At 38.1% G+C, this 144,179-nt stretch overlaps 4 protein-coding genes and 2 pseudogenes across 12 annotated transcripts; 5 read left to right on the top strand and 1 right to left on the bottom strand.

Moving 5' to 3' along the window:
- The first annotated feature begins 15,341 nt into the window (after positions 1-15,341).
- Positions 15,342-15,558, top strand: LOC307194869 (SNRPN upstream reading frame protein-like; annotated as a pseudogene). Its single transcript has one exon. The product of its transcript is annotated as an SNRPN upstream reading frame protein-like (transcript).
- A 210-nt stretch (positions 15,559-15,768) lies between these two features.
- On the top strand, positions 15,769-16,443 carry LOC307194820 (small nuclear ribonucleoprotein-associated protein N-like; annotated as a pseudogene). Its single transcript has one exon. The product of its transcript is annotated as a small nuclear ribonucleoprotein-associated protein N-like (transcript).
- A 43,279-nt stretch (positions 16,444-59,722) lies between these two features.
- Positions 59,723-83,098, top strand: PYROXD1 (pyridine nucleotide-disulphide oxidoreductase domain 1; the record flags this gene model as incomplete). Of its 3 annotated transcripts, XM_079936420.1 has the most annotated exons (13): positions 59,723-59,971; positions 62,634-62,714; positions 63,553-63,630; positions 68,173-68,292; positions 70,835-70,963; positions 72,912-72,985; positions 75,998-76,158; positions 76,929-77,029; positions 78,025-78,160; positions 79,065-79,177; positions 79,819-79,941; positions 81,715-81,852; positions 82,850-83,098. In XM_079936420.1, the coding sequence occupies exons 1-13, from the start codon at positions 59,888-59,890 to the stop codon at positions 83,096-83,098; spliced, it is 1,587 nt and encodes a 528-aa protein (XP_079792546.1). In that variant the 5' UTR covers positions 59,723-59,887. The 3 variants fall into 3 exon arrangements, with proteins under 3 accessions (XP_079792546.1, XP_079792544.1, XP_079792545.1); XM_079936418.1 differs by lacking the exon at positions 63,553-63,630; XM_079936419.1 differs by lacking the exons at positions 59,723-59,971; positions 62,634-62,714; positions 63,553-63,630 and adding an exon at positions 64,887-65,001.
- Positions 72,995-116,850, bottom strand: RECQL (RecQ like helicase). 3 transcript variants are annotated; one of them, XM_079936417.1, is made up of 16 exons: positions 116,777-116,850; positions 114,409-114,456; positions 106,580-106,777; positions 105,511-105,690; positions 101,886-101,992; positions 98,260-98,458; positions 91,585-91,751; positions 90,582-90,663; positions 89,377-89,525; positions 89,171-89,288; positions 88,261-88,399; positions 86,449-86,540; positions 85,154-85,373; positions 84,687-84,816; positions 83,987-84,095; positions 72,995-75,484 (listed from the first exon to the last, which is right to left on the bottom strand). In XM_079936417.1, coding segments are annotated over exons 2-16 (1,908 nt in total). In that variant the 5' UTR covers positions 114,425-114,456; positions 116,777-116,850; the 3' UTR covers positions 72,995-75,482. The 3 variants fall into 3 exon arrangements, with proteins under 3 accessions (XP_079792543.1, XP_079792542.1, XP_079792541.1); XM_079936416.1 differs by lacking the exon at positions 72,995-75,484 and adding an exon at positions 79,214-79,985; XM_079936415.1 differs by lacking the exon at positions 72,995-75,484 and having other exon boundaries at positions 83,928-84,095.
- A 186-nt stretch (positions 116,851-117,036) lies between these two features.
- Positions 117,037-129,566, top strand: GOLT1B (golgi transport 1B). 3 transcript variants are annotated; one of them, XR_013830437.1, is made up of 6 exons: positions 117,037-117,159; positions 122,274-122,365; positions 123,765-123,943; positions 124,781-124,862; positions 127,046-127,586; positions 127,790-129,566. XR_013830437.1 is itself a non-coding variant. In XM_079936421.1 (5 exons), exons 1-5 carry the CDS (start codon positions 117,135-117,137, stop codon positions 127,082-127,084), a joined length of 417 nt encoding a protein of 138 aa, XP_079792547.1. In that variant the 5' UTR covers positions 117,037-117,134; the 3' UTR covers positions 127,085-129,566. The 3 variants fall into 3 exon arrangements, 2 of the variants coding, with proteins under 2 accessions (XP_079792547.1, XP_079792548.1); XM_079936421.1 differs by having other exon boundaries at positions 127,046-129,566; XM_079936422.1 differs by lacking the exon at positions 117,037-117,159 and adding an exon at positions 117,201-119,339 and having other exon boundaries at positions 127,046-129,566.
- A 6,312-nt stretch (positions 129,567-135,878) lies between these two features.
- Positions 135,879-143,693, top strand: SPX (spexin hormone). The gene is made up of 6 exons (XM_079937697.1): positions 135,879-135,947; positions 136,362-136,442; positions 136,645-136,702; positions 137,168-137,230; positions 138,500-138,583; positions 143,614-143,693. The coding sequence occupies exons 1-6, from the start codon at positions 135,942-135,944 to the stop codon at positions 143,670-143,672; spliced, it is 351 nt and encodes a 116-aa protein (XP_079793823.1). The 5' UTR covers positions 135,879-135,941; the 3' UTR covers positions 143,673-143,693.
- The last annotated feature ends 486 nt before the right edge of the window (positions 143,694-144,179 follow it).

Raw genomic sequence — 144,179 nt, 5'->3', positions numbered from 1 at the left:
AACTTTGAAGAAAACTTGTATATATATATTCTTTTTCATATTCTTTTCCTTTATGGTTTATTATAAGATATTGAATATAGTTCCCTGTGCTATACAGTAGGACCTTGTTGTTTATCCATTCTATATAATAGTTTGCATCTGCTAACCCCAAAGTCCCAATCCATCCCTCCTCCACCACTCCCCTTCTTCTTGGCAACCACAAGTGTGTTCTCTATGTCTGTGAGTCTGTTTCTGTTTCATAGATAAGTTTATTTATGTCATATTTTAGATTCCACATATAAGTGATATCATATGGTATTTGCATATATGACTATTTTTTAACCCAGTTTCAGCAAAACCTTTGGTATAAACATCTTCCCAGCAGTGATAAATATCTAGTTATTTTAAAAAACAAAGTAAAAAACTAGTTATAGATTCCAAAGCAGTTTCCCTTTGCCTGGAATTTTGCCTGTTGTGTGACCCAAACTCCAATATCATCAGATACTGTATATTCTGAATCTGCAAAGATATAACTGTCTGCTCCACTCCACTGGAAAAGAAACACCCACGTTTTCCAATACACTTCATTTGGAAACAAGATGAGCTAGCAAGCCATACACATGCCATTGTGACATTAATAGTAGGTTCATTGTATTTTATGGTAATTGCAATGTAAATCCACCTACGTAAGGTAGAGCATTTCCTTCACTCCTTGTGGGAAGCTCTTAGTAATATGACTGATCCCAAGTTCAGACTTATTTTGAACTACAGGGGGAAAAGCCACTATTTATAGCCCATCTGTCAAGACTGTTTCATTTTGAAAGATGAAGAGTGTTTTAAGGTACAGAGGAATTGTCATTCTTCTGGTAATTTGAATTGAAAAAACGTTGATTGTTAAAAAGGAAACAACTTTGAAGAAACCTTGCTTAAAACTTCATTGTTGGTACATAAGTTAGCCCAAATTGATCTGTTTCCTCAAGAGCAATTTATTTGGTACAAAGGGTGCAAAGCAGTGGGTTGGGTATTGAAGTGAATCAGTAACCTCAGACCAGTTCATGAGCTTTTCTACCTGCATTTGCAATAATTGTCTGTACTTCACCGTTAGAATGTAAGTACCATTCTTACTGATCAGAAACGTTTCTTGCTTCATGTGGGTATGTCTCAGGTGTTGCCCAGCCTATGGTTTTACCATATTTTTATACCCACAATTCCCAGCTGGTGCCAAGTTTGGAACGTGTACTACCTACCTACTACTAGGCAGTTCAAAAATGCGCATTCAAGGGCTTCCCTGGTGGCGCAGTGGTTGAGAGTACGCCTGCCGATGCAAGGGACACGGGTTCGTGCCCCGGTCCGGGAAGATCCCACATGCCGCAGAGCGGCTGGGCCCGTGAGCCATGGCCGCTGAGCCTGCGCGTCCGGAGCCTGTGCTCCGCAACGGGAGAGGCCACGACAGTGAGAGGCCCGGGTACCAGAAAAAAATTAAAGTTTAGAGCAACAACCACAAACAAAAAAATAAAGGCTATTATTAGCAAACAAGAATCTGGGAAAAACTGAAACACATATGATATCGCACTAAAATAACAAGGTGACTAAATGTGTCCAAGGCACTCTGCTAAGAGGCATTGGGTAATGAGAAGTTAGCAATCAGTAGCCCTCACTTTGAAGCACCTTAGAAGCCAATAGATAAGACATGTAGACAATTACATGACACAGTGAACCGTGCTCCATCCATAACATGAGAGGTACAAGCCCGGAGGTCACAGAGTTCAGGGTGTGGTGACAATGAAAAGCAAGTTGTTTTGTTTCATTTGTGCAGTTTCTCAAAGTGTGGTCTCTAGTTCACCTACAACATATTCCTGGGTCTCAGACCTAAAGAAAACTCTCACCCAGCTCAGGAGAGTTCAAAGTGTCTCCACAAACAACACACATCTGGTGTCTTGCACTTCCTAAAATGCCTTACAATACTTATAAACATTACTGGAAAATGTTAAAAGTTTTGGAAGGAACCGTGAATCAAGGGACTATTTGAAGCACCAATATCAGGCTTTCTTATGTCCCCAAATAACTGAGATCAGACAAATGCCATGGAAGCCCACCAACATGCCCTTGGCCTTTGGGTCTTAGTTTGTACTGATTTGAACTTGGCCTTAGGAGCTTTTCTCCTGGGTTTCAAAGAAGTCTTGGCAGTCTGTGACTTAAAATCTTGGGACAAAATCTGTAGGACAGATTGAGAGGGATTCAAGATGCCCTCAGATCCCTCTATTGTTACGGAAAATGTCAGGTCTCCAATTGCCATCAGCCTCTTAATCGCTTGCTGGGGTTTTTGTTTGATTTGGTTTTGTCTTGGTTTTAACAGTCCACCTTTTATTTTTACTTTATTTTATTTCTGGTTTGCTTCGTTTTGTTTTTATTGTGGTAAGAACAATTGACATGAGATCTACCCTCTTAAATGTCTAAGGACACAGTACAGTATTGTTAATATAAGCACGATGTTATACAACAGATCTCTAGAACTTATTCATCTTGTGTAACTGGAACCTTATACCTGTTGAACAGCAGCGCTCCATTTCCCCCTGCTCCCAGCCCCAGGAAACCACCATTCTGCTCTGTTTCTAGGAGTTAAACTATCTTAGGTGCCTCGTATAAGTAGAATCACATCTTATTTGTCCTTCTGTGACTGGCGGATTATTCCCTGTAGCATAATGTCCTCCATTGCATGCGGAGCTACCAGACTAAAGCTCCTTAAAGACAACCCCCTTAGAATTTTGTCTAATTGGTATCATCCACCCCTCCTGGCCTTTCCTCCTTTTGCATTTCAGGATAGTCTCTAAATGAAGGTTTAATGTTTTATTTCAAAGATTGACAGCTTAGAATTGTACTTCACCAAGCACTTCAGTCCAGACCTACATCGCCAAAACGGAATTTATCTCTGGAAATGCAAAGAGAGGAAAGATTAGGAGGGGTGCATGGTAGCAACTAGATACAATTCTAAGCCCTAAGAGGCTTTAGTCTGGTGGCTCCATTTCCGTAGTGTCAGTAAAATCCCAACTAATCCTGTTCTATTTTCCCAGTAACTGGATCATTACCCTATACCTCTCCCTTCATCTGATTTTAGTTAGGTCATCTGACTGAGGGAATCTCTAAATTGAACATTTTGAGTCTTCCTATTAAGGGTGCTCTCATGGCTGAGTGTGTGTCCAAAAACATCACTCACCCTCAATGAGCCCTTCATGGCTGCCCACAGGTAAACACTCCTTTTTGTCTGTCATCTGCTGTTTACACTTAACACTTTGTTGTGGTGGGGCCTCTGAAACTCACCGTATATTTCCAGAATACATAGATGTTGGCTTTTCCACCCACAGCCAAAAGTCTAGTGCAACAAATAGCTTCAATCCATTTATGCTGAGACACATTGAAATAAAAATACTCTTTCCCTGTTCCTCTGCTGTTTGGTTGGTTCATTGGTTGTTTGACTGTTTCCGTGGGAGTGGGGATGGGAGGGGTACGAGTGGATGTAGGTAAAAATATCTCAGTGAACTTGGCAATTTTGTCAACCAATCAATTTACACTTAAAGGGAAAACACTAATCTTTAAAGGAATTTTTGGCATAGGTTATTAAACTTTTTTAACAGTGAAAATAAAATAGCTAGGTTTCAACCTTAACCATATGCCACTTCTCTGAGCAGTGTTACAACTTAATCACAGGGTATCACTCTTTAATTATTATCAGATCTGCTTAAATAATCAAATCTAAACCAGAGTTCTTTTGACTAGACACATTATCACTTAAAACTCATCTCTATAATTATATCCAACCACAGTATTCACAACAGCAACAAAAAAATGACTATTTGGAACCAGTTAATTTCTATCACATATCAACTTAGCTTGGGAGTTACTTAGCTTTAGATCAAATTAAAATAACACTCAAATACAAACAACAAAAGTAATATTATTTGTGAAGTGTTCCTGAGTATAAAACAAAACAAAAAATGTAAATAAGGTTTCAAAGAGCTAATAATCTGCTGAACCAAGATAGACGGTAATATTGTACAGAGGGGAAAAAAGTTAGTCCTAAGGCTTCTACAACATGGACGATTCCACAGCTTCTTTCTGTACTCACTGGGTGGTCTTAGGAAAAAACAAACTGACAACAAAAATAAAATCAAAGCTGGGTGGCTTTGGTAAGAAATAATACATGATTGCTCTGATGGATCTCTTATGTTCTTTTTGTTCTCCCTTTTCATTTAGCTCATATTTGAAAATCTCCTATGAACAACTTAGCTCTTTCCCAGAGCTAAGCTTCAATCCCAGCTTCCAATGCTGTCAGACCTGGAGGTGGGCAGTATGCAGGACCCAGGGGCTGCAGGACTATGTGACATCCATCCAGACATCTAAGGGACAGTGCTGATAAGTCAGTAGAGAGGAGTAGGCCAGGCTACTGGTCATTCTCAGTGGATCATTCTGTCATTTTGTAAGCAGCCCTTTGCAGGAAGCAGCTCTTTGCAGGAGGCCCTTTTTGTTGCCACTTTAGCAAATCTGTATTTTAACTTAACCTTTATACCAGGTGCCTCCACGCTTCACCAATCCCCCACCCAAGCACACCTCTCAAACCTTTCAATCACACCATGCCTTGTCTAACCTGTTGATTTGTTTCTTAGATTGAAGAAGTAGGAATGAAGAATAAATAATTAATGGAGGACTAGATCTTTTCTCCAGCTTCCCCTTCAGTAACCCTGTGAGCTGACTGCATAAACAAGATAGCATCTAAAGAAAGATCACAAGAAGTCAACAAGCCTGCGCACTATGGAAGATGGTAAAGAATCTGACCCCCTACTTCAGTGATTAACTGAGATTTTTTTCCCTCTTTTTTCTCTTTAAAAGCTTTCATGGCCAAGCAGAATCTTCGAAGCTGGTTCTGGGACACAAGTCCACCTTCTCCCCAGGTTGCTGGCCTTCTGAATAAAGCAAGCTTTCCTTTTCTCACCAACACTTGTCTCTCATTTATTGACTTTCAACCTGCAAACAGCTGAGCCTGAGTTTGGTAACAGGTTTTTTTCTTCTTTTTCTTTTTTTTTTTTTTTTTTTTGCGGTACACGGGCCTCTCACTGTTGTGGCCTCTCCCGTTGCAGAGCACAGGCTCCGGACGCGCAGGCCCAGCAGCCATGGCTCACGGGCCCAGCCGCTCTGCTGCATGTGGGATCTTCCCGGACCAGGGCACAAACCCATGTCCCCTGCATCGGCAGGCGGACTCTCAACCACTGCGCCACCAGGGAAGACCTGGTAACAGTTTGACAATGAAAATAGAGACTCCAATTTCCCAAATTTCCCTCCCCTCCAAGTCCAATCTTAGCAATAGTAATTAATTCCTTAATTTCTGTATAATTGTACCAGGTGTGGCAGTTTTGTTGTGTGACACATGGAGGTTAGACTCTTCTCCTTGCCATTTTCTAACATGAATTTGAAAAAGTTATGTAATCTCTCTAAACATTCAAGTGCTCATCTGTAAAAGCTAACATTTCCTACTTCACAGGGTTGTTTAAAGATTGAGGTATTGTACAAACATGTTCTAACACAATGCCTGACACAAAGCAGTTTCTGAAAAACACACATTTCTAATGTCTGCTTCCCTCATCCCCATAAGACTAACCTCTCTACTATATTCACGATCCCACTGCCTCCCAATTCTCTGGGGACACTATACCAACAATTATCTTTTCCCTCTCCTGTCTTACCAAACTCTCCTATCCTGCTGAAAAGTCAATAAACATTTACTGAATATGTAGTTAGTAAATGCCAGGCCTTTTTTTTACCTGTTATCTTAACCTAACGCTAACCTTTCCTGAAGCTACTGGTTTGTCTTTCTTCTTGCCGTTATGATCAAAAGTCTGCCATGAGGCTACAGTAGGGGAATCTATATAAAGGAGGTTGTCAGAGGGAATATGAATTTCTAGATATTGTGCTCAAATTTTAAATTACATGTTCAAATCCACATTTTCCAGAAAAACAGAGCTCATTTTCCCCATCAGAGTCTTAAAAGGATGCTTGATTCTCAATATGTTAAGATCCAGTGATCTATATCAGTAACATTTCAGGACTGTCACACTATGCCATTATACTGTGTCTGCCCATACCAAGCACTGAATGCACCCCAGTTATAGTCAGCAGTGAACTTTTACTGGCTGACCTCAAATTTCTATTTTTTAGTCTTCATCCTATGTTATTTATCTGCATAATGTGACATTCATACCAAGATTTTCCTTCTTGGACTTTCTCTTTCATTGATTTCTGACATCACTTTTTTCTCCCAATAAGTCATATTTGAGCACTCCCATCTCTTCCTCTGGCCCCTATTCCTCAAAATGACTCATAAATTTTGATGTTTCCTAAGATATACTTTATCTTAATTTATTCTTGTTGTACATGCTCTCCTTGGATTATATAATCCATGTCTAAGACTTTCTATATCCAGATCAGACCTATTCTGATATCCAAATCCATATATCTAGGTGATTAAAAAATAAATTGCATAAATGACCCAAAGAAACAATTAAATTTTTTTAAACTTCACTAGTAATTTTTTAAAATTAAGTTAATATAATCTGAAAAAGAATAGATATATGTATATGTATAACTAAATCACTTTGCTGTACACCTAAAACTAACACAACATTGTAAATCAACTATACTCTAATATAAAATTAAAAAAATTTTTATGTTAATATAAAGATACTACTTTCCTTTTTCCTGTGATTTATGGGTATTTTTTTTCTAAATAATATCCTGTGTTAGCAAACTTAAGAATAAAGTGTATCCTAGTGCACTGCTAATGGAGTGTAAATTATCATAAGCTTTCTAGAGGGCAATTTGACTATATAGATTGGAAATCCTTAAAATATACATACACACTTCTGCTTTTGTAGTATGAAGTTATACTGAAGGGCCCTCCCACTAAAAGACAACAAGAACCTGGACAAATTAAGACAAACATCTTTAAGGCATGGCTAAGCTCACAAGAAGGAAAGGAAATCTGAGTGTGATGGGGGAGGCAATGAAATGAAATCTGAGCAGAAAGCCGTGAGTAAACAGTAAGTGAAAGAAAGTCTCTCTGGGAACAAATAATAATAGGAGTCCTGAGATCCTGAAGTCCTAAGCTTTGGGTCTGTCTCAAGGTTGGAAGCTAATGTGAGTCTCCTGTATTACCTTGACCCTCCTTGGAGCTTAAGTTATCTCAGACGTCAGCAAATTCTGGACAGTGGCAAATAAACCATATCCTCTCTAAGGGAACATCCCCAATGTGGGCCCTCAGGATTCCCACAGATTTAGTTGAAGAACATATGATCTTGGACTTCCCTGGTGGCGCAGTGGTTAAGAATCCACCTGCCAATGCTGGGGACATAGGTTTGAGCCCTGGTCCAGGAAGATCCCACAAGCTGTGGAGCAACTAAGCCCATGCACCACAACTACTGAGCCCACGTGCCGCAACTACTGAAGCCTGTGCACCTAGAGACCATGCTCCAAAACAATGAGAAGCAATGAGAAGCCCGCGCACCGCAACAAGAGTAGCCCCCGCTCACTGCAGCTAGAGAAAGCCTGTGTGCAGCAATGAAGACCCAATGCAGCCAAAAATAAATAAATTAATTTACAAAAAAGAATTTTAAAAAAAAGAACATATGATCTTATAAACACAAATTAAGCCACTGCCACTGAGAGTCATCAGAAACAAAACACAGACCAAATTTCCAAGGAAAATACATTGAGATAATCAGATAAACAATATTGACTGACCATCTATGAAATGATTAAAAACACAACAAATGCACTGTTTTCAAATCAACCTAAAATGACTATTAAAAATGACCAAGAAGTATTTAAAACTAAAACAACTTAATCTTTGATATTAAAAACACACAGAATGGGTATCAACATATCAGATACAGATGAAAGAGATAATTTGTGAATTGAAAAATCAATCTTAAGAAATTAATTACCCAGAGTTAGCATAAAAAGTACAAAATAAAGAAGCTATATAATACAGTCAATAAAAGACAAGATTCAGGAACTAGACTAAATTTGAATCCCAGCTCTACCACTAACTCCTTCTGTAGCCTTGGGTGTGTTACTATCCTCTCTGTACCTCAGTTTCATCATATATTTAAAAATGAGGGTTTGTGTAAGGATTAAATAATATATATAAAATGCTTGGATCAAAGTCTGATAAATTAAGCACTATAGAATAAATGTCATTATTAATATGACAAAACTAAGACCAAACATATCTATTATATCAAGAAATACATGAACTTAACTTACTTATTAAAAGAAAGATTTTTTTTCAGATAACTCACAAAACAAATCCCCACTTTATGCTGTGTATAAAAGACACACTAAATACAAAGTTATTTGGAAAGACTAAAAGAATGGGCAATGATATCCAAAAAAGAAAAGATAAAAAAAAAAGAAATAGCAGAAGTCATGATCATAATATCTGACAAGGTAAAATTCAGAGCAAAAGGCATTAAAATTCAGAGCAAAAAGCATGTTAAAGGTACTAAAAAGAACAATACACAGTGAAGATGTGTTATGTATTTCTATGCACCCAGTGGGAGTACGGCAATTTCATAAAGCAGGAAATTCAGGATATGCAAAGATAGATAGGCAGAGACATTCAGGGAGAGAAATAAATAATAGCAACTTATTTGTCCCCCCAGTCCAAGGCATAGCAAAATGAAAAGCATAAGAAAGGATTCAGAAGACTTAAATAATATTTTCAATAAAGGAGGTGATATGGATATATATTGAATTTTGTACCTGAATTAGAAAATACAGCTTTTTCCAAGTGCTTATGGAAGCTTTACTAAAATTAACCATATATTAGATCACAAAAAAATTTAATAAAGTCTAAAATATAAATAACACAGAAAATACCACAAAACAATAAAAGAAACTCCTCCACTGAGAAAGACTAAACAAAGAAAGAAAGAAAACCATTGAGTTAGAGGAGAGAATTTAAAACAAACAAACAAACATTTTTGCAGAATTTCTAGAAAACAATTGTTATGGGTTGAATTGTTTCCCCTCCCTCCAAATTTATAAGTTGAAGTTCTAATACTACCTCAGAATGTAACCATATTTGGAAATGAGGTCACTGGAGTTGTAATTAGTGAAGACAATGTCATACTGGAGTAGTTTGGTTCCCTAACCCAATACAACTGGTGTCTTAATAAAAAAAAAAAAAAAAAAAAAAAAGGAAATTTGGAAACAGAGACATACACACAGAGAATTCAAATGGAAATGAAGACTGTGATAAGAGTGACGCTTCTACAAGCCAAGGAACACCAAAGATTTGCCAGCAAACTACGAGAAGGTGGGGAAAGATATAGCATAGCCCTCAGAAGGAACCAATCCTGTCAACATCTTGATCTCAGACTTCCAGCCTCCAGAACAATGAGACAATAAATTTCTGATCTTTAAGTCAGTTTGTGGTATTTTTTCCAGCAGGTTGAAAACGTCATTGCTAGTGTTTATTTAGTTGCCCAAATTCCAAACTAGACTATACTTAAGAGTTTAGTACCCAATAGATGCTCCAAATATTACTGAATGAATAATTCAAGCATTAAAGGAGAGTAAATTAAATTCTCCTGACAGTCTCTTCTAACTCAGAGATTGCTGTTCATTTGTTTGTGTGCTTATTTTGTTTTGATTTTGGGGGAACATCAGGCCTTTCAAAAGCTGCTAATCCATATGTCTGAATTAACAGGATCTTAGAAGTCCTTAAAAATGCATCATTTTTCAAACTATTAAAACAGGACGGAAAGTATGTCTTTTATACAGAGCATACAGTTGGGATTTCTTTTGTGGGTTATCTGAAATATCCTTCTTTTAGTAAGTAAGGTAAGCCCATGTATTTCTTAATATAATAGATATGTTTGGGATTAGTTCTGTTATATTAATAATAACATTTATTCTATACTGCTTAATATTACCAAAATTTGGTCCAAGCATTCATTAAGATAGTTTCTTGAGACACTTATAAAATATAAAGTTGCAAGCCATTAAACACGGAACTCACCACAAAAGCATAAAAATAAAACAAAGCTCTGAGTGAGAAAGCATTGTTCATACTCCCCTAAATTTCAGCAGGAATGGGGTTAGCTCCTGTCTCTTTTCAAAATACTACTCATGAGGGGGCAAGATCAAGATGACAGAGTAGGAAGACCCTGAGCTCCTATCCCCCCATGAACATATTAAAGCTACAACTACTTACAGAGCAACTCTTGCTGAGAACCACCTGAAGAACAGCTCTTTTACAACCAAGGCTGTAAGGAATAAACCACATGGAGTTCGGTAGGAAGGGAAGAGAAGAGATTTGGTCAAGACCTCCACCCTCTTGAAGAGTGCATAACAAACTTGATTGCTCTCAGCCCCAGCACAGAGACATCAGATTGAAAACTGCCAGGGGCTTTGACCAGCCTGCCAGAATGGCCCCGTGTGTACTCCAGCCTGCCCTGAACTCCTGCTCTGGCCTGTTCTGCTCCAGCACTTCTCCCACTAGGGCAAAGATCACCATTGCAAATGCGTGTGCACACACCAGGGAAGAAGCAGAGCCAGCTCAGGGCCAGCGCTTCCTATAGCCAGGGCAGAAGTGTGGCTCAAATTCCTTGGGCCCTGACCCTGCCTCTGAGCAAGGCAGAGACCCAGAGCCAGCTAAGATGTGCAGCCTCAGTGCCTCAAGGCCCTGGACCCACCCACAATAGGGCAGTGACCAGCACTGAATGTAGCTGAAGCCCTGGCTTGCACCTGCCTTCAGCTCTAGCCCCTCTGACTCCAACCTTACTTCCCACCAATGTGGTGGCTGTCAGCACAGCTCAGGAGAAGTCACAGCCTATGCTCACTTCAGATCCATCTCTCCCACCAAAGCCACTGGGCACAGATAGACTGCATAAGGACTCTCCCACACAAGGACACACCTTCAAGACCAGGATAGGTAACAGTTTCACCTAATTTCATAGAGACAAAGAAATATGAGAAGACAGAGGAATATGTTTCCAATGAATGAACAAGAAAAAAAAATGGGAAAAAAACCCCATATAACATGGAGATAAATAATTTACTTGATAAAGAGTTCAAAGCAATAATAATAATGCTAACTGAACTTGGGAAAAGAATAGAAGAACACAATGAGAACTTCAACAAAGAACTGGAAGATATAAAAAAAGAACCAGTTAGAGTTGAAGAATACAATAACTGAAATGAAAAATACACTAGAAGAAATTAACAGCAGACTAGGTGATACAAAAGAATGCATAAGTGATCTGGCAGAGACAATAGTGGAAATCCAATCAGAACAGTAAAAAGAAAAACAAAATTTTTAAAAAATGAGAATAGTTCAAGAGACCTCTGGAACATCAAGCATACTAACATTTGCACTAGAGGGGTCTTGGAAGTAGAAGAGAGAGAAAAGAGGGCAGAAAATGGGTTTGATGAAATTATGGCTGAAAACATCCTGAACCTGAAGAGGAAAACAGATACCCAGGTCTGGGAAGCAGAGTCCCAAACAAGATGAACCCAAAGAGACCCACACAAACATGTATTAAAATGGTAAAAGTCAAAGGTAAAGAGAATTTTAAAGGCAGTAAGAGATAAACAAAGAGTCACATACAAGGGAATCCCCAGAAGGATATCAGCTGATTTTTCAGCAGAAACTTTGAAGGCCAGAAGGGAGTGGCATGATGTATTGAAAGTGCTGAAAAGAAAAAACCTACAACCTAAGATACTCTACCCAGCAAGGTTACCATTCAGATTTGAAATTGAAAAAGAGATAGTTCTCCAGACAAGCTTTCTGCTAAAAGAGTTTATGACCACTAAATGGTTCTTACAAGAAATGTTAAAGGGTTTTCTTTAAGTGAAAAAGAAAATGTTATAACAAATAAGAAAATATAGGAAGAGAAAAATCTCACTGGTAACAGCAAAGGTATAGTAAGGGCAGTGGATCAACCACTTAAATGAGCTAGAACAGAGGTTAAAAGACAAAAATTGTAAACTCAACTATCACTACAACAAACAGTTAAGAGACAGACATAGAAGATGTAAAATACGGCATCAAAAACACAAAATGTGAGAGGAAGGGGAAGCAAAAAATATATCTTTTAGAATGTGTTTGAATTTAAATGACTATCAACTTAAAACAAGTAGATATAGTTAAATGTTGACATATATGAAATTCATTGTAACTGCAAATCAAAAACCTACAATAGAAATAAAAAGGGAGAGAGAAAGGAATCCTTAAGAAAATCTTAAGAAAATCATCAAACCACAAGGGAAGTGACTAAAAAAAGAAGAGAAGAGAGAAGAACTACAAAAACAACCAGAAAACAACTTACAAAAAGGCAATAAGTACATACCTATCAATAATCACTTTAAATGTCAATGGATTAAATGCTCCAATCAAAAGTCATAGGGTGGCTGATCAGATTAAGAAAACACAACCCATCTATATTCTGTCTACAAGAGACTCATTTCAGAACTAAAGACACACACAGAGTGAAAGTGGGGGGATGGAAAGATATATTACAGGCAGATGGAAATCAGAAGAAAGCTGGGGTAGCAATACTTGTATCAGACTACTTAGTGTTTAAAACAAAGTCTATTAAAAAAAATAAAGCAGAGAAAGACATTATATAATGATAAAAGGGGCAATCCAAAAGAGGATATAACAGTCATAAACATATACGCACCTAATATAGGAGCACCTAAATTTATAAAGTAAATATTAACAGAGAAATTGACAGTAATACAATAATAGTAAGGGACTTTAATACTCCACTTACATCAATGGATAGATCATCCAAACAGAAAATCAATAAGGAGACAGTACCCTTAAATGACACATTAGGCCAAACGGATTTAATAGATATTCATACAACTTTCCATCCAAAAACAGCAGAATTTGCATTCTTTTCAGGTGCACATGGAACATACCCTACTATAGTCTATAAAAATATCGAATCACTATGTTGTAAACCTGAAACTAACATAAAATTGTAAGTTAACTATACTTTGATAAAAATTAAATTAATTAAATTAATTAAACAAATATACTATTCATGCCTTTTGAATCTGGTAGGACATGTGAAGGGAATGTTGGAAAAGGCATTTTTCACTTTAGGGACTTAAAAATTCCTATGATGCATTTTAAAGGATGGCAGGAAAGAATGACTACGTGTGGTGTGAAAACAATGGCAATTCTAAATTACTTTCCAGCAAAGTGATTCTGTGGTGCAAAGAGGTGAGAGAGTGTGTGTCAGAAAATCACCCAGGTTACTAATTTTTAGCTTTTTTTTTTTTTTTTTTTTTTTTGCTGTATGCAGGCCTCTCACTGCTGTGGCCTCTCCCGTTGCGGAGCACAGGCTCCGGGCGCGCAGGCCCAGCGGCCATGGCTCACGGGCCCGGCCGCTCCACGGCATGTGGGATCTTCCCAGACCGGGGCACGAACCCGTGTCCCCTGCATCGGCAGGCGGACTCTCAACCACTGCGCCACCAGGGAAGCCCCTAATTTGTAGCTTTTTGCATAGAAAATAATCTTACTTATATCTTCATGGTGGAGTGGAATAATAGAAGAATTATTTGACACCATGTAACACGGATTTAAAACACATTTCTGAGAATGTTTAGAACACTGATACCACCTTCACACTATGTTTGGCAATCCATTAATGAGATAGTTTTAAAACTATGTAGCAACATAAAAAATGCTTAGAGAAAAATCAGTCATAACCTGGAACTCTAACACAAAAACTGTTACTGTGTTCTATTTTCATATGTAAATACTGTATATATTAACAATTTTGTATCTTTTGTTTTATTTGTCACTAGTTCATATCTTTCAATTTTTTATTCCTTTTTAAATTTTTATAATCAAAAATTAATTGTTAAGTTTGAAGCCTATAAACAGGGAATGAACAATATTTTTTTAATGTAAAAAAATAAAAAGTAAAGCTTGTTAGGAAAGAATTCTAAATATCTTCCCAAGCCGTGGAATACTTCTTGAAGGAATCAGCATTCAATGTTAGACTTCATTTAATCACGCCAATCTTAAAATGACATCAAAGAGATAAAAAGAATATGAATCCACAAAGACAAAGAGAATGAGAGAGAAAAGTTACAGGCAGAAGACAGCTACACATCTATGCAAGATGGAAAAACAACTGAGGAGATATAATGACTTATGTTTCAGTCTCCATAAGGCTAAGAGAGCAATGTTAACAAGAAGCAATACTCCTCAGCAATAAAAAGGAAAATTATTGATATAGAAGGCAGATAAATCTCAAATTCATTATGCCGAGTGGAAAAAAAAAAAAAGCCAGGCAAAGAGTACATTCTGTACTATTCCATTCATAGAAACTTCTAGAAAATGCAAACAAATATACAAGAACAAAAAGCACATCAGTGGTTGCCCAGCGAGGGGGTAAAGGAATAGAGGAGAATGAAGGAGTGGAACAAGGGATAAACTGCAAAAGTGCACAAGACAACTTTTTGGAAGATGGAAACATCTGTACATCTGGTTGTGGCGATGGTTTGCAGTGATGGTTTCAGGGGTGTATAAATTTGTGAAAACCAATCAAATTGTCCACTTTACATATGTGCAGTTTATTTTATTTCTATAGTACCTAAATAAAGATGTAAAACAACAATATAAAAATAAATAAAGGGATAGCTAAGGATCATCAGATACTTAAAGAAAGCTCCAATAAGAAATACAGAGACCAAAACAAACATTCAAAGGTAAACAAAAAGGAACTGAAGGAAATAGAGACCACAAAGCGACAAGAATTTTAAAAAGAGAGAGAGAGAGAGAGAGAAAGCTCTAAATAGTATCCTCGTAGATAAAAATGGATTTTACATCAATGAAACAAAACCGAGGTGCTTTTCAAAAGGCAAGAGATCTTTGTTTTTTTTTTGTTTTTTTTTTGCGGTACACGGGCCTCCCACTGCCGCGGCCTCTTCGGCCACGGAGTACAGGCTCCAGACGCGCAGGCCCAGTGGCCATGGCTCACGGGCGCAGCCGCTCCGCGGCACGTGGGATCTTCCTAGATCGAACCTGTGTCCCCTGCATTGGCAGGCGGACTCTCAACCACTGCACCACCAGGGAAGCCCCAAAGTTGATTTTTAAATAGAAAAGTTAGTCTATCAAGTTTAGGATATTTCTAAGACGTTCAAAAAACTAAAGATATGGAAAACCAGTGAGAAAAAAATACATAAGATTAAACTAATAAATCTAATCCTCAAAAGACTTTTGGAGGAGCAGAGTGGAGCGGCCAGTGTTGCCTAATGCTCTGTTTTGAAGAACAGCCAGCGGTGCAATGGAGCAGACCAGGGACTGCTCACACCTGAAACGGACCACAGAACAGGCACATACCAGAGGTGGAAGTTCAAGTCACACGTAGAAGGACAACCTCACCAAGCGATCAAGAGTGTCCACTGTGCCCGCAGAGATCTCAGCAGCAGCAAGTACCCGTGGTAGATTTTAAGGCAAAATTGACATGGACATTCTTAGCTGAGACACCAAGAGGTGGGTAAAGCTGTATTGGAATAGCCAGGTAGCTGATTGAAGCAAAAAAAAAAAAAAAAATGCTTTATCTAGTCTTTGAAGATTCTGCCCCAGCTTGCCTTGTTTGTAGGAGAACCTGCGTCATACCTCTAACTGTAGCCTTCCCTTAGGTCTCAAGGATCCTGAAACCTTCCAGGGGACATTAGATCTGGTGGAATGGAAACCATGACTGTGGAAAGAGCAGCAAGATGCTGCAGTGCATTAACTGTAGATTGAGATGTATCTTGCAAGATGACCAAATCTTCATTGGCATCTTTAAGGCTTTTGACGAACATATGAACTTGATCCTCTGTGACAGGAATGAGATCAAGGAGATCAGGTTAAAGAATCCAAAGCAGCCAGAGCATGAAGAAAAGCAGGTTTGGGGTCTGGGGTTGCCACATAGAGAACTTGGTTTCTGTGACTGTGGAGGGTACCCCCCCAAATATACTGACATTGCTTGGGTACCACTTGCTGGAACTACAAGAGGTCCTGGGGTTGGCAAGGCAGCTGACTGAAGTGTACCAGCTAGTGTTCCAATTCCCCAGGCTCCTGCTGGATTACCAGGTCCTGTCCGAGGGGTTGGGAGGCCATCCCAACAGGTAATGACTCCAGGGAAGAGGCACTGTAGCTGCTGCTGCAGTGGCTGCTGCCAGCACTGCTGGAGCCCCAGCTCAGGACTCACCAAGGCAGGGGACTCCACCCACACCTGTTGGTCCAGCAACCCCAGCTCCAGGCCTTATGGCTTCCCCACCTGGTATGAGACCACCCATGGGCCCACCAATTGGGCTTCCCCCTGCTCAAAATTCAGAGGTAGGCGGAGGACTGCTGTTTTGATTGTAATACCGTTTGGGTGTTTTAAATTGTGAAAACACACATTTGGTCAAACTAGAAATTATTTTTTTAAAGACATTTTAAAAATCTTTTACTTTTTAAAAATTTTATACATAGACCATCCATTCATATTATGTATTATATCCTCACCTGTATCCTCAATTCCCTCTCATTTATTCCCCATACCTAATCCTTTCCACATCATGTCATGACCGCAAATAGGATTTGAACCCGTTTACTTCTCTAAGTCTTCTGAAGTCCAAGGCTTCATCATCTCTCATCTGGAATACTGCTTAGTCTCCCAACAGATGTCCTGTTTTCACTCTTGCCACCTTCTGATCTATTCCACACACAGCAGTCAGGCTGATGTTTTAAAGATGCTGAATACAAGTCACACCCCTGCTCAGACCCCTTCAATAGCTCCGGATTGTCCTCTGAAGAAATCCAAAGTCAGCTCAGCCTCTGAGCTCCCGCATCTTCAGGCTCCTGCTTCTGTCTCCAGCATCATCTTTCTACCACTTTCTTGTTCCTCCACTTGCATTTGCACATGCTGCTTCTCTGGCCTCGAACATTTCCCCAGCACTCTTTCCTTGGTTTTCTCTCATGCTTTAGGATTCAAGTTAAGTGCTCCCATTTTTTTCTTTCTCTCACCACCATGTCAATTCTCTCCACAGTAGGTACCATTTGTAATTGCGTATTTACTTATTCACTTGCTTATCTTTGTTTCCTCCACAGGCTCTAAGCTGCATGAGACCAGGAACTTTGCTTTGTTCACTGTTGTATCTCTAGTACCTAGAATATCCCCTGTCACAGAGTAAGTCCTTAATCACTCCTGACTGAATCAATCAGTGAATGGAATATAAAATAGGACAGTTTTTCCTCAAAAGTGTACATATAACCACTGAGGAGATCTGTTTTTTTTTTTAATTTTATTTATTTATTTTTTTTAGGAGATCTGTTTTTAAATGCACGTTCTGATTCAGAAGATGTGGGATGGGGCCTGAGATTCGGTGTTTCTGAAGTGCTCCTGCGTGATGTCAAAGTTACCAGCACCTTATTCACGCTTTTGACTAGCAAGGCTAGAGGGAATATAAAAATGAGTGATAGTGATGTTTGCCCTGTAGGGAGGAGCTTAGGATCTGATAATGGAGTTCCCTCATAAAGATGATCTAAATCACCACCACCATGATGACTTTCATTGCTATAGGAAGCAAGTAAGACCTAAAATTGTTTGAGATTGGGGTCGATGTTGACCTTACCCAAACGTTATACAAGACCAACATAAGGCCATGTCTAGCTATAACAAAATCATTCAAAGAGTTGTAATAAAATACAGAATTTACAAGAAGCAATTGGTAATTCAGTCTATAGGAATAGAGATCCTTTATAACAAAGCAATATATGTCGTGGGACAGACAGATGAGAATCTGAATTTCACTTTGTCCTTGGGTAGCTGTGCAACCTTAAGCAAGTAATTTATATTCTCTGAATCTCAGTTTCATCATTTATCAATTGGGGCAAACGATACCCACCTTAGAGGTGTGCAGATGAAGTGAGGTCTCACATATCAGTTAAATAACTGTGCCTGGCGTTTGGTAGTCCTTAAAAATATCAGGTCCACCTGTTCCTTTCTTAGGTAGAAGATTATTTTCCTTATAACATTTATTTTCCAGGTGGTGAAAGAATTAATATTTGAATGTATGTTTGTCATCTTTAACATCTCAGAGGGAAAACAATTAGGAAAATAAATAAATATGTAGGTTAAAATCAGGCATTTTGGTCTAAATGAAAACCAGACCATGGATCAGAAAACTGAGTTCTGGTCCAGGATCCAACTCAAACTAAACATGTGACATAGGACATATTATTTAACATCTCTGGGTCTCTGTATTATTTCTATATCATTATATATACTTTGTTAAATACATTAATTCTTACGGGAAATCATTATTCTTCAAAAACATGTGATTTTATATTTCCCTTTGGAATATCAGTTATTTCCACAGAAATACTAAAATTTCAGAATCATTGTTAATTAAAACTAGGATTGGAAAACAGTTTTTTTCCTCCTAAAATCTCTACTAAACACCCTCAAACTATATTACTCAGTTTTAAAGAAATATATGAAGTCAGAGAACTTAAAATTTTACTTGGAGAACTTCCACCTTTTCTAGATTATACAGATATACACATTTTCACTGACAGTTAGAATTTGTTTTATCTGCTATATATGATCTTAAGTTGTCATAACTTAGAATATTAAATATGACTTAGAAATTCAGGAAAAAAAGAACAATTTGGAAAAATAAATTAAATCTTTTCCTTCAAAATAATTGTGATGTTTCTATGTAATAATAGAAAAAGTCAGTGAAAAAACTGCTTGGCTACAGTTGTTTCTCTATTTAAATGCTGACAAATGAATTTACGGGTTGAAAATTATTTTTATGCCTTTAATCCTCCTCTTCCCACTTCATTATAAATGGCTTTCAATTGTCTTCTGTATATTTTTTTTAATGTACTTTGCCCTTATCTCTCAATCTGCTACTGAATGTTCATGGATTTAAGCCCCTAGCAGTATTTGAATTTAGGTAGACACTTCAATGTCCCTAGCTTCATTCTTTGCATGTAAACATATTGTTGATATTCTTAATCACTTCTTTTTACCAATTCCTTACTACAAACGTCTCTTTAATCCATGAAAATCCACTCTGGTACTTTACAAAGATGGCAAATTCAAGTTTCTTCTGTGTGTGACACACCATTAATTCCAACAAGATACTCTGTATCTACTACGTTAACATTCACTGATGTGTTAATGTAATAATGACCCATCTGCTTCTGCTGTCTATGAGGTACTTTCTATCTATAGGGATGGAAATTAATGACAGAGTTTCTCTGAACTGCCTGATGTCAGAGCTGGGAAAGTTGTGAAGGGTACATAAGAGCTGGATTACCGGTTAGCAAGTCGGGGAGTAAATGCTCCAGTGGATGCAAGCCTGGTGTTTTTCATGAAGCTTCCTTGTTAACAAAGGTATTTTCTGATATTGCTGACACTGAGACATTAAAAGGTAAGGACTTTTTTGTTGCTGAGCTAGTATTATTTATTTAGCATTAGAACAAATTTGGGATTAAATATATGGTTTATTTCAAAGACGGGCTAAAGCGATAATGTTCTATAATATTAATTTCCCAGATTGTTTCAAGAAGGAAATTGGGTAAGGGAAAATTTTGAAAATATTTGAAAATTGTTAAGGGACTACATCAATAAAAGTTATACAGCAGAAACTAACACACCATTGTAAAGCGATTATACTCCAATAAAGATGTTAAATAATTAATTAATTAATTATTTTAAAAAGTAAATACAAAATAGAGAAAAAAAGAATAGTACATTAAGTTGTTTAACTGTTCCTTAAATTCTGTGTTCTTTAAAGAATAATGTCAGTCTGATAAATCTCTCTGATGAAACTTCTGACAGACAGGAACAGATAGTTCCAGTTTTGTCAGAAATATGCTGCTGGAACTTAGAGGAGCAAAGCCAAAACATGAAGCAAGAAAACCCAAAAGGTAGTAACTTCTGCTATACTAACCAGATTCTCAAACAAACTAGAGAAATTTAAAGCATATATGTTATATGAGGTGGAATTTTACTGTATGTTTATATATATATATTTTTTTTTCTCAGCTCTGGCAATATCCAAAACTTTTACATCTCTTTCTGGAAATTTAAATATATAGAAATAATAAAGAGGCAAATTAAATTTGCTAAGAAGTTAAATTTAGAAGCTCTAGTTAAAAAGCCATTTGTTCTTAGGGGGATTCTTTCTATATTGTTAACTGTTCTGTTAATGAAACAGAATTATAATTAAAATATTATTTTTCATGAGACTACTTCCAAGATGTAAATGTAAATTAATACCTCCGAAAATGTTTTCAATAGGTAGCATGTGCATCAGGATTTTTTCAAAAAGCTTATTTTGAAAGGTGTCATTTCATTTGAATGGTAATGTTAAGGAGGTCTAAAACCTATGTAGGGTGAAAACGTTTGCAGTATTTATAACTTTCAAATGAAAAGCCTTTAAAACTGTGATTCTCCATTTATTTAAAAGATCCTTAAGTTCAAATTCATGCATATGTCATAAATAATATAATGAGAATTCATTTGTGCCTAAATTGGTTTTGATTCCATATAGTTTTGTAGAACTGAATTTATACTCTCTTAAAGACCAAGGAGAATAAGGTTACTTTTGAAAAGACTTTTCCTTAAGTCGTATTAGAACTCTTCTCATAGAATTATCTGCATCTTTTCTATTTTCCTTCCAGGTGTTTTTTGTTGAGATGGAGGTGTTTGGCGATATGGAAAGATTTCTAAAGCACCTAAGTATAATAAATAATAAGAATCATCGGAAGATTTTTTCTTTTCATTTCAGGGCTTATCTAGTTTACAGGATGTTCTTCTCAGAACTGACTGTAATTTTCAATTGGTTTTCTTCTGGATAAAAATAACTTTAAAACTGCCATGAAGTTTCTGGTATACTAGCAGAACAATTGAATGATGACAGGAAAATTAGCAATATTACCTAGTATTTCTGTCTATATCTTGATCTTCTCTTTCATTAGATATACTCATTTGCTAAGTATTTTTACCCAGTATGTTTTTAAGGATATTCGTTTATTATGAGGTGAACTTTGCTCAGAAATAGAATAGTATGTAACATTATTTATTAACAAATTATATATTCATGCTAGTTGTACAATCTCTTACTTTAAATTATTATTAAAAATACTTATAAACCATTCATCAGTTTTTTTCAGGAAACTGAATTTCCTGGAATCAGTATGGTGTGGTCATTTTTTTTTAAAGGGGAGGAAGAATTTTATATCTTGAGATGTTCAACCATGTAATATTCTATAAGGCTCAAAAAAAGCTGAGAAAGCGTATGTAGGAAACATCTCAAATTTTAAACACCTTTAAAAAAATAAAGCTGATGAAGATTTATTACTCAATGTCATTTTTTTCACAAAGTCAATCATCTCACTCGAGATCTTTTTCAACTTTTATACACGTATGGTATGGGATTAAAAGGTAACAGACTTTACAAACCATATCAAAACATAGTTATGTTACTTTACACTCATGAGTGAGACGAAAGGATCCCTACCAACTTTTTAAGACTCAGTAGTAACTATCTGCCTGGAGATAATCAGAGGGCCACCAAAAGTATAATTACATGGGTTTCATTCTGGAGTTACTAGGAGCTCCCTACAGGAGCTATAACTATTAAGACCTGGGATAAGGAATCCATTTAAAACCTCTTGAGGGAGTTCCCTGGTGGCCTACTGGTTAGGATTCCAGGCTTTCACTGCCATGGCCAGGTCTCAATCCCTGGTGGGGGAACTGAGATCCTGCAAGCCACGCAGTGCGGCCAAAAAATAAAAACTCTTGACACTGAGATGTTTTTAAAGAGAGACAATTTAAGAGTTAACGTTTGGCCTATAGTCAACATCACTGTTTAAACTCTCTTAAAGCCAAGAAGTTCCATGTGTGTGTGCATGTGTGTAAGTGGTCAGTAGTTTTAAACTAGTATTTGTTACTAGCTGGTGGGTTGGCTGGCAGGCCGGGTCTGCCTTGTAGTCAATGAGGAAAAAACACATGAAAATAGGAGTATGGTGCTTTTCACTAACCATTTCAGCCAACTTTTTCCATCTTAATGATAGTTTTGGGTGGAATCTTATATATCCTGACTACCATATTTACACGAAAAGTCCTGTTGGGGAAAGCAGGTTCACAATTATGAAACCAACAAACATAAAAGCTCTTAGTTTTTCTTTACAGTAGAATGATGGCCCTCTTAGCTAACTCAAAGAAGGTAATATTTTATTTAGAATAATTTTAAATCCTATTACAGACTTTGAGACCAATTATCAGACGTATCAATTATCAGACATTTAACACATAGAGTAGTATTTCACACTTTGCTCCAGGCATTTGCCAAACATATCCTGGAACAGAAATCCCTTTTTAAAAAAAATAGATTCACTTTTTATATTTATTTATTTATTTATTTTTGGCTGTGTTGGTTCTTCATCGCTGCGCACGGGCTTTCTCTAGTTGCGGCGAGCCGGGGCTACTCTTTGTTGCAGTGGGCGGGCTTCTCATTGCAGTGGCCTCTCTTGTTGTGGAACATGGGCTCTAGGCACGTGGGTTTCAGTAGTTGCAGCGTGCAGGCTCAGTAGTTGCGGTGCATGGCCTTAGTTGCTCCGCGGCATGTGGGATCTTCCCTGACCAGGGCTTGAACCCATGTCCCCTGAATTAGAAGGCAGATTCTTAACCACTGCACCACCAGGGAAGTCTCCAGAAATCCCTTTGAACCTTCTCAGTTTGATCCATATTTCCTTTATTGCTTTAAATTTATCAGTTTGAAGTGTTTGGGTCAAATTCCAATTACCGCTGTTTTTCAGGAAAAGTTTACCATCTTTTAGAATTGAATGTTCAGTGTATGAGTTACTGGTTCAATCCTTTAAAGCATTAAATCATTCTTTGGACATGCACATTGGCCATGTGTACTATACATGCAAAAGAAATAATTGAAGAGATAATATGAATAAGACTGATATACAAACCAGGTAATTCAGCCCCAAAGTTGGTTTCCTTTGCCTGAATAATTGGTTTGTCAACATACACTCACATGCAACAGATACCAGTTCATTTAATGCTGAAAGAAAAATTTTCTGTGTGGGAGAAGATCTGAGAGTAAAAACATAAAGTTTCACTTGCATTTTTAAAATATTTACTCTTAGGCTATCTCTGCAAACTATTAATGAAGTACTCTCCATACAAAATAAACACACTGAGATCAAAACCATTGCAATTTTGCCTCAAATTATGTATATCCACTGGCTTCTGGATATTGAGTTTTTAGCCTCATACATGTATCTCTCTTCCGCTCTACACTTAACGTAAGGTTAACCAATATTTTGGTTTCTGTGGAGCTGAGAACTAAAATATTTCCCTAGTGCTCCTAACAACCAGCAAAAAGCAATGTTAAAGTTGTGTCTATTTCCAGTACTGTTATGAGAACACATTAAAACAAAAGATGGTATAAAAATACAGAGTTGGGCTTCCCTGGTGGTGCAGTGGTTGAGAGTCCGCCTGCCAATGCAGGGGACGCGGGTTCGTGCCCCAGTGCGGGAAGATCCCACATGCCGCGGAGCGGCTGGGCCCGCGAGCCATGGCCGCTGAGCCTGCGCGTCTGGAGCCTGTGCCCCGCAACGGGAGAGGCCACAACAGTGAAAGGCCCGCGTACCGCAAAAAAAAAAAAAAAAAAAAAAAAATATATATATATATATATATATATAGAGAGAGAGAGAGAGAGAGAGAGAGAGAGAGTTGATGTAAACTCTGTAACTAGAAAGAGTAGTTAAAATTCAAACAAATTATTCACAGTTATAATTTCTGACTTATCCATAATATTATTATGCAGTTGTTCCAGGTGGCTGAAAGAATATGATGAATATTAATACCATTGACATAAAAAGCCTTTCTGTTTTAACATTTAAACCAATTCTATCATTAAAATTGTTGAATGCATAGGAACCTAGTAGGTGGCAGGAACATGGTAATCTCCATTTATTTAGGCTAATAGTAATAGAATTCCCACACTATAAAGGTCAAAGTGCCTGAACAGGTGATAAGATTGATTCCCTTGAGACTTTATAATATCTGACATTTCTCTTAACACTACTAATTCAATGATCCCAGGAAACCCAACAAAAATTAACTAACACTACTTAATTCTTATTGGAAAGATGCAGGAAATGAATGTATATTTAAGTCTACATATTCCAGGTTACATATATATTTTACTTTCTAAGTCCTTTTTTAAATTGGGAAATAGATTAGTCAGTATTTAAAAGCATATAAGACAAAGACATTATTATTACTATCTTGAATATATTCTGAATTTCCAAAGAAAGGATCACACTGGGAAATTCAATACTGACTATAATGGAGGGCTTGCTATATGATTTCCAAGCTGCATCTTCAAGGTGTCCAAAAGCTCTGTCAATCATCCAGATATTTGCAAATCAAAATATTGGATTATTAATGTGAAGATGTCTCCTCTACGTTTCATCACATACATAATAGCTGTACCCAATCCTGACTCCAAGTCTCTAACTTTTCATATTTGTTCGATGTCACCAGTCATCAAATGGAAAAGCGGAAATGCTACACCGCCACTTGTGCAACTCAATGCCTGGAAAATTTTTTAGTTTGGTCCAGCAACAACCTTGGCGCCATTTTCTCACCTACGAAGGTGGGATCCAATACGTACAGCAAGAGGAAAACAGTTGAGATTTTAAAGAGAGAACCACTGAATTACTTACTCCCTTTAGAGGTCAGTGCACCTCACAGTTCTTATTGTATAAATACTCTAGTGATTTGCTGTAGACTTTAACAGTGCTTCTTCATTTCTGGAGTGAATATATGAATGTCTGTGTCCCATGTTTGTTGCCAGGACATATAAATTGCCATGTTAAGAATTGTTTTAAATTTGATACAAATTAAGATCCCATAATAAAAAGACAGCCTTTAAAAATGAAATATTTTGGCTGTAGATTTTTATTTTTAAAACATTTTAAAAAGTCATTACTTTGGCCTGTATCTTTATGACCTGAGTTTGAGAACAAAGGAGAAAATGGTTCCTGGAAACTTGATAAATTGTAAACAAGTAATAGTAAAGTTCTGATTATAAACATTAGAAAACCAGCAATTGTAAGTACACTTGTTAAGCAATTCCTTTTTGCATTAGATTTCTGAAATGAGATAAAGTGCTGCTTAAAACAATAAATTAAAACCTTCTCCTGATTCAGTCAAAATATTTTTGTTTAATTCTGTTTTTTTTTTTTTTAATTCTGTTTTTTGTTGTACTTGCTGGTACTAAGATGTAACTTAAAAATTTAAAAAGCAATGTCCCTGAGGGTTTCATTGGGAGTTATCATCAGTGAGATTTTATTAAATGTACGTGCCCTTTATTCTAAGTGGCTTTCAGCAAGTCTTAGTCATATTCTTATACAGGGTACTGAAAAAGCAATTTATGTTCCTATTAACTATGTATTCATTTAAAAGACTATAGACTTCTGGAAATTATGTACTCCATGGCAACTTATTTTCATAGTTTAATTAACTGGACATTTCTGGCAGAGGTTCTGTTTTTGATGCCCTTTGTTTGGAAGGAAGCTGAAGTACTGAACACGAAGTGAAATGTTTTGCTTTAAGTCAGATTCTTATGTGGTATCTGCTTTTCCGTGACTCTGAGTTTCATACTTTGGGAAGTAGCATTAACTCATATAAACTGCTATCATGCTGCATTATGCATTTCTAAAGGCACTCAGCTTTTATTTTAAAAAGAAAATAGAAAAAGGAAGCATCTCAATCTTAGTGAGAATCCGACTCATTGACTTGATTGCTAAATTAAAATTTCCCCTTATGAAGTATGCCTTAGATCACCAGATTATAGACTTTGTTGTTGTTTTGTTTGTTTGTTGGGGTTTTTTGGAGTATATAGAGACAGAAGATGTTATTTAGAGTGATTTTATGTCATGAATTGCGTACTGAAATAAATGAGTACATAAATTCCTATTTGTGATGTTCAATTGTTAGCCTCTTTCAAAATGGATATGAGCACATTTTAAAGTGAGTAAGGTACAATTAAATTACAATCTCTTAAACTCACTTATTTAAAAATTTTCCCACAGTCGTCTACATTAAGTAACACCTTATTGCATCTCACATCTATATCAACTCCCCAATCTATCTTTCAAGCATTAATGAGATCTTAATGAGCGCATATGATATTCAAGGACATTGTATACAGCAGTACACAATTCCCAGATATAAAACAAGAAGAATTAATGTATAGTAACCTAACGACCTCTAGTGCTAAGGAGTTGGATAGAGTTAGGGTTACTATGTCACTTATTCCAACCAGGAGACTTTTGAGAAGGAAAGAGGTTATTACATTGATACAATAGACATTAAGAGTAGATGTTATTCTGAAGTTTACTCATTACATTTATTATCAAGGTGAAACATTTGAACAAATTCAGCATTATTTCCTTAGTTGGTATTCGTAGGCCAGTAGGAGTCTAAATATATAAAGGTTGGGAATGCCTTATGTACCAAATACATCCCCTGGCTCCTCATAATTAAATAGCTTGTGAAAATAATGATTAGTTTTTCTTTATTGATGTAACTGCAAATATAAACAGTAAGTTTTGGTGACTAAGTTTATCCCAACTCTTCTCATTGTGCCTGTGGTGCATGAAATCATAAGTACTCTTGAGTAAACTTCCAAATACTTATGTCCATGCTACAAATTATATTTTATTGAAGATTTAGAAATAAAAATCCTTCTTATATCGATCATGTTGCAATACAGAGCCATAACAAAGAATTTATTTATTAATACTGCATTTAGTACTTCTAGAAATTCTCTTTAAGCATTGTGAGAGGACATTCTGCAATAAGCCTCTTACTTTTCTGAAGCCTGAATATCATTACCTGGTAATATTATGCTGAGATGAAATAACACCTTTTGGTTAACAGTAGAAAAGCCTGTGAGTCTAAAGCTCCTTTGGCTGAGTGCAGGGAAAGCTTTTTATATAATGTAGGAGAAAGTATTCTTTTTCTACCCATTATTTTCCCTTTCACATACACACTACCCAAAACTATGGAAAAATCCATCTTCCTTACACTCAGTGCATCTGTAGTAGACATTATTAGTGCTCAACGACATCCTCTCCTTCCCAAGCATACAAGGGAGTATAGTTCTCAGACCCTTGCATTCAGGCGGTGCTATGTGGCTCATTCTGGCCAATGAAATATTAGCAGAAATGATGTGTGTCACATCTAGGTTGACACAATAGGTTAAAAAACCTATGTGAAAAATTTCAATCTTTCTCTACTCTGCTGCAGCCGTTGCTGGTGAGGCGTCCCTCTGGCTGGGGCCCTGAGTGACTTCATGGAAAAGAACTCTCCTACTGACCTGTCTTGGACATGGAGTATGACCAAGAAATAAACTTTTGTGACTTTTTATCTACAGCATGCCAAAACAAAATAACCAAAGTCAAACTTTCATCCTACCTAATGAACGTACTTCTCCTCCTGACTCTATTATATCTAATAGCAGCGTAACCATTCTTCCACAGTAATTCAGCCTTGATATCTTGAAATTATCACCGATCGCTCAAATTCCTTGCTCCCCACATTCCAATTAGTTACCAGGACATGTGTACTCTACGTCCTTGCTACTAGGATATGTCTCTTCTTTCTTCTCCCATTGCCAGTAACGTAGCTCCAGCTTTCTTTGTGCAAGCCAGGATCTCTGCAACAGGCTGCTGAAATAGTTTTCCACCTCCAATATTTACTGCCATTCTATACGTTGATACCAGAATAAGTTTCCAAATGCACATTTCTTATTATATCAGTTGTTCTATGCAAAAATTTTCAAAGACTTGTTATTATCTACAAAAATACATCAATTTTTTTAGCCTATCATTCAAGTCCCTCTGTAAAGTAACCCCTACCCTCTTTTCCAGGGTTACCCCACATCATTTCATTTCTTATACATACACTCTCCCAAACTCTTTTTTTAGTTGTTTCTGTTTAACTGATATCATCACATTTTCTCTTGTTTTCCAGGCTCTGACTCTTCCCTCCATTCCCTCCAAATTGAACGAATGTCCCCCGGGGCAGCCTTTTGAAATCTTTCAATGACAAAGTCAAGAATCTTTCATCATTGCCCTACTGAATATGATTTCTCCACCCACTGAGCTCTAACCACACTTTGAAGATATCTTTTAGATTCAAAAGAAATCTGATATTAAAGTATCATATTATTACTATTTTATTCATATTAAAATACTCTATTATAATGTTATATTATTGCTGTATTATTTGGGTGACTGAACATTTCTCTTCAGCATTGCTAGATTCCTAACTAAGGGCGGAGACCGAAACTTAGTCATTCTCCATTTCACAAATTTCCTACTTCACAATCAAGAAGATTAAGCCTATCTACACATTCTGGAGAATGTTAGGCTACTTGGGCATTTTCCATCTTCTGTCCTTGATATTGTGCTGGCATAGAGCTTAACTGCTCTTATCTTCTGAAAATAACTTGATATTTATTTACCACCAGCATCTTTTGGTTGACAATGGATTCAGCCAGCCATCCCCAACCTTTTTGGCACCAGGGACCGGTTTCGTGGAAGACAATTTTTCCAGGGAGTCGGTGGGTGGAATGGTTCAGGCGGTAATGTGAGTGATGCAGAGCAATGGGGAGCGGCAGATAAAGCTTTGCTCGCTGGCCTGCCGCTCACTTTCTGCTGTGTGGCCCGGGTTGGGGGGTTTGGGGACCCCTGGATTACACAATTGTGCTTTCTAAACATATCATACAGCTTATGGAAGAAGCAAGTACTATCATTTTATCCCAGGGGTGTTTTACCATGTAACTAAAAATAATGGATAAATGGCTATGGAATGTATCTTCATCATACCAGAACATATTAATTATGGTTTTCTTGATTTGAATTACTAAACCCTTTGGGAAATGAATTCCACCTCCAAATAAACTAAACATAGTGTTACACAATTAAATATTAAATTCCATTAAATAATAATTAAAATAAAAATTCTAAATTTTCATAACAAGTAAGATTGAGTAAATTCCATTAAAATGGTTTTTCTGGTGGAGTGGGACAGGAGCAAATGTTTCTCAATTTATTGAAAGAAAAGTGCTCTTTCATTTGAAAAATTACATATGCTAGCATATGTTCCTTCCCCCTTATTATTTATTGATTTATAACATACATTTCATTCATGAACAAATTTCATAAACAAAATTCAAATCTGTGCCTATTGCTGAAACTTTGGAAATTTTAAAATTTTGATCATTTTTGTGTAAACATAGTAATATGCATTGGCCATTCATCTCCATGCTGCTCTTTAATCTACATTATTTGGACAACATTTCCACCAACTAAAAAGTCTCTGCTTTGAGACATTAATAATAGTGCACATTAAGATATCGAAGAACACAGTGAGTCAGAGTTCTGTGGAATTTCCAACAGAAGAAATAAAGACACAGAACACATTAGAAATTTATCTATGACGCTCAGACATGACAATCAAACTTGAGAGTTCTGGGCAGTCAGGAGAGAGATGGATTAAGTATTCGTGCTGAGTAGGTTTATCATTTTAGGAGCCAAACAGGAGCTTAGAGTTTACATATTAACAGCCAGTTGTTTTTCTGTGAGGCTACATGTGACTAAGTTAAAATAGCTATATCATTTGGCTTCCAATTAGTATCCTTAATGTTATAAAAATTGTCACACTTTATATTGTCTGGAATTAGGACAACTCTCAGTAATTTCTTAGAAAATTAAATTATGCTGTGACAACTAGTCATATAGCATATAGCAGCTAATGTTTTTCTTGTTATACCTAGGGAGGAATCCTTTATAATACAGTGACTTTTCTTTTTTTTTTCTTTTTTTTTGGCTGCTAAAGAAATCACTGAGTAACAAAATCTAGTGGAAAATTTCATCGTGCTCCCAAGGCCCATTCTACTTCTGTGCATCTACTAATGGCATGAAATACACCTGTGCTGGGTTGAAGTAAAAAATGGTAGCTTCTTTAACAATTGCCATCAAATTCTTCATTGCATAGGTGGTGTCAATAACATCTCTGATAATTTCAATCCTCCTATTTATTCATGATGACAGTGTAGAAATGCTTATGAAGTGAAAAAAAATGAACAACAGTATGGACCAGAGATTTGAGTTTTGATGTATTGTTATTGATCCAAAGTCTTTTTTATGTCTTAGAAAAGATAAGATATATACATTTCTCCTGGGACATGGGTAGAAAATCCTTCTCTTTCTCAGAGGAGGGAACCACCATTTTGCTGCTGTTCACCATGCAGCCAAAGATGGGAGATTTGCATTTGTTCCACAGCAAAGCCCCTCGGGGGAAGTATGGGACAGCTAATGAAGGTGTATCCTCATTAGTGCCATGTGGTAGGAGGACTGTGTAGCCCGGAGTCACATAGACTTGGGTGACTACTCTGAACCTCTGTCTCCTCATGTGTGACATGACAAGAATAATAAATAACTCAGAGATAGGCAGTGAGGATGAAATGAGATCATGTCAGGGATGAAAACAGCTAAGACTTTGGCTGCAAATCTGCCCTGCAATAAACGCTGTTTCCTTCCTTTTTCCTTGTAGAGAAAGCTTCCACTTTCTCCCTCTGATGTGGCATTGGATCACACTTTGTAAGGGGGCAGTACCTGCCCACTGTAGAGGTCAGAAAGGTGCTTGAGGGAGCAGTTAATATGCTTTTTTAATAACAGAGACTCTACCCTACCTCTGAATGTCCCTATCTGTTTATCTATCTCAGCTTGTACTTGGTATGATTTAATTGGTACCCATTAATTGCTAAGCCCCACTGCCTCCCCATTTACAGCTTCATTTATGGCAGGCTCACTATGTGTCAGATGCTATTTTAAACTCATTCACATGTATTTACTCCTCATAAAACCCTGTGAAAAGAATACTGTTATTTCCAATTATAAAGTAAGCCTTGAGGATGTAATTAAATATAGGTAATAATAATGTACTGTATATTTGAAAGTTGATAAGAGAGTAGACTTTAAAAGTTCTCATCACAAGTAAATAATTTGTAACCATGTATGGTGATGGATGTCAACTAGACTTATGGTGGTCATCTTTCTTAATATATACATGTATCGAATCGTTATGTTGTGAAACCAGTTTAATGTTATATGCCAAGTATAGCTCAATAAAAATACTATTATTATTCTCTATCTTACAGATGAAGAAACTGAGGCTGTTTGACCTTGGGCAAATCGCTTCACCTTCTTCTGCTTCGGTTTGTACCAAATACAAACCAAGTTCCATGGTGAAGCCAAGATATTAACCCAATTATTCACCATTCCATATGTTCGCTTAGCACCTGATATATGGCAGACACTCTGTAAAGTGCTGGGGATGCCTCAGTAAATCAGACAGACAAAATCCCCCAACCTCTTGGAGTTTACATGCTAATTTGGGGGTGATGGTGGTACCAGAACTTTTAGCCACTATGTTATACCACTTCCCCCAGTCCAAGGCATCTGTAAAACCTCTTATCTTCCTTTCACAACACTGTGAGGAAAACAAGAAATCAGGACAGAATTAGTGTGGGGGAAAAGTCATTATTTTCTAAGTACCATCTACATGCGCTTTATATATATTGTATTGTTCATCGTCACAAAACTCCATCAGGCAGGTATCGTTATACAATTTGCTGATAGAAACTAAGGAATAAAAAATGGGCTGATACAAAAACTTCATTCTGTAAGAATAGATAAGAATGACAGGGACTTCCCTGGTGGTCCAGTGGCTAAGACTCCATGCTCCCAATGCAGGGGGCCTGGGTTCGATCCCTGGTCAGGGAACTAGAGCCCACGTGCCAAAACGAAGACCCCGCATGCTGCAACGAAGATCCTGCGTGCCGCAGTTAGGACCCAGCACAGCCAAATAAATAAATATTATAAATAGATATTTTTAAAAAAAGAATGACAGGGATTTCTTTGCCTTCTCCTAACAAGCCATATCTGTCAAAATAAAGGATAGTATCTGTAAAAGAAAATGAGCTGACTTGTCTAAGATCACACAGTTAATAAGGGTCATTCCAAGACTGGAACCGAGGTTTATCAGACTCCAAAGCCCAGGCAATTTCTCTACTTCATGTCCAAACAAAAAAAACATTTTTCCCTACTTCCACTGTGGCTTATTTTGTATAGTACTCTGCCAAAGCAGTTTGTCTGAGAACTGGACAAACAGGTCAGGCAAAAGAATAATGGTGCAAGAAATATGTGTTCAGAATATAAAGAACTTTTTGCTTTTGCTTTTGAGGATAACAGTCTTTACCCAGTATCAGATAGCTTTGTCTTACTTTATTGTGTATTTTGTTTCAAGTGAAAGAAAGTTTGAGAAGTCTAATACCCTTATTAAAAATTTCCAATACTGAAAGATCACTTGTAGCTTACCTTTATCCCCTCTCCCAAATCCAGCTGAGGTTTTCATATTGACTTTTCCTTTTTTTTTTTAATTGAATTATAGTTGATCTGTAATGTCGTGTTAGTTTCAGGTGTACAGCACAGTGATTCTTTTTTTTTTTTTTGTGCAGGCTTTCTCTAGTTGTGACGAGCGGGGGCTGCTCTTCGTTGTGGTGCACGGGCTTCTCATTTCTGCAGCTTCTCTTGTTGCGGAGCACGGACTCTAGGCACACGGGTTTCAGTAGTTGTGGCACCCGGGCTCTAGAGCGCAGGCTCAGTAGTTGTGGCGCTCGGGCATTCAATTTTGTATATATATATATATATATACATATATATATATATATATATTCTTTTTCAGATTTTTTTCTCTTACAGGTTATTATAAAATATTGAGTAGAGTTCCCTGTGCTATACAGTAGGTCCTTGTTGGTTATCTATTTTGTATATGGTAGTGTGTATCTGTTAATTCCAACCTCTTAACATATTGACTTTTCTATTGAGACCCATTTCTTTGCTCTATATACAACTTGGAAAATTTTCTTTTATGATTAAATGAAAATTCTGCCAAGTGAATAAGCCCAAATCCTGTAACCAGTCCATGAAGGTCCTTCCCACGGAACTTCAGATTACATTTCACACCTCACACTTGCCCACCTCCACACCCTTGCTCACAGAATTTGCTCACCTTTCGATATTCTCCCCTCACCCTCTGGGAATCTACACCTAGGTTCTGTTCAAATGCCACAGTCTCCAAGGAGCTTCTCCTCTGAATTTACATAGACTTTTATCTGTATTACTCTGCTGATATCAGTTTATTGAAACATTCACTCAGTCACTCAACAAATATCCATTGAGCTCACATTGGTATTCAATACTATTTTAGTGGCTGGGGCTTAGAGCATACCTTGAAGAAGTTTACAGATTTACCTTGTATTTTGGTTATGTATGCACAGGTATTATTTCCTCATCTAGCCTGAAATCTAGGACAAGGGTATGTGAGTTACTCCTGTAATCCGCACAATATTTAAATCCAGTCCTTGCACATAACACATACTCAATAAATACTGGTTGAATGAGTGTGTTCCTTGAATAATGAACAAGCAAATGAATGAGTAAACTTTAATATAAAGTTCTGATATCACACAGTGATGAAGTTGATACAGTGTGACTTTTTACACTCCCTTTGTAAAACAAAAATGATAATTGTAGGGTTTTATTAAAGGCTAGGAATGAAATACGCAAAGTATGTGGCACAGTTTTGGGGTTCAGTCAGTGGTAACTATTATAGCCATGATAACTGCACACAAACAAAAGAATGATATGGTTTCACAGTGGGTACTTTTGTTATTAATAGCAAACCAGAAGGATTTAAAAAGCACGGGGGGGAGATAAAGGTGGGTGATAAAAGTGGGCGCAAAATGATGTAAGGAAAGGTTCAAAGAAACAAAAACAGAAATAGGATAATGAGAATAATCTACCCAAATCCTAAATAAGAATTGTATCACCGGTTACCTTTCCTGCTCCAATGACCAATGATGCAAGACACTTGTTCTGCACAATTGCATCTAGAATTATGAAAATTTGACAGAACCATACGAGATGCAGGTTCTAGAAATCCATCCTCTTTCTTCCCTGTGGGAACATTCCTTGTTATTTAGAACAACAGTTATGACCAGTAAGAAGTGGCACACAAATCCTAAAAAGGAAATAGCAGACAATATAGAAACAGCACATCTGGTAGAGTTTACCTGTGCTGCAAGTAGATTACGAGTGAGAGAAAATTCTAAAATTTCTAAAAGGATAGAATTTAAGTAGCTGGAAATGTTACCACCTATATAACAAACTCTATATTAATAAATTCAATATTTTTAAAATTGAAATCATGGACAGGCATTATAAAAAGGAAAATTAAGTTTATCGAAAAATTGTAGGGCTTCCCTGGTGGCGCAGTGGTTAAGAACCCGCCTGCCAATGCAGGGGACACGGTTTGATCCCTGGTCCGGGAAGATCCCACATGCCACGGAGCAACTAAGCCTGCAAGTCACAACTACTGAGCCTGCACGTCACAACTATTGAAGCCCGTGTGCCTAGAGCCCATGCTCTGCAACAAGAGAAGCCACCGCAGTGAGAAACCTGCGCACCATGACAAAGAGTAGCCCCTGCTCGCCGCAACTAGAGAAAGCCCGCATGCAGCAACGAAGACACAACGCAGCCAAAAATAAAAATAAATTAAATTAATTAATTTTAAAAAAATGTAGACTTAAATTTTTAAAAATCTCTTCTTAAGCACCAAGGATTTATGGTAGAGTACAGGGAAATATATTCAATATGTTGTAATCACCTATAATGGAAGATAATCTGAAAAAAATATATATATGTAACTATATAATAAATATATATATAAAACTGAATCACTTTGCCATACACCTGAAACTAACACAATATTGTAAATCAACCATACTTGCATTAACAAAGAAAAAACTATCACGACTGTTTTAACTTAATTAAAATTTGGAGATTTTTAGATGAAGAAGACTCTTCTTCATCTTCATAGGCATAATGCCCTGATTATCCTATAAACATGTGAACATGGGGTCTATGTAACTGAAATGATGAAATAATTAGTGTGAGCTTACATGAAGGCTAGGAGGCTGTGGTCCCAGCTACAACTGTAACAAAAGTGTATTCTGGTTTCACTTCCTTTATTCACTTCCTTTATTGAATACATACTTCCACTTTCAAACTATGAATTATTTGAACAAGGAACCAGTCTGGAGCAGAACTCCTATCCCAAATTAACCTCCCAAACTTTCTACAATTTGAAATTTATTCTTTTGCATTTTGAAAACTTTTTACTTCAAGAGTCCCTCATTAAAAGACAAATAAATCTCTCTTGACAGGGAAATCCTTATCACTATCACTATTACCCTAGAAGAAGTTACTTAACAGCTAGCTGAGAACAAAGGCCTAGGAGAACGGGATAGGAAGCTGCAGACATGAAAAATGATGAGGGAAGAGGCAAGGTCAGCTGTAAGGAAAAGAAAAAAGAGAAGGAAGAAGGGCGGGAAAAGGCATAAAGGAGTCTTGATTAGCTTACAATTTCTGTGTTTGGGCTTTGGGACCTACATACATTTGCAACCATTTGCCTGCAAACAGCTAGGCCTGAGTAGGATTTAAAGAACCAATTCTACTTTGGTTATAAAAATCTTAAATGTTAACCTGGGTCGACAAGGTAGAGAATGCTAGCAGGACAAAACAGAGAAAAGAACAAGACAAGTGGAAACCATTTGTTTCTCTGAAACGTCCTCAGGCTTCCTCAGACACTATTGGATCCTCAGGAACTCTCTTGTTCCAGAACCCCTGCTGCAGAAAAGGACACGGAAAATAAAAGAGGCTCTGAAACAGAACCAAATAATTTCTCCTTTGAGTTCCTAGAAATTCAAACTCAGTTTCTGGAGCTTTATTTGAATTTGAGTTTAGGATTAGTATCTGTCTGTACCAGGAGAGATTGTTTAAATGTGTTCAAATGTCATAATAGTAAAGTAAAATTAAGCTTTTAAAAAATTCCCTGTTGTGATGTTGAAGAGCAAAAAGTCAACAGGACACTGAAAACTACTATGGTAAGGCCACTGGTATAGTAGGAAGGGCAGGGTTTTTGAATCAGGCTGACCGACCTTTGCTAGGATCACAGCTCTTTTTCGAAACACTGTATACATCTCTTAACTTCTTTTAGCCTCAATTCCCTCATTCTTGGCAGAGATATGAGGATAGATATAGTTCATGAAAAGCACTTAGAATATAATTATACCTGTCTCTACCACATTTAGCAAATATTAGCTGTGATTATTATTAATTAAATTCTAGGATATGGCATGACCAAAGCATGAGGCATTAAAAAAAATTATACTACTTCACTGCTTCACATTTGGCCTCACCTTGATTCTAAGACTTCTGAGTAAAAGACAAGAAAAAAGTAAACCCAGGTCAAGACGTTTAGGAAAGTCTAATAGCTACAACTGTTAAAATCTGCAAGTGTAGGATTGGTCTTCTAGAGTGTATTCACACGTAGAAGAGGCCCTTTTGTACTTTATCATTGTAAACACCATAATACAACAATCTAACATACGCTTATATGTGGTTATCTTAAGACATGAGGTGCTGAGGCTCTTTAAAATCTTTTAAATCTCATATATCTCTAGTATATGTTGTCCTTTTGGTATTTTTGAATTTAGGAGCTAAATCACCTGAAATGGATAATGCACTGCTTTACCACGAGAAATGAGTTTGGTCTCTGTGACCAGTAATCTGAGGTAAATTGTTTTCCCATCTATAATACAGGAAGGCATTCGGAGATAATGTTTACCTGTATAAAAAATAGTTATAATCAATAGTTATATTTTACTATACATTTTCATCTGGAAATTTGCCCCAGAAAAGCTTAGGTATTGTTGCCACCTACACACATTTCCTTCTAGCCTTTTCTAGGAATATATATTTAAAACTTAATTTAACCTTAGAAAATCCACAAATGTGACCATAATTTCCAGATACAGTGAGACATTACCAGGCTAAGATCCAATCTAGCAAATGATCAGAGTCCCAACTGGAAAACAGACCCTTCAAATAGAGTTTACCCTCTGCCCTCTTCCTTACATATATAAACAACTTATTCTGCCATGTAAATATGACAAAAGATAGAATAGCAGATTCAAAGATATACTCAAGTGTATATTTCTGACATTTCTGAATTTACTTATTCTGAATAAACATCGGAATTCATATAGGTAGTCCTACCAACTGGCCTCATCTAGCATGGGTTTTTTGTTTGTTTGTTTGTTTGTTTGCGGTACGCGGGCCTCTCACTGTTGTGGCCTCTCCCGTTGCGGGGCACAGGCTCCGGACGCGCAGGCTCAGCGGCCATGGCTCACGGGCCCAGCCACTCCGCGGCATGTGGGATCTTCCCAGACCGGGGCACGAACCCGTGTCCCCTGCATCGGCAGGTGGACTCTCAACCACTGCGCCACCAGGGAAGCCCTAGCATGGGTTTTAACAACAAGATTTACAGCATAAAGAACAGGAACTTATGAACCAGAAATGACGTAAGTGTCACTAGTCAATGAAGAAACACAAAATCTCACCTACACAGAGATAAAAGGAAGAAAGTGGACTTTTTTCAAAACAAAGTGCCTCCTATGGGTTTTCATAGTCCTGTTTCATATGTTGTTTCTCCACTTTAGAATGCAAATAAAAATACACTGTCTCACTCAATCACTATATTATATTATCATAAAATAGATGAAACTACAGATTATTACTATCAAAAAATTTCTAATTTGTAAGACAAAAATGTTGGTGAACCAAGCCAATGTAGAATCCAGTCTCCATTCTCCCATACTATTCCTGCACTGTCATTGACACTGTATATTTGGATGACAATTTGAAACACCCAAGCTGCTACTGCCACATCTGAATTAATTCTAACATTGAAATCCAAGTGACCTAAATATCTCTGAAGCTTCAAAAACCGCCAAGGGACCATCTAGGTAAATCTCCTTAGGCTTCCTAGAACCAACTAAAGAGGAGATAATGTGAATCTCTCGCTGGGCCCTAAAAAGATTAGACTTCCACCTGGCATATAATAAACAATGAGATAATTGATGTCAAGTGTCAGTCTGAGAGCCTGACATAGTGTAAGTTTCAGTAATTGGGAGCTCCTGCTGCCTCTGTTGCTTACAAAGTAACTGAACAACTCAAGTCCTCAAGCTTGAGTTTCATTTTGTCCTCATCCTGCCTCTAAGTATCTGTAGTAAGTAGTTCCTAAGACAATTTCTACTCTCTTCATTTCAAATACGGGACATGTAATCCTATTTATTTCCTGATTAATAAGGGAAAAAATGGCTATTTGGAAGATTTAAAATGCTATACACATGTCTGAAATTATGATCATCCCTATTTTCGATAATAAATTCTACTAAAAAAATCTCCTGTTATAGAGTGACCCAAATTTGACTCCTGTGCTTTGACCGTCCTTACCAATTTTCATCCTATGGAATTGATGACGTGCCTCTAAAGCTAAATAGGTTAAAAGGCAAATACGAAGTATCTGTAGAAAATATTTAAGTAGAAAAGCTAGCAACAGTATCCTGGAGTCTTTCCAAAGAGAAGGCCATCGTTTTCTCAAAAGGAGGTGTTATTGAAAAAAGACTTTAAAACTGAAGTAAGCCACTGTTGTGCTCCCAAACAATATTTATATTAGAAACAGATTGCAACTGCAAGAGCCTTGAACACATGGGATTTACATGGTGATAGCAGAAAATAACCTTAGTCTTCTCCCCTCCATTGCCTATCAAATTTCATTTCACTGGGCCAGTTCTCTTCCTGACACTAAGTGGAATCTGAGACAGGTCATGCTACTTTCTGTTAACTTTCAAAAGAAAAAAAATTAAAGCCCTCTTGTCATGTTCATTCCCATAAAAAGTCTCAGTTCCGGATTACTATCTTGTTCACTTGGAACTTCACTTAAATTCAGGCTTCTTTCCTTCCACTATAACCTGTTCAAATGCTGCGGTTGGGAGAAAGGTCCAGGTTGTTTCTGTTTTCTATCCGCTTCTGCCGTCTTCTCCCCACGCCCACACACCCATCTCTTCCCCCACAGTAGAACAAGGCTGCTTCTGTCTCCTGCAGAGTTGAAACTTGTATGGGAGGAGTTAATGAGACCAGAAATGTCATCCTTGCCTCCTTTTGGCCAGGACGGATATTTAAAACTGACTCTCTCTTGGACACTATCGCAGGTCTTGGGGGATTCCACCCTCCATTCACCATCTCTCATCTGCAGTGTTCTGGCAGGGTAAATGCATGTCCCCTGACTAGTCAGGCACAACTTCTCCTTCAAATTTTGATGTGCAGCCTACAAGTTTAGCCTCTTTCTACTGAGGTCTCATCAACGTCCCATATAATCCAATCAGTCCAGATCTAAGCCAGCCGTAGACTAGCTCTGGTTGACCCACCATTGACTGGGTCCTTTTTCTCTCTTCTTTCCACCTCCTGGCAGGCGGATCCGCTCACAGCCTTTTGCCTTTTAAACTTCTTAAGCAGGAGTCCGACACCAGTCCCCTGTGTCCTCCAAACTGCAGAGGACAAATATAAAGCACTCGGAGCAAACTCTTAAAGCCATGCTCTCTAGGCTTGAGGTTGAGAGAAAGACGGCCCCCGCCCTGCCCTGAAATTGGAAAGGATGGTAGGCACCTGCTTCGGGAGATGCTAACACTAGTCTGATTAAAGCAGTGCATCATGGGCCAAAAAAACAGGCAAACAGGTCACGGGTACAAAACTGAGTCCATTACTAGAGCCAGTAAAAATGAAAATGTAATATTTGATATGTACTCTAATAATAGTTTTTCAAGAAAAATAGAGTTTATTTAACAAATGATATTGATATCATAATTTACTCTCTATTGGAAAAGAAAATAGAGTGCCAGCCCTGTCTAAATATCATGTTTAAAATTTAAAAAGCAATAGATCAAAGATTTTAATGTAAAAAACATTTTTTTTAAAAAGGAGAAAAATGTTAGGATTGAAAAAACTTCTTCAGAAATACAAAAAAAAAAAAAACCTAAGAAACTATAATGGAAAAAAACTGCAAAACTGACTTCATCAAAATACAAATTACACAAAGGTACAAAGGCAAAAAAATACCATAAATAAGGTTTAAAAGAGGGAGAGAGAGAGAGAAAGATGGAGGAAATGTTTGAAATATATATAAGAAGCAGGGGGTTATATCTTTGATGTAAAAAAAGAACTTCTACAGATTGATAAGAAAAGACAAACATGGGTATGAGCTGAGGTTCATAAAAGAAGAAATGTAAATAGACAAAAAATTTATAGAAAGCTTTTGTAAAAGATGCTAAGTCTCACTAGTAGACAAGGAAATGCAATTCAAAACAACACTATACCTTCATTTTTTTTCATATAATAAATTTGCAAAATTTTAAAGATTTTAACATTCAATGGAATGGGGTAGAGAAATGGTAGGGTTGTGAATTGCAGTACATATTGTTTCTGTGATTTCACTTTGGGAAATCTATCCTATAGAAATAGACATATTTCTAAGAAAAAATAGGCCAAGAATGATTGAGGTACATGTGCTGACCCAGAGGAATATCTAGAGTACACAGTTTAAATGAATACAGCAACAGGTCAAGTTATGTGTATAATGATGATCCTATTCATGTGAATAAGAGTAGTGGGGAGCGTATGTATATAAATACATACAATTATATACATTCTGTATAATTTTTACATGAGCATAGAAAGAACTGTAAAAGGATGTGCACCAAGTTGATTTTGTCTTTTTACACTTTTGTGTTATTTGGCTTAAAAAAAAATAAATTTCTCATTTTTGAATTTTGAAAGAAAATGCCAATGAAGTGTGTGTGTGTGTGTGTGTGTGTGTGTGTGTGTGTGTGTGTGTGTGTGTGTGTGGTATAGACCTCTAATGCTCTAGGACTTCAGGGGAGGGAGAGAGGTGTATGGAGAACATGCGGCTTGATCAAAACTTGAAGGATGGACTTGGAGGAACTGGATAAACAAAGGCGGAATTTTCAGACCTTGGAAAAAGCAGGAAGGAAACATTGTCTGGATCATTTAGACTCACTTCAAATATTCCAAACCACTGGTAACTACATATTAGAAAAAAATCAAAGTATATTTCCACATGCTTACCTGTGAACAAGCAATAGTGTTACTATTACACGGTCCTGCATTAAATAGAATTGTCACTATCAGGAAATTATAAACAAGGTACTTAGAGAACCCAAGGAGTCTTATATTTCCCAATACTAAGCCTACCTTATATGTTTTCCAAGCAGAAGTGACTGAATTGCAACCCACAACAACCCAAATAAATGAACTCCTTTTACCTTAGCATTCACCATCATCTTCATTCATTGCTGCCTCTATAGTGTAAGATCATCAGATTTTTTAAAATTACGTATTGAGTAACCAATATAAATAAAGCTCTGCACACATTTGAGCCGGAGCTTCTTGCTCTCCAGAGAATCAGAGTTGGAAATAAAAGGATCTCTGTTTTACATAAGTTTTAATCCTTCGGTAAAGTTTCTTTGGTTCTAAGGGTTGCATAAAACAGGTTAGAGAAAAGATTAGTCAGTAGGAACCAGAGGCTCCTCCTTACTCTCTTGTTTTCTTTTTTCTTAACAGTTAACCCTTATGTGGCCAGGGCTCTGACTAAAATATCATGTTCAGAGACTACGGGAGAACTCAGTTAATGAGTTCATGTTAGGGTCAGCTAGCTGACCCTCAGTTTTCTCAGTTTTTGCTTTTGTGCTTTAGCAAGTCTTTTGTAAATCAAAGAATGACTTACTGGTTTACTCATTCAGTAAAGTAAGGTGTTAATACGTTGAGCATGAGTTCAGTTTCCTGTGTGACTAGAAGACATAAGAAAAGATGATATCAAAACAAGAATAAACTTGGAAGCACAGAATTGCTGTAGACAGGAACATTCATTTCTACAGGGTGCTACCAACATTTTTCAACAGCAGACTGATGTGAGAAAACCAACATTTACCAATGATTCTATCAGTAACTTGCTAGCTGAATTGGATGAGTGAAATATTAGGGACTGTGTCAGGTGCTGAGGTGGTCATATTCAGGTAGAATTTGAGATGAAGGGCAGAACATAGTTTGGATCGATACGTTAAAACAGGGAGACATGGGCTTCCCTGGTGGCGCAGTGGTTGAGAGTCCGCCTGCCGATGCAGGGGATGCGGGTTCGTGCCCCGGTCTGGGAAGATCCCACATGCCGCGGAGCGGCTGGGCCCGTGAGCCATGGCCGCTAAGCCTGCGCGTCCGGAGCCTGTGCTCCGCAACGGGAGAGGCCACAGCAGAGAGAGGCCCGCGTACCGCAAAAAAAAAAAAAAAAAAAAAACAGGGAGACATAATACAAATGCTTTGGGATGCTTAAAAGCACCAGCTGGACCCAGCTCCAGCACTGTTGAGTTGTGATCTTGGACAAGTTCATTAGCCTCAGTCTTTTCATCTGTGCTATGGGATAATTATAGCACTGACCACAAAGAATTGCTGAGATTATAGTTCTTTCTTCCAACAAATATTTGTTGAGTGCCTATTCTAGGCTGAATACTATTCTAGGTACGAAGGATATAAAAATAAGCAAAGTAGTTTAAATTTCTACTTTGTTAGCTCTGATTAAAGGAAAGAAGAAAATAACCAAGTCAACATAATAAGATTAAGAGGAACTCTTCCCTTTACTAGGCCTATTTAATAAGTATATTTTTAAAAGTGTAAATTGTGTATAGTGTGTGTGTATGTGAATACTTAGCAACCAATTCAGTTAGAAAATGTTTTCCTACCCAAATAATATTTAGTAATTCTCAGATATTACTTGTACTGCTCTTCCGCCTCCAAAGGTGAGATTTCTGTCCTTGTTTTCAAGTGTGTAAGTATCCTGAGGAAAGGATGGACACAAAAATATTTGCCCATCCTGCAGCTCTGTGGACAAAATCTGGGAACTGCTTCAAAAGTGGGAGGCAGTGGGGCAGGAAGTGCTCTGATCCCTCCAGCCACCTCATCCACAGTGGAAATGGAAATTCCAACCTTTCATTTCTCTTAAGAAGCCCCAAGAGGCAGGGTTGTTTTCTACTGTCTGGTAATAATGATAGTTAACATTTACTTACTGTCCGTTATGTGCTACAGGCCATTCTCCGAAGTGTATTAACTCATTTAATCCTCTCAACAAGTGCCCCTGCCTGGGGCACAGGCAGGCTTTAATGTCCTCCAGATCAGACGGCTGGGAGACAGAAGAGCAGGGATTTAAACCCAGCAGCCAGGCTTCAGAACCCAGCACTCCACTGCCTCTCAAGAGGTGACATTAAGTTAGTAAACAGGTGGGAAAGAGCATTAAATAACGTTGCAGGGACTTCCCTGGTGGCGCAGTGGTTGAGAGTCCGCCTGACGATGCAGAGGACGCAGGTTCGTGCCCCAGTCCAGGAAGATCCCACATGCCGTGGAGCGGCTGGGCCCTTGAGCCATGGCCACTCAGCCTGCGCGTCTGGAGCCTGTGCTCCACAACGGGAGAGGCCACAACAGTGAGAGGCCCACGTACCGCAAAAAAAAGAAATCACCTTCACTATTGGGAGCCGAGCCAGGGTGATGGCAACAGCGCCAAGGACTCTGTTTCACCACTGCTGAAGAGGGGTAATGACCTTGGGTAGATACTCAAAAAAGAGATGTTGTGTCTTAATTTCAAAAAAGGTGGCTGATAAAGACAAGCAAAAGAAGACTACGTTTATGACCAAGGGGCAATTATTAGTGTTTTGAAAACCCTTTCTCTATTGTTATTTAAGTCCATTTGTTGTACAATCACAGTTATTTTTGAGTATGTTGGGCAAGACCATCTAAGTTAGGGGAAAGTTACTTTGCTTAAAACCTTACCAGAATAGTTAAGGTCCTGGAGAAAATAATCCTGATAAATAAAGCCCTAGCTACTGGGGGTCCTTGACAGGGAGTTGTCACAGAATTTTCTAAACATTTCCCTACAACACCTCCATCAGGGAATCCTTCAGGTTGCCTCCCAAACATTCTGAATGTTTGGAATGTGTAGACCCCTCCATGGCTGCTATCAGCGCCCTTATCCAAGACATTGAAGGTCTCGGGCAGGTCTCGGGCCTGGACTGTCACAATAGCCGTCTGGCTCCGCTCTTGCTTCCTGTGCCTAGCCCTTTCTCTAGGCTGTGGACAAATCGATCCTTTAGAGACACAGATCTGATCAAGTCATTTCTCTGCTCACATCCTCCGATGGCTTCCCACTTCCGACAGGAGACAGTCCTATGTCCTGGCTGCACAGACAGCACTGGGTGAGGCCTGTCTCTGCTCAGTGCTCCGGCCCCCTCCCCCCCACGTCTTTCCTCCGTGGTCAGAGCTCACCCCGCTCCCACTACCTCGGTCTCCTTGCCAGTCTTCCAATGCACCCTGCTTGCTGTCTTCCACCCTAGGGCTTCTGTACTTGCTGTTCTGGAGTGCCTGGGGGGCTCTGTCTTACATCTTTACACAGTTGCTCATCTTAATCTCTGAATTTAAGCTCAAGCCTTATTTCTTCAAGGGCTTTCCCAGACAATCCCTCCAAACAGAGGCCTCTGGACACTCTCAAAACCCCATCCCTCTGTTTGCTTCTCTTCATGGCTTTTATAGCCTCCAGAAATTACCTTGGGAAACTGTTCCATAAAACCTTTAGATGATCCTGCCAGAAGATGGAGGAGTAGAGATGGCAGGTGGGCCGGGGGTGAGGGTAAGGGTGTGGTTCAGGCAGGGGAAAGGGGTGTCTTGGGACATTAGCAATGGGATTATGTTTTCTTTTGAGAAAAGTGAAGATACATAAACTTTTAGTATTTTTTTCAGAAGTGTAGTTCTCCAAGGCTTTGAACACTCTGGGAGATAGTTTATACATATTGCAACAAAAGAAGGAAAAAGAACACGCAATTCTCTGTAACGTTATTTATTTATTTATTTTCGGTACACGGGCCTCTCACTGTTGTGGGAGGGGGCACGCGGTCTCCCTGGCCTCCTCAGCACTTTGCTGGGGAACCCACTAGAGAAGAACACTAGAACAATTCACTAAATTGTTCACGAAGCGAGTCACCGGTCCTTTCCCTGTGGGTGAAAGTCCAGTGTGGTCGCTATCATGTTGAAGACATTGGTCCCGTAAGTGGCCAAATAAAATCTCTAGGTGGGCAGATGAATTAGGAAAGCAGGCAATGAAGATGTTTTGGCTACCCTTTTATTGTGGGATTTGTTTTCTTTTTTGCAGATAAGACAGAGCTGCGTCACTGCAAAAAGTGAGCTTGCTATGCACTCTAAAAAGTAGGATGAAAAAATAATACGTCCAAAGAGCCTCAAAGATCCACAGAGCTGTCCTAAAACAGTGTCTGAATGGCTGGTAGAAGACAGCTTACTTTTGTTTTCAAACAGCTTCAAATGTATAAATACACTGGCAAAGAATATGTATACAGAATTTGTAGATCACCCCCAGAAAGGCACCTTGGGTTCTGATAGCATTGATAAGTCCCACTCCCCAGAGAAAACTGAGAAGCCTCCTTTCAACTCTGAAAAGTAGAGCTTGCTTTCCCTCAAATCCTCATCCCAAATTTGCAACAATGGAGATAGTGTTATTTGATAATAAGTCCACTGTAAAGATTTCTGTAGTGTGGACCACAGAGTTCTGTTTCTTCTCACGTTGGAAGATGTGGCGACTGTTGGGAGATAACTCATTAAACCCTAAGGTCTGGCCTAAATACCATCTTACCATGCTGGTAAGCATGCTGTAGGGATATCCCTCTACTATAAGATAAAGAGACTCGTCATTGGATGGATAGTATAGAACAGGGGTTCAACAAACTATGCATGCCGGCCAAATGTGGCCTGCCACCTGTTTTAGTAATTTATTTTATTGGAACATAGCCGTACTCAATCACTTAAATATTACCTATGGCTGCTTTCATAAGTACAATGGCAAGCCTGAACAGTTGTAGCCAGCAGAGCCTAAAATATTTACTATTTAGCCCTCTGCAGAAGAAAGTTTGCTGACCCCTGGTATAGGACAATGCTTCCGGTAGTAGTCGTGCCAGTTTGGGGTAGCGTCAGCAGAAGTTCTGGTGAAAATTGGGACCTGCAACTAAACAGATAGCAGTGTGAAGTACTGGAATGGATTCATGTGTGGCTAGTGACCCACCACCATCCTTGCCTCTGAAAACAACCTTTGAGATCACAGTTATGTCTCTGAGTTGTACGGTACAGAAGCTTCCCTCAGATTCTGTACATTCAGTTTATGTCTCTCTGAACATCAAACACATTGTGTGTGTTCTTTTCACACCGTTGCACAAGTTCTTTCCTGGCCATGAACACTGATAAGTCAGGCATGGTCCCTCATAATTGTTTTCTGCTCTCTATTTTTAAAATGTAGAAAACGACACTTTTAGGAAATCCTTCATTTGGAAAAAAATTTGATTTTATGGACCTCTGAAACACAGAATTAGATTAATCATACTCCCTGCTTCACAACTTGGTCTCAACATTGTTCATGCATGGTAAGTTCTTATTTGTAAAACCTAGAACCTTGAAATAAACTACATCTAACCATGTGGTTTCCCCCACCAACCCACCTCCTGTCTCATCCAGTCCAAGGTAACCGTCCACCTGAGTCTTGTGCTCGTTGTGAATCTTTTGCCGATCGTTACCTTCTTCCATTTTTATATAATTTAGAATTATGTATAATTCTAAAGAGAGTGTGTGTGTGCTTTCGTACATGCATGTAGGTGTTTAATTGTTTTAAACTTTGTAAAGAGAGCTTCAGGCTGTAAGTAATTTGAGAGGACTCAATGTTTTCACTTATTGCTATGATTCTTCCATTTTGTTGCATACTATGTCATCAAAGTTAATTTGTTTTTATTGCTACATAAAACTCCATTGGGTGAATGTACCACAGTCAAGTAGTCATCTACTTTCCCTTTGATGAGCATGTGGGTTTGTGAGACAATAAAAAATATACATTGGTCCTGCCCCTGGTTCATGGCACAGAGCTCCTGAAACCCTTGCAAATTCCTAAGTGTTCAGAACACCAGGAGCCTCTTTTGTTCTATTGAGGCAACTCTGGGAGGGTTCTTGGATGGCTCCTGGACAGGGACTGGTCATGGGAAATACCAAGCCATGTTGAGAAGCTCAGAATTTTCAGCCCTACCTCTCATCCTCCAGAGTGGGGAGATGGGCTCGAAATGGACTTAATAATTGATCATGCCTACCTGAGGAACCCTCCATAAAAATCCCAAGAGCTTCCAGGTTGGGGAACACACCACACCAGAAGAGTGACACGCCAACTCCATGGGGACAGAAGCTCCTATACTTGGCGACCCTCGCAGACCTCACCCTATGCATCTCTTGTTCCGGCTGTTCATCTGTGGCTTTTATCATATTCTTTAATGTACCAGTAAGAGTAAGGAAGCCCCTGAGTTCTATGACACATTCTAGAAAATTACTCAGTCCTCAAGAGAGGTTGTGGGAACCTCCGATTTGTAGCCAAATGGACAGAAGTTGTGGGTGACCTGGGGATCTACTAGTTGTGATTGGCAGCTAAAGTAGGGAGGGAGAGTCTTGTGGGACTGAGCCCTGAGCCTGGGAGATCTGATGCTCTCTCCAGGCAAGTAGTGTTAGATTTCAGTGAAATTGTAGGGCTCCCAGCTGATGTCACAGAGAATTGCTGAGTGTGGGGGGGGAAATGCCACATATTTGGTGACCAGAAGTGTTAGAAGTGAGGTACTCTGTGTGAGTGTGGCAGAAGTTTGAAAGTAAAGGGGACACACAGAAGAGAAACACAGAAAGAAAGAACTAGGTTTTACCCTACGTGTTCTTGTTTTAGGGCCTTCCCATTTATTGCCTGCCACCTTGTCCCTGCCCCGTTGTCTAGATGCTCTTCTCTCAGACATGCACCTAACTCTCTCACCTCCTTCGTGTCTTAGCTCAAATATCATCTTTTCAGTGAAACCTACCTATGGATCTTAATTAACGCTGTAAACAGCACATATTATTGATCTCACTTTCCTTGTTCTAATTGTTTTCCATACAGTTAGTGCTTTTTAACATACAGTCCCATTTATTTATTTATTCATTTTTAAAATTTATTTTATTAACTGTGTTTTCCTGGTGGGGCAGAAATTTTTGTCTGTTTTATTCACTGATATATCCCAAGTGCCTGGAACAATGTCTGACACATAGCAGGTACTCAGTAAATATTTGCTGAATGAATAAATGTAACAAAAACTTGCGAATGACGCTAGAATGGTCATACTGATTTGCATTTGCATAACCTAAATGTACTTCTCTTAAGTCATTTGATTATATTTTTCATTATAAAAGTAAAACATGCTTATCAAGCATATTTGACTAATTTCGGTTAATACAAATTTATGAAACTGAAGAAATATATTCAGATTTAGGAATTGACCATGTTAAATCAGTAAATTGAATCCATGATAATTGGGAAGAAAACAAAGTCACTGTCTTGGAAACAGTTACATTTATATAGCTATTTGATACCCCAATCAGATCTAGGCATAGATAGAAATATGCAGGTATAGATCTAAGAGTAGACACACAGGTAATATATATTATCAGATGGCCATGAGCAGTGGTCTGCTTCCTGCTCACTGCTAATCAGCCTCAGTGTAGAAAGGGTAACAAATCAAAATCTATGTCTGATGAAATATGTCATGCCCTCTCACAAAGTAACTTTACAAAAAGATTAATTAGACTGGATTTGCAGGAGTGATTAACACGAATTGACACCAGTGTGGTCAGGAATGGAGTATGGAAGTCAAACTGTCAGCAAGGTCCCCAAATTATAAATCACACCATGCTTACAGCAAAATGTTGGAGATAGATCACAGTGAGAAATGTCACAATAAATCAGTGAACCCCTTTGAACTAAAAGCCATTTATTTGGCTTTGCAAATGATTCAGAATGGTGCCTTCAGTTTTGTATACTTTCAAATAGCACATTGAAGAGAAATCAGAGATGAGTAATAGGAATAAATATGGCTTTAAAGATAGGATGTAATTGGAGTGAATCAAATGTTTCTGTCCTAAAGTAATTAAATAAATGGGGGCTAGGTGAGGATTATATTCAGCGATAAGCAGAGAAAAACAGTAGTGGCTTAAACATATAGAAATTTATTTGTCTCAAGTAACAAGAGGCCTGGAGGTAGGCAAGCCAGAGTTTAAAAAGTGGCTCAATAAAGCATTAAGAGAAGGATATTTCCACCTCTTCCTTCCATATAATTAGCAAATATATCTTCATCTTCATACTTTTTGTGTGTGTGTGTGTGTGGTACGCGGGCCTCTCACTGTTGTGGCCTCTCCCGTTGCGGAGCACAGGCTCCGGACGCGCAGGCTCAGCGTCCATGGCTCACGGGCCCAGCCGCTCTGCGGCACGTGGGATCCTCCCGGACCGGGGCACGCACTCACGTCCCCTGCATCGACAGGCGGACCCCCAACCACTGCGCCACCAGGGAAGACCCATCTTCATACTTTTGATCTTGTGGTTACAAGATGGCTGCTCTATCCCTAATCTCACATCCACCTTCCACACAGGAAGAAGGAGGAAGGGAAAAGGAGAAACTAGTAGGACCTGTATCAGGAGAACAAAGGTTTTCCCCAAATCTTTGGATGACTCCCACTTACTCAGTATCATGTGGCCATCTCAGCTGCAAAAGAGTCTGGAAGGACAAATATTTTTAGGTAGCATATTGGCAATTCAAACAAAATTGGGTTTCTATTAGTAAGGAAGAAGGGAAGAATGTATATTCCAAAGGCAACCAGGAAGAGATGTGCTGATAAAGGCAATATAGAAAGGAAAGAGAACTTCATGGAGGATGGAGCTTTCAGAAACAGTGCTTGTAGGGTCAGGCGAAAGAAAATGGATCATCACAGGAAAGAGAGGAAAAGGACTGAGAGATGTAAAAGGAAAATAGGAATATTGTTAAAAGAGTTATTGGTGTTTTGCAAAACTATTAGGTTTGTAAAATGTTTTGACACATTTCTAAACTATCTTTGAATGTGAGGAAGGTAGTTACCTTATGATTCCATGAGTCATGGTCATCTGATAATTGACTTTAGCATTCCTTTTCAATGGAAGCATTGATAAATACAGAAAAGGATAGTGTAGGTTCCTGGGGCAGATGGCTAGAGTCAAAGAAAAGAGGGAATAAATGGGCGTCCGATTCTCTACAAACACCAGATGCTGTAACTATTCTATAACTGATAAAACTTTAGATTACTTCAAAGATAACAAAAATGGATCATAGCACAGCCAACTGATACGTCTCTTAAACAAATGCTGCATCTTCCTGAGAAAAATTTTTTCCCTCCATGACTACCTTTCACAGCCACAATAAGAACAAGATTTTTTGGTGTTATACAACATTTTTTTTATACAACTGTTCTTCAAAATGTCATTCATACAATAAGCGACCTGGCCTGAATCAAATCAAACATTGGTTAACTTGTATCTCCCAAGTCTTCTGATGAGAATTTCTTTCCACTTATAGCTTGATGTGTTTGGGCAAGCACGTTCAATGTGAATCATTGTTGCTAACTACGTATGAATTGTATTAAAGATCATTTTGACAGCTAAAATTCTAAAGTTTCATATAAACCTAAAAATAAGTTCAAGACTGGAGAAATTTACTTTAACTTCATATAAATCTGTCTTGGGTTAATGTAGTGAATGGATAATGCAGTATTTGCAGTATTATTTAAACAACAGAGGTTTATTTCTTTTCAAAACAGATAAAATTCACTGAGGTACAACCTAATTTCTAGTTTCAGTATTTAATATCGACTGAAGTAAATTAGCCACATTCATTTGATAGCATAATTGAACACTTTTTCTCATTTGGAGGGAAAAATATGCTTTACCTTCTTTATACCTTCATTTATTTTATGAGAAATATTAGTGATTTCAATAAACAAGTATAAATGCAGTGTTGTTTGTTTCTATTCCCTTAAAATAATAATTGGCTGTGGAAAGTATTTTATTTATTTTTGAGAAAACAATCAGAATTTCTCTATCTTCAATGTGGCTGATATTAAAATGTTGCCTTACATACTAAAATGGAAAATAATTAATCATAAAAATAATTAAATAATAATTCCTTCAAGTGCTGTCACAGTAATTTTATACGTGGAAAGCATAGAGATTAACAAATGTTATGGAACTTAAGCAGAAACATTTTATTCAAAAATAGCATGAAACCTATAAGGCTGAAACCTAATATTTGCTATTTAGAGTATATGGAAAAGGACATGCAAGTTGTGTTATAATAACCTTTCACACTATAAAGGGCATCTTTTAGAAGTTTTAATTGTGACTCAAAAAGTTTGAAAGGCTAAACAGAATTCCCAATTTTCTATAGTACAAAAGAGATGTGGATGATAAAAAAGAATTTACATTTGACTCTGGAATTGCCTTGTGGGCTTATAATTTAATAAGAGTGTCTTCTAGTGATAAGGATTGAAATTGAAATTGAAGTATGAAGCTTGGAAATTTTATAAACCTATCGCATAGAGCTGGAAACCAAAAGAGGAAGGCCGGCTATTGTAATAAAGGACCTGACTCCACCTGCAGTGTTTGGCTGCTTTCAAGCCTCACCCTTTCCCCTTCTGCTCCACAGAGGGGCAAGCTGAGGGAATTGGGTGTGCCCACCTTTGGCACTGGCAAGAAAGTTAAACCACAGCAAAACCTGGCCCACTTGTGCCGAATCTTCATCCAGGCCCAATCCCCTAACTGTAATAAAAGCAAAGTTGGCCTCCTTTCCTTGCCTCTCAAGGAACGATCAGCTTGAGAGCCTGCCCAGCTCTCTCCAGAAAGTTCAGGAAACCTCATTATGTGAGTAATAAACCTTTCCATTTACTCATGGTTTGTATATACGTGTGTGTGATCATCAAATCTTGACATCCAAACCGAATTTTGAGCAGAGGTTCCATCCTGATACCATGGGGTGACCATAACACCTAACTACCCAGAACACTTGATCTAGAAATATCACAGCAAACTATTTAAGAAAGAACAGGAATATTTCATAAGGCGAATTCATACCTCACAACGGTGATCCACTGTGAGGTTAGAATCCACAGTGGTGGATCTAACCATTCTATGAGAACTCAGTCTTTGTAAGATCAGGCCTACAGTGCTAAGTCTGACACCTCCAGAAACGGTTATTGAATATATGCTGCTTAAGTCACTATGCTAAGTGCTGGGATTAGAGGCACAGGCAAGAAAAATCGTACACGTTCAGGACATCCCTGGTGGTCCAGTGGTTAGGACTCTGTGCTTCCACTGCAGGGGGCATGGGTTCGATCCCTGGTTGGGAGTCGGGGAACAAAGATGCCACATGCTGTGCAGCCAAAAAAGAAAAGAAAAGAAATAAAGAAAAAGAAAAAGATACGCTTTCCTCAAAGAGGAGCCCAATAGGGGCACACTCAGCTCTAACATGATAAACACTGTTAAATGTAATAAACTACTATAGATATTATTTCTGCCTGAGAATAGTGGGGAAGGTGGCATCTGAGCCTGCCCTTCACAGACTCACAGATTCTATAAGTGGGACAAGGCAACCTGGAATAGAGAAAAGAAAATCTTGATGTGTTCAGGGAACTGGAAAAGTTCCAGAAGAAAAAAAGGTGGGAAGGGAGAGCAACCACATCTCCCTTTTAGTAAGGTATCACGTATGGCAGCATGGAAGATAAATTAGAAGCAGAGAATGGAGGAAGAAAGACCCATGAGGAGCCTGTTCTAACAGTGGGAGAAGAAGGCCTAAGACAGAGCAGTCACAATCAAAACTGAAATGAGGAAGCAGAAACATTTCTGAGCCGGTAGGACTTGGTATATAGAATTTGGGGGCCAGGGGGTAGAGTGTAAGAAATGCCTCCAGTTTTCTAAATGGCATGACTCTGATATTTATAGAACAAAAACAGTGTCTCATGGAGTTAAATGTGATTGGGGGGGGGGGGTTGGTGCTAATTCAGCTCCCAAAGCTAAGGACAATATAATAGGTACCAAACATCCCAATGCCTTTAAGGTACTAGACCATGTTAAGGATTATAATGTAGGGACCTGCTAAAAGGAAAAAATTGCCGGCATTAGTCCATCATATTCCTTGAGGCTATATACGAGAACGTAAAGAATGCTCTGATGACTAGAAGAAGGCTATAATAAGAATTCTTTTGAAGAGGGTTGTAGGTATGCTGTAGGAAACAACCTCTGCCCTTACCCCCACTAGCCCCAATGCATTCACAGTGCACACAGTTAAGGAGAAGGGAAGGGGATTCACCTCACCCTCCAGTCCCTGTGCCTAGCATAAGTGAGGAAGACTTCTATTTGGAGAGCTCTACAGGTATCCCCTGGAGTCTGGAGGACACAGGAAATGGCACTGCATTCAGCTGAAGGCATGGAGGTGTGGCTACCTACGTGGTCTGACGGCAGAGAGAAGAGAGATGCTATGGTGTGTTAGTGTGCAATTTCAGGGTTTGCTGGGGAAAAAAAAGGATAAGTGAGTTTGCCAAGGGCCCATTGTGAACCCTATGTCATCTCAAGAGGGACTGAGTCTGGAGAAGGGCTGACCCAGAAACTGCAGGTGAAAGATCCCCAGTGATGAGGGGACTCTGCATGCCCATTCGAAAAGTGAAAGAATCAGCATTTTGTTTCATTTTGTTTTATTGAAGTAGAGTTGATTTACAATGTTGTGTTAATTACTGCTGTACAGCAAAGTGATTCAGTTATACATATATATACATTCTTTTTTTAATATTCTTTTCCATTACGGTTTATCATAGGATATTGTATATAGTTCCCTGTGCTATACAGTAGGAACTTGTTGTTTATCCATGCTATATGTAATAGTTTGCTTCTGCTAACCCCAAACTCCCAATCCATCCCTCCTCCAGCCCCCTTCTCCTTGACAACCACCAGTCTGTTCTCATTGTCCAAGAATCAGCATTTATCAGTCACACCAGCAGGGCATCAATGGCCAGGAGTGTGCTGGTAAATTTTTAACAACTGGCTCTCTGGAAAAAAAATACACGCACACATATAAATATGTATCTGAAAAAGTACATATATATAAAGCAAATTTTACTGATATAAAGATGTATAGCACTTATTTTAAATTTTAATAATAATAATAAATATGCAATACTCTCTACTGTAAATTCCATATAGCCAACTGATTCTCTAACACTTTCATAGATTTTGCAGAATTCTTGTTCCCAAGTCAAACTATAATACCAATTGACTAATGAGTGTAATTTGAATGTTGGTTGATATTTCCATCTAAGGTAACTGGTAAGATGAAAATGAACAACAAAGACATAGGTCAAACTTCACTTGTTTATCTATGACAACTGTAATGTCTTTGCCGAATTGGATAGTTGCTTTTGAACGCTGAAATAATACTTCCTCGATTTTTTGCGCTATTCACAATGTGCCACAAAAATAACACACAACACAATTTTCATTTAATTGCATTATTAATACTTTCTCCATCACTTTCTGAAGTCTAGGCAATACAACAGAACAATCCCTGATTTGCATCCTTTGCAGTTTTCCGTGGTGTAAATACACCCACCATGACCAATTTCAAGCAATCAGCGTGACATCACTGAATGAGGCATTGGGAAGAAATGTGCAGTAGTACAACATTGTATGATATTTTCACCATATGGATAAAATAGATGTGAATAACCTCAAGAGTAGATAATGGTAAAATAATTAGGAAATGATGAGCTTTGAGTATTTATTACCTTTATTTTAATAGTTTAGTTAATTATATGTTTATATAATTTAATATTTAACAATGGTTGCGTTAACAATCAATTTATACAATTCCTGAAATTTTAACAATCAGCTCTCACAGGACAGTGGTTCTAGCACACCACTGATTCGTGGTTGTACAGTGAGGTAAGATCTTTCTTCCCCTTACTCTTTGCCCACCTTCCAATTTTAAAGCAGCTTAAAACATCAGCTATTAGATGGGAGAAGAGCTGGGACAAGAAAGCAAAAAAAACCAACCTTGACTGCCTGCAGTTAGGTGAAACTTTAACTCGATGAGTCTGGAGTTTTGATAATAAGCAGCACTGGACTTTTTTTTTTTTTTTTTTTTGCGGTACGCGGGCCTCTCACCGCTGCGGCCTCTCCCGTTGAGGAGCACAGGCTCCGGACGCGCAGGCTCAGCGGCCATGGCTCACGAGCCCAGCCGCTCCGCGGCATGTGCGGTCTTCCCGGACCGGGGCACGAACCCGTGTCCCCTGCATCGGCAGGCGGACTCTCAACCACTACGCCACCAGGGAAGCCCAGCACTGGACTTTTTAATCACCCAAGAATGATCAGAAAAACTCTGAGGCCAGACAAGGATTTAATTTAGAGGATAAGAAAAATATGTTCACAGGAAAAGTGGTGGGAAAGAAGACTTTGCTTGTTCCCTAGAAAGTTCAGCTTTTTCAATAAAACAAAAACAAAGAAAAGATCCTGAGAAGAAGATGAATCCAGTTTAGATTCATGCTGAATTTGAGGACACTGGGGTAACCTTGAGCAGATATCCAGGAGGCTTTAGAAATTTCAGGTTTGAAGATTCAGTGTAATGATATGAGAGATAGACATTTGAAAGTTAAAAGCATTTTAATCTCATTGAAGTTAAGAATGTCAATAAAATCTTTTGAGCAGAGATATAGACTGTTCAACCTCCTAAGGGCAGACAACTTAACCATTGATCCTACTGTGCTAGAAAGTTTAAATATGTTATCCCATCTGTACTTCAAAACAACTCTACAAAGTAGATCTTTTATCTATTTTTTTAATTAAAGTATAGTTGACTTACAATATTGTTCCAATCTCTGCTGTACAGCAAAGTGACTCAATTTTATACATATATACATTCTCTTTTTAATATTCTTTTCCATTATGGTTTACCCCAGAAGACTGGATATAGTTCCCTGTGCTATACAGTAGGACCTTGTTGTTTATCCATTCAAAATGTAATAGTTTGCATCTACCAACCCCAAATTCCAAGTCCATCCCTCTCCATCCTCCCCTCCCCCTTGGCTACACAAGACTATTCTCTATGGCTGTGAGTCTGTTTCTATTTTGTACACAGGTTCATCTGTGCCATATTTTAGATTCCACATATAAGTGATATCATATGGTATTTGTCTTTCTTTTTCTGACTTACTTCACTTAGTGTGATAATCTCTAGGTCCATCCATGTTGCTGCAAATGGCATTATTTTGTTCTTTCTTATGGCTGAGTAATAGTCCTTTGTATATATGTGCCACATCTTCTTTATCCATTCATCTATCAATGGACATTTAGGTTGTTTCCATGTCTTGGCTACTGTGAATAGTGCTGCTATGAACATAGGGGTGCATGTATCTTTTGAATTTAGTTTTGTCCAGGTATATGCCTAGGAATGGGATTGCTGGATCATATGATAATTCTATTTTTAGTTTTCTGAGGAACCTCCATACTGTTCTCCATAGTGGCTGTACCAACTTACATTCCCACCAACGGTGTAGGAGGCTTCCCTTTTCTCCACACCTGCTACAAAGTAGATCTTACACCCACTTTGCCAACAAGGAAACTAAGGCTCAGGTGGAGAAGTAACTCACTAAAGATCCCATGATTAAGAAAATGCTACAGCCATATTTGATCCTAGGGCATCTGATTCAAAAGCTGTTAATCATTAACTATTGCATGAAATTTCATTGTCCTTTCCCAGTTTTCAATGAGTCAGCTCAATAAATTAATCTAAACCCTCTTATTTTAGACATTTTTTTGGAATCAGCATGGTGAAGAATAGGAAGCTAGGTTTTTAATACTTTATAAGTTAGAGATGAACTTTAAGAAAAGTTAAGGAAGTAGAAGTGAGATAAAGAGTGTTTTATCTCCTTCAGTTTTTCCAGATGAATCCTGGACTCCCCAAGCACTGTTTTTCCCTTTCTTTTTACCATCTCCTATGTTTCCCATGCTCACTTCAGCCATGAACCTTTTGGTACTCGAGATATTTCCCACTTGGGTTGCCAGATTGTTCCTTTCAACCTATCCAAATGCTTCTGGGCCTTTGAGGTTCGGTATAAACCCTACCTCCTCTGTGAAGTTGTCCTGGTCTACTCCAAGGCCCACTATTCTTTTCGACCTCTAAGCGGACACCAGAATATCTAGCGATAAACTGGTCTTTCTTTCACTCCTCCAAAACAACCACTAAGTTGGTGTACTGCTCACTCCTAAGCATCCCAGAAAGAGTTAAAAGGGAGCTGACGGGCTTCCCTGGTGGCGCAGTGGTTGAGAGTCTGCCTGCCAATGCCGGGGACACGGGCTCGAGCCCTGGTCTGGGAAGATCCCACATGCCGCGGAGCGACTAGGCCCGTGAGCCACAACTACTGAGCCTGCGCGTCTGGAGCTTGTGCTCCGCAACAAGAGAGGCCGCGACAGTGAGAGGCCCGCGCACCGCGATGAAGAGTGGCCCCCGCTCGCCGCAACTAGAGAAAGCCCACGCACAGAAAAGACGACCCAGCACAGCCAAAAATAAATAAATAAATGAAAAATTTAAAAAAATAAAAAAGAGAGCTGACGTTCTGGCTTCTCTGCTGCTCTCCTACCCCTCGGCATGAAGCCTCCCTCATTTCTAGACCAGCTTTCTCTGAAGTCACCTCTTCTCCAACCCATACCCATTCCTGTCCTCCCTGAGGAATCCATGTTCCAAAGGTACCTATATCTTAACTTATCTTAATTTAACTTATCTTATCTTAATTTAACCCATTCCACACCCAGAGTGCATTTTTATCTAAATCAATCAACACTATAAAGTGGGATGCATTGCTAGCTCTTTCTTAGTGCTCTTCCTTAACCATTAGAATCTCTAAAAGTTAAATATTCAAGCCAGTAAGGAGGCAGCTAGGACTTATCACTATCCTTCCCTGACATAGGCCAGCTTTCAAAAGGAGAAATGTAGAGCCACCATTCCTTCTCCTTTGAGAGAGGAGCCTCCCCCTGCTTCGCTTCCTTTCCCAGGGCCACCCCCCCTCTCATCTACATCTGGTCTCTTTCCATTTCCTCTGGGAACTTGAGTTCCAGTCTGTTCTTCTCTTTGCCCTCCACAAAGAGGAAATAGCTGTCATAATATACCAGAGGATCTAATACATTTTTAAGGGACTTCAGGGAAGTTTCATGCTCCACCCACTTACTAATTCATTCAGCACATTTACATGGACACTCACGAATAATTGAAGATTCAAAGAGAGACAAGTAATCCCTGAGATGAAGGAGTTTATGATTGGGGTGTGGCGAGGGGGAATCAGACCTGCAATAGGTAAAATAAAGTGTTTTAAGTCAAGAGGTACCCAGCTCAGTCTGGAGGACATTAGATAAAGCTTCTTAGGGGAAGTGATGGCTAGTTAAACCAAAGGTCAGTGAGGATTTAGCTAGGGAAAATCACTGAGAAAGAGCATTACAGAAAGAGTTATGTGCAAATGCTCAGAAACTAAAGAATATGCCATATCCTGGAAGCTGCAAGTGTGGTTCAACCTAGCTAGAGCACAGTGAGATGAGGGAGATCGTGTGAAAAAAAAGAAGCAAGAGAAGTAAACAAGACTAGATCTATATGGGTTTAAAGTCCAATTTCCTCTTGCTAGAAATGCTTTGCTTGCTTGCCTGAGAGAGTAATTGGACTTAGAATCACTTATTAAAGTGCCTACTATTTAACTTAGTAAATCAAAACTCAATAATTATTAGAGCTCTCAGTAAATATCTGTAATTAGATGTGTTAGGTTTTCTCGTTTATATAGGCTGGTTATTTCCAGAGTTTTAAAGAATTAAAGGGGGATTGATAACTGCCAGTTTTTGAGTGAGCCATTTAGAGAAATAGTATCTTAATTTTATAATACAACCCCCAGGGGAAATATTATATGAGACAGCAAAGGTAATAGTAAATACTAAAACAATTAAATGGTGAATACTGTAATAATACGAATATGGTAAAAATAGTTTTAAAAAATTAGATTGGTAATATTTAATTCAGTCTTTACACATGCTGCTATTTACTGAAAATTGGGGAAGAACGCTCTTTTATTTTGACAAAATGGCAAGTCTATATACTATGGGAACTTTTTGCTGAGGTCAAAATTGTAAATGGAAATAACTTCTTAGAAAACAATAGTGGAATTGCTTTTGTCTTGATTAATGTGTCTATGAAGAATGTGCTTCCAAAATATAAAATCTTAGCTTGCTAGGTTAAGGGTAGGGAAGGATTATGTTCCTTCTACCAGGAACAGTTTAAGAGCTGAGGCTGTGTTTAATTTCCCGCAGGAACGAGAAGTGAGAGCTTCATTTATTCTAAGAACGGTCTGCCCCGTGAGAACACTGGTCTGTTTTTAGACAACCTGACAAGCCTCTTTTGACAACCCATCTACTTTACTTTGGTTTTTGTCTAAATTTTCGTGGAAAAACTACATTCAGCTGTGGCGATAGTAACGCAAACCCCCGGAATTGCTAAGCCGCCTCTGCGGTTTAGGAAACGTAGCCCCGGCCGATAAGCGAAGAGACTAAGTATGAGCTCCCGGGTACCCGTAGCTCAGAGAAGCGCGAAGAGACTAAGTGTGAGTTCCTGGGCACCCGTAGCTCTGAATCTCAGGGGCAGGCGCCGAAAGGGGCCTCCCCGCGCCACTCCCTCTCCCGGCCTGTAAACTTTTCCGGCTTCCGCACTGTAGTCCTAAAACCGCTGGAAGTTCGAGAGCATGGAGGCGGCGTGCTCGCCCCCGTCTGCGGGGAAGTTCGTGGTGGTCGGGGGTGGCATCGCGGGTGTCACCTGTGCGGAGCAGGTAAGGGGGGCGCGCAGGCGGCTCCGCCTCTCCTCCATCCCGGAGGCGGTGGCGCTTGAGGCTCCTTCCCCGCCAGCCTTTCCTAGTTTTTTTCCAGGTCGCTCTTTAGCCGCTTCCTTTTACCCCTCTCACTCCTTCTTGCTCCCAGATATTAGAGACTGTGTCGTGGCCCCAGGTGATGTCCTTAGTACCTCGCAGGCTTCGCTTCCGCCTCAGGCAGGAGCGATGGCGAGCAAGTTATTAGGGGAAACGCAAAGCGGACTGAACCCGGCTCTGGTCCTAGTAATGGCAAAGCCGATGGGGAGGAGGGGGGGGTGGGGGTTACGACTAGTAAGTCCTTGGTCAGAAAATTCAGCCCCCTTTCTTAATTAGCTGATTGAATCCCGCTTCCGCACGGCTGCCCAAGTCCTTAGTGCATCGTAACTGAATGGTAAAGAAACCCTTACGTAAGTTTCCTATACTTTGGACTCCCAAGATAGAAGAGGTATCATCTCTAGTAATGTTTTTAAAAGCAACCGGCAAGGGATTAAATGCAGTGAGGATATGCTTTTCTGATTTATAGTGAATAATCAGACCACGTATATACATGTACATGTATTCCAAAAGGGACTGCATTATTCTGTTGGTAAACAGTAAACAGATGTAATATTCTTATGACATCACTGATGTCATAAGAAATTGAAGACGTTTTTTCCCTTAACTTTTAATCTTTGGATGTGTAGTTTTCATTTATTTTCTGAGTAAACACCTATAATCCACCTATAATGTACTAAGGGCTGATCAGACTAATACAAACAGTATGGTACCTCCTTTTTAGAGACTCACAGCCTAATGAGTCGTGTAAACAAATAAATAAGTAAAAGTAAGTAAGTAAGTCATTTCATCGATGTGTTCACTACCTTAGGGGTACCTGTGGAGTTGGTAAGGAGTGGATTAGGAAAAAAGTATCCTTTATTAAGGGAGTTGTCCTTTTGTCTTAGTACAGGCATACCTCATTTTATTGCCCTTCAATTTATTGTACTTTGAATATATTGCATTGTTTACAAATTGAAGGTTTGCGGCAACCCTCTCTAGCAAGCCTTATTGGCACCATTTTTCCAACAGCATTTGTTCACTTCGTGTCTCTGTGTCCTATTTTGATAATTCTCGCAGTATTTCAAGCTTTTAAATTATTATTCTATTTGTTATGGTGATCTGTGCTCAATGATCTTTGATGTTACTATTGCAAAAAGATTACCACTCGCTGAAGGTTCAGAGGATGGTTAGCATTTTTTAGCAGTAAAGTATTTTTTAATTAAGGCATTACATTTTTTAAGAACACATTTTTTTTTGCACACTTAATATTGGCAACTGTAGTGTAAACATAACTTTTATTTATTTATTTTTGGCTGCGTTGGGTCTTCGTTGCTGTGTGCGGGCTTTCTCTAGTTGCGGCGAGCGGGGGGCCACTGTTTGTTGCAGTGCGTGGTCTTCTCATTGCAGTGGCTTGTCTTTGCTGCGGAGGATGGGCTCTAGGCACGCGGGCTCAGTAGTTGTGGCTCACAGGCTCTAGAGCGCAGACTCAGTAGTTCTGTTGTATGCGCTTAGTTGCTCCGTGGCATGTGGGATCTTCCCGGACCAGGCCAACCCGTGTCCACTGCACTGGCAGGCGGATTCTTAACCACTGCACCACCAGGGAAGTCCCTAAACATAACTTTTATATGCACTTGGAAACCAAAAGTTTCATGCAACTCACTTTATCGAGATACTCATTTTATTGCAGTGGTCTGGAACTGAACCCACAATATGTCTGAGTTATGCCTATATAGAGGAATGAGTAAAAAGTTTACCAAGTAGACAAGAAAAGACAGACTTTCCAAAGGGAGGCAACAGTGTAATCTCAGGTGGAAAAGCGTGGCACCATCTGGAAGCAGCAAAGCTTAAGGCGTATGGTTTAAGCTTTGCTGCTTGGGGAAGATGACCAGAGATGAAGCCAGAAAGCGGTAGAGACCTGATCATAAAGGATTTTATAAATCATGCTAAGAATTTAACAAAGACTTATATAAGTAGTCAAATGATTTTGAGCAGTGTAGTAATATGATCAAATGAAAAATTTTGAAAGATGATTAGTTACAATGTGTTTGGAGCAGGGGAAGCTGGTTAATATGAAACTGGAAGGCTAACTTCAAGGTGATTTTAGTAGCATAATAGTGGAAACAGAAAGTGGGGAAATAAATTACAGAATATACAGAGGAAAGCAAGATGGAGAGAGTGATAATATTGTCAAATATTATAGAAGTACTTGGGAAAGGTGCTAAGCTTTTAAATGTTTTATTGAAGCTTTGCTTAATTTCATTCTACTAAAGGCAATTGAAATTATTATTTTATAATAAATAGAAGTTGGTTTAACTGTTAATTAAGAAGATAGTTTCTTCTCATCCTCTGCATGATAATTGTTGAGTTTAGTGTAAATGTATTTTTCATTTTAACAATATGAGAGGGGGACATTACTCACCACTACCCCATAAATATGACCAAGACCTTTAGAGGAAGAACAGTGAGTTTTTAGTTTCCTAAGTTAATAACATTATTAAAATTGCATTATCCCTGTCTCACCCCACCATGCCATATGTACTAATGCTTAGTTATTTATCATATTTTTCCTACTTGTTTTTTTAATAAGTTGGCAATTCACTTTCCATCAGAAGATATTCTCCTGATCACAGCTTCTCCTGTTATTAAAGCAGTTACAAATTTCAAGCAGGTAAGAACGTTTATATAACTTTCTTAGTATTACTCTTTAAAAAATACAATCACTCAAATAGCAGTTAGTGTAATTGTAGTATTTTAATTGTTTAAAATGACAAATGTTCTTTTGATACTCATTTTAAAATCATAGCTCAAAGTTTAAAATTGTTCAGGTTGAATACCAAAAGCACCTGGAATGGTACTGAATTTCTAGTTTTCTCTTCTTCTCTCCCATCTTTTCTGTCCCACTCAGAATTACTTTTCAGAAAATTTATCTTTTGAGAAAAGATGTTACACACATATACATGTGTATCTTTATGCAAATATACTTGTGTATCTTTATTGTAAATGTGTGTGTATATATGTTTGTGTGTTTATGAGTCAGAAGAAAAGTGCTTTTGAGCCAAGTTTACACTTGCAGATAATTAATGTTTCAGATGTGTCATAAGCATCTCAGAACAGTTTGTAGTTTGTGAGTTTATTTTACACACTTTATAACATTATAATAGGAGTCTGAGAACATTTGGGTCATAGTATCAAAGAAAAGTGGTCTCCAAACATTTCTGATCCTGTACCTCACCTGTTAAAAACTTTTGGGCTCATATTTTAATATTATATTTATAAATTATATACATGTACTACAGTGCTACAATTGTGAATATTATAATGCCTATGCAAAAAATAAATGAATAAAAAGATGAAAAACATAAATCTTTTCTTCCCACACTGCAATGAAGACTATTAACATAGTCTTTGATTCATTAGAAGTTTTCCCTTATAATACTCTGATAATAGATTGTATATTTTTTTCCTTTCAGCCTTTTGTCTAAGATTTATTATTTATTCATGTAAAGGTTAGAGACTTGATGTTAAAGAGGAAAAGCAACCTTCTCCTTACCCATCTCCCACAAACACACCTTTCCAATCTTGAAGTATGTTTTATAAAAGTTCTTTATATATTGTCTCCCAGGGAAGAGATCAATATACAGTTAACCTACCCCATTCTCATATATAAACCCCTAAGATTTACATAAGCCCCTAAGACCAAGGTTAATTTAGTGCCATATGTTGCTCTTTATAACCTGCCTAGAGATATGTAAGGTATCTTAGAACCTTTGGTACAGCCAAAAGAACTATGGGATTGGGAGAACCAGAGAACAAATTATGGCTCTTAATTTCTAAAAGAAAAAAGTATATATTCAATTACGGCTAAGAGTACATACATGATAGAGAGATGTATAGCTGAGTCTTCTAATGTCTTTACAGAAGACTTAATTTGGTGTAATGATCCCAGAGTTGTAAGACCTGAGTTTAGTTTTTGCCAATCTTTTTTTTTTTTTTAAGTGTTGTACAATAGAAGGAAAAGAACTTGGGTTCTAGGCCTAACTCTTATTTACTGGCTATGTAACCTTGGCAAATCTCTGTACCTGAGTTGCATCATTAGGATAATATCTTCCTTGCTTAACAAGATTGTGAGCTTAAGATGTACTAATCTATGTGAAAGTGAATTAAAATAAATATTGCAAATGTCAGTTATTCTTAGTGTTTAGAAGTCAGAAATTGCATTCTTGTTATCATTTATTGAGCATCTAGATTATCTACCAACCAGTGTGCTAGGCACCCAGGCTATAGAGATTAAAAGTATAGAACATACGTCAAAAAGTCATTAGTGGTTATCCCTGGGGTAAGGGGAAAGTGAGATTTAAAGAGCGGTAAAGAAGGATTTTAATATTTAATCTTTATTATGTATTGTTTATTTGTTTAGTGTTAAAAAGAGCACATATTCATGACTTGTGTAATTTTTAAAGGAGACAAAGGATTAATAATAATAATAGTTCACATTTATGGAGTACTTATTATGCTATACTTCTAAATGTTTTAAATATATTAATGTATTTAATTCTTAGCCCTGTGAAGTAGGTCGTTATATTATCCCCATGTTACAGGTGAGGTAAATGGGCCACAGTGAGGTTGAGTAACTTTCTGAGGTGCATAAAGTCAGGTTTTGAAACCCGGCACTTTGGCTGTAGGGCCCTCATGGTCAGTTTCTCAGAATGATCACTTTCTACTGGGACAACAGATATGCAAGAAGTAGTTGTCATACAATATGATCATTATCCTGATAGAGGCAAAAAAACTGAGGTAATATTCCAATACATACATATTTATTTTTATACATAGAAAACATTGTAAAGGAGTGCCAAAGCCTGCCTTTGTGAATCAAGGAAGCCTTTACATTGGAAGTTGCATTGAAACTGAGACTTGAAAAAAGTTTTCCAGTGTTTGTAAGAGAGCGAGTGGAGGTAGGCATGTGCCAAGGTCATGAAAATGTGTAGCTATGAAACATGCCCCAACAGGGACCAGTTCACTGCTGGCGTGTGGAGTGTGAGTCTGAACCAGTAGGCAGGGGCCAGATGGTGACGGGCTTGTGTGCCATGATGCGAAATTGCACTTTATCTAAATTTAGATATGCCAAACTGCTGGAGCATTTAGAGCAAGTGAAAAGACTGGGCTGGAGACGGTAATTTAGTATTCACCATTGTCTCAGTGTCAGCTGATACAGGCCTGGCTTGCACTCTCCCAGGAAGGACACATGCCGGGAGAAGAAGATGGGCCCAGTGGTGGTGTCCTTGGAACACTAAGCGGAGGTCAGAGAGAAAGGAGAACTTAAAAATGGCCATCCTTCTTCTTAGGCTTAGATCTAAGAGGAAAACTGTGAAAGAGCAGTAACCCTAAAGCCAGGAAGGCAAAAGTTTCAACTAAGAGGAGTGGTCAGTTGTGTCAGATCCTGGGGAATGGTCAGGTAAGATGATGGCTCTAAAGTAGCTATTTCTAGTATAAATCATTGGTGACTTTGAGACAGTTTATACTGTTTTGAGAAATTAATGGGAGGAAATTCTAAAGTGACGGTTAGCATAAACTTTTCTCTCTTGAAAAATTTGGCTGCAAAGGTAGAAAAGATAGAGTGGCAGCAAAAAGAGGACATAAGGTCTAGCGTTAAGTTGAGTTTTATTCTTTTACGGTGGGAAACACTTGAGCCTGTTCACCTGTTGAGATTAAGAAACCAGTGGGTGGGCTTCCCTGGTGGCACAGTGGTTGAGAGTCCACCTGCCGATGCAGGGGACACGGGTTCGTGCCCCGGTCCGGGAGGATCCCACATGCCGCGGAGCGGCTGGGCCTGTGAGCCATGGCCGCTGAGCCTGGGCGTCCAGAACCTGTGCTCCACAACGGGAGAGGCCACAACAGTGAGAGGCCCACGTACCACAAAAAAAAAAAAAGAAACCAGTGGGGAAGCCTGAAGATGAAGGAGAGCAAGGAATATATAACAAGGAAGGAGTCCTGAGAAGGTGAGAGGCGATGGGATATGGAGCGCAGAGCAATGGATTGACTTTGAAATAGTGGGAATAGGTCAGGGAAGGGTGGACACTAGCAAAGAAATGTCTAGATAGTGGGAAAGAAGTAGTCAGAGTTCTTAGTGGTCTCTTCATGCCTAGAAGTAAGGTGATTTACTGAGAATAAAGAGGATAGAGTAAGTTCAGGGAATATTAGAATGGTGAAAGTTTGAAAAAGTCACTGACGGAATGGAATATGTTACTAAGATGTTATTGCTCTTCTCACTATGTTGACATTTGCACTGATGGTATAAAAGCAGTGGTGGCTACTTACATTGGTAGCCATTTTGTTCTTCACTGCCACACAGTTAGTGAAAAAAATAAAAGCCAGTAAAAAAACATGTTAGTTTTATTAAATCTTGACTCCCGAGTACACATCTTTTTAATATTCTGTATGATGCAATGCGATGTATGCATAAAGCTCTTCGGCATACAACGAGTACAACGTTGTCTCAAGGAAAAGCAGTTGTGCAATTGCTGAGTTGAAGATGAACTAGCTACTGTTTTCATGGAACATCAATTTTACTTGAAAGAACAGCTGACAAACTGGCTATTCATGTTTGGAAAATGAATGAAGTGAGCCTGTCACTTTAAGAAAACAACTGATGGTACTTGTTGCCATTATGACAAAACGAGAGCTTTCAAGCAAAAATTAGATTTTTGGAAAACTCATTCTTCACTGTGAGCCTTATAGTACTTAGACTTTTCTCATGAAATTGTTGATAATAATGAATGTGTTTTTTTATATTTATTGATATGAAATGTGTCAGTATTTGGAAGATCTCTGTTAACTTAATGAACCAGTATTGTCCAAACGACTGATGTGTGATGTTCCAAGATCCACTCAAAGTGCAGGATAAACTAATGGATTTCACAGTCACAGTATGAAAAGTTCTTGATATGGTTTCAAATTCTACATTTCATCTATCTTTAAGAAACCATCACTTGTTGAGTTTTAGTGTGGCATCAAGAAGAATGTACAATTATCTGAAAGGGCTGCATATCTGTGCGAGACTGAACTCTCTTCATGTGTTGATACTTCAACCAAAACAACGTTGCAGTGGTTTAAAGGTAGAAGCAGTTTGAATGCAGAAGCAGATATGCAGCTATCTTCTGTTAAGCCAGATATTAAAGAAATTTGCAAAAATGTAAAACAGGGCTGTTATTCTCACTTAATTTGTTTTGTTTTAGAAAAAAATATTTTTCATTAAAGGTATGTTATATCAGTGTAACATGTTTTTATTGTTGTTACTTTTAAGTGAATTAAGAAATACTTAAATTTCTCAGTTTTAATTGCTAATGCAGCAAATATTGCTAAGTGTAACTCAAAAAAACAAAAGCTCATCGGGGTCCTCAATCATTGGTAAGGGTGTGAAGGGGTCTTGAGACTAAAATGTTTGAGAACTGCTATAGCCATGCAGTAGCATTTCCATGCAGTGTTTAAGGCCAAATACCAGTCTGAAAGGTGTGTGGTACTTCTATAGCAGACTGGGTATAGGACTAGAGAAAGCAAGTAATTTGGTCTGTGCTTGGGCGTTTTCAGGGTAATTAATGGTTAAGGATAAGAGAGCAAGGAAGGATTTGGGGAAAATCCTTCCCCAGATCCATGGCACATCATTTGAAGTAAATGATCCACAGTGGAGTCCTAGTGGGATAGGATGGAAGGTAAGTCCAAGAGGATGCTGATGACTTTGGAGAAGAGGAAAGAAGAGTCCAAAGACTAGATCACAATAAAGTTAGCTAGTAAATGGAGAGAGAGAGCTACAAGGATAAAGAAATAGATAAGCTGTTTGATTACACTATACAGAAGTAAGTAGTGTTAGCCCTAATTTTCCAGGCCAGGAAGCTGAGGCTCAGTGACTTTCTGAGTTGCCCAAGAGTGGTAGGACTAGTATTTGAATTTAGGTCTTAAAATGCAAGAGTCTGGCCCTCTTTTCACTGTATATAGTGCAGTTGGCAGACTTCCTTGTTTTATGAATATGAAATAAATAGTGTATAAAAAGAAATGAAAGTTTTTTTTTTTAATTCTTGAAAGGAAAAAAATTTTTAAGTATACATTTTTATTTCTTTTATCTAATACAGGTTTCTAAAGTGTTGGAAGAATTTGATGTTGAAGAACAACCAAGTACCATGTTAGGAAATCGCTTTCCCAACATTAAGGTTATAGAATCTGGAGTAAAGCAACTGAACAGCAAAGAACATGTAAGAGGGGTTTTTTCTTAATGACATTTGCCATTGTTAAATCTTGGTGAGGTTTTGCCTGCCTTCCTTTGACCCCCACCTGTTCCACCACCTCCCAAGTCTCTAGCTTATAAATTTCAGTGACATTGATTTCTATTAGTATTACAAAAACTTACACTTTTTGTGAGTTTATTGGGTCATATAATTAGCTTAGCCTGGCATTTTAGGTTTTACATTTTAAATTAGCATTAACATTTATATAGTGTTCACTGTGTTTTGGGCACTGTGTTAATAAGTACTGGGATACAGTAGCAGTGATAGCAGGAACCTACTCCCGGTAGCTCTCAGTGTCATAGGGAGTACAGCCATGCGTACGTTTAATGTATGCCCATAGAAGAAAACAGTTGTTGAAATATTATCAAAGCTCTGATGGTAGGTATTCAGAAAGACTCCCAGATTGAGTAATATTTGAGCTATGTTTTAAAGATGGGTGAATTGAGTTCTCCAGGTGGAAAAGGACATTCCAGGAAGAAGAGATTACGTTATGGGTTCAGAGACCCAGAGAAAGGAAAGGGGCATGTGGAAGAGTGAGACTGTCAAAGGGGTTGGGGTGTGGATAAGTAAAGGAGATTGGCCGACTAGCCCAGAGAAATAAGTAAATAAGATTGTGAAGAGCTTTTTATGTCATGTTAATATTGAGTTTATTTTATAATCAGTGGAAAAAATAGTAAAGAGATTCTAAGTGGAGCCAGGAGTGCTAAAATACTCTTTTAGGAAGATGGATATGACAGCAGTGTCAAGGATGAACTGGGATAGAGCAGGTGGCCAGTAGCCAACAACCAAATTAGAAGGTGCTTGTAATAGTCCAAAATGATATAAGGCCCAAACGAAGACAGTCTCAGGAAAGGCAGTACCTCAGTCTCAGATGTCAGGAAGTCTCAGTGTCACATGATTAACAGTACCTTCAGATGAGCTTTAGGCAAGATAGGAAGTAGGGTTTGTAGTTGTTTCTCTAAAGCAGCTAACATTTGAGTTTTCCCTTAGGGAGAAAGCATACATGTCACATTTGAAACAAATAACTTGACAGGAAAAAAAAAAGTAAGAAAAAGTACTGAGTTTTATGAGAAAAATATTGCAAATCTGAATCCAAACACCACAGTTATTTCCTAATACTTGTAATGGTAGTACTTGTTCCATGAAACACCCATGTCAGTGAATCTGCTCACTGAGGTAGGCTCAAAAGTATACTAATGAATTGTGAGGGAACTTATATATTAGGGCATTTGAGTGAATCAGAGTGCCACACGTTTCATTTGAAAAGTGTCCTACATAACATACATGTCTGCATTCTGTCATCCATCCTTTGTATTCTTTAGTGAATTAGAAACGATGTGTTTTACCTTCGTCTCTACTTCCAAAAATTTAACAGTAGCCAATGAAAAGTTTTTGTGTTTCTTTTATAGTAGCTAAATGCAAATAATTTTTTAAATTTGGTCAGTGCCTATAACTAACTTCTATTAGTTAAAATTCTAACCAAATTATCTAAAGGAAGACTTGTGTAACATTTCTGTATGATTATACTGTGTTGGTTTATTGGTTTTATGTATTTGTTATGTAGCTGAAGAGTTAGAATGGGTAACAAATATTTCAGTGGGTATGTAAATGCTATTTGGCAAGTTTTATAAATCAGACACATGGCACAAGGTTAACCTTCGAAACCATTCCAGCAAAGTCTGACGTCTCTCATAGTAGCACATGCTTATGTATACCTGCTTTCTAAATGCTTCTACTTTTGTGTAGATATTCATTCAATATTAAGGAACAAAAACAATGGATCTCTGATATGTATTTTTAGATTCATCTAAATTCATTAATTCAAAATTAATATAAATTTACTTTAAAGCCAGTACATGCTAGGATTTAAGGTTAACATGTTTTTCACTTATATGAAAACATAATCCCCAAACAGCATGAAGTTTGCTGGTAAAGTGATTATTTGTACTTAAGAATATAAATACTGTTTTTTAGCACTTCTGATTTTTCAGATTAAGAAGATGTATTGTGACCTCTTCTACCATTCACTACTCCCCTGTACCCATAACAGACATTAAGGTCTGATATGATTAGAATCACTAGATCTTCTTATAGTATCTTCTCATTGAGAGCAGAATGTTCATCAAGGAAATGTTCATCAGAATGCTCAATTTGAAATTTTCTAAATTTCTAATCTAAGGTCAACATACCTTTCCAAACATGAGATTCCCTTGGTTTTATCCAAAATTTTGTGGGTACCTTTTTTTCCCATGGGAGAAGGACTAATTTTCATCAGATTTTTTAAATGGTTCATGCTTCTAAAGTGATTAGGAATCACTGGATTAGAGAATGCATTCTCATGCTTAGTTAGCTTTGTCATTGCTGTAACAAAGTATTGAGAGCCACCAGAGAGCCACCAAGAGGCAACCTTCATATATTTTTTGCTTTTGTCTTATTGAATGTTTAAAGTGCAGTTGTACCTGTGTCTAAATGTTCCCCCTCTCCTCTTTGTTGCTCTATGGTTTTACAGTGCATTTTAACTGAAGATGGCAATCAGCATATTTATAAGAAGCTCTGTTTGTGTGCTGGAGCTAAACCAAAGTTGATATGTGAAGGAAATCCTTATGTGTTAGGAATCCGTGATACAGACAGTGCTCAGGTAACATTTTGACATTGGGTCATGGGGAAGAAACATGAAGGTTTCTTAGACTTTTTCTACATTTGAATCAAAGTGTTCCACTTATAATGTCAATTCCTAAACTGTAGCAGCAGAAGAAAGGTTTCATGACTCATAAACCAGAACGTAGTTATAATGTTTTATTACTGCCAATTTGAGTTTAGTTTTAGTGGATAATTTACCTTGTTTTTTAATTCATGTTCTTTCCATTATGTGATATCCCAGAAGTAATGTCTATGCTGAAGGTTACAACTTACATTGCATACACATTCATTATTTTACTCTGATCGGGAGTATGTGATTTGCATCCTAAATGACGTAATGATCTTTTTCTCAAAAGATAAAGCATGTCCAAAATTTACTTCTCAGCAAAGAAATTAGTTAGTATTCAGAAGATCTTTGTCATACAGAATCATGACAGAATCCTAGAACTGAAAAAGACACTTGTTTGTTGTTCTGCTCAAGAACAGTGATAAACTATCCCAGTAAGGTGAAATTCTATCTTCAGAACCTTGTACAACTTCTTTTGGTAATTTATTTCAGGGTTCATTGACCCTTACTGCCAAAAACCTTCTTGTTTTCTAGTCACAATACTATTGTCTTACCTCAAGCTCATTGTTGTTGTTCTGTCCCATGAAGTGGTAATTGTACATTTACATAGTAAGATTTTATAGTCTTGAAAACTGGTAGTATTTTCTTCTTAAATAATTAGGAATTTAGACAATATTAGAAGAACTGGATTATGTTCTTGTAAACATTTTAAGTTCATATTATCAAAGATTGAATTCATAACTGTGTTACAGCGAGGCCCTCTACACATATGAATTCACTGAATCCTCATGATAATCCTGTGTGACAGTCATTACTCCCACTCTACAGAGGCAGCTGAGATGGAGAGACTAAGAAATTTAGCTATACTAAAGTAGTTATTATCAGAAGTATAATCTAAACTCAGGACATTCATCTCCCTGTCCACTGCTCTTTACAGGTCTTTAATTACCTACTGTGTTCAGTGAAGGACAAAGTAGAATTAACTTCAGGTTTTTTCTTGTAAAATTTAAAGAAGTCAATTCAGTGGTTATGTATTGTACATTACAATAAGTTTTGGGGTCCATTAATAGAAATGGTGACCTGACATAGTAGGAGGTGGAATTTAGCTATTCAAATGTCATCTTGAAGCAATGGGACTATTCTCTACTTTAGAAAGTACCATAAGAATGACTCCTGGTATTTTTTTTTCTCTCCAAGTTCATTGTGATCTTTTTTGGGGGGAGGGAGGGAGGGATGGGAGGTGGAGGCATCAATTTGCTGTCTTATAACGTAATAACATTTTAAAATAAATATTAGACATTATGTGCTTCCTACTCCCAACAGCTTTATCTCTATCATCTTAATACTTATAGAGACCTTGAGATATACTCACCTCTTATTTCCATTTATAGTTGGGGAACCTGAGGTGCAGAGAGGTTAAGCAGTTTGCCCAAGGTCACCTGGTTAGTAACTGCTAGAGCCAGGGACTCTAGATCTGTGCCCTTAACCACTGTGCTGCCGTGCTTCTCGTTCCTGCAAGTTCCAAGTGCTGAGTAACTGCAAGGAAAGTGTCAATTGAGGGACTAGAAGGAAAGGAAGAATCCTGTTTCCAGGGTCTAGATCAATGTCATGTTGGTAATTGATTTGGTCAAGTAGTTGGGAATGTGGTAAACTAAAGACAGGCTCTTGCTGCAATTCTGAATGTAGTGACATAAAAGGCAAGGAAGAGGCCTTGCTATAAAGGCAGTTTGGGGTGAAACATGGAGGGAGCATTTATTATATTAATTGGGATGGTGTATCCTGGCAGAGTGGGAAAGTGAGGTTTATTATCAGTGAAGCCTGTTGCTTCAGGCATTACCCACTATTACAAAACACTCTTTTCATTTTCTTTTTGATACAGGAATTTCAGAAACAGCTTACAAAAGCTAAGAGAATAATGATCATAGGAAATGGTGGTATTGCACTTGAATTAGTGTAAGTACCTGTATTTGAATATTATGTAAGAATTGCTCTGTGATACATGTGATTAATTGACAGACTAGAAGACGTCTTGTTATCCTAAAATCAAAGATAAATATAATTGTTTTTCATACATTTTCAAGGGGGAAAATCCACTTTATTTTTTTAGCTTTCATGGAATTCATAGTTGCAAAATTGACCTTATAAAACATAGGAATTTCGGGAATGCTTTAGGTCTCAAAGGGTCTGACACTGATGACTGTCTAGATTTGACCCATACATGTGTTCTTATAAGCACGTACTGTACTGAAAAACAATTGAAAACGTGTACACCTTTAGAGGTTTCTGGTGATAGTCCCCGCGACTTTTTATTGCTTATACCCATCCTGCTTCACTCATGTATGGTACCTGTCTGGCCGATGAAACGCAAGTGTTTGTGAGTTCTATTTCAGGGTATGTGGTACTCCTAGCTCTTGGTTTTTGGAAGTTGGGGATTGTGAACACCTTAATGTGAAATACTGTCATCTTAAGATGATACTTCAAGTTTGGAAAACATTGAGGACCTGCTGTGGTCTACAGAGCATTGATTCACTTTCTTTGTGATTTTATCTTTCAGCAGATGGCTGACATGGAATAGTCTAGATATTTTTCAGGCCAGAAAGTTGGGTCTGACTACAAAGAGGACAAATTTATATCAAAATAAGCAATCTGCCAAAGCCCTGTCTTTTCTCACTTTCATTCATGCCAACTCTGAGACTAGGTTTTTGCCCCTCCTTTTTAGAGGATGATGAATCCCAGTGGAAACCTGTAAGAGTTGTTGGATTGCCTCAGTACTAGGTGTGGCAGTCATTGTTTTAATTATGAAGTTTGAGGCATTGTATGGAAAAATGCAGAGAAAAAACTAGGGAGTCAAGACCAAACTGGGCCAAGAGGAGGGAGGCATAGATTTATTGTAAGAGGGGCTTCAAATCCTTATGTACACGTGACAGATTTTCTCCATCAGTTATCACCAAAAGTATAACTTAATACTATTATTATTATTATTACTATTATTCACATTGAAAAGCTTTCTCATTCAAAAATGTTCAGAGTTTCACAACATTTAATCCTATTCCTCACTTTCTTTAGGTCGGAGATTAAAGACCACATACTTGGATATAAAACACATAATTTTATATTCAGTAAACTCTGGTAGTTTAAGAAAGCTCCCATATAGTGTTATTCTCTCGGTTTAGGTTTACTGAATGATTAGGACTTTGTCTTCTCTTGATGAAAAATGACATATCCAGACTCTTTCTGCTTTTTAATAGCCCCCGTGTCCCACTGAGGCTAATGTTGATTTCTTCAGTATACTTTTATTTCAGTTATTATCTCTTCTTTCCAAATGTAGGTTAATCCTTTCTTTTTCAAACATAGTGTTTCATAATTTCACAAAATTTAATACTTCTGTTTTTTAAAAGTGGTTTTAAAAATGAAAGCAGTATTTCCCCTATGGGTGATGATACCTTCATGCTTACGCATCTTTCTGAGGACAAGTTCATAGGGTAAGAGGATTAGAGGGTGTCTCGTGAGGTACGGCACACCCAGGAGTCACTTGTGGTGACTACTTAGAGTAAATACGGCTCGCTGGTCTAGCATCAGTGTTTTAAGCTATTCTGATATGTGTTATGTTGCTGTACTACTTTAAAATACAAAAAAAATGGTAATTACAGAAATTTCTAGTTTATAAAAATTAAGGAAATCATTTCGTGGTAACTGTGTGCCTATCTGTAAATTGACATAAAATTTATCACCAAATGTGTGTGTATTCTGCTTTCTGCTCATCAGCAATGCTGTATGACCTGAGCAGTGTTAAGATAAAATGTTCTCCAGATAATCTGACATTTAGTAACTATAAATACTCTTTGCTGGCATAGGAGAGGAGGAAAAATAAAGGCCCATTGGAGAAAGCAAGGAACTCCTTTACCATATGCCAGAAAGCATGAACATCAGGTGATCTGAAGTCAGATGTACTAAACCTTCTTTCTTTTATCACCTGCTTATTGATCAGCCTCAAAAAGTCATATAACCTAACTTACATCAGTCTGAGATATAAAGATGGTAGTACTTTTTACCATAAATCAATGTTAAAAATTAATAACACTAGTACACTCTTATTACCATTGTAATTTCAAATAAAATCCTAGTGTAGTTAGGATGACCATATATACTGTGTGTCCAGGATTGTCCCAATTCATTTGTACCAAAACAAGTAGTAATAGATAAATTATAATGAACTTCAGGGACCTTGTGGAATGAATATTAAGAAAATTACATTCTCCGTGTCCAAACCTAGAGATAAAACTGCAGGTGCTCAGGAGCTCTGGCTACCTCCTGAACGGTAATGGAAGGTGGCTTCCTTGGCCATTCCTTTCTTCCTCTAAGATCCTTCATTTTTCTGTGAACTGGATCTTTCTTTGGCTAGATGGCTTGGAAATTTCTGAGGTGAAGGGAATTCACTGCAGGGTAATTATTCTGTTATAACAAAGTTAAGATTTTAGTTTCTATCTCTCATTTGCTCCTTTTTCTGTGTCCTTCCATAATGTGCTTTGAATACATAAAATATTTGTTAGCAAAGAAGTCAACTGTTCTCAATATTGTAGCTATATAACATCTATAACATCTATCCGTTCATTACTGATTACTCTATAACTAGGTAATAAGCAAGGCACTGCTCACTCCTGGGAACCCTGGCGGACATTCATATAACTATCCTGTAGAAATTGAACACTCTGAAGTGATGTTCATTGTAATGAAATTTTACCTGATATTCAGTACATATATTTGTCACGTTTTTTCAGTAAACTGGTTACATTTCTTGTATTATTCTACTTAGCACGTATTATCCTGAAAAAGTGTTACATTCCTCTTTATAATCATTCTTTCTCAGTTTGCCTTAAAATAGTTTATTTACATTTGCCTTAAGAGATAACTGTTATTTGTAGATACAAAGAGTTTTTCTTCCAACTAACTTTCATATTCCTTTAGGTATGAAATTGAAGGCTGTGAAGTAATTTGGGCCATTAAAGATAAAGCTATTGGGAATACTTTCTTCGATGTAGGAGCGGCTGAATTCTTGACTTCAAAGCTCATTGCTGAAAAACCAGAGGCTAAAATTGCACAAAAAAGAACAAGATATACAACTGAAGGTAAATATAGCATCTAGCTCATTCATTCACAGATGAAACTTTATTTTTTTAACCATATAGAAAAAGGCTATAAGAAAATTTAGCAAAAATATTTTATTTGGGGATAGGAATATAGATATTTATTTCTATTTCCTTATGTGATATTTAAGATTTTATTTATATATATGTATAAAATATTTATAAGAAATATATTTATATATGTGTATATATGTGTATGATGTATTTTATATGAAAAATATGTATAACTAAAACTGGCAATTTAAAGTAAATTAAGTAAACCAGCCCATCTGCATCTTTGCGGACAGATGCTCCAGTTGGACAAAACCTAAGGTAATTTTATTAAAAACGCAGTGAGTTTAAAAACAAATGCAGTTTTTTTTAGTTTAAAAGAGCTTTTTTATTTTTTAAAACTTTTGGCTTATAAAATTGAGCAAGAATTTTGTAAGTTTTGGGGGTACTAAAAATTGACAAAATTTTCAAAATTTGATGTCTAATTTTCTTACCTTTCATATTAACCAGTGTATATAACATCCATAAAACACTTCTGAGTGTTTATACACAACTCGATTGAAAGATTACCCATTTTATAGCTCTACATCACAAAATATTAAAATTATGATTAAAATGATTAATATAGATAAGTTTAGTCCTGCTGTATGAATGTATGTGTGAAAATTATTATATTGCCTAAAAACTTCTGAACAAAAACGTAATTCTCTGCCTGGCAGTTTTTATATCATTTGGATTTTGAATTGAGTTTATCCCTTCAGGAAGGAAAAAGGAAGCACAAACCAAAGCTAATGCTGGTAATACAGGCAGTGCCTTGGGACCTGATTGGCATGAAGGGTTGGATCTTAAAGGAACAAAAGAGGTATGTTTTCATATACTGTTTAAACGTATCTAAATGCAATTTTAAATTCTTGAACTGTTTGTTAAAGACTGGTTATAAGCCTATAGTCAAAGAATTGCTAGGTCACTTTCCTTAAACTCCATGGTTCTAGGAAAGGGCTTCAGTGCCACTTGGCCCCATTGAACTCTCCAGAGACAGAGATCTCCATACAGAGACGTTAGTGAATACACCTGTCCTATTTTAAATTAATCTTTTCTCAAAGGTCACTTTAGATGTAGTATAATATTTTAAAGGTTATTAGATAGATTCTAAATAAAATACACATTTAATATCCTAATTGCATAAGCAGATGACTTGCTTTTACTCATTTTATTTACTAGATATTTTAGTTTTTTAATAGCTGTTAAAAGGCTATGATATTTAAATATTGCAAGAAACATGCAGTCCTTATTACTGTGTATGATACCTTTTCAGCCTTCAGTAGGTTGGAAGGGGGCTGGCTTCACAGTGTATCTAATTTTTGTGATGGAAATTACGCAAAGTAATTTATTCCTGCACCTTCAGGTCCTAAGATTAATGGTATTCTTAACCTGGGAACTTCAGTTTAGTTCAGTGAACATTTATTGAGTATCTCCTACCTAACTGGCATTTTACTAAGATTCTGGAATATAACAATCTGGGATATATCAACTTTTTTTTTTAGTCTGTAACGGTTGTAATTTAAAAGAAATATACGTGTAATTATCAGGGAAGCTCATAGTAAAAAGTATGCCCTTGGTGCTACCTGCCAATTCAACTACTAGATCTCTCTAAGTACTGACTGAGTTTCTGCTTATTTCTTTCCAACAGAAACTGAGAGCCATGCTTGTGGGCATTCAGTGTGTTTTCTTTTATACTACAAGAATTATTTTTTCTGTATGTTTTTATAAGTGTATTATAAATTTTTTCTTCATTGTCAGTAACCCAGATCATTCTTTCTAGAAGTATTATAGTGACCAGTACTTCTTTTATTTTAGTTTTCTCATAAAATTCACATTGAAACTATGTGTGAAGTAAAGAACATCTATCTTCAGGAAGAATTTAGAATTTCTAAGAAAAAGTCCTTGACTTTTCCAAGAGACCATCATAATCAGTTAGTTATAGCTGACAAAGGTAAGTGATGAAATAAGAAAAAAAAAACACATTTTAAAAGAAGACAACTTAATATTGCTTTATTATATTTAGAAAACAGCTTCATATTTCCATATAAAACTTAAATGTGAAAAGTAAAAATAAAACCATAATTTAATAACATAAATCATTTTGTTTTCACTACCTACTCTTTACATTTTCTAATAAATTGTAGAAAGCGTAACATCTTATGTAGGGCTCATTATGTTTTGACCATCATAACGCGATGAGTTAATCAGAATATCTTGTGAATCAAGACAAAACATAAAAACTAAAAAAAATCTGATACTCGCAAAGGTGAAGTGACACCCTCAAAATCAAACAGAATGAAATCTATAAATTTGAAACTAAGGCACAGATCTCTTAAAATTCCTATTCTACATTCCTGTGAGAATTACTCAGAAATACACTCACCCAAACCTACTGTATGGGATATCCCACTGCTCTGAATTCTTTGAATTTTTTCATAGGAAAAGAGAGTGTTAGAGTTTGAATGTGAATAATAAGGGAAAACATTGAAAAGTGAGTAACCTAGTTAGACTAAACTCTCAATGGAGTATAATCTATTAATAAAGATTTTTAAAGAAATAATTTATAAAGTATTATCAATTTAAATTTACTTTGTTAGAATTTCTATGTCTAAATTTGAAGGAAAAATGTTTAGAATGCCTGCCATAGTTTTGCGATTATACCCAAAATAAGAAGATGGCACTGATGACATTAAAAATTGTTTTAGCAGATGTACCTATAAATATTAAGAGGTGGTGTTTTAAAGTCATCTCCTGCCTTTTTCTTTCTTTCTTTCTTTCTTCTAGTCATTGTATTCACATAATGTTATAGACGGTGGTGATTACACTTGAGAATAATTTTTTTTTTTTATTTTAAGAGATATGGCCTGTATATGTGGAATTGACCAATGAAAAGATATATGGCTGCGATTTCATTGTCAGTGCTACAGGAGTTACACCAAATACAGAACCTTTTCTCTGTGGCAACAATGTAAGACGAAAATTTTTGTCCCACTGTGAACACTTTTAAAGTATTGTTTATGAAGATCTCTAATTCTCAAGCATGAATAATTGTTCATTGTTTTGGCACAGAACTGTAATTTAAGATGACTGAAAACAGTTTAGTTTATATTCATGTCTTGATTTGCAATATTTTTTTTTACTGCTTCAAGTCCTTAAGCAGTTAACATTCCAGCCTAAGTGTCATTATTAAGGGGACATAATGCACAATTTATCTAAACGTTGGTTAAGAAACTGATACCTCCTATGAAGTCTTAAAAGTGATTCTTTTAGAGAAGCCAGCTTGTATTTTTTGCTTTTTAGCATCTGAAGTTTACAAAAACTAAGGAATATTTTTGTAACTATGGGTGGGGTCATCATATGGTTATTGGCAATTTTTGATGTTCTAAGAATTTTAAGAATTTGAAGTTCTAAGAATTTCATGGGTTCGTCTTAGTAGGAATTTGAGTGCCTGGAAATTCAGCTTAGTTGTCTAAACTTGGCAGTTTAGCCAACTTTTCTCATTAAAGATCAGCATATCAATGTGTAGAATTTGACTTGCTCTTTTACTTTGGAATGAAAAAGTCACGCTTCTTTTTCTTACCTCATATGCTTATGAGGAACATTGTTTAGTTTGATGTAGCAAAAGACGGTGGCCTGAAGGTGGATGATCACATGCACACGTCCCTTCCTGACATCTATGCTGCAGGTGACATCTGCACGGCCTCCTGGCAGCCCAGCCCAGTCTGGCAGCAGGTAAGCTGGCATAGGTGGTCACAGGTTTTTATCAGAGATTCCATCTGAAAATAAAGGAACTGCTACCTGCATATCCAGCTTTCTGGTTTTCCAACTTTTCTACTTTAAGTGGGAAGCTATCATAGAGTTTTTTTGTCACAAAAACAACAAACAAAAAGAACACGAGAATTTTTCCCTTTTGGTAAGTGATTATATAGTGATGGAATAGACTGGGATGTCTTTTAATTTAAAAAGAATTATGATTGTTACTTTGTTTTTCATGCTCAGATGCTTATCAGCGGTGTCCAGTGGAACTTTTCTGTGATGACAGAAATACTCTATATTTCGGCAGTGTCCAGTCAGGTAGCCACTAGCGATGTGTGTACTAAGCATTTGAAATGTGGCTAATGTGACTGAGGAACTGAATTTTAATTTTACTTTTAATTAAATAGTCATGTGGCTAGTGACTATGATTTGGGACAGCACAGCTTTGGATGAAAAAGTAGCAAACTGAGATTATAAACCGTACATTCTGTTTCTGATGACCTTATTCCTGTGGGAATTATTACTGAAAGACTGTTCCCATAGTAAGCAGAATTCCTCAGCCTAACAACCCCTTCTAACTGGATCTAGACCTCTTCCTGCCCCGACAGTGTTGCCTGCCTTGTAATGGTGGAGCAGAAGTGCTGGAGGAAGATACTCAGCGGCCAGAGGTGGGGTTGTTTTAGTAGGAGTAGAGACAGAGGTAGATGTTAACAGATGAAAGAACCAGTCAACGCTTATCTTGGTGAAAGACCAGCTCCACAGGTAGGCATGTTTATTCAGATTAACTGTGGAGTGTGAAGTAACTGTGGAGTGTGAAGTAGTGGGAGAACCAGATGTATTCTAAGCAGCAGCTTTGTTATTTAGTATGTTTTAACATACATCAGAGATAGCATCAACAAGACAGTGATTTCAGCCATAATTCTAAAATGCTTCAAACTAGCTTGTTTTTTAGTTTTCTCTACAATGACATCCAGTGTTGTTTTTACGGCATATCTGTCCCAAACTCAATTCGGAATTGGAGTTCATGGGATTTTTTTTTTTTTTTTTTAACATCTCAGCCCTCTAAGGGTTGAATCTAGGGAATATGTATATTATTATATCCTTCATGTGCCTCATACTCTGATACAGGAAGGTCCAAAAATAAACAGGGGTTTCTTACTTTGAGTGAATCTAATAAAACTTCATCTCTTAATTTGCAGAAGCAGTAAGTACACTAATTCATTTGTTTTATATAGTCCGAGACACAAACTAAAGGGACTCAGAGGCTAGAATACATTAGGTAACAGTGCAGCAGTGTAATATCGCAGGCCACTTCTGTTGGCCGTTCTCTAGTTGTTACTGTGCTCAGTTTACTCTGCTCCCTTACCGTAAGCTGCCTCTTACTTCATCAGACCCAACCTTGTTTAGAGAGGAGACTGAATTTTTTTAAAAAAAACTATCACTTCTACGAGAAATGCTTAAAGCTCATATCCATGAGTATGGTTATTATTTTTTGCATACAAAAAGACATTCGTTACCACACATGAGGTATAAGAATGACCAACACCAGAATCAGTTGGTTAGTGTGGACTGCTGATTGCTTCTGTGGCAAAGATGATTCAATCAATTACCTAACTAGCAAGATCTAACTGTTCTCAAGGACTGTCAAGCATTGAACCCCTTTAAGGAATTTTACTAGGTTAAGGTGATAACATTTTTCAAATGATGATAATAAAAAGTTAAATTGCATAACCTTTTTTTTTATTTCAGATGAGGCTGTGGACCCAGGCTAGACAGATGGGATGGTATGCAGCAAAGTGCATGGCCGCAGCTAGTGCAGGCGAGTCTACTGACATGGATTTCAGCTTTGAACTTTTCGCTCATGTAACAAAATTTTTTAACTACAAGGTAAGATAGATAAGCAGATTAGTGCCTTTTCTGCTCGTTAGTTTTTTGTGGTTTTTTTTTTTTGCGGTACGCGGCCCTCTCACTGTTGCGGCCTCTCCCATTGCGGAGCACAGGCTCAGCGGCCATGGCTCACAGGCCTAGCCGCTCTGCGGCATGTGGGATCCTCCCGGACCGGGGCACGAACCCGTGTCCCCTGCATCGGCAGGCGGACTCTCAGCCACTGCACCACCAGGGAAGCCCCTGCTTGTTAGTTTTGTAACTAATTATGATCATCTGATTTTCTCACATGAATAAACTTATATGGCTTTAATCACTTTACAAAAAATGACAAATTTCCTCATTTCTTGCAAATTTATACCTGGTTATTATTGCTGGGCTTAATCACTAATCATCTGATAATCATTACCTACCTTCTCACTATATTATTTTATAGTTCTGGGGGTTGGGGGGGAAATCTCCTCCAGATTTGTTCCCTGTTGGTGCATTTCTGAGTTTTAGTTGCAATTCACTCCTCCTTTTTGAAGAGAACTAACAGCTGTTCATACTCAAGAATGAGCAGGTACTTCCCCCTACATATGATCTTATTTAATCCTCTTTACATCACTCTGAGGCAGGATTTTTCCTCCTAATTTACCGATAAGGAGAAACACGTACAAATATATACATACGGTTCAGGGAGACTAAACAATTTGCCCATGAAAGATCAAATTCAGCTTCTTACTAAATCTTTAAATTGTGACTCACGGCTAATGTAGTCTACCTCCTACATATTTGTATATTCGCTAGGTATTTTTAATGTTCATACAGGTTGTATGGTAGTGTCATCTGTAGAGTAAATGCATGCCATGCAAGTGTTTTCTTTGGGCTCCTCCGAATGGCACTTTTAGCTGTAAATTTTCGTGACTAGATTTGCCATTCTAGGAAAACACAAAATAACTGCATATTATGTTTCTTTTTCATAGTCATTAAAATAACTGTTTTGTCTTTCTCTATATAGGTTGTATTGCTGGGAAAATACAATGCACAGGGCTTAGGTTTAGACCATGAATTAATACTGAGGTGTACCAAAGGACAAGAGTACATCAAAGCCGTCCTGCAGAATGGGCGAATGATGGGAGCGGTCTTAATTGGTGAAACTGATTTAGAAGAAACATTTGAAAACTTAATTTTAAACCAGATGAATCTTTCAGCATATGGAGAAGATCTACTAGATCCAAATATTGATATAGAAGATTATTTTGACTAAAAAGGGCATTTCAAGAGCTACATCGAGTTCCAAATAAGACAAAAAAGTCACATGCCAATAAAGTAAATTGACTGCACTGATTTAAAGATGACCATCTGAAGTTAAAAATACAGAAATACGAAGATTTTAAAAATAAATAAAATTCTAAAGATGAAATCAGTTCAAATCATTTATTTATAGATATATTTTTTTCCTAACACAGAACTGACCACTTAAGTCTTAAGTATTCATTTCTGTGTTTTTAAACTTAGACACATGCATTTGTGATTTAGATTTGGAGCAAATTTAACTATGTTGTTATCTACTTAGTCAACAGTGTGGTCTGGTTAATATACCAGAGCCATTCTCTGTGAAATGTCAAAGTAGGGCTGTGGTTTCAAGCAGCTTACAGTTTTATTTTACTTAAATAGAGGCGTAGCATACTTGCTAATATTATTTGTATGGATACCTTATTCCTTTTTTATTTAGTAAAATATTCAGTATAATAACATTGTTATCAAAAGACAGTTGTGTCAAAAGAAAAAAATACAACTAGTTATGGCAAGGCATAAAGAGCTTAAGATAGTTATATGAACTTATTAAGTATTTTACATTTAAAGGGTTTTACATTAAAATGATTTATTTTTCCCTTGTTTCGTACTGTAAATTTATACAGTTCATGATCTCAAAATTTCAAAAGGTCTCAAATTCTCAAGTCTTCAATACTTAAATAAATTCTGAAAATATAGCTCCATATGAATAAAATATTAATGAAATTGTCTTAAAATTAAACTTTTGATTAACTACAAAACTAATGGTGTATACATGCATAAACTTTTTCTTAGAAGATTTAGAAGCACTCAACTCATGCATTATCAATTTTTCTTTTCTTAGCCCCTGTAATCTTACAATCAGGTTGCTGAAGCATGTTCTCCGACTTCTTCTGGAAGTTACTTGGAGATTTTTCTTCCCTCTTTTTATCAGCTCCTTCGGAATGACAACTTTGAGGTGATTCAGCCTACAAAACAACAGCAAGACAAACACTGGTTAAAAATTCAGCTATTCCATTTTCTCAGGAGATTAATAATCTCAATAGTCCTTCTGTATCACCTCTTTAATTAAGTGTCCAGTGGTCTTGTTTTTTATCTTACAATTTCTTCTAGTATGCGCCCCATCTTAAATAGAAGGGGCTGTGCTGTCAAGACCGTAAAGAACACCTGACATGTCCTTAGACACACTGGTGCCGGGTGTGCTTTTGCAGGCTTGAGAGCAGTTAGTTTGTGACAGTGCTTTTCAACCTCTGCTGCACAGGCAGACTTCTCAGCCAACAGTGACCACAAGCAAGGGCAGGGTGCCTCATAACATCAGACATTAAATGGAGTCTTCACATCCCAAAAGGTTGGAAACCCCTCGTCTATATTCTTCTACTCAATACCTCTACAGAACACAAAAGTAGGTTTTCTCTCTTCTATACCCAGATTCCAGGAAGAAAACTGACTTAATCTCTTCTTATGCTCCACTGGACCCAGGAGAGTACTAGTTAAAGAAAAGCATCCCATAGGCTTTAATGTTTTTTTCAAATATATAAAAACTAAAAATTAATAACTACCCTGAAACAGCTCTGCATGGGCTTCTTTACTTGCATTGTAATAACATGTTCCTCATTGTTCAGAAGATTAGCTTTAGGTCCTATTTTCAGATATGAGATGGTAGCATAAGCTGTAAAACTGTAGTCTTCTCTGCAGAAGATAAAGGCCAATGATCAGGTTTTGACAAATTGCAGACAACAAACTGAAATTTATAAAAAAAAAAAATAAGTGCAATAATTTTAAGTAACATTGATATGAAATATAAAACTTTTTAGTATAAAAATGTAGTTTATCTTTATAGAAAGTATTTTAGTTTTGTGCTTTTTTGACATACAGTAATCAAAGTTTGAATTTGTTTACTAGGTAAATTTTGCATAGCGTTTAAAAGTTCTTATGAAACAACCACAAAACCATTTGTTCTGCTGCAGTTATAAAAATGAGAATCATAAAGACAACATGAAAGGGCAAGAAGTGGGTTTGTATATACTTGAGATACTGCCGTATAAGAAAGTGCGCAATAATTTTCTCCAGGTCTTCACGAGGAAGCGCGGGTGGAGCAACACCTGCTACTCTCAATTTCGCTGCACCCTTTCCCATCCAAGAGTCGATCAGTTTCAGTGGAGTGAGCTTTTCTTTCAGTTCCTCTGCCTGCTTCAGGATCTTGATTAGATCCCTGCAGTATGCTGTTATGTTCTTTCTTTCAGATGCTGTAATGAAAGAGGCATGGTTACAGGTGAATGGGATTTCAAAATTAGGGCAAGGATAGGCCGTCCTAAGTGGTTAGACTAGTTTAAAAAATAAGTCTTCACCCAGTGCGAGCCACCCTAAACACTGATTTGTTTCTATGTTCTGAGCTAGGACTACTGCTCAAGTCTCTTATCACTAGATTAAGCTACAGTCTCTGTAAGACACTGAGATTTAAGTGATGTAAAGAAAATAATCTGGTTATCAGAAGGCCTTTGGGTATGCTCTAGGAACCAAAGAGTGTCGGCCAAACATGATTATGACAAATACTTAGTGATGTTCACAGGCGAGTCAGTCTGTTCTTCATGTTACCTGATGCGTGTTCATTAAGAATATTCTGACAACCGGTATGGCTTCCTAGGGACTCTAGTTTCATGACAAGAATGTCGTGGACAGTTACTCCCAATTACTGATACTAACTCCGATCTATGTATCAGGCTTTTGTTAATTTGGGCAGTATAAAATAATCTAATAAACACAAACAATTTTCTCTGGCTGCAGAGTTAAAATTGTGACCTTCACTGATCAAGGCATCAGAACTCAACGAGGAACGGGTTAGTCCAGCTCTTCCAATAATACACATACAGGATTTTAAAAAGTGAAAAGACAGCACCAACACACTGCTAAATTAGTGTCTTATGAGTGGTTAGCCATTATCTGGATCAAAAATGATACGCTGTAGTCTCTATTTTACACTATATTTCTCTTTCCAATCAGTAACTATAAAGCATCCGAGATTATCACAAGAGGTTAGCGCTCTCCTACTTAAAATAGTATTTCTATTCAGAAGGCTTTTAAACCTTTCCCTTCATTTCTTAAAAATTTAACACGTCCTCAGTGTAGCAACATAAAATAAATGCATACACATATGGCTTTTAATTTTGCCTCTGTTTCAAAACTTTGTGTGGTCACTCTTGAATCTGGGAAATTCTATTCACACCTTGCTTATGCTTTTAAATCCATTTTGGGTGTCTAATATTGCCCTCGTGTATTCCTGCATATAAATATTAGCCTATAAGGATTTAAGAAACAACTCACAAATCTCTTTACAGCAATTATCACACATTTTGTTGCATGTTTCTGGGCTCCATACTTCATCAAAATGTTGAGCTATCAACACACGGCGACAGCTGCAAACATCAGAGATACAAATTATCAAATAATTAACAGTTTTAAGAATCCCTATTTTAAAATACAGAGTTATATACTGTATTAATTTCCTATTGCTGCCGTAATATAACCACAAACTTGGTGGCTTAAAAGAACACAAACTTATTATCTTACATTTTTGTAGGTTAGAAGGCTGACATGGGTCTCACTGGATTAAAATCAAGGTGTCAGCAGGGTTGGATTTCTCCTGGAGGCTCTTGGGGAGAATCTGTTTCCTTGCCCTTTCCAGACTCTAAAGACTGCCTGCATTCCTGGGCTCATGGCCCCCTTTCCTCTATCTTCAAAGCCAACAACAGTGGGTTAAGTCTTCACATCACTCTGACATCTTATGCCTCCTTCCACATTTAAGAACCCTTGTGATTATAGCGGGTCCACCTAAATAATTCAGGATTATCTCCCTATTTTAAGATCAGCTGACTGCAACCTTAATTCCCTTTTGCCATGTAAAGTAGCACACTCACAGATTCCAGGGATTCAGATGTGGACACCTTCGGGTGACCATTATTCTGCCCACCACGTATAATAATATTTTCCATATGTTGTTAATAGACATTGCTTTTAAAAAATTGTCTGAGATTCAGTATTTCACAACTACCGGCATACCTTGTTTTACTGCAATTTGCTTTACTGTGCTCTGCAGATACTGTGTTTTTTACAAACTGAAGGTTTGTGGCAACCCTGCATTGAGCAAGTCCATTGGCACCATTTTTCTAACAGCATTTGCTCACTTCATGTCTCTGTGTCACAATTTCATAACACTCACAATGTTTCAAACTTTTCCAATATTATTCTATTGTTATGGTGAGCTGTGATCAGTAGTCTGAATTACTACTTCAATTTGCTGAAGGCACAGATGATGGTTGGCATTTATTAGTAATAATTTTTAATTATTTAAGTATAGTGAAAAGATAAACAGGATTGATAAACTTTTAGCCAGACTCATCAAGAAAAAAAGAGAGCCCAAATCAGTAAGATCAGAAATGAAAAAGAAGTTACAACCAATACTACAGAAATACAAAAGATCAAAGAGACTACTATGAACAACTATTTGCCAATGAACAACCTAGATGAAATGGACAAATTCCTAGAAATGTACAATCTCCCAAGACTGAAGGAGGAAGAAATAAAAAATATGAACAGACCAATTACCAGTAATGAAATTGAATCAGTAATTTTAAAACTCCCAAGAAACAAAGGACCAGGACTAGATGGTTTCACAGGAGAATTCTACCAGACACTTAGAAAAAAGTTCACAGCTATCCTTCCCAAACAGAGAATGACTTTTTTCTTTTTTTTAGACTTAAGATACTATTTATTTATTTTTTTACTTTTATACAACTTTTAAAGGTTACTTTCCATTTACAGTTATTAAAAAATATTAGCTATATTCCCCATGTTGCAGTACCTCCCACACCCCCACCCCTATACTGCTCCTCCCCGACTCTCCCCACTGGTAACCACTACTTTGTTCTCTATATCTGAGAATATATTTTCTTAGATTCAGGCATCCTGCAGGTTCATGTACTGGTTCCCACCCTTCAGACATCTGCTTTTACTGGTTTGCACTTGATGTTTCACTAATGTATTTACTCACTTGAGTAAGGACTCAAAGTAATGTCATGTGCTTTCATACTGTGCTTGTCTTTAATTGACAAAAGTGACAAAGAGGTGCGTGCTTACTTGCTTATGTTTTGGCAGTATGACACCATCTCATAGAGCTTCTGTTGTCCCACATTCTCCATCACCACCATTGAACTTATCCTGAATATATCTCCAAAGCCATAATACAAAATACAGTCTGCTTTCATGTCATCTCGACCTGCAGTGGGAAGAACCTTGAGATTGCATAATTACTTTAAAAAAGTCAAACATGCAAAAATAATACATAAAATTTGCTGGCAATATTTTGTAGTCTAAATATACATCTAGAAATTTCAGACAAAGCTGTGAAAGTTAATTTGTAACAGCTGCCGTCAAATTTTTAAAAAAATGACTAAAGAGATCTATCAATAATCAGCCTTACTAGCTTACAAATGTGTCCATAAGTAATCCAGTTATTTAAATTATAGACTTGAAACCACTAATTAAAAACTCAGGAGGCAAAGATGGACATCAAATTATTTTAGCAAATATGAGAAGAAATAATTCATGACACTCCAATACAACATAAATAAAATTTCTCCATAGGCAAATACAAAAATACAAAAAAGATTTCATTGTTTGTTATAAAAATACTAGCCAATAAAGAAGATTAAAAATACAGTATTATTAAACATCATTTATAGTGTTTTTAAAGCTCTTTAAAAATTATTTCTAGGGGACTTCCCTGGTGGTCCAGTGGTTAAGAATCCGCCTTCCATTGCAGGGGATGCGGGTTCAATCCCTGGTCAGGTAACTAAGATCCCATATGCTGTGGGGCAACTAAGCCCACGAGCTGCAGTTACTGAGCCTGCGTACTCTGGAGACCATGTGCCACAACTAGAGAGAAGCCTGCGCACCATGAAAGAGCCCACACACTGCAACTAAGACCTGACGCAGCCAAATAAATAAGCATTAAAAAAAATTATTTCTGGATGTGAGTTACACGTACCTGCACGTCCACTCTCTTGGTAATAATTTTCCATGGATTTACTCATTGAATGATGAATAACAAACCTCACATCTGGTTTATCAATTCCCATACCAAATGCAACTGTTGCCACTACTACCTAAAATGTGTTAACATTTTACATATTAAGTCAAGTTAAAATACATTCAAAGGTGAATTAGGCTTCTATTGAAGATCTGTTACTTAACCTGAATTTCATTAGCTGACCATCTTCTATGAACCTTGGTCTTATCTTCTGGTTCCATATTGGCATGGTATGCCCCTGCAGGAATCCCCAGTTTCTGTAAACTAACTGTAACTTGCTCAGAGTCTTTCTGAGAAAAGCAATATATTATTCCTGTAGTAAAAGAAATGATTAGATATATATAGTACATTCCTAGAAAATTTTTAACTCACACTGAAGAGGCTGATAATTACAATGCATGGGGGAACATAAGAATTATGAAAAATTCCAAGGCCCTGAACACATACTGATCTTTCAGTGTAATTCAAGGTCTGATCACCAACTTGCTCCAGAGCAGTAACAAGCCTGGAGCCACCAGTTTGGGTTCCCATTATCTCAGTTCTCTCTCCAACTTTTATCTCCCACTACATAGTCTTTCTCAAACTGATGCCCCACAGCTCCACAAGATGTTAACAAGCATGCTATGAGAAAAGAGTTTCATGTGCAAATAAGTTTGGGAAGGTTAACAAAGTTAGACAAACACATGTGTCTCTTTGTTTGCAGGGCTGGTCGGAATTTCTAAGGTGCTGATACACCCTGTGACTCTGCAGGAGGAATAAACAGCTGCAGCCTTTCTCAAACTTATTTGACCCTGGAACTCCTTTTACCCATGGCCCCTATTAATATCTCCTGAAAATCCACAGAACAGTTTTGAAGTGCTACTTTAATACCAACTCTTTGCTTTAGTAACACTTGTCTCTACATTAATCCTGGAACACATGTTATACACACTCTCAACTCCATCTATACTTAGCTCATTCAGGATGTACTGTTTATTTCTTTAATGTGTCCTTTACTATAAGGAACTATAGTTTACATCCCTTTAGAAAATCACTGGTTAACCTTCAATCTTATACACAGCGGATACTTACTAAATATGTGCTGTTGATAATTAACATTATGTCATTAGGTCCACTCTTTAACGCAATTAAGTGTAAATAAGCAAAAATAAATCAGTTTTATGACTCTTATAATCTGTGTAATTAGCAAATGCCACACCTGATTTCTAAGATCACCAAGCAAATTAATTTTATCATGATATTTTCAAGTTCTTCTGCCATGCATTACTATTTCTGGTGCTAATCTTTTTCTCAGTGTATTAGTGTAAATAACGTGCTACTTTTGGAAAGTTCTCTCTCAGTCTTCAAACTTGGTTTGTGTCTATATTACCTGATTGCCCCTTGTATCTTCCATTAATGAGCTTTACAATATCCTCAATAAAATCTTCAGTGTTTGAAGGCTTCTGCCGAACCTAAAAAAAAAGTTAACTTATTAAAAAGTAAATTAATGAGTACCATTCATGTGGTCGTTTACTTACAACTTTCAAGGCGCCGCTCTTTCTTGGGCATGGTGTTTTTTTCTATTACTCTTTCACTCGCCCATCTGACCCTATCACCTCCCAGATGCTTCTTGATCCTTATTTTTGAATTTACCAGAGATGAGGAGGCACAGAAGCAGTGAATAACTTGTAAAGACAGAGACTTTTAAAATTTTCTGATGCTACTTTTGTAAAAACATAAACCATGGCAGAAACAACTAGTCAGTAAGAGCTCAGAAAAATATTAAGTCTATCCTTAAAAGGACTGGAAAGTAAAAACAGCTGTGAGGTTATTTACCTTTCAAGGTTGTATATCAAATAAAATCTAAATAGGGAGTATTAGCAAATATTTAATGGTATATTAATTTTTGCATTATTTCATAATTTCTATAGAGATGTCATTAGGGTCCTTAGTATCAATACATGCTTTCTCTCCATCCTTGCATAAGAAAGCGTGTACGCAAATTTAATGAGGCAGTGTTTTCTACTTAACCAAGCAAAGAATTAAATAGCACAGGAGATATACGAAGAAAGCATTCTTTAATAAGTCTGCTTATACTCACTTGATTTTTTTTAAACTTTTAAACAATTAACTGTGACGTAAATAGACATAATGAAAAAGTAACCTTCTGAAATCCTTCACAAAATAAATCGACATAGGGCTTCCGTGGTGGCGCAGTGATTGAGAGTCCGCCTGCCGATGCAGGGGATGTGGGTTCGTGCTCCGGTCCGGGAAGATCCCACATGCCGCGGAGCGGCTGGGCCCGTGAGCCATGGCCGCTGAGCCTGCGCGTCCGAAGCGTACCACAAAATAAATAAATAAATAAAAAATAAATTGACATAAAAGTTACATACCTCATAATAGAGATTTGGCCGATTAAAAGAAGCTGTAAAAGTAAAACACTTTTCAACACACAGTATTTTCTGAGCATCCTTCAAAACATGGCTGGTCGCAGTTGCAGTCAGCCCAATTAGCGATGCATTGGGGAACTGCCGCTTCAAAATACCAAGGGCCTTATAATCTGGAAAAAAAACCCAAAAAACAAAGTAGCCCTCTTGCTATCCTTTAAGGAGTAAATTACATCTTCTAACATGCTGCAGATCATCAAGATGACTGCAATTTTACTTCCACAGCCATCTATATCTAAGCTGTGGTTGCTGCCTAGCCTTGGTGATAAGACGGGCTTTACTCTACTTTTGACTGGTTCTTCAGAAACACTTCTTGGCCATAGGTGTGTTCGACAGGGAATACCACAACATTTCCAATCAGCTGAGCACTGGTCTATACCTGCTGAACAGTGGATGCGAGAGGCAGAGTGGGAGGAGCCATAGTGTTTGAATCTATGGCAACTGACGAGAGAGAAAAAGGCCATCAGTCAAAACCCATCTACCACAGGCATCATCCAAGAGTGGCAAACTCAGAACAGAAGACGCTTGGTGAGGGCATTGGTTTTTATATAACCCACTTCAGGAAAGCCGTTCTGGCCTCATATTTATTAGACACATCTAAGTCACTAGAGAAGTTGTCTATGAGTACACCCTTAAGGACTTAAACTATCTGGAGAAAAGTGAAAAAGAAATGTGGGAGAGATGGCTCAATGCTAAGGTAGAGGACTCGTATGAAAACGGAACAGAAAGTAACTGCTTGGGAAGTTGTGAAAGCTTCAAGGGAGGTAAGATCTGAGTTGGGTCTGGAAGAATCCAGCAGAAGTTCGGGAGGAAGGGAAGAAGAAGACACCAGGCAGAGGAAGCAGCATGCACACATGCGGCAAACACACTGGCATGAAACCACTCGGCAGGTTCAGGTATCAACAAGCAGTTCAGAGGGGCTAGACCACAGGGTGCTGTGCTAGATGGACCTACTGTCAACCCCAGTCGGCTGGGAACTCTATTCTATTCCCTGGATGGTTCCAAGTTACAGCTGGACCAGAAGAGGAACCTGTGTAAGGCCTGGGAGGCAGGAGAGAAGCAGCTGCTACACTCTGAAGGGCCTTCCCGGCGGATAGGATGGTGGACAAATGCCAGCCTGTCCCAGTTCTTCCCCATTCCTCCTTCAGCTCTTCTTCCCAGCTGTAGGCTTCGCTGATCAACGCCGGCCCCCTAGATGCCTGGCAGCAGACCCACGGAAGTGACGGCTACTCAGAGGAAACTAACCAGAGACTTCGCTAAGCTCCCCCTTGCAGCCCCTCTGGCAATGGCCATGCCAGTTGCAGATTTCCCTACAAGCTCTGGTTGGTCCTCCCACACCAGTGCTCCAGGACTAGTCAGTGACTTTTCTCTGACCCTCCAACTCTCCCCCTCCAGACCTTCCTTCCCCAGCTCCTCCCACAATTGCACAAGGTCTGCTTCCTAAAATAAATCCCTTATCCCTTAACATTCATAAGAGCTCGGCTTCCCTACCCAAACCCTGACTGATACTGTTACTCCAAAGAGCATAAAAAGGCAGGTTCAAGGGGCTTCCCTGGTGGCACAGTGGTTGAGAGTCCGCCTGCCGATGCAGGGGATGTGGGTTCGAGGCTCGTGTACCGCAAAAAAAAAAAAAAAAAAGGCAGGTTCAAGTAAAACTATGAACTGAACACTTGGTTGATTCTAAGGAGCTAGAACTTTGCCCTATAGGAAATGAGGAGTCGTGTGATTTTTCAAGCAGATAAAGGACACAGTCTATGTTTCAGGAATCGTCTTTTGGTGGAAGTGTGAAGGATGGGCTGGAGTAAAGCAAAAGGCTGAAGAAAGGGAGACAAGTTAAAAGGTGGCAATGACAGACTGGAAAACTAAAAACAGTGAATATGAAATAAGGCATGACACTGAGGATAAATCAGAAAGAAAAGACTGAAATACATGAACTGGAACCCCATAGGTCCTAGTGACTATTGGGATATGGTGGGGGGAGGGTGGGGGAAGAGTCCAAGGTTCATCCATTCATCACCTGGCATATGTTGAACACTTTTAACTATGTGCCAAGCACCTAGAGACCTAGGCACCAGAGATAAAGTGAGAACAGGGCAAAGGTGCTATGCAAACGGAACTACAATTCAAGCAAAGAAATCAGACAATACAAGGAGTAAATCAATAAGTATCTGATTATCAGGGCATGGTAAGTGGTCATCATGATAACCTTATTGTAGCTGGAGTATAACATGTGAGGGGAAATGGGGCAGAGACAAACGGGGGACAGATCACATATGGTCTTAGGGACCCCAGTTAAGAATGTAGATTTTATTCTAAGTACAAAGAGAATCTGCTGGGTAGTTTAGGGAGGGAAGTAACATGATTTGATTTGGTTGCTGGGCGAAGGATGAACTGTAAAAGGGTAAGACTGGAACAGAGACCAGCTAGGGAGCTAGTGTAGTAGACTGGTGGAAAGGAGCCCAGCTGGACTTAAGAAATAGCAGTACAGACAAAGAGAAGTGGACAAGCTTGAGATTCAACTTAGAGGTGGAGGCGACAGGACTTGGTGGTGGACCGGATCGGCAGAGGTAGGATAAGTCAGGGACAATGTGCCACCATGAAGTTACTCGTTCTCAGCTCCAACTCCACCCTTCTAGACTCCGCTTTGTGGCGCTGGAGTGGGGAATCTCTGCTTTGCCAGCTGGCCCTGGAAGCACAAAGTACAAGGCTGGGGGAGGAAGAAGAGTGCTGCTCCTTCCAGTTTGCCTCCTGTGTGTTTGCTGGTGTTCTCGGGAATGTCGCCCCAGCAAGGTTTATCCACCACTTAGCAGCAGCTGAGTACAGCTGGCAGTTTTCTAAGCTTTGCAGAACTGACTTCATCACAGGTCCACCCTATCTCTGCCTCCACAGACACCAGCACCAGGGAGCTGGGCCTCCCATAGGTCTGAGCATCAGCTCCACAAGGCCCCTCCTCTAGGTTTCTAAATCGCGTCAATCCCAACCTTTCCTTCCTGTTCCCCCAGCCCTAGGGATGGTAGTTGCTTCTTCTAGCTTTTACCTCCATGATACATTAGTTTTCTTTTCCTTTTTTCAGTTAGCTGCTTATAATCACTTTTTACTTAGTTAACAATTCTTTACATAATGTAATGTAAATTCTCTGTGTTCAAATAACTGGTATGGCTTTTGTCTTCTGACTAGACCCTGACTAAACAGATTTGCTAAAACTTTGGCTTGAGTAAATGTGTGAGTGGTTATTAAGTGATTTTCTAAGATAGGGAAGATTGAAGGGGAAATTGCTTGGGAGAATGGGGAGGAAGAGGGAAAGACATGGAGAAGGGAAGCAAATCAAAAGTTTTTTTTTTTTTTTTTTTTTTTTTTTTGCGGTAACTGGGCCTCTCACTGTTGTGGCCTCTCCCGTTGCGGAGCACAGGCTCCGGGCGCACAGGCTCAGCGGCCATGGCTCACGGGCCTAACCGCTCCGCGGCATGTGGGATCTTCCCGGACCGGGGCACGAACCCGTGTCCCCTGCATCGGCAGGCAGACTCTTAACCACTGCGCCACCAGGGAAGCCCTTTTTTTTTTTTTTTTTTTTTTTTTTAAATCAAAAGTTTTTGATCAAGGAAAAAAAAAGTTTTTGATTGCGCACAGCAACAGGGCAAATAGTGATTCCCAGTTACAAGATAGAAGGAAAAAGAACAGGCCTTTTGGGAGGCATTTAGTTGTAGTCACGCTAGTTGAGATACACATGAAGAAAGAGAAATTTTACAATGTCTTGAGACAAGTGAAAGTGGAAATACAACATACCAAAACTTAAAAGAAGCAGCAAGAGCAGTTCTAAGAGGGAAGTTCATAGCAAAAAACATCTACATTAAGAAACAAGAAAGATCTCAAATAAACAACCTAGCTTTACACCTCAAGGAACTAAAATAGGAAGAACAAACTAGGCCCAAAGTTAGCAGAAGGAAGAAAATAACAAAGATCAGAATGGGAATAAAAGAAATACAGACTAAAAAGACAATAGAAAAGATCAATGAAACTAAGCGCTGGTTTTTTGAAAAGATAAAATAGACCAACTTGTTAGCCATACTCAAAAAGAAAAAAGAGAGAAGACTCATATAAATAAAATCAGAAATGAAAAAGGAGACATAACAACTGATACTATGAAAATACAATTATAAGACACTATTGTAAACAATTATGTACCAACAAATTCGACAACTCAGAAGAAACAGATAAATTCCTACTAAAACCTATCAAAACTAAATCATTAAGAAATAGAAAATCTGAACAGAAAAACCACTAGTAAGGAGATTGAATCAGTAATCAAAAACCTCCCAACAAACAAAAGTCCAGGACCAGATGGCTACACTGGTGAATTCTACCAAAAATTTAAAGAAGAATTAACACTAGTCTTTCTCAAACTCTTATAAAACATAGAAGAGAAGGGAACACTTCCAAACTCATTCTACAAGGCTAGCATTATCCTGATACCAAAACCAGGAAAGAACACTACAAGAAAAGTTATGGGCCAATATCCATGACAAACATAGATACAAAAATCCTCAACAAAATATTAACAAACTAAATTCAGCAATACATTAAAAGGATCATACACCATAATGAAGTGAGATTTATTCCAGGATTGCAAGGATGGTTCAATATCTGCAAATCAATCAATGTGATATATACCACAGTAACAAAATGAAAGCTAAAAATCACATGCTCATCTCAGTAGATGCAGAAAAAGCAAATTTCAACATGCATTCATGATAAAAACTCTCAACAAAGTAGGTTTAGAGGGGACAAATCTCACCATAATAAAGGCCATATGTGACAAGCCCACAGCTAACATCATACTCAATGGTGAAAAGCTGAAAACTATTCCTCTAAGGTCAGGAACAAGACAAGGATGCCTCCTTCTCACCACTTTTATTCAACATAGATTGGAAGTCCTAGTCAATAATTAGGTAAGAAAACAAAATAGAAGGCATCCAAATCAGAATGAAAGAAGTAAAACTCACTATTTGCTGATGACATAATATTATACATAGAAAACCCTAAAGACTCCACCAAGAACCTGTAGAACTTATAAACAAATTCAGCGAAGTTGCAGGATACAAAATCAAAATCCAAAAATCAGTTGTGTTTCTATACACTAATAACAACTATCAGAAAGAGAAATTAAACTAGATCAAAAAAGAATAAAATCCCCAGGAATAAATTTAACCAAGAAGGTGAAATATCTATACACTGAAAACTAAAAGACACTGATGAATGAAACTGAAGAAGACACAAACAAATGGAAAGATACTCTGTGCTCATGAACTGGAAAAATTAATATTGTTTAAATGTCCAAATGACCCAGCGCAATCTACAGATTCAGTGCAATTCCTATCAAAAGTCCAATGGTTTTTCACAGAAATAGGAAAAACCACCCTAAAGTTTGTATGGACCACAAAGACCCCAAATAGCCAAAGCAATCCTGAGAAAGAACAAAGCCAGAGGTATTACGCTTCCTGATTTCAAACTATGTTTCAAAGCTACAGTAATAAAAGTATAAGAACATACAAATAAAAGCTATAGCTAAAGTAACGGGACAGAATAGAGAGCCCAGAAATAAACCCACGCATATAAAGTCAATAAAGTTACTACAAAGGAGCCAAGAACATATAATGGGGAAATGATGGTTTCTTCAATAAATGGTGTTGGGAACACTGGACAGCCACATGCAAAAGAAAGTGGACCCTTATCTTACACCACATACAAAAGTCAACTCAAGATGAATTAAAGACTCAAACGTAATATCTGGAACCATAAAACTCCTAGATGAAAACATATGAGATAAGCTCCTTGACATCAGTCTTGGCAACGATTTTTTGAATCTGAGGCCAAAAGCAATAGCAACAAAAGCAAAAAAACTCACACACAAAAAAACAAGTGGGGTTGCCTCAAATTAAAAAGCTTCTGTATAGTAAAGGAAACCATTAACATAATGAAAGGCAACCTATGGAATGGGAGAAAATATTTGCAAATCATATACCTGATAAGAGGTTAGTTAATATACAAAATATATAAAGAGCTCATACAACTCAATAGCAAAAAACCCCAAACAATTTAATTAATTTTCAGATTTTTTTGCACAGAACATGTCTGAGTAATCTGATTCAGGCTATGACTGTAGGATTCTGTTGGAGAAGCAAAGAATAAAGTTACGAAAATATACCATAGAACTATTAACACTGAGGAGTTAGTTGGGTGTAGATCCTGAAGTGGGTGCTAAAGACACCCAGAATGATGACTAAAAGAGACAAATCTGAAGCAGATGCAAATTCCTCAACAGATGTGAAGGAGAATCTGGAGGTCAGTAAGCCTTTATGGCTAAAGATGGCAAGGTATAATATTTGCTAATAAGCACACATTTCAAAAGATAAAGGCAATTAGACTAATAAACACTACCATGGGGGTGAAGGGTAAAGAGATCAAAGATTCTGCCTCTTGACTCCCCTTATAGTAAGGCAAGAAAAAATGAGTAATAACTACCTAAGAAGATAATTTTAATGGAAGCAGGGATTTCCATCATGTAAAGCTGAGTAAGAAAAGAGTCCCTAGCATCAAGGGGTTTTCTAGATACAACATACATACCAGGTCTGAAATCATGTCCCCATTGACTACAGCAATGAACTTCGTCTACAGCAATTCGGGTAAATCTCCTTGCTTCATAGGCTTTTTCTAGTCTTGACATAAACATTTTGCTTTTTGCAATTTTCTCTGGAGTCACATAAATTAGCTTTAGCTTGGAGTTTTTATTTACCATTTCAGCATGAACCCATTTCACATGCTCCTGTTGAAAGGAAACACAGACACAATGATAGCAGAGCTAAGCTAGCAGACTGCAATACTCAGTGGTAAATGAAGACATTCATTACTCAGAAGCAACAGCCTTGGGGCTTTTTTAGCAACAGATGTTTACTTCATTAAAATCAAAGTAATGTCCCAGTACTAAACTTCATGGCAGCTGTGCAAACAGCATTTCAGTTACTTACTTACATCCAGACTGCTGATAAAAGAATAATCTCATTTGACAAAAAAGAGAACAAAAAAATGAATGTGAAGACACTCCAATAAGCATTTACTCCATAAAGGCATAATGCTAAATTTTTCACAATAAATGCCAAAATGTAAGCTCCATGCGATAGGTATGGTGATAAAGGTGGGTTTTATTAATTTTTAACATTATATTTGAAATCATTTCATGCATGTGTGAACTAGCTATTTTAATGATGTTATCAAATCTACTCATAATCTATTTAGGTTTTATGAAGTATCTTATTCATTAAATTTTTATAATATGAAATACATATATTTATATATTATATATATCGGGGTCCCCAACCCCCGGGCCACAGAACACTGCCTGTCCGTGGCCTGTTAGGAACCGGGCTGCACAGCAGATGAGCGGCGAGTGAGCAAAGCTTCACCTGTATTTACAGCCGCTCCCCGTCGCTCACATCACTGCCTGAGCTCACCTCCTGTCAGCACTATGGTGAGCTGTATAATTAGTTCATTATATATTACAATGTAATAATAATAGAAATAAAGTGCACAATAAATGTAATGCACTTGAGTCATCCTGAAACCACCACCACCCCCAACCCCCATCCGTGGAAAAACTGTCTTCCAAAAAACTGGTCCCTGGTGCCAAAAAGGTCAGGGACCGCTGACATATGTAATAAGAATAAATCTTAAGAACTAACAGCTATTAGGTTCTTAATGTTGTTGTTATTTTCTATAATATTTAGAACAGTGGATGTTGTATTTTCTCCCTCTAACCTAATTAGGACCAAAAGAAGTGGTGAATGTGATAGAAAGTCAAAATACTTTCAATCATCCCAGAAAAGCAGTTTGTTAACTCGAGATATTCCTAGTTTTGTTAAGAAATGGCCAAAGTGTATTAAATATTTCAGCTGGTCCTAAATGTCCCAGAAATATTAGAGGAGCAAACATAAGGCTATTTCCTCAGCAACTCTTCAAGCAGTAGTGACATGGCCTGAACTTGTAATTATCACACCTTTCTAACTACAGTGGACCCTGGAACAACTCAAATTTGAATTGCATGGGTCCATTTATATGCAGATTTTTTTCAATAGTAAATACTACAGTACTGCGATCTGCAGTTGGTTGAATCCCTGAAATGAGGAGAGCTGACTATAAGTCACCCACAGATTTCTGACTGTGTGTACAGTTAGGGGCCCCCAACCCTCACGTTGTTTAAAGGTCAACTGTACTTTCCATTATTATTACTCTCTTTTTCAGTTTTAAAGAAGTGCAATATGAGAAGGCAGTGTTCTCCACAGATTCATTTTGGTGAATGAGAAAGCAGTTATAATGACACAAGAGTTTAAATAAAACAAAATTATATGGGAAAGACTAGGAGAACCAGGGCTTCCTGAAGACACAGCTGACTTTAGGGCTGGGAGGAAATATACAAAATGAGCACAGAATATCTTATAAAAGAAAGCAAAGACTCAAAAGCTATGAGCTACATTTAGGAGCCACCTTAGATAAGACTCTCACTACTCAAAGATGGGACTATTTCACCATAAAAAAAGAATAATAACTATGGATCAAAGACATCAAACATGTTAAAAATCCGTAAATTTACAATGATACTTGGGAAAAAAAAAAAAAGAACTTATTGACCACCTTCGGAGAATGCTGGAAAACCAACTCTTTCTGAAAATTGGTAAAGAAAGGGAAAGAACTTTCAATATGCAGAGTTAATAAGGAAAAAGTTCTTTTTTACAGAAAAAGTCTAGCTAATATAAGAAAAAGTGAGAATTAGAAATCACCATCTTGTAACCCCCTAATTAAATAATGCTCTAGGATAGGCAATAATCATCGGTGGCTGCTAAAAACCATTAGATGAAAAGGTGATAGAGAACTTGATAATTATAGAGCAGGCAGACATAAGCTGAACCCACTGATCAAGCTAATGTCACAAAAATATAACTGGGTTTTATATACCTCCTGAGTGATACCAGGGGAAAGTATACTCTTGCCAAAAAAAAGAAAAGAAAAGAAAGCCCAAATACAGTCAAGCTTTTAGATCTAACTAAAAGAAACAAGTGAAACAACATCACAAGAATACAGTCAGGAAGAGACAAAATATAGGAAAGTATAGGACAAAAAAACAAACAAAAAAAACAACCTAAACAATAATTTGCGTGGGAAACAAACAAGAAATAAGGGAAACCTATGGATATATCAACCAATACAACATAATGCATGAACCTTATCTGGACCATGATTAAAAAAAATAACAACAACATTTGATGAGACAGAAATCTGAATCTTTTTATATGATGGTTTTAAAGAACTAATACTAAATTTTTTAGATGTGATAATGGCACTGCAGTTACCTTTTTAAAATGTTAGAGATACACACTGAAGAAGAAGCTACAATTGAAATGATATGATGTCTGGGACTTATCTCAAATAAATAAACCAAGGGTGGGCAGGAGGGGAAATTGGGGATATATAGACGAAAAAAATTGGTCATATGCTGATAACTGTTAAAGGTACTTAATGATACATGGCAGTTTTTATACTATTCTCTCTACTTTTGTATATTTTTAAAATTTTCAATAATATGCTTTTTAAAAAACAAACACCTTGGAAATGCTTTATTCTACAGATAAAGGTAAGAGAGTCCATTCCCAAACAGAAGAAATTCCACAGGGGTTGGGTACCTTGTTACTAATTCATTTTTTCTATTTAATTATATTGCATAATAAGAAATTCTTGCTCACTATTTTAGAATGGACACTATAAAACAGTCAGCAAATATTTCCTGTAAAGTGCCAGATAGAAAATATTAGGTGTTGTGGTCCATCACAGCTACTCAACTCTGCCGTTACAGCGGGAAAACAGTCACAGACTACACATAAAAGAACCAGCGTGATTCTGTTCCAACAGAACATTATTTATGGCCACTGAAATCTGAATTTCATGTAACTTTCACACTTCACAACATACTATTCTTCTTTTGATTTTTTTAACCAATTAAAAATATAAAAACTAATCTTAATTCACGGACCACACACAATAGGCAGTGGGCTAGAACTGACCTATGAGCAGTAATTTTCGACTCCAATGTAAACAGTTATCAGTTTTTTAATTTTATAAGCAACTCAATTGAATCTAATGTTCCTATTTCAATGACGAGTGTAAATTAAAAATAAAATACAATAAAAGCCACACACGCATACCTTAGAACTAGAAGCATTTAACATGGTAGCTGAAATTTCTAATTGTTTCAAAACCATTAATTGGTCTTCCATAAGGGAGATCAATGGGCAAATCACGAGTGTAAAACCTAAAAGAGAAAGAAATCTACTTTAAATTTTATATCACCACCAGAATGAGTTTACCTTCTTTACTGTAACTTGCGGCCCTGCCCATCAATTCGGACTGATTTTCAATGCAGCCTTAGCAATATACCACCTATTTCTTACCCTCATTAATAAAGGAGGTAGATACGAATAAACAATAAGCCAACTAAGCAGATATAAGATAAACAGACATCTCTCACCCTATCAGTCTTATAGAAATATAGATAGATGTTATCATTTGGAATGTACTATCATTTTTAACATTTGGTATTGGTAATCTCAGTAAAATGATAGAAATCAAGTCAAATACTATCCAGTTAGCTTTCCAAAGAAAACATAGCAACTTGTATCATCTAGAATGATAGTTACATAAGTATCCATTCACTTACTGCACCAGATTAATTTAGTCGGATCAGAAATCAGTGAACGGTTTTATTGACTGACTCAAGTTATCGTAATATATCCCCTTTCTCTGAGAACTGAAATTGTTTGCAGCAGCTACAAAAGCTATTCTACATTGTTAAAATCCCAAGTTCTTACGTTTCTGTAGTTTGTTCCTTAAAAGAACCTAGGGCAGAAAGCAGACCAGTTTAAAAAATATGCTCAAGATTACGACCTTATCAAGGATTTTACCCTCTCAATTAGTCCTCTCTCCTGTATTTTCCCTTTCTCCCTCATTACTGGCACCTTCTCATTAGTATTTTATTTTATCTTATCATCTTATCTTATTTTATCTTACTTTATTTTATTTTTTGGCCACCCTATATGGCATGTAGGATCTTAGTTCCCCGACCGCAGATCAAACCCGTGCCCCCTGCAGTGGAAGTGCGGAGTCTTAACCACTGGACCACCAGGGAAGTCCCTCATTACATTTAAACACGGTCAAGTCTCTCTCAAATTTGAAGAAACCCTGAACACCTAATTCAGGGCCCCCTGTCTTTTTCCCTGCATAGCAATTCTTTCCCAGGAGTGTCCCTTTCACTGGTTCCACTTCCTCACTCCTACTCACTCCCAAACAATTGCTCTTTGGTTTCCACCCAACCATTTTACTGAAGCTGCTCTAGCCAAGGTCATATTTGAGTCCCTCGTCACTAAGTCCACTGGAACTTCCATGTCCTTATTTTATTTGACCTTTGCCAACAGTCAGCACTATTAACTACTCCCTGCTTGAAATACTCCCTTCTCCAGGCTTCTGATAACCCCATACTCTCCTGACTACCCTCCTACACTTTGCTTCTCTGTAAGGCCCTCTGTCTCTGTCTGTCCCTAAACTCTTGGTGTTCTGGTTTCTGTTCTGGGCGCCCTTCTCTTCTCACGCTGTCCTGGATGATATAATTCACTTCAATAGCCATCTGCATACTAACAGCCTCCAACCCAGCAACCTCAGGTCTCTCGAACCCAAGCTTTCCACTCAAACATCCTCCTACTCAGAGGACAATACTACCTGGATATCTTGCAGGCATCATAAATTCAACAGGCCCCACATTAAATTCATCACCTTCCCTCTCCATTCCCAAATAAGTTCTTTCTCCAATGTACCCTGTTTCAGTGAACAACTTCACCATCTGTCCCAGCCTCAAATCTGGGCAGCTAGACTATCTCTTCTCCTAGTCCTGTATCCAATGAATACCAAGTCCTACTGAACCTACCTCCTAAATATTTCTGGAATTCCTCCATCTGCTGGAATTATCCTTCTAAACGACAAATCTGACAAGTCTCTTACCTGTTTAAGACCCTTCAATAGCTTTCCACTCATCTAAGGAAAAGTTTTAAAAATATCTTTAAAGATTCTTTCCACATGTCTTGGCCTTCACTGCCTGCCACACTAAAATGATTCCAGGTTATTGAATACCCCACACCAAGCATGTTCTCTCACTTTTAGGTGCACACACACACACACACACACACACACACAAAAACACACTATGGAATATTACTCGGCCATAAAAAAGAATGAAATAATGCCATTTGCAGCAACATGGATGGACCTAGAGATTATCATACTAAGTGAAGTTAGCCAGACAGAGAAAGACAAATATCATATATCACTTATATGTGGAATCTTAAAAAAAAAAAAAAAAAAGAGATACAAATGAACTTATTTACAAAACAGAAACAGACCCATAGACACAGAAAACAAACTTATAGTTACCAAAGGGGAAAGGGTAAGGGAGGGATAAATTAGGAGTTTGGGATTAACATATACACACTACTATATATAAAACAGATAACCAACAGGGACCTGCTGTAGAGCACAGGAGACTCTACTGAATATTTTGTAGTAACCTATAAGGGAAAGGAATCTGAAAAAATATATATACATATATATGTATAATTGAATCACTTTGCTGTACACCTGAAACACAACACTGTAAATCAACTATACTTCAATTAAAAAAATATTAAAATAAAAAAAAAGCCACTTCCTCAGGCCTTCCCTAACAGCCCCTAGACCAGATCTTTGCACTGACTTAATTCCCTATTAAAACCTTTATCACAAAACCCTTAAAGCAATTGCTTGCAATTAAGCTGTATTCTCTAGACCAGGGGTCAACGAACTAAGGGCCGATTGCTTGTTTTTGTAAATAAGGTTTTCCTGGAAAACAGCCACAGCCATCCCTTTACCTATCGTCTGTGGCTGCTTTCCTGCTACACTGGCAGCTGAGCAGTCGGCACAGACCTCACGGACCGCAGAGCCTCTCCCATTTACTGACTGGTTCTTCGAGGAAAAGTCTGCTGACCCTGCTCTATACCCCTGGTAGTCCCCAAACAGCAGCATCAGTGTCATCTGAGAGCCTGTCAGAAATGCAAGCTCTTGGGTCTCACACTAAACTAGAATCTGCATGTTGATCAGATTACCAGCTGATTTTTATGCACGTTAAAGTTTGAGGAAGCACTGCTGGCCACTGAGCTCTGTGAAAACGAGGACCACGTACATCTGCTGACTCCAGTATCTCCAGGGCCTAACACCACAGCAGACACTCCACAAAGACCTGGGGCTCGACTCCAGGCCTACTGACTCCTTTTCTAGGGCTTTTTCTCCTACAACATGTTCTTTAATGATGTTTCAGGAACCAGATAAAAGAATGAATTACTCTCAGTCTTTTTTTTTTTTTTTTTTTTTGCGGTACGCGGGCCTCTCACTATTGTGTCCTCTCCCGTTGTGGAGCACAGGCTCCGGACACACAGGCTCAGCGGCCATGGCTCACGGGCCCAGCCGCTCCGCGGCATGTGGGATCTTCCTGGACCGGGGCACGAACCCGTGTACCCTGCATCGGCAGGCGGACTCTCAACCACTGTGCCACCAGGGAAGCCCTACTCTCAGTCTTTAACATTCCCTCTCTAGGTGAATCCTTTAAATGTGTATTAGTGGAGAGATAAATCAAACAAAAATGCACTTGATTTTGGCAAATATAGGGCTAGACATTTTTTTTAAAGACTTAAAGATATATTCAGAGAAACAATGTTTCTTCATGTTAAATTAATGTTGATTAATACCCACCATCTGAACATAACGCTGGTAACTGGTAGCATAAGCTCTTTCCCCCACCTGTAGGCATAACGAGAAATACCTCCTTTCCAGACATTGTTACATTAATCGTTTCCAGCTGAAGTGACCTGAACTTCTGCAGTTTAAAGACATTTTGCAGAACATCTTTAACTTTACCAGACCATGGAAAATCTAGAAAGAGAAAAACAAACCAGATAGATTAGAACTATTCAGTATTATGAATGAGACACAAATGTGAATGGCTGGTTTTATAATAGAGAAGAATCAGATCAATATATAAGACTTTTAATACTATGGACAATTTAACTTTTATAATAATAATTTTGAGATCTGTTTAATTCCCGATGCTAAGCAAAATCTTACTTAATGATATATCATAAGAAAAAGTACATCAGAAAAAAATGACAACATTTGCCGGTGATAAATAACTTACAGAGGAGAAAGGTGTTTGGTCAGGTATTTGAAAAACAGTCTGCATGCCCATCAGGAAATTCATAGCATCATAGAAAACTCAACTATCATGAACAAAGTTAACGATTACCTGAAATTTTTGGTGTAAATATCTTGTTTAAAAATGAACACTGGAAAAAAAGGCCCACAAAAGCATTCAATTCTTTCAAGAGTTATAGTTTTCCACGATTAATGATAAACAAGATGCTTGGCAAGACCCTGAATCAAGAAAGGTTTGTTCACTAGGGCAGGAGAATGCACTGCCCTTCAACGAGTTTGAATTTTTTTCTCAATTGTTTAATTTTTTCTAGTTAAAACCTAGAAAACTGAGTTAAATAAATATCTTATTTTTCTAAGCACCGATTAATGTTGCTAAAACCATATTTGGACAAAATAATACATTGTGAATAATAAAGGCTTCATTTAAAAAGAACATGGGTAAAGAATGGTCTGCTTCCAAGTTCCCCTGCCACTTAAGGAATGGCTAGTTTCAACTCTTAAGCTACTAGAAAGCACTGACCCAGGCACAATGATTTAATTCTAGTTCATAGAACTGAGAAGAAACAAAACTGGCAAAGATAAAAAGAAAAACAACAAAAAAAGAGCAAACCTTCTTTATTCCAAGAGGCAGGTGATGAATCACATTCGCTGCTCTCGCCAGCATCAGAATTCTCTAAACACTGCTTTAGTCTCTTTGTTAGGACATTTTTTTTCTGAATAAGCTCCTGTTGCCTTTCCAGAAGTTCTTGAATTTGAATGTCTACCGCATGTAGCTCACTGGTTATAGAATCCAGTTCCTCACTTAGAGCTACGAGGGAGGAAAAAAGATATAATGACCAGACAGAGTTAATCACAACTTTAGGTTTCCTTATTATTGATTTTTACGTATTCCTCACCATCAAAATTATATACTTATCGTAATATAGCAGAGTGGTTAAGAGCATGTGTTTTGGAGCCACACAGACCCGAGTTAAATCTTAGGTCTTCCTCTTACTGGCTGAGTGACCTCAGGCTAAGTACCTTCTACTTAACTGAGCCTCAATTTCCCTATCTGTAAAATGGGGATAATATTAATACCTAGCTTTCATAGAACTGCTATAACAAATTAAATGAGATAGCATATTGAAAGTTCTTAACACAGTACCTGGCACACAGTTAAGCATTTCATCAATAATAATTTTTTTTGTTATGTTGTAGGGCAGTGGTCCAACCATCTCCTAAATCATTTCAGTAAAGTGACCAGACTTTGAAGCAAGAGGAAATTATTTAAAAGTCATACCCTAACTACTTAGCTATCATTTTACAAAAACATTCATATTTGGGTTCATACTGTGACATTGTAAGGAGTCGGTGATTATAAATACAATGATGTAACAGTAAAGAGAAATCAAGCATGCTACTGCAATTGGCATTACAAGGCCAGCATGCTAACTTATAAAGAAGCCTTAACATGACTCTAATCAGTCCAAATATTAAAGTCAAAGTGAGATTTCTTTTGATATCACATCAGTGGAAGCTAGAAAAATTTTATAGATTGGTGTTTTCTAAAACATCTGCCTGCATTAATCAGTGTCCAGTTTTTGTTTTGTTTTTTTTGTTTGTTTGTTTTCTTGGCCATGCTGCATGGCTCGTGGGATCTTATTTCCCTGACTAGGGATTGAACCCTGGCCCTCGGCAGTGAAAGCACAGAGTCCTAACCACCAGACTGCCAGGGAATTCCCAGTCAGTGTCCAGCCTTAATGCCCTTTCATGAGATGAAATCTTAGAGTTATGATTTAAAATAGGATGCTCCGGTGGCTTTGTATTCTACCAACTGCCTGCACGATTCTTGGTTAGGGCTGGCCACCAGGGAAATCTGTAGGAATGAAACAGCAGCCAGGTTTACAGTCAGGAGGCTGGCATAAGGTCAGGTGTTGCTGCAGCTCACTCCCGTTGTCTGTCGCTGATCCGCTGGCTCACCTTGCTGACAGGGGGCAGAAGCAGGGGCAGGTTTACCCACAGCTTCTTCAGCTTCTTTGAATCCTTGGCTGGGTTCAAATGCAACTTTCTGCGGCAAGTGCACCAGCTCTTCCGCAGGGCACCAGCGTCCTGGAGGTCAGAGCCTTGGGGACAGTGACACATCACATGAGTCCCAATGACACACAGGTTCTACTTGGTCCTAGTGCATTTCAGCTCTTCCTTATCCTCCCACATGCCACATCCATCCTCCTGACCCTGCTGCTGGCTCTTGTGACTTCCAGACCAGCAACGGACTTCTTCACCAGTTCCCATGATCACGTAGAGACTAATCCCTGGCATAAATCCCTTATATCACTCATAATGATTCAGCTTCTCTGATGGAACCTGACCAATGCCAAATGTTGTCCCAGAGGAACAGAACCTTAATGGGTTCTCTGAATCGCTTCTGGGCCACCTGGAATTGAGTCTCTGATCTGATTAGATTTAAGGGTATTAATGACCCCTCTTTGCTGTAGTAGAAGCGATAATGGTATTCCACAGCATGCAGTAGACAAAGTTAAATTATCATCTATAGATACCAGTAATTAAGTACCTAGAGAAGGCAATGCTCTGGGTGACCAAGTGTTTGCTGTCACAGAACATTTTTGTAAGAATAATGGGGTCGGTTGGTTGCTTGCGAGTATGCTGGAGCACTTGATGAGAGAAATGCAGGGTGTCCATAAAGGGACCTCAAAGTTTCTATGACTGTCCTAAACAAAACCCTTATCTCCAGAGATTACTGAATACAAACAAGTTTAAATTCTGCAGGTGGCTGCATTATGATACAAACTGAATTCCCAACCTCGCAGGGACTCTTCTGTTAAAGTTAGGACATTGATTTGGAAGGAGTGAGACCCTGAAATCGGGATGGGAACATATGGGCAGATTCCAACGAAGCAGGGGACCTTGAGCCACTAATTCTGCCAAGTCTTTTTTGCCCCCCCCCCCTTTCTGAAACAGCCACCTCCTGCCTGTTACGGTCTTTCCTGAGGTAGATGCCCTGCAAGAGCACGTTAATCACTCGAAGGATCTGCCCCCACCACCTTCCAGTGCTACAAGACCCACGAGGCCCCAGAGGATGAGGTATAAAAATGTGAACTGTGAGAAAATATGACACACACCAAAAGAGTTGCATTTGCCAATATCCATCACCAGAAACTAGAGAGTATACATGGGAACAGGTCCTAAGGCTACTAAATCAAGGTGGACAGCATACAATATTGAATGAAGCCAAATTTACTGGTGTGGACTCAGTAAGAAATTCTGGATTTAGGGACTTCCCTGTTGGTGCAGTGGTTAAGAATCCGCCTTCCAATGCAGAGGACACGGGTTCGAGACCTGGTCCGGGAAGATCCCACAGGCCACAGAGCAACTAAGCCCATGCTACACAACTACTGAGCCTGTGCTCTAGAGCCCGCAAGCCACAACTACTGAGCCCGTGTGCCACAATTACTGAAGCCCGCACGCCTAGAGCTAGAAGCCACAGCAATGAGAAGCCCGCGTACCACAATGAAGAGTAGACCCTGCTCGCCACAACTAGAGAAAGCCCAGGCAGCAATGAAGACCCAACGCAGCCAAAAATAAATAAATAGAATTATTTTTTAAAAAGACAGGACATAGTCCAACAACAAAATTTAAAAAAAAAAAAAGAAAGAAATTAATTCTAGATTTAGTGTGCTAAATATAGTGGCCAGGAGTGGCTCTAATAATTTACTTAGCTAGTCCCAAAGATGAATATCAGAAAGTTGGGAGGGCTGGAGTGGCTCTTCTCTGTAAGCCAGGAATGACCATGGGAAGTACTGCTTTTGAACTAGACTACCTGAATCAACGAGAATGATGGATTCTAAGACATGGGGGCTAAATGCTGGGAATTCAGTTCAAGACCAGAGGAAACGTAGATGTGGCTGCCATACCCGGCAATAGAGTAGAACAGTCTGATCCACAGAGATCTTCAGCAGTAGCTAGCTGATCGTGATGTCTGAAATGGAAACAGACGACTTGATCTGTACAGGCAGAATACAAAGGCCTGATTCTGGTAAACACAAGCCTGATTTGAATCACCACAACGGAGACATAGTCCTTCAACCAGTTCCCAGAAATGGCCAGTTTATAGACCTAGAGTCCCTTGTATAAAGTGGAAGTTGGGGCCCTTTGAAAAAGGACTCTCCTACACAGCTAAAAATTTATGTGGTAAATCTTTCCACTATCCTTCTCCAGAGAAACTTATCAAGGTAATTGTGTACTGGGAAAAGGAAAATAACTTCTTAGAAATTACCAGACATCAACTCTAAACTGATAATTCCTGGAGAACTAGATCCACCAGTCAGAGTAGGGACTGGACAAGCAAAGCCGACGATCAATGCAGTTTTGCTTGGGTGCATCATACAGTGGGTTAGGAGGTCCTCCAACCTACTCTGTGGTTACTTCCCCAGTTCCAGCAGGCATAATTAGAACAGGTATATTCAGCAACTGGCTGAGTTCACACGTAGGTCTCCTGACCCAAGAGTAAGGACTATTATGGTAGGAAAGACCAAGTGGAAGGCAGATAAGTGTGCTTACCTATCCAAACAGTGAATACTGCTCTTCCCACTGCCACTAGTGAAATGTTTGCTTCCCATCCCTGAAACTTTGGACTCTGCTGGTCTAGAGGTCTCAGTTAGCGAGGAAGAACTCTTCTACCAGGAGGAAAAGCAACGGTTCCATTTAACTGGAGTTGACTATCACTTGGCCAGTTTGCATTCCTCACAACAGGAAATCAACAGGCAAAGAAGGGGGTTACTGGACTGGCTGGGGGGAGTGATCCTGACCATTCAAGGGAACTGGATTGCTATGACACTGCAGAGGAAAGAAGTGTGTCTGGAATGGAGGGGATCCTCTAGGCTGTCTTTTGGTATTCCCATGTCCTCTGATTAGAGTTAATGGAAAACTACAAAAACTCATTACAAGCAAACTGCTAAGGCATATCCCACCAGGCAAGGCCCCATGACCAGGTGAGGTGCTTGCTGAGAACAAAAGGATATGGAATGAGAAGTTGAAAAGGCAGTTATAAAATAATAGCTATGACCACACGATCAGGTGAGAACCAAGAACTGCAATAGCTATAAGCATTTCTCCCTTATTTTGACATTCCTATATAAGCCAAATTTGGGTTTTTCTTGTTGCTGGTTGGTTGGTTGGTCGGTTGATGGATGGGTGGATGGCTTGATTGATGTTCCTGCTCGCGTTCCCCTAAATTCTAAAATAAAAAGTGTTAATAGTCTCTAACCTCGTATCTCAGGATTTAAGTTAGAAGATTATCAAGAAGGATGTGATTCAGCAAGAAGAGGAATGAGCGTCACGCAAAGATGAAGAAAAAGAATTCCTGTCCTCTTCGGAGGAGAGGATCAGTGTATATTTGGTTGGACCAGGGACAGCTGTATCATGTTGGGGAGCCAGAGATTTAGAAGGTGGAAGTGAAGCCGTCGCCATATTTTCCATATTTAAGAAGGTCAGTGCAAGGTCAGGCCTGGTGACCTCACTGGCATGGGGCAGCAACTGGGTCCATGATTCCAGCTGCTGCTAGATATCCTTAGGGAGACAGCAGGGCCTGCAGCTCCTCTAGATCCTGTTGGTTCTCCTCCCTTGGCTTCTCTGAACACTCAGCCAGGTCATATGCAACTCCACGGGGAAGGACGTGAGCATTTTGACAGGTCCTGCATCACCTACACTGGAGGCTTTGAGGCAATAAGAGACTGATCTAGGTTCCGGTAAGATTCATCTTCGTGGGGAGCAGTTTGTTTGGGCATTCCCCACTGCATATGCATCTTCTCTTCCTAACTGCTGGCTCCTCCAACTTTGGGCCCAGCTCCAGACACGCAGGCAACAGACAGAAAGAAAGAGCTTAACCACTTCCCATATTCACACCAAGTAGAATCCCTACAGTTAGTCCCTTATATCTCTCATAGTGGCTCTGCTTCCTGATCAAATCCTACATAACAGAGATGTTAATGTCAAACTACGCTACAAAGTCAGTATCATCGTACCTTAGATAAAGTCCTGATTGACTAAGAGTATAAGAGAATAGAGCTAGTTGTAATAAATCAGGGTCTTTTAATGTTTTTGTTCAAAATTATGTCACCTCTATTGCCAGCACGGACAACACATGACTTGTATTATTGGAGATGAGATTGAAAAGTGAAAGATTTCAATAATCCGTAACAAAGAGGGCTTATTACTATAATATATCTCAGGAGCACATAGTATTGAGCAGGGATCACACTCCAGAGTTCCTAAGCTTACAGCTGATGCAAGGGAGGTATCAGTCTTCAGAAACAGCACATTTTCCAGCAATATCCCATACTGAAATGAACAACGAAAGGAAAGTGATCTGCCACAAGGGAAGCCGTCAAATCCAAATCAATAAACTGCCTGAAGGCAACTTCAGAGGCATTTCAAATATAGTTCGACAAGTGGGTAGAACAATAGAAGAGGTGGGTTATTTGAAAGGGGCACAATATTGTAAAGGCAATGATTCAAAGTAAGCATCTCCTCTTAAATAAAATTTATCTATGTCATTACTCAGTTATTTTAAAAGCATAGCCTACTGAGAAAGCTTAAAGTCTTGTTAAGTAGAATAACTCATTTATGCATTCCAAAAATAACTATACCCAACTGAGGCAAGGTTCCGTAACATCTCTGAAACCCTCACCTTTGTCTCTCAGTAAAGAACATTTGGATTAGCATTTAATATAACTTAAATTGTTACTATTTATTATTAACCCTTAAGCTGTGAGAATGAGTCATGAGACAAAGCCAAAATCTATGTCACTATTTTTTTCATATTTATATTTAAATAAATTGTAGTTTTTAGGGGTGGATGGGAGGATGCCATACTTAGGGAAACCATTTCTTTAAAGTTTGAAAAGAACCTAATCTTTTTACCCCACTGTTAGTGCTAGTATGTAGCAAAGGCCATATTCACTATATCCTACAAAGGACAGGAAAATACCATAGAATAAGTTCCTCACTCCTGCCATCCACTTCTTTACTGAATAGTCAGCAAGACCTCACTAATAAGCACAACAGAATCTAGCCAAGTTTATAAAAACAAGCAATGGATGGAAATATACCAAAATACCAAAAGTAGCTGCCTGGAAAAGGTCAAATGGAAGTTTTTCTTTTATACTTTAAAAACGTTTCAAATAGCTCCACTTACAGGAACTTATCTTAAGGAAATAATCAGAGACGCACACAAAGCTTTTGATTCAAAGATGTTCAATGCAACCTTTTTTACATTTTAAAAATGGAGACAGACTGAAAGTTCAACACCAACACCAAAAGTGTTAATTGTTTAATGTCACTTCAAAACAATAAAATACAGAACAGTATTAAAAATAGAATATTTACAACATAGAATTTACTTAACAATATGTCTATACTCTGTATCTACATTGTTTTTAAAAATCACATTACCAAACATTATGTACAAAACGTTAAAAATTTTGTTGAAAAACAATACATCTAACTGTTACAGTATTAACCTGACTAGTGAGATTATAAATGATTTATATTGTCTACTTGATAAGTTCCCAAATGCTATCAAGAAACATATCATTCCTTGGAACTCTTATGTATTGCTTTTTGGGAACGTAAAATGGGATAGTCACGATGGAAAACAGTACAGTAGTTCCTAAAATAATTAAACATAGAAACACCATGTTAACCAGCAATTCCACTTGTAGGTATATACCCCCCAAAACTGGAAGCAGGGGCTCAAATGGATACTTGTACACAATGTTTGTAGCAGCATTATTCACAAAAGCCAAAAAGTGAAATAACCCAATGTCCACTGACAGACAAATGGATAAAGAGAAGGTGGTATATACATACAATGGACTATGATTCAGCCTTAAAAAGATACATGTTACAAAACAGATGAACCTCAAAGACATGCTTAAGTGAAATAAGCCAGACACAAAAGGACAAATATTGTATGATTCCACTTAAATTAGGTACCTAGAATGGTCAAATTCACAGAGACAGAAAGCAGAATAGTGTTACCGGGGGCTGCAGGGAAGGGAGGACTGGGTTTAACTGGTACCGAGTTTCAGCTTGGAGGGATGAAAAAGTTCTGGAGGTGGACAATGGTGATGACTGCACAACAGTGCAAATGCACGTAATGCCATGCACGTAATGCCACTGAACTGTAGGCTTACAAGCAGTTAAAATGGTAAATTTCATTAAGTACATTTTCCCACAATGAAAAAAAATCTGAAAAAACATCACTTCTATAATCAAAATTTTTAAAACAAGTATTTTTAAAATTTATTTTTTATTAATTTCTATTAAGACTTTTTTAGAGCAGTTTAAGGTTCACAGCAAAATTGAGGGGAAGGTACAGAGAAAAACATGCAATTAGAAAGAGAAGAGAATGAACTACAAAATGTAATCATCTCCACTAACCTGAAACGGATGCCATTCTAAAGTTGAATTGGAGAGCCAAGTTTCTTTCTAAAAGTGAAAAAAAAATCAGAGCAACAACTTTTTAAAAACAGTACTGTTGATGATGCTCGATGATAATGTCATTACTAAGCACAAAAAATGTTAGAAAGTAAACTATATACTGCAGTGACCTTTCAATAAGGACTACATGCTTCTTCCCACTCTACATTTTTATGGAAAATTCTCTAGATTCCAGAGAAGTGTCCAAAGTCACATAAACATATAATAACAAGTATGACGTCAAGAACACTGAACAAATATCCACCAGACACAAAGCGATGTCACAAAAAAAGAGCAAAGCTTTGAGGTTAAACAGCTTTACCACTAAATTACTGTGTGATCTTAGCAAACCTAAACAACTTGTTCGTCTCAGCCCCTTTCCCTGTCTCTAAAATTGGGATGGTGTAGGCTATTTTACAAATAACAAGTTGGATAGATTCAAATATCCCAGATGAAGCAAAATCCATCAACATAATATTCAAATTAATAATTTAACATTTTACTGAATATGTGCTCTAAAGGGTTACAATTTAGACTCAATCTTAAAAGAGGAATTGGTATTCTACAGAGGGGTGAGATTTCAGAGGGAGAGAACATGAAAAGGTCAGAAGTGGGGAAAAAGCCTGGTTTGTATTAAGGAACTCAAAATATTTCTGAATGACTAAAACTTAAGAGTACACACGAGCAAGTGGAAGGAGGTCAGGTTGGAGGGTAGGAACTTTATTTAGATTGTCCATAATCTCCAGGAACACCTCCCCCAACTCTGATATGGAAAACCAATATTTTCCAAAACTAACTTAGAATGTTCTCCAAAGCTTCAGCATCACCCTACCCTTACTCAAACTGCTGACCTTATGCCCTTCCTCATGTAGAATTCTGTAGTCACCACTAGGCTGGAAAAATAAGTAGAGTCTTCTTTACCTTGCTAAGAAGTTTGGAAGGGCCACACCACTAAAAGATACTGAAGAAGGGGAGTAAACCAAGGACTTCTAATTCTTGATCGATATGAATATGTCTTCACCATTTTGTGGAAATATAATTCTCCTTCTCTAGACTGTAAGGTTCTCCAAGGGGGTAGGGATTGAGTCCCTTCACATCTGTATCCACATAGCCTAGCACAGTGCCTTGCATATAGTGCAGGCTCAGGTTTGCTGAGATTGAAAGCAGAGGGTTTTTCTATACTTATGAAACGATGTAATCTACAACCATTTTGCCCCACTATTTTAAACGACTCCTTTGATTATACTGTTAAAAAACTGCTCATAAACTCCTTTCCCAAAGGATGTGATTTAATAGCAAAAGCTATCTGAACATAAAATATGTTCAAAAATTAATGAGCTATCTATAGCATGTGTGTCAGAAGTATACCTAGGCACTGTTAAAATCCAAAACAAACGGAGACCAGTCTTGAAAATTTCCTGGGCAGACAAAACCAGCACAGACATACAAACAAAACTTAATTTAGCTTATTTTGAAAGACTAACTTGACCTGGGGCATTTTTTTGTTTCTGCCTCTGGAAATCAGAAGCAAAACTCCAACTGTTTCCCAAGGTTGCTAGGAGGTAACCACTAATCAATTCCCTATCCTTTAAGAAAATGTTAATATTATAACCAATCAGTGTGAAGAATAAACAGTCCTTACTAAACAAGCTGCTTTATAACAATATAGCCCTGAGCCTAATTCCATGTTTCGATTTGAGTGCTCCCGGTTGGCAAACTGTCTTTTTGGTGTGTACACATGAACTTTTACTAATTACTACTTCCATGATTCAGTGGTTTTACTTGCTATATCTGAACTTTTGCAAGCATCCTCAGGAAATATTTTACAGGGTCTCAGGCAGTCATGCATGCTTGACACCAAGTACCAGAGGCTAAATCACACACACACATCCTCCAACTCCTCGCCCCCTGCGTTTAGACGCAACAGCAATTTAATAATACCCTCCCTTACGCTTAGGCGTTCCCAGTGGCGTTTCCCAGTAAACAGTGGTTGCAAATAAACAGGCTGTGGTACCCAAGCCTCCTGCACGGAAAAGGGTGGTGATAAAAAAAGACCGGTCGGCAGTGGAACGTGCCCCTAAAGGACCGAGTTCCATTAGAGCTGAGCGATGATAGAGAGTTCCATTAGAAGGGCGAGGGCCCCTGTTTCTCCCCAATGTATTGGTGGAAGGAAATGAGCCGGCCTCCCCATCAGCCAGGAAAAGGAATATTAGCTGTTTCAAAGCGGTAACGGGAGTTACCCCAGAACGTCTCCCCAGGGGGTTAAGGGACATCCTCCCCTCCTCGGTCTCCGACCCCAAAACGCCCCTGCCTCAGGTCCGCTACTCACCGCTTTCAGACGCGCTCCAACGAAAACTTCCCGCCACCAGGCTCTCCTTTCTTTCCAGCCAGGAGCATCCACCCTTCCGGGTCGGTCCTTTCAACCAATTGCAAGTAATACCCTTCTCTTATTGGTCGAGGGGTGTGGCCACCATGTGCGTCACTGAACAAAGCCACAGGTGATTGGTTGATGTTGGGAGCAGGCTTAGCCAATGGGGAACGGCTTTGAATTGGGGTGTGGGCGGCTGCGTGTTTCCGGAAGACGTGGCGGCTTTCGCCTGGGTTGTTTCCCGGCTTCGTTCTCTCGACTTTGCTTCACACCCTGGCAGCTCCGAGGTGCTATCGACGCCGCCCTCACCCCTGCAGCCATGATCTCCTTAACGGACACACAGAGTAAGTACCTGCTCCGAGGCCCCGCCTCGAGCCCCGGACACCCCTTCCTTGGGCTGGGTCTCGCCTGCCCGCCCCTCCGCCCTCCCGGGTCAATGAATGAAGCTCCGGAATGGGGGCGGCGGCCTGCGAGACAGAGCTAGGGCTGTGGGCGTCTGGAGGGCTGCCTGGAGGAAACGAGGGCTAGACTCGCGGTGGTGGACCTGGCCTGGGGGGAGAGTCGGTGGGGTCTGGGGAGACGCCCTAGCTGGGGAGGGGGAGCTTTCGCCGAGCGTCTGTCTTGCACCGCGGTAGCGCAGCTCTCACTCCCGGGGAGATGGGCGCTTTGTTCCCGCGGGTGGCCACGAGAGAAAGTTTGATGCGCTGTGCCCGCAGCCCACTCTTGGGGACATTTCTGCACGTGACATGCTTGGGGTCCTCTACAAGTTACTGCTGGTTGTTTGGGAGGCCGAGTTTTAAATGTTATCTATGATAGGCTGTTTTTGAAAATGTGCTTACGCTTAAATATTTTGAGTATTTGCCTTTTGCCACTACTGGAAGCAACCTTTTAAAAGTCCCTTGAAACAACTTCACTTTTCTACCGGCTACTGTCTCCCCAATAGTAAACTCTGTGTTCAGTTAAACGATTTCTTTCGTTAATATTGTATATTGTGTTTTGGTGGCATGTTTTATTATTTTAGCATCTTTCTGCCTGCCACAGAGTTCTCCAGGCCTATCTTATCTCTAAGATTAACATTGCTGTCTGTTTTCTTTTTCTATCAATATAAAATTTCCACTTTTCTATCCCTTTTTGTCAATCTTAATAATTTTGTATTTACATTTCTTCCAGTGCTTCCTATCTTTTGATGGTCGTGATAGACTTTTTATCTCACTTTGTTTTATCTGCCACGCCTTTGTTTTTCTTTTTTTAAATAACTTACTTGAATTTTAAAGATTTTAAGAACTAAACAGTCTGTTGAAATAAAAATAGAACTTCCTTTAAAAATGCCCTGTTTTAAAGTGGAGTCGTAAGGTTTGGATTCAAGTCATGGCTAACTTGAACTTCACCGAGCTGCTAATAACTCCTGCACACACTGCCACCCCAGTCAGGCTCCCTCCCTTCCTCAAATTGGACTGGGTCTGTACCTTGGATGCCCATTTTGGTCTGCCTGTTCTGATCAGAGAAAATATAAGTATAGTCCTTTTTTGTTTGGGGTTTTTGTTTGGTTTTTGTGGGATGTTTTGGTTTACTGTTATAATAAAAGTAGCCATTGTATATAATTGTATAAAAGCATCTTATTTCAGTTTACCGTGGGCTTTTATATAAATCGTTATCCTTAATTCTTATAAGAGCCCTGTAGAGCAAAGAGGAGTATGTCTCTTATAAATTAAAGGAGGCTCAAAAGAAATTCAGTGTATAATCATGAGGAAAGTGACAGAAACAAGACTTGATCCCAAGTCTGCTGGCTCAAAAACCTTTGTTCTTTTCACGGTACCCTACTAGCATCTAAGAAGACTTGCTATAAAGCTTATTTGAAATCTATCTTAGAATGATGAAATTGTTCCATAGCAAAAAGAGTTTCAACAGTAGATATTTATCCTTTAGAATTGTGCATTGATTGTTTTTTGAGAGACTGTGTAGAATATTCAGAGCCTATTTTCTTTATGATGCAGTGCTCTGTTGCTCTCAGTTGAAACCCAGAATTTAGCAGAATTGTATACATAAATTGCTAGGATTTATTTCTAATACTACTAATTACTCAGAGGAAGTACTTAATCTCTACATACTTTTCCTATCTAACTTTCCTATCTTAGTCTGTGATTATTACATAGGTAAATATATGAACTGCTTATCCTGTGTGTAGAGATTCTTTTCTACTGAAGTCTTATAGGGACAAGTGCCTGATTTACATCTTTCCAAAAACCAAAACAAGGGGGTTGGGTTAGAATGTGGGCAGAATAAGAAGCATTCTCCTCACTTCATTAAATTGATGAGGAGGATGAAATTATACTCTTTGCTGCGCATTTGCCAAGTGTTTTAGATAAGACAGTGGATCAGAACACAAAATGATTAGTGAACCAAAAGCTCTTTGGATTTCAAATGGTGTTTGTGTGTGTGTTTAACTGTAGGAATCAGCCATCATTCAAGTGACTTGCCAGAATTATTCTGGGATCCTGATTCTGGAAGAGAAGTACCAGACCAAGTACTGATCATAGTAAATAGCAATTCATAATTGTTTTAAGGAATTCTATATTAGCACCCCCTACCTCACCCCACCCCCCAAAAACCCCACAAGATTTATTGAGGGGGCTGGAGTGGGGCAGTTCCTATGCTGCCTCTAAATCTTTACTTCATTATGTCACATTGCCTGAAATTCTACCATGGTGTTCAATTGAGTTCTTTATTGTGATATTTTTACTTTTTGAAAGGAATGGGCATAGTAAGAAAGACAATGCTGCCTTAAAATGTCTTAAATAAGATATCAAAATGCTAACAGTGATTGTCATTGGATTAATAACAGCTCTCCTTATCAAATTTCTACAATAAGCTTTTGATTTTAGATACATTTGTTTTATTAGACTGCTTTTATCAGATTATGCTTTAAAAACACGCATGTGTGCACGTGTGTGTGTGCGTGCGCGCACGAGCGGGAATGAAGGTTTGATAGTGCACAGAGGAAGATGTTTATTTTACTGTGTATGATTGTGGTGGTGAGAGAGCAGCTCCAAGTAGGGCTTTAATAACCAGAGGGCTTGTGAATACATAGGCATAGGCAAGAATGGAATTCTGGAGGGGAGAAAATAACACAGCGAGGTCAGTTTGAGACTTTTGACCCATTCAGATCAGGGACTGTTGGGCAATAACATGCTAGTGTCCGTTTTGGCAAAAATGTTATAGGCAACCCTCTCTTTCTGTACGACACTGGATAAAGTAGTGGGAATGTTTTGGTTTCCCCTGTTATAGTTGTAAGATGTGGAGCCTGAAGACTGGATTTGAATTCTAGACGGACGCCACACCACACCCCCGTCCCTCCCTGCACCTGTCCCCCTCCACACGCACATTTGCTGATTCTGTGATCAAGGGTGAATTATTAATCTGAGTCTTCAGTTGCCCACATGAAACATGGGGCTGGTGCTACTTTTTAACACCCCAGTTTTGCTAAAGGAATTATGACATATTTGTATAAACATCTCATTAAATGTAAAACCATGTACAGACATTGTCCTTTTTCACTGCAGTCAATTTCATACTGACATCTCCTTAGTTATATTAGTAACAAACTAATTATATTAAACCTAAAGATGCTTCTCCCAGAAGTCCAGCCTACTCCAGTGCCCTTGAATTTCATTTAATCAAACATATTTAACCTGGCAAAAAAAAATTTCTAGAATAATGTAATGATGCCTACCTTGCAGTAGTATGGGGAGGATTAAGTTCTGTAAGATACGTAAAGCACCTCGTAATGGGCAATTCATGGTAAATTCTCAATACATAGTAGGCATATTGCCATATAGTTTCCTTTCTGATGAACAAACATCTCAAAATGTGTACATAATCATTAGGACAATTTGTGAAAAGATAGAAATGAGTTGTATTTAAATAACTCAGCTGCCAGTGACTAAATCCTAACTACTAAATAGTTATTTAATGGAATTGTCCTTGCTGTTTTGTCCATATTTTCCTGTAGGAAATTATGTCTGACACCTGAACAGTTACTTGGTTAAATTCTCCTAAAGCATTTAAGCATGAAGGTATGAGCCTCCAATTTTCATGAGAATTTGTGTCCGTGGAATACACTTACCAGTGTATTTATAGACAGGGACCCGAATTCTTTTAGACTAACTTTCGGAGAACAAGGCAGCTGGAATGGGAGGCAAGAGTTAACTGTAAATTGAGGTGAAGGATGTCGAAAAAGGCATAGGATGTAAATTTTCAACTCATCATAACATATTACATGGCTTAAATTTTTAAGTAGCTGTGACTTAGATTTTAGCTCTCTGGAGCCGAGGCAAAAAAGTTAAGTAACAGATCAGAAATCACTATTGTGTATTTAAAATTGTGTTTCCCAAAATGTGGCAGTTTCGGTCTGATTTATTATTTTATGCAGATAGTGCTGCTAGGTAAAATAAGGATTGGTGACTGTTTCCTGAAATCAAAACTGAAATGATCAAGGAACTCATTTCATGGATTGTGCTTTGTAACGTTAACAGAATAGTACAACTGTAATCTTAGAAAGTTAAGACTCTTCAGACATAAAGATAAGTCTAGGGAGTGTAAAGGCAATAAAATATTAGTTTTGTATAAAGAGTAACCATAGACGTAAAAGCTTATACTTTGTCCATCACTCTATACTCAGTACCTAGAACAGTTGCTGGCATTTAGGAGTTGATCAACAATTCTTTGTTTTTGAATGAAAAAGTAAAAACCCAGAATATTAATATTAGGTAAAACAATGTTCTTTGAAATGTTAGAGAGGTTATTTTAGGACTCTTAGACTAAATATGTGAATGGATGCATAGTTGAGAGAGACTTGTAGAAGATAAATCCATAATAAGCCATGAAGAAGTTAAAAGTCTGAAAATTAACTTTGGAGGAGACGGCTTCTTGACTCAAAATGTCTCCTGTTGTCATTGTGAGAAGCAGTCTGTGCTGACCTCCCATAGCATTTCCAGTGGGTTAAGGAAGGAATTCGTTTTCAGAAGGGAAAGAAGGAACTGCAGATATTGTGCATTCAAATACTAGTCATGGAATATGAAAGGAGAAGAGGAGACAAAAGTGAACCCACATACTTACGTCTGATGCCGGAAGGGCTCTTGGGAGGGAAAAAATAATAAAACCAAAGGTTTAGATTCCTGATTTGTCTTTCTCTATTATGAATATGTTTGTGAGAAATGCTCTCTCTCATATAAGGATTAGAAATTCCCATTCATATTTTAAATTTTGGGAGTAATTTTCTGTTGTTAATTTAATTTGTTCTGGATCTTAACGAATGTCGTTATGTCAACCTGCAATGTTGGGGTCCTATTTCCTTATATCAGTCAAAAGAAAAACTGAAAATTTTTTCTTGCTTAGTTTATGAGGATCTTAATGTAACTTTACTTTTGCTGTACCCTTAACCATATAACTTATATTGCAGAAATTGGAATGGGATTAACAGGATTTGGAGTGTTTTTCCTGTTCTTTGGAATGATTCTCTTTTTTGACAAAGCACTACTGGCTATTGGAAATGTGAGTTTTTCAATATCTATTTTAACTAAATTCATAAGGAAGTTTTAACTACTAATGAATTATTGCCTGCTATGAAATCGGGGGGAAATAATTCACTGTTGCTCATGTGAAGACTCCTGTTACATCCTCTGATTTCATCAGGGGTGGAACCTGTCAGCTTTCTGTTTAAATAAAAGATAAATGCTTAATGAAGTTTTCTAATTCCATAACTGCTCTGTTAAGTGTTTGCTATGTGATTTACAATAGATTAAATCAAGACTGCCTCAAATAGTTCAAAATAGATGACTTGATAGCCCCATGTCTTGGTAAATTTGTTAATGTTTTGACTTTACACATCTGAGATTTAACATTTGCTTAAATAGCATAAAATGAACAGATTTTTAAAAACCACTTAAACCTTTAAAAAATATATCTATATTAATAATTGACCTGCTAAGAAAAGTGTGTATATTGTTTATTTGGAATGTGTACTCTGTTGTCCATGTGTGAAGGCTGTGCAAGAGTTCTAGAAATAAATAATAACCCTTCTAAGAGGGCAATAAACTCACTGAATAACGATAAAATATTTTTGAAGTGTATGTTAACATTGGGCTTTTAATTGGACATTGGAAAATATAAAGGGTAACAATTGTTCAAAATTAATGTTTTAATAAACAATAATATAAACAGCATTGGTATCTCAGAATGTGAAGCTTAACCATTAGGCTTAATAAATACTTTTGTGAAATATTTTTCGCTGAAGAATGGTTATGAAGAAAGGCAAGTATTTGGGAATAAAACCTGGGAAAACGCAGGCTTTTAGTCAATCACCATCTCTTGTCCATTGTCTGAAAACATACAAACTATAAGTATATTTGAGAATGCATGGCTGTATTTCATTTCTGCTGCTCCCAGATTTCCGGAATTAATAAAACTAGGATCTTCTTGCTGGCTTTGCGTGGTTTCTTCTACTACCAACTGGGCCATGTCAGGTTTTCTCCCATCCATAGGAACTCCTATCACCCCTGATCAAGTTTTCAGAACCAGGAGTACCTTCGGTTGACATATTTACGGGCACCTTCCCTCTCTTGCCTTGCCGCTCATCTGCTTGACTAAGCCATCGCCATCTAGCTAAAGCTGGGGAAACCACTACAGAAGCAGATGCTGCTATGACACCTAATCTTTCTTTGTTTCTCTTTTCTTCATCTAATCAAGATAGAAGAGGACTGAACAGAGTGGGATACAACTACAGCTTTAACGTGGTTCTGCCTCTTGGTGTGCATTGTAGTTTTCCCTGGCCAGTTGCTCACATTAAAAGCCACATGACTTTTTTTATCATATTTAGCTTTGACCTGACCCCTTCAAACACATGCAGTGCATTTAACTGCTTTTTCTGTGTTACGTTTTCCTCCTCTTCTAGGTTTTGTTTGTGGCTGGCTTGGCTTTTGTAATTGGTTTAGAAAGAACATTCAGATTCTTCTTCCAAAAACATAAAATGAAAGCTACAGGATTTTTCCTGGGTGGTGTATTTGTAGTCCTGATTGGTTGGCCTTTGATAGGCATGATTTTCGAAATTTATGGATTCTTTCTCTTGTTCAGGTAAGGCAACCATTTTATTTTATTGTTTCTCTTTAGGTAAACCATAATGTCATATAATTATTACAGAAACCCAGATGTGTTTATCAGATGCAGATGATTGCTTATGTCAGGGTATAAATTATTTTATAAAGTATTTTCAATGCAATAAAATTTATTTTGTTGGCATTTTACGGCACTCTGTTTATGTTTGGTATTTTCATCAACTAGACAGTGATAGATAGATAGATAGATAGATAGATAGATAGATAGATAGATAGATCGATCGATCCAGCATTTTAATATGTAGACCTGATGCTGTACAGTTACTGTCACTTGATGACACTTTCTTTAATGCATGTAGATATTAGAAAATTTTGGACCAAATACATTATGGGAGGTTTTGATCAGTTAATATTTTACAAATGCCACTTACCCAGTAAATAATAGTATGCAGTGTGAGAAAATACTTTCAAGTAAGTTGGTTTAATTATTTATTCAAGAAAGGTGTATCATTTGTCTTCTATCTGCCAAGCACCATATTGCCCACAGGAAACAAACATTATTAAGTGCCAAATCTGCTTTAGAGAATCTCTCATTTCTAATATGGGAAATAGACTGTAAAGGTACCAGTAGGATGTAATAGTCATGCCATTATAGATGTTTATATCTATATAAACAGAATGTTATGAGCACAACTAAGGAAAGGATCAAATCCAGGGAGAGGTAAGGAATAACTGAATTTTGAAGTCTCTTAAAACATTCAAAACTTTAACAGGATCCTTTCTTTTTACATGGCTAACTGTTCATTTTGGTAATAGAGAATGTGTTCATTCTAAGAACTTTCTTCGCCTCTCGCAGGGGCTTCTTTCCTGTGGTTGTTGGATTTATTAGAAGAGTGCCAGTCCTTGGATCACTCTTGAATTTACCTGGAATTAGATCAGTAAGTAATCATATATTTAACAATATGTTTTTTAAACCATTAAAATAAATGTTATCTGGGGAGAGGGACAGCTTGGGAGTTTGGGGTTAGCAGATGCAAACTATTATATATAGAATGAGTAAACAACAATGTCCTACTGTATAGCACAGGGAATTATATTCAATATCAGGTGATAAACCATAATGAAAAAGAATATAGAAAAGAATGTGTATGTGTGTGTGTATACACACACACATATAACTGAATCACTTTGCTGTATAGCAGAAATTAATACAACATTGTAAATCAACTATACTTCAATAATTTTTAAAAGTTTTTAAAATAAAATAAAAATTTTAAAGATAAATGCTGTCTGATGCTCTTTGTAGAAATTTGAGGAATTGATACATGATTGATAAGTTTTTTATTATGATATGAGTGGTTGCATCGCATAGATCGTGGTTACCATGAATACCAGAGAAAATAATCATTGCTAAACCTATAGAACCTGAAATTTGGTTTCACTGTATCCATTTTTAATGTTGTTCTCTCTTTTTTCATGTAACTTGGATTGATATGCTATGCTGCCTTTCTCTTTGAGAGTTCAAGGCACTTTTCAATTAACTTTTATATGATCTCTAATTTTAGAAGCGATAATATAAAAGGACACCATTATTTCTTACAAATGTTTTCTCTCTTAGACTGTATCACCAAATGGAGTGCTTTAAGACAATTAAATAAAGCACTGTGATACTGGGAGTCAGATGATAAAATTCCGTTCCTAGCTCTGTCCACGGTTAGAACAGTCTTGTCAAATCTGTTTCTCCAGGGCGGGCAGTCAACTTCTTAAAGTTGTTTGCAGACTTTTGTAGATGCTTCTAGAGAGGTAGTTCATAGCATTTATTGAATTCTCAAAGAGCTAAAGGTTGGCTTACCCACTAAAAATAGGTACCACTATAAGCCTAATCTCATTTCCATCCTCAAATCAGAACCTTGCAGCCCAGATAACCTAGACATTTTTTGAAGTTACCTTTGGAGAGACAATGTTGTGCTTTCTCTCCACCTAAATTTACCGTAAAATTCTAATGAATCCATGAGTGCTTTGAGAGCAACTTTTAGTTTCAGTGTGCCAATTGATCTATTTGCGATTATATAAAATGCTAGAACCTAGGCTTGTAGGGGTATATCCTGATTCATTTGCATTAATCCCCAAACTCATACAGTAGTCAATGTTGTTTATACCTAGAATGTCTTTTGAATGTACTAAAACTACTAGTTATAGAGCTGTAATCATTAATCATGTCCTTAATTTAAGGATTCTTCAGTATTTGCATAAATGGACATCCAATATTATAAATTGTGTTTCCTATTATTATTACTTCATTATAATAAATGCTTAAGTAAAAATGTGAATAATGAAATGAAAGAAAGGGTTAGATGATTGCTAGATTTTGGTAGTGTTATATAGTCACTTGGGTTATGTAACTTTTAATATCTTCACTAATTACTTTGTTTCAACATCTGTTTGCATCACCATCTGGAATGCTGAAGAAAGCCCAGTTGCTTTATATTTGGGGTGGAGTAACCAAAGTAAATAACCACTTACATTAATGTGTGTTAAAACTTATGTTCCATAATTATCGATTTATGCTTGCATCATTAAGTCTCTTTTTAATGTCATTGCCACTTTCAGTCTGAAGTCCAGAATACACATTTAAAGTATTTTTAGTCAGTAGCTGTTGTTAATTATTGAACTTAATGGAGCTAAATCTGTTTGTTCAAAGACTACATAGGCCCAGAAGAGATCCACAATAATGGTCAGTTGAAATACCTTATTGGGTTCATTAATGCATGAATGGCTGACATTTCAGCTTTTTATTTTTTTACTTTTTTTTGTTGAGCTAGCAGCGTTAGCTTCATCTTATCCAATTTTTTATTAATTGCATTGTGTTTCTTGTATTGCACCCTTAAAGTCATATGTGTAACATGTCATGCAGAAACAACTTATAGAAAAAAAATTTTTTTTATATACATTTATGTGTCAGAAGATGGTGGTGAGTAGTACTGGATTAATCGTTGTCAGTCATACCTTAAATTTCCACAAATCTTATAAAGCTGGGTTTTTTAATCAACATTTGAAGTGTTGATGTAATATTTTATAGTGCCCTAGGCTTTCATTTAATTATCTGTTTTTCTTCTTGCAGTTTGTAGATAAAGTCGGAGAAAGCAACAATATGGTATAACAACAAGTGAATTGAAGACTCATTTAAAATATTGTATTATTTATAAAATCCTTTGAAGAATATTCAGCACAAAATTAAATTACATGAAATAGCTTGTAATGTTCCTTACAGAAGTTTAAAACATATAGCCTACAGAGTAGCAACAGCAGTTAACAAAGAAGCAGTGAAAACAGACTTCTAACCAAGTCATCTAAGAAGTCAGCAAGCAAACCGAAGGAGATGAAATCTATGTTACAATGCATATTGAAACTCTTGAAGGGGATTTTTACTGTTTTTCCACAATGTGTGAAACACAGCCATCCTTAGAGAACTGTAGTGCCTGTTTCTTTTCTTTTTATTTTGAAGATGCAAGCACACCCATCGGCATTTGCTTTTTAGAACTGTAATGTCCTCTGCAGCAGTGAAAATATTTCCAGTTGCACTGTGTCTCTGAAAGTGGTGCATGAGTTAGATTGGATTATGTCATCGTGATATATTAAAACCAGGAAAACCCAGTGTTGATGTATGAATCACTTTTTTTCTTTTTCTTTTTTTTTTTTTGGTAAACGTATGGTTAAAATAAAACTTTTGTGGTTCTTCTGAATCTTAATATTTTAAAGCCAGATGAAAATCTGAACTAGATATTCTTTGTGGGAATATGCAAAGGTCATTCTTTACTAGCTTGTAGTTTCTAAGTTATAGCTGACTCAGCACTTTTTCTTTCAGGAACACATTCTGGAAGTCCTCATACTTCTTGGGACTCTCACGTGAGCATCTGTATCTTTCATGACATGTAAGCATTTAACAAAAAAAGCATTCTTGGTGATGTAGGAGTCTGTTACCTAGCTCATTTCATTGAATAGTTTGTTATTTAAGATACTACATGATGCAGCCCAAATGGATATTTCCATGTTGTGATCCAGTTTTTCTTTTTCTTTTATTTTTTACAATTTAGCGGTGATTTATTATTTTGCTTTTCATAAAATTACTACTGGTAATATTTACTTTAAGATGTACTGTGTTAAAAGGTTAAACTTACAGCTGTTTTTTAAGGGCTATTTACATAAGCCAAGTTTTCCCTTCTTTTCAGCTTTTTTCATAACAAAAATCAATATGCATAATGTGTGTTTCACATGATCACTCTTCATTTGAGTTCATGGAGAGAATATCTGAGTTCACATACTAAATTATTTTGCTGTAATTAAACTGGCTATAGTTCTGAAAAACATGACACTACAAAAATGATGTGTTGTCTTTTCTACTGTTGCTGCTTGACAGGCAGTAGGAAACAGTAGTTGTTTCTTCATTAGTAGTTTTCCAAGGTGGCACCCTTTTGATAGATGTAGGAAGACATTTCAAGAGTCATGGTACTATTTGTTTTACCACTAATGATTATACTATTTACTCTTTTTTTTAACAATTGCAAAGCTTTTTAATGTATAAAATCATAATTGAAATTTGTGATTTTTATTGACAAATGTGTCTACGAAATATATTACAGCCTATGTTATTTTTAGTTAAATCTCTTGATGCACAGAGAAGTTCCAACCTTGCTCATCAAAAGAAGGAAGGACTTGGTAGATAGTCTAATGGTTCAGCCTTGTGGATTACTGTCTTTTTGGTACTGGCATTTGACTTATGATCTGTGAAAACAGATGACATTGACAAAATGAGACTCCTACCTCAATAGTTCATGGAATAATAAGAAACCTAGTGTTGTGTCTAATGTTCTTCAAAAAAGTAATATCCTCACTTGGAGAGTGTCAAATATATACATATTTTGGGGATTGACTTATACAAGTTGCCCTGTAGGACTCTGTTATACATATTTTTGACTGACCCATATTATTTACAGTGGCTAGATAATTCTACCTTTTTAAAGCAAGAACAGTATCTGTTAATGTATGGAACATCTGTATTATTTAGCTCCTTTGTAGACATGAATTTCTATCAAAATATTCTTTGCACTGTAACAGAGATCTCTTTTTCAGCAATCTTATTTCAGAAAGCATTATTAGACATGTGTAAAGGATGTGATAATCTCCCAGTCCTTAGTAAGAGTCAGAGGCTTGGAGCAGTTTTCAGCTTTAAATGAGTCCACAGTTTATCTCAGATGTGAGTTTGGGACTGCTTGGCAGCATTGTATGTTTCTTATTCAGAACCATTGATGAGGCTCTACTTTTAAACATACTTGTCTTCTGACAGAAAGGACTGTACATCATATTGTTTCTTCCTTTCCAAAATTAGCCTTCTGTCTTTGTGACAAAAAACATTCTCTGATTATTGCTATAAAGACGGAGGAGAAGGTCTAATACTACTTAGCCTTAAGTGTTTCTGGCATTGTTCAAATGTATTTTCTGTAAACAGAAACCTATTTGGAATGTTTTCCTTTTCCCCTTATAAATTGTAATTCCTGGAATACTGCTGCTTTTAAAAGTCTCACAGATTATATGATCTAACAGTTGAATATTGTAAATACACTTGTCTTACTTCTCAATAAAAGGGTACTTTTCTATTAACTGGTGGTTGTCTCAACTTGGGCTGCTATAACAAAATTCCATAGACTGGCTTACACAACAGGTGTTTATTTCTCACGGTTCTGCATCCTGGGAAGTCCAAAATGAAGGTGCTGGCAGATTCAGTTCCTGGAGAGGGCCCTCTTCCTGGCTTGCAGACAGCTGCCTTCTCACTGTGTCCTCACATGGCAGAGAAAAAGAGAAGGAACAAGTTCTCATCTCTCTCCTAATAAGGACACGAATCCCTTAATGAGGAGCCCCATCTTGATAACCTCATCTAAACCTAATTACCTCCCAAAGGCCCACTCTCAAATACCATGATGTTGGGGGTTAGGGTTTCAACATGTGAATTTGGAGGGAACACATTCAATCCATAACAATGGTCAGATGTATTTTTATTAAGAAATTCTAAAACTTTAGCATTGCAAAATAACCCATCTCGTGTTTTGTTTTAACATCTTTATTGGAGTATAATTGCTTTACAATGGTGTGTTAGCTTCTGCTTTATAACAAAGTGAATCAACTATACATATACATACATCCCCATATCCCCTCCCTCTTGCATCTCCCTCCCACCCTCCCTATCCCACCCCTCTAGGTGGTCACAAAGTACCGAGCTGATCTCCCTGTGCTATGCGGCTGCTTCCCACTAGCTATTTTACATTTGGTAATGTATATATGTCCATGCCACTCTCTCACTTTGCCCCAGCTTACCCTTCCCCCTCCCCTTGTCCTCAAGCCCATTCTCTATGTCTGCATCTTTATTCCTGTCCTGCCCCTAGGTTCTTCAGAACCATTTTTTTTTTCAGATTCTATATATATATGTGTTAGCATATGGTATTTGTTTTTCTCTTTCTGACTTACTTCACTCTGTTTGACAGTCACTAAGTCCATCCACCTCACTACAGATGACTCAATTTCGTTTCTTTGTATGGCTGAGTAATATTCCATTGTATATATGTGCCACATCTTCTTTAGCCATTCATCTGTCGATGGACACTTAGGTTGCTTCCATGTCCTGGCTATTGTAAATAGAGCTGCAATGAACATGTGGTACATGACTCTTTGGATTATGGTTTTCTCAGGGTATATGCCCAGTAGTGGGATTGCTGGGTCATAACCTCGTGTTTTTTAAATTAGCCTTATATGCAGTTTTCTTTTTTACATAATGGTCACATCTTCCATATCCAAACTGTTTAAATGTAATCATAAATAGAAATAGACTTCAGGTAAAAAAGTGAGCAGTGAATTTAGAAATTAGTGGAGAAATGCTTAATGTTTTTTTCTCTACATGGAAGGAATATATAATACTTCAGTATTTGTGACTTAAATAAAATCACTTAACGTCTGCAACGTTTTGATCTTATACTTTAGTAAGGCTGAAAACCACTGGCCAAATCTACCAGTTAAGGTACCCAATAAGTATTTGTTGAATCCAATCATTAAACTGTAAGTCTTGACTATTGTCTGGTGAATCTGTTTTTAAATACAGTATCCAGCACATCTTTCTAACATTGTCCTCTGGGCTGAAAGCTTCCAACTTCTGCTCTTCTGCTACTTGTATCCATATAGGAGGTTGGACATAGAAATGGCGTCCCCAGATCCTTCATCGACTGACACATTTTCATGGTCTTAGCTTTACCAACTCTAAGACCTATTAAAAGGTCACCTCTGTTTGACTGACTAGGCCAAAACAGCTGGCCCTTTCTGTCCTCTCCTAGAACCTGCCAATTGTTTTGTGGTATTTACATGGTTTGCGAAAAGACATTCTTAAAGTTCAAAGCCTTAAATAAAGGACAGTAAAGACACTGGCCAATGAGGGGAGAGCTTTATTTTGGATAGCAGGCCTTCTCAGTGTCCCTAAATCTCCTCCTAAAACTGGTAGCCCTTTGGGGAAATTACTTCTTCCACCCCTTTGTGAGACAACTGGCCTATGGGGCTGACTGGCCTTCAGAGAATAAAGCCAAAGTAGGACTTGAACCCAATGACCTCATCATCCTGTACCAAAACCCTCTATTCTGTTATCAGAGAGTAATTTGGATACTTGAGTATCTCAATAGTCATATTGTCCAGGTACTCTTACCCAAGATAGGAGCTGTTTGAGAAAGACGAACATCATGTGATAGCACTTATGTGTGATTTCTAAAAAACTGATAGAAACAAACTTAAAACAGAAATAGACTCACAGACATCGAAAACAAACTTACGGTTACCAAAGCAGAAGGGGCGGGTAGGTAAATTAGGAATTTTGGATTAACAGATACATACTACTATGTATAAAATAGATAAACAACAAAGACCTACTGTATAGCACAGGGAACTATAGTCAATATCTTGAAATAACATAATGGAAAAGAATCTGAAAAAATGTTTTATATATATATATAACTGAAATACTTTGCTCTGTACCTGAAACTAACACAACATTGTAAATCAACTATACTTCGATTTAAAAATGTATAAATAAAGTTTAAAAATAATTTTTTAAAAAGATAGCTGTTTTCTGTGTGAACACAATAATCACTGACCTTGTAAGAATGCAGTTTAAACTGTGACAGTATTTTTTAAATGGGGCTTGGGCATGCTCCAGTCAACTAGAAGAATTCAGATAACATCAGTGATGCAGGCAAAATGATCTCCATTAAATATGCCTTTAAAAAAGGTTTTGGATCCAATTTGTACAGTACCCACTGCCGGGTCATCATATCAGCAGAATAAAATTTACTGGTTTTATGCAACAACTTTTTTTCTCAAATAAGTAACTTTTCTTAGCCAATCTCTAGGTTTAGACCTGTAAAAATCTTAAAATATTGTGAATTTAACAAAAACATTTGATTGGGAGTCAATGCCCTTTTAGAACAAACACATTCTGGCATATTACTTTTGATAAGACTACAATATTGATAATACGTCAAAGCCATTCTGCTCACTTGTGCATATTATGCTGAAAATGGCAGCTTTGACGTAAATAATCTGTTTGTGAATTCATTAGCGAAACTGTTACAGACAAATCACGTTCATTATATTTTCCTTAAGATTGTAAATGCAAATCACTGTTTGGCAATTTATTTTCCCGTCCCTCTTTCTAAAACCTTTGTGTGTTTTCGGTATGGAGAGGGGGAAAAGACATTTTAGTTGTTTGTTAGGGCTAACCTAATAACTGGGTTTCACTTATGAATTGTTTTAAAATATAAACACATGCATAATCTTTCTTCTGTGGCTTTTTTTTTTTTTGGAAGTTGTTACAATCCTTTGAAATTAAATTCTAAACTCCTAAAACGTAATATTTAAAGGAATATTGATTTTCTTTAGATATGGTGAAAACCTTTTAGTCCTTAGTTTTTATCTTCCTCCTCTCCTAAAACAGTGGAAAACACTACATTCATGGTTCTGGCTCCTTCTTCCTGTACTTATTCTTTAAAAGGAGTAAATATTCCTCAAGTTTCTACCTACAAACTACTTTCTATATTTCATTCTCATTTACTAACCAGATCTCAGTTTTCTTGGCCGCACATGATCGACAATTCCAAACATCAAATGCCCAAACCCCAGTCTCTCTTAGACAAGTATTTACTGGTAGATAGCATCACCCCTCAAACTTAAGTCCCAAACTAAACTCATCTAGTTCCTCTCCATTATCCCTGATGTTTCTATTGTTAACCATTCTCCCAGCCATGTAGACTCTAAGCGTTAGTTTTTTTTTATCACTTTTTATATCCTGTAAGCTTTACTACTCAAAATGTCCAAGGATTAGTAGACTAGCATTCATTAGCATCACTTGGGAGTTTAGTACAAATGCAGACTCTCAGGTCCCACCCCAGCTATAATGAATCAGAATGTGCATTTTAACAAGATTCCCAGGTGATTCAAAAGCGCATTAATACCTGCGGAGCACTGCTCTAACATTCCGAAGAAAGTGACCATCTCTCTCATCCGTGGTACTTTAGCATATGGTGGCCACTCTGGTCCTTGTTCACTGTCTGCCTGTGTATAGAACTGTTTCAACTGGATATTGACAAATTTGGGTCCTATTTTTCTTGCCTTCCACAAATTCCCTTTTTTGCAGTTCTCTTTCCACATCATCAATTTCTCCTTCTCTGCTGATCATCCCCATCAGCACACATGTTCTGCAAATGGTCATCAAAAGAAACCAACAGACCTGGTTGATTTAAGCAAAAGAGGACTTTATTAAAAGGACAGTGCGGTTAGTATCACTATTCCTCTAGCACTGGATGCTGGTGTCTGTCACTAGCATTGTAGCCAGGATTGCCCCCACAAACTCAAGCATCCTGCAACCAGTGCTGCACTAGAAAGTATTTCTCCTACTCCCCACTTTCTTCCCTCCCCAGCTCCGGACGAGTGGGTACGTCTGATTGGTGAAGCCTGCCTCATGCCCACACTCTACCCGATAGGGAGGCTGGTAAAGAGTGTCTAGCATTTTCAGCTTCTACAATACAAGGAAGATGCTGCCTCCCACCAAGAATCATAATTTATAGTTTAGGGAATTTCCAAAATTCCCTAAAATTGAAAGGATTCAGATTTGCTGCAAGGCTAAAAAAAAAAAAAAAAATAGCCCGCTTCCACCATACTCACATATCTTTTTTAAAAGTTCATTTTCCTTTCCCCCTTTTGGTGAAATTTCTCAAAAAGGTTGTCCACACTTGTCCTTATTTCCTCATATCCTATTCAACCCATCCCAGTCTAGCTTCTGTCCTTAAAAGCCATCATATTCTCAAATCCAGCAGACACTTCTTAGCTCACATCAGTTTAACCTTTCAATGTTATTGGATAGTCTCCCAGGTCCCATGGCCTCGTTCTCCTGGAATTTCTTTCTTTCCGACTGCTTCAGTTCAGCTTCCTTTGCTGACTTTCCCTCTGCTCAATCTCTGTAGGTTTGTTCTCAGAACTCTATCTCTTCCTCTCTTTAACTCCGTTCACTCCCTAAGTATTTTTTCAATCCCAATTTTTTCCTGCCTTAAAATTCTCAAGATTCTTAAATCTGATAATTCCTGCCTTTAGAAAAAAAATCTATAGGCTGGTGACCTGTTTGCTGAGCTCTAGAGTTTACATCTGCAAATGCCTACTTCACATTTCTCCTTGGATGTCTAATATACATTTTAATTTTCATGTGTCCAAAGGCAACTCTTTATTTCCCTCTCTTAACTGCTGCTTTATGAAGTCTCTCCAATTTCAATAAAGAGTTTCATCATTCACCCATTGATTAAACCAAAAATCTAAGAGTCATCCTTGATTTATTTTTCTTAAACTCTCATATACGGTTTATCCACAAGTCCATGTTTTCTGCCTCCCAAATTCATTACAGCTCTCCATTCCTTGCAAGGACTCCCCTAGTCTAAGCATCATCATCTTTTGCTTACAACCAAGTTGCCATTTCTTACTCTCCAACCTCAATTTACAGTGTCCTCCCCTGACACCCACACAGCTTTGGCTCCATTGGTCTCCTTCCTGTTCTTCAAACAAGCCAAGCTACTTGCCATCCCAAGATTTTGTATTTTTCTTCTGCCTGAGAATGTCAGCAATACTGATTCCCACCCCAGTTTATCCCATGTCTGACTCCACCTTATCTTTCCAGACCCCCTTTTATTCTTACCTTCCCTAAAGTAGCCCACCACTTACCTTATCACATCATTTTGCTTACTTTTCCTTTATAAAGCATTTTAAAATTCTGTAATTACCTTATTTACCGGTTTGGAGTGTTTCCCCCCTGACTAGAAGATAAGCATGATCAAAGCAGAGACTTGTCTTTTTAATACATGGCTGTGTCCCTTGAACTAAAAGGAAGGATGTCTGTTACATAGTAGGCATTCCATAAATATTTGTTAAATAATTGAATGGATAATTAAGTGAATGACTGATGTCAAAATCCATTGAGATTCCCTAACCTTTTCATTTCTACCCAAATGATTCATCTTTACTCACCGGTGTTAGCTTGATAGCTAGTTAGTTACCCAAGACAAGTTTTCTTACTTTGTTCATTTACTTTTGATTCTGCCTGGGGTTATTAATCATTTTCAATAATAATAATAATACTGCCTTGGGAAGCTAATAGGAAAATCAAAGGTCATGATGCTGATATTTTCAGAATATCTCCTGGCTGATGTGGACGGTAAATGATATTCACCCATCAATCATTCCTCTGCTTCCTGCAACTGAATCTCCCTGGAGGAGTCATCAGATCCTCTCAATCTTGAAGACTGACAGGAAGTCCCTGTGGACACTAGCTCTATGCAAAATCAGGAGGGATCCTTGACCCTAAGATTTAAAAGCCCCACCTTCAGAACAAAATTAGAAAACTCAGAGGTTAAGTTATAGTTATTGCAGCTTCTGGAAAGGTGTAGAACATGAAGGTAAGTAAAGGTTTTATATACCTGAGTTTTTTTAGCTATTTTATAAAAAAGCTGTATAGCTTTTTACCTCTTTTATGTTTAATAAGTGTTTCAGAGGCTAAAGGATAGTTAAACGTTATGCCTTTAAAATATCAGAATCATTTGATTTTACAAAGAAAAAGTTTCACTAATTCACCCAAATCCTCATTTGGGTTAAATAATAAAAATAATATATTTCTAATAAATTGTTTTTAAAAAGGAACTCTTTGTGGATTAACTAGACGATAAACTGGGGAACCCCCTTCTGCCCCACCCTCTGAGCGCTAAAACAGAACATAGCAAAAAGTAAGGGATTTGTAATTGTCCAGGCGCCAGGGAAGGAAGCAGAAGATCCTATAGAGGCACAGAAACGACTTCTTTGATCTTTTCATACAGGGATTCACAAGTCTGGTGGTAACAACCTTGACTCTTTTCCTGGTGTTTTCTTTCATGGGAAATTCGAACAGTGCTCCGCAGGTAATCAAACGCAAAAATTGGGACTCCGCGTGCTGTGTGCCTGCCTGCCTGCCTTCCTTCCTTCCTCCCTCTCTCTTTCTCTCAATCTCTTCCCCTCTTTTCCTAATATCTTCTCCCTCCTTCCTTCCCTTCTTTTTTTCCCTAATAGTGGGCTGGGCAGCAACGCCTTACTAACTGCTTTCCTCTTCTCCCCGGGTTATAGAGACTCTTTGAGAGAAGGAATTGGACTCCGCAAGCTATGCTCTACCTGAAGGGTGCACGTACGTTCCAAATACTTTGCTCTTCCGACAGCAATAGAGGGAGATCCGTAGGGGTGCATGAATCGGTGGGATAGATGTAGAGCTGTGGGGAGAGAATCCTATCGAGTTTGTTCCCATAAATAATCGAGGTCATCCTGGTCTCAGTTAATCAAGGAGAAAGGTTGGGGGGCGGGGGTAGATTATCAGAAATCCTCCACCCTAAACCGGAGGGTTGCTGGCTCTTGCCCAAAGGGAGACTGGGATTTCCGGGGACACACCGCCCCACCCTAGCAGGTGAGCGAGATCGCCGCCCCCTCCGAAGCTCACTCGGGGGCCCGGGGGCGGGGGGCGTGCGGACTTTTCCCTCATCCGCGCCGGCGCCCCAACCCGGGCAGTTCCGCGCGCACCGGGCCCCGCCCGCTCCCGGCCCCGGAACCCCGATCGATCGGGCCGGGTGGGCGCTGAGCCCGTGTCTCGCCTTGGCAGAGGGGCGCCGCTTCATCTCCGACCAGAGCCGGAGGAAGGACCTCGCCGACCGGCCGCCGCCCGGTGAGTGCGCGGGGGTGAGGGAGCCGCGGGCTACAGAGGACCGCGCAGGACCGGAGGGGCGCGCTCCGCCTCCAAGACTGGCCCCTGGGCCTTCCCGGGGGAGAGCCGGCCCCGCCCGGCGCCGCTGGCAGCGGCGGAGCTGGGGATCGCAAGGCCCCGCCAGTATGGAGGTGGGCGGCGGGGGCCGGGGTTCCGCTCCCGGGCGTCAGGATGGATATGAGAGCTGTGCGCCTACCCCGTCCGAGAAATGGGCCTCCCGTTTAGGGAATGATCTTTACAAGATTTCTCTTAAACGCTGTTGTTGTTGCCGATGTTGGTATCATCATCATCATCATTATTAAAATAGTGATTTGCCTAAAAACTTCAAACAGCTGTATTATATTACTAAAAAGAACTATCAAAAGGTTCAAAACCAGAAATAGTGAAGAAGTGGGAGCCTTTAAGGATGGAGCCAGAGACGTTTCATGATAAACCTTTCCATGCCATTGGATTTAAAAATAAAAATACCAAAAAAAAAAAAAAAAATACCATTCATTTTGATAAATGTTCAAGATTGTTAAAAATACCAAGTAGACTCATTTTGAAAAATACCAAACACTGTGTTAAGCACATAGGTGCTTATCAAATTTTTGTTTACCTTCTTCAAGCCTGCAGTGTAATTAACCTTTTTTTTTTTTTTTTTTACCGTAGGAGGGTAAGTTTTGTTTTCCCACTTCAGCAGCTCCCAAATTAAAAATCATGGTTTGTGTTGAATCAGGACCATTTGTCTTCTGTCAGCTTAGATTTGAAATAGTTTTGAATATTTTGCAGATTCTCCTTCAGTCAAATAATTGACTTAACATGTGGCCAAGAAGGTAGATTATTTTCTCAAACTGCTTTGGAAGGAACAAGAGAGAAGATAGTCCAGGCTCCAGGCAGGGTCCCATCTAAACCTTTCAGCCCAGACATCCCATTTTAAGCTCTGAGGGGGAAATTTCTCATGAGTTCTTTATCTTAATCCTCCTTGCTTTCATGAAATTCTCTGTAGTATATAGTTTAAATTTTCTTCCATTCCCTGTAATACACAACATAACCAGTTGTAAGCAATGCCTAAGGGAAGTGTGAAATGTTTCAACTTGTAAAAATCATTCTGTGTAAGGGGCTCTTTGCTGAGGGATCACAGAGGTATTTCACAGAGATTTTCTAGTATTATAGCATACTGGAATAGGATTTATCTATATGAATATTTAAATGCTAATAGAATCTGTATTTATTTGTTCGTTTCTCCAGAAAGACGAAGCCCAAATCCCCAACTACTAACTCTTCCAGAGGCAGCAGCTGTGCTATTGGCTTCCTTGCAGAAACTGCAAGAAGGTATAATTATAGTGACCTCTTTTAACTGCAGGACAGGGAAGCTTTGAGTGCTTTGGGCATTCTGTGTTGAGTACAATGAAGTTGCTTTTATTTATTCAGATTTTTAAAAATAATTAACGGTTGCCCACACCACCAGAAATTCACAGAGATGTTTATTATTTTAATACTAGCATGCTGCTCATTAAAGTGTTTCCCAAGAATGTAAAAACATTTCCTTGATGAGACTGGGGGATTTCATGTTAATTCCATAATCCATAGCCTATTGGAGCTTTTATTTCTGTTAGAACTCCAGAAAGTCCAACTTCATTATTTTATATTTGAAAAAACTGAGGCCAAAAGAGGTTTAAATAGTCGCAAATCCAGTTACTCGCTATTAAAGTTTGAACCAAATGAAATAGCTGAAAATCACTGATTTTTTACTTACAAACACAGCAGTTTCTTATGGTTCACCCTAAGAGACTGGGCTAGTTCTGATTCTAAGCCTGTGTGATTTGCATTATACTATATAGCTTCTTCCATACCAGGATTAGGTGTGTTCTTCAAATAGAAGCTCTCTGTCCATGTAGCATTAAAACCACTAATTGCATTAAGGCATCTTGTTGCACATTAGCCAGGGCTGTGGAGTATAACAGGACTGGGTTCAAATCTTGGCCTTGTTGCTTTACTAGCTGGGTGACCCTGAGCCTTAGTGTCATTACGGGTAAAATGAGATAATGACATCCATGGGCAGGTTGCTCTAAGAGCCAAATGAAACAAAGTACGTACTTTCTATTAGCATTAACAATAGAGGTCATCAAAGCATATCAACAGATCTAGATTTTTCCCTCTCAAAAATTGTAATGATGCCATATTTATGACATAATTTAAATGTTAAAATGTATTTAACAAAATACAGTGAGTCGTCTAGTGGTCAAAGCATAGGCTGCTGGCCTTGGGCTCTGAAACTTGTCCTAGCGGAGAAAGCCTGTGTGCTCCCTGCCTGTTATTGGACGGGCCCCATCAGGGAGGGGAAGAGAGCAGGGGGCTCTTTCTGGCTTCTAGTTTATGGCTTTGTTGTGAAAAAACAAAAAACAAAAAAACCTATGAGAAGCAAATGGAAGAGAGTGGGATAAAGAGGTTTTTTTTTTTGCGGTACGCGGGCCTCTAACTGTTGTGGCCTCTCCCGTTGCGGAGCACAGGCTCCGGACGCGCAGGCTCAGCGGCCATGGCTCACGGGCCCAGCCCCTCCGCAGCATGTGGGATCTTCCCAGACCGGGGCACGAACCCGTGTCCCCTGCATCGGCAGGCGGACTCTCAATCACTGCGCCACCAGGGAAGCCCTAGAGAGGTCTTCTGAAATCAGAGAAAGTCCGCGGCTGACTTGGTTGGGTGGAGGGGATTATAATACTGAATTCAGCAAATCTGCATTTATGCCTGCTAGGTGCCAGGCACTGTGACAGGTAGAGAAGAAAATGGATTAAACAAAAGCAAGAATGAGAATGGCCTTTGCAGTGAACAGGCAGGGTGTGAACAGTCAGTAGGACAGTAGACTGTGAGAGTCATGGCCATAGTATATCTATGACTACAACTACTGTTACTACTCCCTCTAGCTAATAATTATTGAGGGTTTTACTATAATGCAGTGGGTCAGGCACTGTTCCAAGCACTTGATACGGATTAATACATTTATTAATAATTCATTAATCCATAACAAATGAATTACCTCCTAGGATTACCCACTGTCATTATCTACACTTTACAGACGAGGAAATAGAAGCACAGAAAGACTGAGTAGCTTGCCCACTATCACACTGCAGGTACATACTAGTACTAGGATAAAAGAACAGGGGGTAACTTATTCTTTATCTGAGAATCAATCAGATGGTCCATGGATTTTTACCAGAAGGAGGACATGATGAAGGAAGATGAAACTGGTTATTGCTTATAGGGTAACCATAAGAGCAGTTACAATAGCTACAATATGGGAACATCTACTGTGTGTCAGATATTAATGCTAATCTTTATAGCCCAGAAAACTGACCCTTCCTGAGCTGTATATACTTTCCTAAGGTCCACATAGAGTGGAAGTGATATGGGGAGTTTACACAGCAGGAAGTGATATGCGGAGTTTAACTCAGGGCTGTGGGATGCTGTAGCTCTTTCAGCTATGCCCTGCCACCTCTCAGATGGATGGTGTTGAAGAGAAAAGGCCAGAGTGATGATGTCAGTGAGAAACTAAGGCAGTCATTCAGGAGTGGAGTGATGAGGTCAGTGGGAATGGAGGCTCAAACCTGAGGCATACCGGAAGGAAGAGCAGATAAAAATCAAGGTCCTCGTGTAGAGCACAGGGAACTATATTTAATACCGTGTAATAAATCATAATGGAAAAGGCTATGAAAAAAATATATGTATAACTGAGTCACTTTGCTGTACAGAAGAAATTAACACAACATTGTAAATCAACTATACTTCAATAAAATTTTAAAACAAAAGAGAGAATCCAGAGTCAAGCACATTTTTAAAGTGTTTTTGTGAGTTTAAAATGGTGATACTGACAAATGAAAATGCCTGTGGATATAATTAAGGTTCAGTTTGAGGTGAGGTGACGGAGCCTTTCCAGTGGATAAAGGTGTATAGGTCACTGGTTCTCTGCTCTCCATATGTGGACTGGTTCCATCAGAGTTCTCTGTAGAACTTGCTGGAAATACAGATTTCTTGGCCTTAGGCCCAGAGAGTCTGATTCCATACTACTTGAGTGAGGTCCCAGAATCTGTAACCTTAAGAAGTTCACTCACATTATTCTGATGATGTCAGGTTTGGGAGCAACTGGAAATTCAGAGCCAGTTAATAAAGATTGGAAACATGAAAATGGAACTCTCTCCTAGGCCTCAGATGTAGTGGGAAAAGGGCAGAGAATAAAGGATTTGCCCTGGAGAATACCCAGAGATCAAGGGAAAGGGGGAAAATTATATCAGTGAAGGGACTTCAAAAGGAGCAGGCAGAAAGGTAGGAGGAGAGCCAGAATAACAGAGAATCTAAGAAGTCGAGGATGGAAAGTTTCAAGAAAGGAGTGACGAGAAGCATCAAATGTAGCAGAATGCTTAGGAAGAGTACAGAAATCAAAGGAGAAGGAAGATTGTGTTGGGTAGGAAGGGTCATTAAATCACGGTTCACAAGTCTTCTCCTCAGCCCCTGCCCAGTGGTATGATTTGCTGCTGCCTTGCCCGTCTGAAACCTTGTTTCAAGGGAATTTAGGAAAAGAAGGTAAACTGCAGAGTTAAGAGATTAAGTGGATGCTTACTGGCATGGCTTTCAGAATTCTTGTGATGAAAAGGTGAGAAAGAGTTGAATCATGGGTAGAAGATGCTGCATCCAAGGTGGTCTTTTCCAAATTCAGCATTTGGCACTCTGATTTTTTTTTTTTCCAGCTGCGCAGCGAGGCATGCGGGATCTTAGCTTCCTGACCAGGGATGGAACCCATGCCCCCTGCAGTGGAAGGGTAGAGTCTTAACCACTGGAATGCCAGGGAAGTCCCTCTTACTGATTTTTGAAGTCAGTAGGAGGACAGTGAGGTTGGAGATGGATTGTTAGTGAAGTCTGAGATTTAATTGCTGGGAGGATGTGCAGAGCCAGAAAGGAAAGTGAGCTGGAATGGAGAAGGTAGAGCTAATTTTAAAAGAGGAGGAGAGGGATCTTCATTAGAAACTTTACAGAAGAATGTGACTGTAGGTCTCCATTTCAAGTCTTTGTTGGAGAATAAATTCAAGTTTTTAATTATTGAAGTTTCCGAAGTGGCTTGTCTCTGATGATGAAATGGGGAAACAAAATTTTATTAGTCTAAATGGATGGGAAAGTTTTGGATTCCCATATGATAGATTAATCACTAGTCACCTTTAATATTTTTATTCTGAAGTCCCTAGGTATTATTTGGACTTATTTTATGTAGTGGATTATTATTTTAAGTAGTGGATTGTTACCTTAATGGAGGATATACAGGGATGATTCCTTTCTTTTTTATTTTTTTCCTTTCCTTTAAATACATACTAGTATATTTAAAATAGATAACTAATAAGGAGCTACTGTATAGCACAGGGAACTCTACTCAATACTCTGAAATGACCTATATGTGAAAAGAATCTAAAAAGAGTGGATATTTGTATATGTATAACTGATTCACTTTGCTGTACAGTAGAAACTAACACAACGCTGTAAATCAACTATACTCCAATAAAAATTTTTAAAAATAGAAAAATAAAAATTTTTGAAAACAATAGAGTAGCTGATAATCTGCAGTATTTTGAAATTTGCTACCAGTTCAGGTTAAACTATAACTCAGATATTCCAACCATATTGTAACTAACTAGGGGAAAGTGGTTTTCTCTAGAGATGACCTTACATAAAATGAGGAACGGAATTTTGCCTCTGGCAGCTTTCTCTCCCTTCCGCATCCTCAGTTTCAGCCCTTCAACCCATTTTTAGTCCCAGGAATCTGCTGTCATCTCAGTCCGCTGTCCCCACCCCAGAGGTGATTCTTCCTGCTCTGAAGTTGTGCAGTCCTGCCCAGCTAACAAGTGTCCCTTCTTTTTGTCTTATTTCCACCCCAGACATCTAGTTCAACTTGTAAGAGAATATGTGCAAATGTGTTCCTCTGTCATCTTTCCCAGCTAAAATGCATTTTAACAGGAAATACAGAAACAGTACCTTGATGCAAGTGAATGGTTCTACTGGTGGGTATTTTAGACATGAGGCATATTTAGAGCAAGACATGTGGCCTTTTCAGATTTCTACCAAACACACCATGTAATAGTTAAATTCCCTGTAGAGATTCACATGTCAGATGTGAATTCCTCAATGCATACCAAGCTGAGGGGGAAATTTTTGAAATAAAATCAATCAAAATCCAATTTGGAGTTGGTTTCCATAGCAGAGTGCCTGAGTTGACATAATGTAGGGGGGCAAATGTTTATCTCCTGAGGTTCTCTTCATCTTATATTTTCTTCTTATAAAACACAGGGTACGTGTTTATGTTATGTATTTTTTTATCCTTACAGCTGGAGAAGAAAACTTTGATCAAACCAGATTCCTAGAAGATAGTCTGCTAAACTGGTGAAAATATACCAGATTCCATTCAATTATAGTTCTGTTCTTGTTGAAAACATGAACCATGTGAATAAAGCCTGTGGACCCTTTTTATCTTCATTTGTAATCTTAGGAACATGTGCAGCCAGTTTTATTCTTTCAGAAGCTAAAGTGATGTTGAGTTCTTAGTGAGAACATCGTTGCTTTCTTCCGTTGCTTCAGGTCCTGTTTAGATCGCCTTGTGTCTTACTCTTGAATTTTTTAGCCCATTTATAATTATTAGGTTGAAGACTCTTTAGAGTGTTCTTTCGTTTTGTGACAACAAATACCCATCTTGATCTAATCATTCTTAGTTGCTTTTTTTCATTCTGTTACCCACTTGCACTGTCTTATCACTCAGCAGAGAATCTCCTCTCCTTTTCCCCCTTTTCTCACCTCCAAGGAGGGTGAGGCAGGGAAGTATGGCAAGATGGGAAAGAGTAGAGTGTGATTCTTTTAGTATCCAGGAGAGGTAAGTTGTCAGGAAGGGAAGAGGGAA

This window comes from Stenella coeruleoalba, assembly GCF_951394435.1.
Source record: "Stenella coeruleoalba genome assembly, chromosome: 11".
NCBI classification, from domain to species: Eukaryota; Metazoa; Chordata; class Mammalia; order Artiodactyla; family Delphinidae; genus Stenella; species Stenella coeruleoalba.
The sequence above is the reverse complement of the archived record's forward strand: the minus strand, read 5'-3'. Positions and strand labels throughout refer to the sequence as shown.

What these genes read in the sequence shown, in the direction of transcription:
- SPX (XM_079937697.1), top strand. An exon ending in ATTCGAACAGTGCTCCGCAG is followed by an intron (nt 136,443 to 136,644) that starts GTAATCAAACGC and finishes CCCGGGTTATAG; the next exon opens with AGACTCTTTGAGAGAAGGAA. An exon ending in CGCCGACCGGCCGCCGCCCG is followed by an intron (nt 137,231 to 138,499) that starts GTGAGTGCGCGG and finishes TCGTTTCTCCAG; the next exon opens with AAAGACGAAGCCCAAATCCC.
- RECQL (XM_079936415.1), bottom strand. An exon ending in ACCAGCGTTATGTTCAGATG is followed by an intron (nt 101,993 to 105,510) that starts GTGGGTATTAAT and finishes TTTCTCTTTTAG; the next exon opens with GTTTTACACTCGTGATTTGC. An exon ending in GGCCAAATCTCTATTATGAG is followed by an intron (nt 90,664 to 91,584) that starts GTATGTAACTTT and finishes CTTTTTTTTTAG; the next exon opens with GTTCGGCAGAAGCCTTCAAA.
- GOLT1B (XM_079936421.1), top strand. Translation starts at nt 117,135, where the DNA reads ATGATCTCCTTAACGGACACACAGA. An exon ending in CACTACTGGCTATTGGAAAT is followed by an intron (nt 122,366 to 123,764) that starts GTGAGTTTTTCA and finishes CTCCTCTTCTAG; the next exon opens with GTTTTGTTTGTGGCTGGCTT. An exon ending in GGATTCTTTCTCTTGTTCAG is followed by an intron (nt 123,944 to 124,780) that starts GTAAGGCAACCA and finishes CGCCTCTCGCAG; the next exon opens with GGGCTTCTTTCCTGTGGTTG.